Source organism: Anguilla anguilla, chromosome 11 (assembly GCF_013347855.1).
Source record: "Anguilla anguilla isolate fAngAng1 chromosome 11, fAngAng1.pri, whole genome shotgun sequence".
Taxonomy (NCBI): Eukaryota; Metazoa; Chordata; class Actinopteri; order Anguilliformes; family Anguillidae; genus Anguilla; species Anguilla anguilla.
This window is the reverse complement of record NC_049211.1, coordinates 31810922-31935397: the sequence shown is the minus strand read 5'-3', so window position 1 is coordinate 31935397 and position 124476 is coordinate 31810922. Positions and strand designations below refer to the sequence as shown.

General features: G+C 44.7%; 2 protein-coding genes across 6 annotated transcripts; both read right to left on the bottom strand.

Moving 5' to 3' along the window:
- Positions 1 to 4301: 4301 nt before the first annotated feature.
- On the bottom strand, positions 4302 to 8540 carry LOC118207461 (ankyrin repeat, PH and SEC7 domain containing protein secG-like). Of its 4 annotated transcripts, none has more exons than XM_035381078.1 (5): positions 8006 to 8540; positions 7357 to 7520; positions 6177 to 6403; positions 5176 to 5304; positions 4302 to 4947 (listed from the first exon to the last, which is right to left on the bottom strand). In XM_035381078.1, the coding sequence occupies exons 1-5, from the start codon at positions 8011 to 8013 to the stop codon at positions 4669 to 4671; spliced, it is 807 nt and encodes a 268-aa protein (XP_035236969.1). In that variant the 5' UTR covers positions 8014 to 8540; the 3' UTR covers positions 4302 to 4668. The 4 variants fall into 4 exon arrangements, with proteins under 4 accessions (XP_035236969.1, XP_035236967.1, XP_035236968.1 ...); XM_035381076.1 differs by having other exon boundaries at positions 7357 to 7539; positions 8006 to 8532; XM_035381077.1 differs by having other exon boundaries at positions 4302 to 4944; positions 7357 to 7539; positions 8006 to 8531.
- A 2627-nt stretch (positions 8541 to 11167) lies between these two features.
- LOC118208152 (plexin-B1-like) lies at positions 11168 to 95178 on the bottom strand. Of its 2 annotated transcripts, none has more exons than XM_035382540.1 (37): positions 94780 to 95178; positions 46415 to 46505; positions 44437 to 45550; positions 41682 to 41864; positions 36787 to 36915; positions 36503 to 36603; positions 35990 to 36122; positions 35151 to 35307; positions 33922 to 34030; positions 33466 to 33574; positions 31290 to 31424; positions 30550 to 30672; positions 29046 to 29139; positions 28667 to 28833; positions 28182 to 28333; positions 27921 to 28026; positions 26702 to 26838; positions 26196 to 26372; positions 25446 to 25665; positions 24155 to 24397; positions 23313 to 23489; positions 22913 to 23061; positions 22577 to 22677; positions 22048 to 22265; positions 21280 to 21458; positions 20809 to 20875; positions 20353 to 20499; positions 19684 to 19849; positions 18591 to 18694; positions 18180 to 18264; positions 17419 to 17585; positions 16702 to 16862; positions 16237 to 16384; positions 15722 to 15786; positions 15034 to 15109; positions 14630 to 14704; positions 11168 to 14182 (listed from the first exon to the last, which is right to left on the bottom strand). In XM_035382540.1, the coding sequence occupies exons 3-37, from the start codon at positions 45526 to 45528 to the stop codon at positions 14078 to 14080; spliced, it is 5757 nt and encodes a 1918-aa protein (XP_035238431.1). In that variant the 5' UTR covers positions 45529 to 45550; positions 46415 to 46505; positions 94780 to 95178; the 3' UTR covers positions 11168 to 14077. The 2 variants fall into 2 exon arrangements, with proteins under 2 accessions (XP_035238431.1, XP_035238432.1); XM_035382541.1 differs by lacking the exon at positions 94780 to 95178 and adding an exon at positions 55026 to 55185.
- Between the last annotated feature and the right edge of the window lie 29298 nt (positions 95179 to 124476).

Sequence of the window (124476 nt, the reverse complement as noted above, 5' to 3'; positions counted from 1 at the left end):
AACGGTGATGCCGCCAAGCTCTGGCTTGTCCACCTGATATGAAATGTAGACGTGGATAGTTGCCCGTGCATGTCATGGAAAATATTAATATACCACTGGAAAATTCTACAATACTTGTCCATCATCCAGTGTCGCATACTGGATCAGGAACTAAGGGCAGTGGCGTATCCTTGAAAAGGCAAATAGATATTAAATTGTCTTAAAGCCATACGATGCAGGTTTTTTTAACCTTGAAAATATTATGAACTGTGTTTAGGCATCTATGATGCACGGACAATCTCTGTCTTTATGCACTTTCATACACCTTTATCTGTATTTGATATTCAAAAATGTGTTCTGGACGTTTCTGGGCATGGTGCTCTTTTCTGTATGGGGAGAGGTGGGTGTGGCTGCAGAGCCTGTGATTTGGGATCAGATTGTTTGTTGCTAGTTTGCGGGCTTCTGCAATGGTGGACGCGAAGAAGCCTAGATACATTGAAGCAAAAAGACAAGCCGACAGGACTCGTTCAAGAACTAAAGTCAACCTTGAAATTACTTTTCTTTGGTGGTGTCAGCTGAAGTTCGCCAAGGGGATAAAAAGTGATGGGGAGTTGATATGCTTTCTGTTGGTCCTGTAAGTAACCTTACCTCTAGCTATCCAGCTAGAGGTTCCAGTGTTGCCCGTTTAGGTAGGCAGATAGCCAAAGTCAGGTACTCAGGGTGAGTGGGCAGGGTTGAAGATGGAGGAGGAGACTTCTTTGGTTATAAACAGAGGACCACAGCAAGGCTAAAAAAATCCTGCATAGTATGCCTTTAACCTAATATGTGTAAGAGGTGCCAGTTGCCATGCATATTTTTGTGTCCTAGGCAAACAAATAAATTAATACAAAATTATGTTGAGAACTGTGAATGGATGTGGATGGAAAAAGACTGAAGGAAAAACAATATGAAGGATGAACCTGGATCTGTAGCTTCGATCACTAGTGTACACCCACTGACTGGCACCTTCAGTTGAAACAAGGTCATGCTTACACAGTATGCTAAGGCAAACACGAAGAGAAGATGGTGACTGGGCATCAAATCCCTGCTGGATGTATTACTGGTGTTGAGGGCTTTTCTGACAGAGCAGAGACAGCTTTAACTTTGAAGATGAGTGATGAGTTTGCCGACAGTCACCGTGTCATGCATTCAACCTTACAGACTGTATCCAAGCACCGGGAGTAACAAAATATTTATTGTTTTACCCTCCTTGGTGCAGAGGCTTAAGCCAGATAACTGGCCAGTCATTGTAACAGAGTATTGATGCAGTGGAAAAGTCTCTAGAGGTGTCATCATTTCCTCTTTGAACTCACTCCATCCCGAAATTCCAGATTCCAGATTCCATCTGAAGCCAAGCCACCGGAGAATCGATGACTGGTAGACCGACTGAACTCACTCGCCGCTGTGTTTGTCTTTCAACTATCCCAGTGCACAACTTCCCCCTTCCGAGCTCAAGGAATCCTTAGTGTGATTTATGGTATGAAATGCAGACGCGCGTCTGAAATAGAGGACTATTCTCAACTTGGCAAAGCGCTGGGTCCAGTGTTGCCCGTTAATGTATCGAAGGGCAGGAGGAACCTGAGACTTCTGGTAAATGCCACACTGAGGTCGTCAGAGCAGCAGTGTGGTTTAGCCATTAAGGAAATGGCTTTATAGCCGAAGGATTTCAGGTTTAATTTCCAGGTGTGGCATGACCGTCGTACTCATGTTTCAGATTAAATATCAGGCATTTACTCTTCACTTCTTTTCCAGAAACCCGAGCACACACACTATATACAGTGAGCTCTATAATGTTTGGGACAAAGAGATATTTCCCTTGATTTGGCTCTGTACCCCACAGTTTTTGATTTGTAATGAAACTATTCACATTTGGTTTAAGGGTATTTTGTACACTTTAGTTTCACCATGTAGAAATGGTGAATGTGCGCTTTAACCAAATGTGAGTAGTTTCATTACATTTCAGGGCACCATGTTTCTAAAATCGTGGAGTACAGAACCAAATCAATTTTTTAAAATGTTTTTGTCCTAAACATTGTGGCGCTAACTGTATATAACATACTAAATATCTATGGTATTAAATCCTAAATCCTTCAGTAAATATCAAGCAGTTGCAAACACACAAAACATTGTATCACTGAACTGATACAATACACATACTATTTAATTTCCTCTGGACAGAAACAAATGCCAAGCTAAGAAATCAGGGGCGTAGGAGTGAGTTTCACATTTGGGGGCACACATTTGTTTACATTATCTGAGAATATGACATAAAGAAAGACTGAAATAGATAGTTTGTCCTCCAGAGGAAACCCTTTTCACAGCTAGCTGCAGGCATATGAGAACATTCCAAAAATAGAACAGATATACAAAAAAACTTTGAATTCCCCTTTCTCCCTACCCAACTTTCACTCTCAAAAAATAAAGAAAGAAAAATATATGGCCACAAAAACTTCTACATATTTTCGCTTCCAACCCATTAGCGCAATGTGGTTCAATGTAGCATTATGTAAATATGTTAGGTGTCCGTGTGTGAAGCGCGGTAATATGATACATTGCGGCAGATCCGTTTTTGGACTGCACTCGTTGGCGTGTTTTGGGCGAAGGAATTCTGGAAATAAATTAAATGAAGCCTATAAAATCAGCCACAAGGCCGGTCCGACTTTTGACCTGACTCTGGTACTTTCTTTCACCGAACATTACAGGGGATTGCAGCTACAGAAAAGTCTACGGACGGGGCACGTTTTACAGTTTCAAATATTAGTGGTGGTGGGGGGTGGGGGTCATGTCCCCCTGCCCCCGCTGCTTCCTACACCCCTGTAATAAATAGTCCCTAAATAGTGAGTAGAAGGTCAATAACAATAAAGTATTTTGGGCAAGTCAAAGGTGATCAAGGGTCAGTTAACAAGAACAAATACTGCGATGGAAGAATGTCTTTTCTTTCTATAGAAAAAGCAAACAGAAATCTTCTGGTTTATCATATACTTTATTTCAGGGATTTTGTTGCTGATCACAAAATGTTTCAATAATCACATATTGTTTATCAAAAATGATCACTGTATGCTCATTTTGATTTTTAAACGCACACTGAAAATTGTCAGCCAGCTGTATGTACAACCAGTCAATCAGTTTCACATCAACTAATAAAGTTGGTTCAAAACCACACGTGTCTAAACCATACGCTATGTTGTTAAGTGTAAAAAAAGAATCCGTTTTCAGCCATAATTCTTTTTTTTCTTTTTTTACATTTTTGACAGAAAACATTTTCAGGAAACAATATTCAAATCGACATTTAAAAAAATATATTACAACCGATTTCATGTAGTGACCTCGGTTACTTTTACAATTGAAATAAGTTTGTTGTTAAAGCGTAACTCTTTGCTCTCAGCCCAGTGTTCTTCTGCTATCCTGGGACAGGGGTTTCTCTCTTCTGGGTCACTCCGCTTATTGCCGTACACAGTCGCAGTTATTTTGGGCGATGCTGTCAGCCAATCAGGGCTCTCCGGAGAGAGGAGGCCGGCTCCCCTGTGCTTGCATCAGCTGTTGTCGAGCCGGACTGTACAGTATGGCTCTGATGTGCCGCTCCCGTCCCTCTGGCCTCTGTCAGCATGTGTCCCTCATCGCGAGCGAGTCCCGGAGTGATCCCCCGCCCTCCACCACCCCTCCCCCTCCCCCTCCCCCTCTACCCCTCTCCACAAAGCCAGATCCACCCCCACCCCATCCTGGTTTCCAAGAACTGCCGTTTCACTGTCCCACGAGATAAAAAACGATTGTAAACAATTTTTTTTTTAAAAAATGCTTTGGTATCAAGAATAGTTCTGGTGACCCAGATTCTCTTAAACAAGTTAGATTTTATTCCAGTTCACAAGGTTCCCTCTATCTCAAATGAGCCGTGAGCCGACGAGATCAAATTTCGTCGATGCGAATCCTGAGACAAACAATCGGAGACGAGGGACTGGGGGAGCTCCCCTCGAGTCTTCATTAGACTCTGAAGCTCAAGCCCGTCTCTGTCGCTCGTGACACAGTTACCTATTTTAAACACGTACGAGAAACCGGTATCAGCACCTCTCCCATCCCCCGCCTCCGTTCACGCAAAGCTGGGAAGGCTCTGACCGAGGACGTGCTGGCCGTCGCGGTCATCGCGGTCTTTGTGCAAGACACGCTGTCGTCACTATATCTAAAAACGGGGGGACGCGATTCATTCCCCCTGTGTGCAGTCACAAAGCTACCGTTCACGCTGCCTATTGTCTGTGCAGGCAAACACAGAGGAAAGCCATTAAAGGGAATGCGAGTAAAAATGTTTCTTTTCCGGTACACTCTTACATTTTCAATGTCTGTCAGCGACCACAATCATTTAGGTCCGTTAATTCCAGGGAGAGTGAATCTGCCAGTGATTGCATCAGAGACCCTCTAAGGTATCCTGGATCCCCTCAGGGTCTCTAGAAATGGAAAAACATCAATCCAGTCCAATCCAGTCTTTTGGCTTTTGTTTTGTCCTTACAGACGAACAAAAGGGTTGTGTTGGTGAAGGGTTGCAGAGCTTGTGAAAGCGGGTTTTTGATCAGTCGTGCATTTTCGGTCACATCGAGTTGTTGTCCCAAATGGGGGAGGAGCCATCAGTACATCTGGCCCCTCCCACCACTGTCCGGTTGCTCAGGCCACCGCCAGGACACTCTGCTCCGATGTCCAGTGATCGTCAGTGGGGTTCTGCCCCACTGTGTCCGGGACATGCAGGTCCTGGAACATCAGGTAGGCCCTGAGGGAGAAGGGGATGGGGAGGGAGAAGAGGGCGGGGATTCGGGCGGGGCCGAGGGCGTGGTGGACGGCCCGGCGGCACTGCTGCTGGAGGGAGCGAGGCTCACGCACCAGCTCCTCCAGCCACTTTAGCAACGTCGGCCGGGACGACAGCTGCTTCGGGGCTTCCCCCGTCTTCTGGAAAGGACACGGCGTACTTAGCCAACATAGCCTAGCTTCGCCCTAAAGAATTCCTTGACACAAGGAATTTAGGGCTTAAGGCCACAATAATTTAGCTCGCCTGCAAAGTATTTTCAAAGGCCTCAATTCAGTCAACATTTGTCCTTAATTGAGACCAATTACACGCTTATAAAAAAAAGGATTTGGCCTGTGGGCATGGCACTGGGTAGGCCCTGCTTACTGTACCTTGTTCTTGTAGTTGATCTTGGCGCCTGCTTGGACCAGCAGGTGGATGCATGCGATCTGCCCGCTGCAGGCTGCCAGGTACATAGGCGTGACACCCCAGATGTCCGGGAGGTCTACGTCTGCCCCGTGCTGGGGGGGGTTGGGGGGGGGGGCAGTTAGAGGAATTCAATATGCAAGCTAAGCCATTTGGCATATTGCATTACAATTGGGCATTTAGCAGAAGATGCTTCTGTTGAAAAATTACCGGTCTTCGGGGGGGGGGGGGGGGGGGGGGGTTGGGGGTTGGGGGGGGCAGTTAGAGGAATTCAATATGCTCAGAACAGCTAAGTCATTTGGCATATTGCATTACAATTGGGCATTTAGCAGAAGATGCTTCTGTTGAAAAATTACCGGTCTTCAGGTCTTGAGACAGAAAGCTGATGTTAGCACTTATAGAATGTACCTTTGCATATCTCAAGTTGTCTTTGCTCACCATGTGAAAAACACTTTTGTAAGTCGCTTTGACTAAAGACATCTGCCAAATCACCAATTTGTAAATTGTAAATCGTCTGTGTAAGTGACTGAATGATTTACTGCAAGTAACACTTGTGCACAGGAAAGTGTCCAGTGTTAATTCAACTCTGACAGAATTACTTCATCTTTTACCAGATAATGTTTGGTCCCATGTTCTAGAGTGTTAAGGGCTGAATTAACACCGTTAGCGATGAATCAACACTGTACATTTTATTGTGTACAACTGAGAAAAATACTGTGTGTGTGATCTTAACAGTGGAAGCTGTTATCCAGAGCAACTTACACAACTTTTTACATAGCATTTATATTGCATCCATTCATTCAGTGGGATATATACTAAAGGAATGCAGGTTAAGTACCTTGCTCAACAGCAGTGCCCTATGCAGGCATCAAACCAGTGGTTACAAGACTAGTTCATTACCCATTATACTAAACTGCCACCAAATATTTGTGGGGCTTGTACAGGTGAGCCATGGAGCGGGTCTCACCTGTACGAGGACGAGCACGCAGTCCGGAAAGAGCCCCACGGCGGCGTGTAGAGGCGTGCCCCCGTGCTTGCACTGCGAGTTCACGTCCGCGCCGCATTTCAGCAGCAGCTCCACCGATGACCTCTGGCCCTTGTAAGCAGCCCAGTAGAGCGGCGTCTTCCCGTAGTAGTCTTTCCTGTTGATCTGCTCTTTATCTGGAGTAGTGGAACAGAGCGAGAGCAACAACTCTGTAAGGAGAAAAAATGTCTCTGATTGCTTTTCTCATCCATTTTGTGCTTGCGCATCTTTTCACAGTAAAATTGGCCACTGCGCAGGTTATGAAAAAAAGAAACTTTTTAATCTCAATATATACCAGGATGGGATATCTAATATTAGAATCTGACACCAGAAATTATTTATATATATATATATATATATATATATATATATATATATATATATATATATATACATTTGTCAACGAATACTACAGCCTGACAGAACACCTTAAAGATGGAGAGATCCTTGGGGTTTGCCACAGCGTTGGATAACTGACTGTAGGTAACCAAAGGGCCTTGATGGGCTGTTCTCATCATCATGCATTCTTAAGTACAGTGATCTTCTGTTTTCTTCATATTATGCATGCACCCAGTGCCCACAGGGTCAAAAATGGCTCACCCTCAACAGACCCCCTGTAATAAAGCCTCTTTATTGAATTTTAAACCCTACAATCCATATTTTTCATGTAGAAACATCTGTCATACATCGATAAATTGATTTTTACTACAAAAAACACATCATAATTGGTCTTTTTTTGCTGTAATAAATGTGTGACACTTAACTTTGATTATGACTTCTGATTTCATAACTGCAGGGTTAAAAATAGTCATAAGACAACCTTTGACCCTGATGTTGTACCACTTTTATAAATAAAAAAGAATACAAAAAGGGCAATGTTCAATCTGTTCTAGCGTAATGGTATGATCATTCCAGGAAAAGTCATACAATTTCATGTAGACGAAAACATTTCGGGGGGGTTTCACTACTTTTAAAGACAGGGTATGGTCATTTTGAAGCTGAGGACAACAGGACGTTTAAAATGTGCACCGTGTAAAAGCGAGGATCTAAAACACTGCTCGCATTCGACATGAACACTTCAGGACGCAACGTGGCGTTCCCAGTACCACCGTTTGCCTCTTACCCAGTGTAAGAAGAAGCGCGCGCAGTTTGTCCAGGTTTCCGCGACTGGCCTCGTAGTGGATTTCCGTCCACTTGTAGTTGTAGCTTGGCGCGGGTTGGTAGCGACGGGGAGGCTGCGATTTGGCCAGTGGCTTCACACGGCGGATCTCCGTCCGTGACAGTGAGCTAATCGAGAAACCCATAGCTTCAACGACACGGGGACGGGGAATCAGTCCGTGGTCAAGTATGAGCGCGAGACTATTTTAAGGACAACCAACACTCCTGCTCGCATCGAAGATTAGCATGGTTGAAAAATCGGCATATCATCACAATCCACTATCACAAACACCATCAGGCAAACCTTGGAGATTCGCTGGAGAGGCATTAATGGCATACATTCTCTTATTTAGCACACAAATACGGATATATGAATATATTTTTACATTTTACTCATGTGCATTATTTTGGGCTACGTCGCTTTAAGCATAAGATTTTAGGCATGGAAGCCCTACACACTGTGACTCAGTTCTAAAAGAAAATATGAATACAAGCGCATCGTAGAATTAGTTATTTTCGTTTGTATATCGTGATAGGCAGGTATGTCATAGTCATAGATAGCCATGTGGATGAATTAATTCATCGTAAATATAATCACTATGCTGGCAGTTTACCTGATCATGAAATCATCTCCTCAGCCTTTTTGGAAAAAAATATATCTTCATAACCCTGAAAAAAACATTCGTCCTTCATAAACAACTCTTCTTGCATTTTAAAGAAACATACCCCGTCTAATTCATCTCGTCCGTAAAACCGCATAAGCATTAACAAGTAGTGTATGGGCTATTGAACGATACATTGACACGAATCAAAATACAAGACCACATTCACGTTATGATTAAATGTTCCATCGCGCCGAGCTCGTGTTTGCTTGCTTTCTCGTCGATCCTGCATAATCTATCTGGATGAGTGTCGTTAACGAAAAGGCATCACGTGTTTTCTAAAATGTCACTCAGGTGCGTGTCTGTTCTCGCTGCCGCCTTTCGCTGTCTGAGGTGCTGAAAGCCTTCTCACTTCTACATTCCGTCTACACGCAGCGTTTTCGTACCACAGACACAACGTATTAAGAGAAATATTTGCTTTGTTTGCTTCGTACTTCTAAATTGTATTCAAGTTGATACATGTCAATACGAATTGCAGCAATTCGGCGTAGGAGGAACTGTTAATCTGTTTGTTCAACTATCCTTTGTGGGATTTAAATACAGAAATATGACTCACGTCTTCAAATGTATTTGTGTGAAAATGGCAAGAAAAGCGGATATCACTGACAAAGATTATCAGGCACTCTTAGCAATTTACAGTAGGCTATAGCCGAAACCTAAAGTGTCTGATCTGGCCAAAAAAAAAAAAAAAAAAATTCCCAGACCAGTTTAAAAATGCAACATCACTTAAACATTATTAATACAAGTCTGCTATGATAACCTAGAACTAAAAAACACATTCGGAATGCAAATAGATAACATCCATAACACGACCTAAAACGAACCTAAAGCTATACAAAAGGCACAATCTGAATGAGAAAAAAAATGTATGGGAGTGCTAGGGGTCAGGGACTTGAGGCAAATATTTCAAATATTTCATGACCTTTCAATACGTTTTGTTTGAGTTATTTGGGGAAAGCATTTACATATACAAGTATCTGATTGTGATTCATTTTGGAATACATTTATTTGGATTATTTGAAAGCAATAAAATCGCACATATTTTAAACAAGTGTACAATTACTTAGTATTTCATTTCATGGATGTATTGAAAATGCTCTCAGTAACTCTTCAATGCTCATGTAGGGTATTTTTGACTCCAGGGTCTTTTTAGATGCATAGTACCTAATGGGTCCACATTGGTTAACAGAGAGAGTGAGTGAGCTGGTGACAGTCTGCCCCTAGTGGCAGTTGAAGGCATGGCCGGTGCGTAGCATTTACTACATGCTCTACCTTGGCACTCAGTCGACACTCACTGGCGGCCTTAACAAGCAATTGTGTCTTTTTTAGTTTCAGAACAACGCAGTTGTCATTTTCCTTTTCGGTGCCCATGTTGTTTAAATAGCAAATGAACATGCGTCCACCTGGGGATCGGTCTGTAAGCATTGGTGCTAAGACCAACAAAAACAAAAAGGCAGATTATGCAGGATTTTTACTTGAAAATATTATAAAATAACCATGCTAAGGCATATCTATGATACACCGGCAATCTATGTCTCTACTTAGTTTCACCAAATCCCTGCACCCTTTACCTGTATTTGTTATGCTAAAATGTGCTCGGGATGTTTCTGGGCATGGCACTATTTTCTGTGTGGGGATGGGTGGGCGTGGCTACAGAGCCGGTGGTTTGGGATCAGAGACGGATGCTAAGAAGCATAGATACAGCAAAGCAAAAAGACAAGCTGAGGCATACCCCAATCTGTGGATAAGTTTAGCTGTACATGCAGTTACTTCAAGCCTAGGTTACACATATATTCGCCAATTATCCTGGATTAAGACATGACTATTTTATCTTGGCCAGCTCTGTCATTCCTGCCGTCATCCAGGGGGTCCGTTAAAGACATGGCTGATGACATCACATATCATGCCTACAACAGCGCATGAATTGTAATTCAGTCAAGAAATCATGAAAAACATGCACTGTAATAGAGATGATGCTTGTAGTGCTGAAAATACACTTCATTTGTTTGAATACTTTTTTTAAAATACAGTGACCAGGTTTCCATGCGTTCACCAATTAAAATCCCGCTCATTTCACCGGTTAGTCCCTAACTAAACAGAACGTTTTTAAAGCACTTTGGTCAAACCCCGTTATTAGCATATATTCTCAGCTTGTGCACTTTAACCTCATGCATGAGCAGGTCTGTTTCATCAGAGACACAGTTCTTTTTTCAAATCTGCCATTATATTTGCGATTCACCAAGACACAGGTGGCTATGGCACTGGTTTATCCCATGTTTCACCCAAGACACACCAATTATTAAAATGTAATTACACTGTACAACTTTTGCTTGTAGAAGAGAAGCCGTCTTCTTGAATAAAATGAACTGTCTCTTGTACATTCTTTTCCCTTTTTTGTTGCTTTTCTAAATGACGCATAAGCTTCACTAAGGTCATTTCACAGTTTATCTGAGTCCAATATGGTTCAAACTATCAGTGTTAACAGTTAACATTTTACTGTGTATGTCAGCAAAACCCTGATAACCCACCATTTATTTTTCAAATGTGTAAAAATTCTGAAATACCGGTCAAGGTTGCAGTATGCATTAGAAGTCCTACTACAAATGAGAAACTTTTCTTTAAAACCATATCCTGGGATTCATTAAGTCTTCTGCATTATATTAATGAAGAGGTCTTCAGTGTTAAATAAAACCCTGAGAGCAAAAACAGCAGTGACTCAGAGTGCATGGGGTGCAAGTGACAGGTGGCCATGCTTCCTATTCCCAGCATGCTTTGCCAGAAGTATACCAGGTCCTTATAAGGCTAACGGAGCAAGACCATCATCCAATAACACAATGGCAGTTGAGCAATTTGCCAGGCTGTAAAATGCTCTTCTGGCCACCTGTGGGGGCCACATTTCTCAAAAGACTCGCTGTACAACCCTGGAACGAAAACAAACTTCAGGTTGTTACATGTGTACAATTAATGCATGTAAAAAAAAAAAAAAATTTTGATTAGATTAATTACTACCATAACACTGTAGATATTAGGGGGAGACAAAAATAGATTCACCAAGTTTGTGAAAGCATTAAGTTTTGACAAATAAAAATGTCACAGTAGAATGAAAATCAGACATACAGATTCAAGAACTCACAGATCAGTTTAATTCCAAGGACATTTTATTCCCATCTGTAAGAAGTCCCATTTGCTCTTATCAAAGAGGTTAAGAAGCTACAGGTTTGCCCCAGTTACTCAGTATATAGTGCTATTCAGTGCTATTGACAAAAAAAAACGACAGCCCTTCAAACGGTTTCTGACCCATTCCTCCCAGCTGAATTTGCTTGAGAGAGCTGCAGTTGTACCAGCCCGTAAAAGCTGCTCTTCCTTCAAACCTAAAACTTTCCAACAGTTTTTCTGTACCGTAGTCACCACAGTACAACATCGATTTTTTAGAAATTATACAAGCAGTAGTGTAGCGTATCAATCATTTTTTTTCTCAAATTTTAAAAGTCTTTAATCCAACATGAGACCTAGCACAAATAAGAATAAATAATTTAAATGTAACACCTTATACACTCTTCAAAGTAAAATTTAAGACTTCTTCATTCTTGGGGCAGATTAATATAATCAAGAAGGTTATAGACTATGTTGCAATGGGCTTATGCAATTTTTTTTGTTTTTGTTTTTGGTTTCTTTAAATATAAAAAGCCTCTGCAGCCTCCAGTAAAAAAAAAAAAAAAAAAAAAAGCAATGTGTTGAGCTTTAGTTTGTGTGTGCGTGTGTGCCTGTGTGTGTGCGTGCATGCGTGCGTGTGTGCCTGCATACTTGTCAAGGACTTCCTTTAGGGAAGTTACTGTCCAGACTACTACTGTGTCCTTTATTTTACATTTGCAAAAATTACTTCACTGTAGGATTTATAATATCTGTAAAACCGTAACTTCATAAATAAACAAATGGTTTTAACAAAGAAGTCCATTGTAATCAGCCTTTTCATGTCAGATTTACTGCCCCCTTCTGGTCACAAGAGGGAGATAAATAACCACAAAACAATTTCTATGCATCATAACAAACGCACTGTAACCCATGAAAAGAGCCGGTCTTCAGAGGAAAAGAAAACAAATGAAATGGTAATAAAACATTAATGGATACTAATCACCGTGGGGGGCAGGGGGGGCGATTGCAATTGCAACGGTGTGGATGGGGTCGGTTGGGTGTTTTGAAGAGACCGCAATTTCTTTTTTCTTTTTTTAAGACTGCGGTTAAATAAAAATTTCTAAAAAATCCCTGCAGCCGAATGAGGACTTTTGTTGTCTCAGGGCAGGGGGCATACACTTGAGCATATGTCAGTGTCCATCTGTGCATGTGCCTGGTGAACATGAAACCGAGTGAGAAACACATTCCTCAGAGGAACTAGGAATTTAAAGATCGCTTGCCTACAAAAAAAATGGGCACACAAGATCTCGGATGGTGCATACTCCGTTCCAAGTTGGCCTTTGGTCACATTATTGCATAGATTCTGGATTGAGTGTTAACTCCGTTTCCCAGACTGCCTCGAGATCAAAAGTTGCAAACTTCAGTGATGCAACAAATAAGACAAAGTGAGCCTGGCCCTTTTCAGGACTGGAGTGAAATTCTGTTTTAGTGTGATGTCATTATCTGCTTTTGTGATGTCACCAGCTGACACTGTTGTGTGCCACATGCCTCTAAACATGAAGAGAAGTGACCACTGCATCTGCTATGATTTCTGTGGAGAGCAGTTTGTCTGGACGGAGAACTGGAACAGGGAGTGAAGATAAAAATTATGCTGATGCAAAATTAAAAAAAAAAATAAAACAAAATGGCACAGAAAAGCGAATTCTCGAATCATACTCGTAGCCAAAGCTTTTTATGCTAATTACATACAGACGGCAATCGCAAAACACTTAAATTAGCCATTTTTCACTTAAGGTTCACAGCTCAAAGTAACAAAGGAATCCTCAAAGAAAAACTGCAAACATTTGTTAATTTGCCACATTAATGAAGAAGGGGCTAAACTTAGAACATCTTTACACTGGTATCCAGAACAAACAAAACCCCACAGTATGTTACTTTAGACAGGAAACTGGCATGATCCAAGAGACCAAACAGATTGACTGTCAACGGTCAGATTTACAGTCTCCCCGATTTTCAGACACAAGATGCTCATTGGTTTTATCTGATATTATTCTACCACCTCTATCAAGAAATACTGTTGGTATTGGGTTATCGATATTATTTTGATTTGTATGACTTTTCCGTATGATCTATTTATGCAGTTTAATATTAACTAAAGAAATCCAGTTTAAACATGTTACCTGTGATAAAATGTACAGCTTCCTAATTACAGGCCTAGTTTCTTTAGTATCGTACCGCAGGTCTGTGGAGGGGAGGGTTTCTCAAAGTAATGCCCAGCGCGCATTCTCCAGTTACCATCCGGAAAATGTACACAACGTTAGCGAATCAGCTCAGCGATAGTTAGCCCCTTCAGCTCTTTACCCCAAAGGAGAAATGACGAACTGCACCTGAAGTATGCGGTGGTGACAACAACAACAATTAAAAAAACAAAATCAATAAAAAAAAAAATCTGCTTTAGAAAATAGCTCAACCGAAATTCCAAAAGGACAGGTTTCCGACTCCGTAGCCAAGTTGTAAACTGTTGCAATCCGAACTGCCGAGGGCCAGTTCATGGGAATCCATTAGCATTAATTTCTCCTGGGGTCAGTTTAACATTTTCCCCCGTTATAGGTCAACGATTCCTGTTCACTTCCCTGTGCAGAGTGCCGGGATTGGCTGACAAGTCTGTGTTCTGTCACCCGCGATAACAGTCGCAGAGGAAGCTCGCGGAAAAGGCTAGTAAAAGTCCCGACTGCTGTCGAAGGCCTGGTCGTCCCGGGAACGCAGCGAGCGCCGAAACTCTTCTTTCTCAGCCCCCGTCAGCTGGCAGGTAACCAGGGCGGAGTCTCACCTCTGTACCTGTCCTCCCTCCCTCCCCTCTCTCTCCCCCTCCGTCCTCGTTTGGTCGCACTGTCACAAGTCCGTGACTTTGTTCTCCACGGCGGCGGCGATCTGCTGCAGCCTGTAGCCCAGCTGCATCTTCTGAGCGGTAGGGTCCTCCTCTAATGCGGTGATGATCTGGGATGCACAGAGCCCGCATTTAGCCTTCTTCTGCTACGACGACAACGCTAACGGCTATACTACAATTACTAATACTAACAACTATCAGTTTTACTACTGCTGTTATAGCACAAATGCAGAAACTACTACGACAGGTACTACTTAACTACCATTAAAACCACTACTACCGTTTCTATGACAGTAACAGTTACAATGACTACAAAGAGTACTACAGCTACAATAAAGTACAATTACAGCCATTACTGCTGTGATATGAAAAGTTACTTACTGCTACCAAGTACGACAAGAACTATTATTACTACTGGTTTGACAAGTATGGTGTAAAGTGAACCTATTATTGAAGCTAACTGCAACCAGCAATCAATGACACACAGACAAATTACCTGCATGCATGTGCCAAAACCTGGATATGAAAGGACTTACTTGGCCATAGTATAGACTCACCTGGTCATAGTATTTGTTAATGTACTTGTACAACTCATGCAGGGCCACCAGGTAATTCAGTTCACCTGAGTAATTCTGTTGAGACATGAAAAATCAGACAGGGCAGGAAACCTTTTAGGTTAACAGGGCTGTTTTACACACTGACAAAATATCACATTAGATTTCAGCATTTAGCAGGCTCTTATTCAGAGCAACTTACATGGCTGGCATTCATTACAAACAATCCATTTACACGGCACGATATTTTACTGAAGCAACTCTGTAAACATCCAACCATGCTCAACCCCAGCTGGGAATAAAACTCACAGCCTTCGATTTACGAGCCTAGCTACCGATTGATTATGCCACACTGCCACCCCCTGACCAATCACAGCACTGCGGGGCAAAATAGCACAGCGACTTACTCGAGACAGCTCCACCAGGGCGGAGTTCATTTCCTGGTCGCTGGCAGAAATGGTCTGTCGGATATCAGCATAGTACCTAGTGTGTAGGGTTGGGGGAAGGAGCGGGGTGGGGGGGGGGGGCAGGTATAAGGGCGATATTAAGAACAGCACCAGGGTGTCATCACTCACAGTCTCAGGGACAAAGGCATTGACCTGCATTTATTTTATATACCAAAGGAAGTCACATTAAATACTGGCACATACAAGCTACGACAATTTGAATTAATTCATTAATAATACAATGACAAACCCAACCCATCCATTGCATATAGCTATCTGAAATGTCTATATCAGGGAAACTCAAATCTGGCCGTCAGTCCCAGTAGTACTGCTGGTTTTCATTCCTCCCCTCTAATCAGTCCTGATTTAAACCTGATGCACCTGGTCAGTGTAATCTCCGGCCAATGGGTGACATTACTGGACTATTTACCATGAGACAGTAGAGAAAAAACAGCAGTACTACTTACCTTGTGTATCTCTGGTCTATATTTTCATCTTTATTGTTTGATTTGTCTAGGTCAGGCCACTTTACTATTATACCCAGCTGACCCACCCCAACCAGAAATGCATCCACATTCAAGTTGTCCATGCCCCACAATGCATTGGCCTGTGGCCTTACTTTCGAGGCAGCAGGGGATGCCATGCTCACCTTTCTACCATCTGTTTGTAGCGGGGGATGTCTCTGGCATACAGCAGCTTGTTGATTGGGGAGTCCTGGAACAAAGGGGGAGCAAGGAAACCTCACACTGTTAAACAGGATGTGCGTTTGTGTTTGTGTGTGTGTGTGCGTGTGCATGTGTGTGAGTGTGTGTATTCCACAGCCATTCATCGAATAGAGGGTCTGAACCCAGGTCCTGGAGAGCCACAGATTCTTTGTTACTCAGCACTAAACGGGTTTATGAAAGCAGGAAACTGAACTCACCTGAGTCCTCACATCTGAACTGACTACCAATTTTAAGGTAAAAACAAGAACCAACCACAAACTGTGGTTCTCCAGGACCAGAGCTGAGGACTCGGCTCTCCAGGACCAGGGCTGGGGACCCCAGCAGACCCTGCGGCCCTCCAGGGCCAGGGCTGGGGACCCCAGCAGACCCTGCGTCTCTCCAGGGCCATGGCCGGGGATGATGAATGCACTGAGGAGGTGTGGGCAGGGCTCTGGCTCACCCTGCCCAGCTTGTGTTCAGCGATGGTGCAGGAATCCATGAAGGTCTGGGCGATGACGGACAGCACGGCGTCCACGTTGTCCGAGGCCTGGACGTCGAAGATGAACTGCGGGTTCTTCAAGATGTTGATCCAGAACCTCAGGGGTAAACTAGATTGAGTTGTGAGAATGAGGGGAAAAAAAATATCAAGAGGACAAACTTACATTCTCAATTAAATTGAAAGCAACCCAAACCTATGCAGTGATGATTTTACTCACTGATTTTAACCAATCATAGAATCTTGAATAGGAGAGGGGGGCCTTTGATTGGTGGACATGGTACAGCACATGGTAGTTCCACCCACAAGTTAAGTAGCTGAGCTAAGAACTGTTAAACACTTCACCTTCTAAAAATCAATGATTAACTTGATTGGTTATTTACGATGGCCAATGTGATTGCATTCCCTCAGTAAACTGGCTACTCCCACCTGTTGGTTTTCCATATGTGGATGGTCTCAGGATCGGCGATGCTGTGACTGGCAGCCTGCTCGTCCAACAGGTCAAAGAAGTATTTAACGGCCAGAGGGACCGGCCGACTGGTGCTGAGAACCACCTGGAACAGGTCGTCCACAAACTTCTGCAGCGTACCCTGGAGAGAGAACAAACACAGGTGTGTGTGTGTGTGTGTACGTGGGCATGTGTGTGTGTGCGTGCATGTGTGTGTGTGTGGGTATACATGCATGTGTTTGCGTGCACACGCATGCACATTGTTTGTGTGTGCGTACAGTTCACTACCTACCCTTGAGCAATGGGCTTCATCATGATTGTTCCAGTACTATTAGATGCATGCAAAATATTACAAATACTACTTTTATTTCTGCTGTTACTACTGCTACTACTACTGCTGTGTTGTGACATTCAAAGTTAGGAATGTTCTTGATGTATTCCAGATGCATTTACACCTCCAAAGGTTGTACTGGAATATCAGTAGAAATGTTTTATTAATAATTCAATAATGACTGCTTATTAAAGCTAATGAACAACACAGCATACTTAATAAAATGCCCCTCTGCCCCTCTCCTTTCTTGCAGTGATGTGACTGGTGCAGTGCAGTGATGTGACTGCGGTGCAGTGATGAGCAGTAAGATGGGGTGTAGTGCGGTGTAGTTAAGTGCAGTGCAGTGATGCACTGCGCGGTGCAGTACCTTCATGGACAGCAGGCGCGTGAGGTAGATTTCGGGGATGGCCTTGGCTCTCTCCCGCTCCCTCAGGCTGCCCCGCCGGTGTTTGGGCAGCTCCGGCTCCTCGCTGGCCTTCACCAGGTGCCACAGCTTCACCCCGCCCTCGTCCGGGTCCTCCAGCATGGGCGTCTCTGAGAGGGATGAGGGGACATGTCCCAGTTTATAACGGATAGCACACAAAACAGCAACAATAATATTCTGTCACTGTTCCTCATCACGTTGTATTATGTGCATTCGGCTGCCTCAAATACTGGTTCAATGAAGACTGAATAAAAAGATCAAATCAATTATATTCTTATCTTTTACAGTTTTGAGGACTGTAAATTGGCATTTATTAATCAAAGATACATATTGTAGCTTCCATAATCTAATTTCCCTTTTTGGATTAATAAAACATATTTTCAACTTCAAAACTATCCATCTATGCATCTGTGTTTCTATCCATCTCACTAGCTATCCATCTATCAACCTGTCTACCTATCTATCTGCCTACCAATTTATCTATATCCATCTAAAAACCCATGTATTGTTGCAAAATTCCGTCCACCCATTTGCCCACTTGCCCGTCCATCACTGCAGCCAGAGCCCACGGATTGGTGCTCTAATCTTTTCAATTGCTCGATCATGTTATGTGACAACGGATACCCATTTCACTGAATGGGCCAATGAGCTGACACAAGTAAAGCTAATGGCTAGCCAGGTGTTAGCACCCCAGGGACACTCACTCTCTCCTGCCATGTAGTCCTGGTTCTCATGGTGGATGTGCTTAGTGTGCCTCGGGACCAGCGCCACCGTAGCGCCGTCTGGCACCTGTGGACCAATAGGAGAAGAGGTGGGAGGAGTGACAGAGTCAAACCACTGGACTACAATTCCCATGTACAACACATCCTCAACATGCACATTTATATTTATGTTTCAACCTTACATTAATAGTTATGGGAAGAGACCGTTCCTGAATGAACATTACACTAACATGGTTTAGACACGGGCAAAACATCAGCATGGCGCATACAGTAACAGCATGCCTTCAGTACTCTTGACCAATTGTAAAGACTTCAGTTGGTCAAGACCGTGCCTTAATATTGTGCTGATCGACACTCTGTGAGAGAGGGCCGATCTCTCTGACCCCAGCTGACCTTGTAATGCTGTAACGTGTTGAGGCGTTTCCAGTTTCCCTGCACCACCGACGTAAGGTCCTCGTCCGACAGGATCAGGTGACCCGCCACGCCAGACCGCCACTCTGCAGGACACCACATGTATTTCAAAGGTCAGCCGGAGCCGCTACAAGCATTTCTACAAGCTACATGCACGCTGTCCCCGGATTTCACCCACCATCTTATTTTATTCCCTGACCTAAAGCCAACAACTATTTTTATGGCTCACCATAACTGGCACTCGCATGGCCAGGCGTGTTAGCTTTGCTGATGCAACAATAGAGGCTACACAATCAATGCAACCAGACAAATACAATATTACAAGTTTTTACCATGTGCTACTGCAAATCCAAAAAAAAGCCGATTCAGTGAAGTAACGCTAAAGGTGGTGACCTGTTAGCTAATGTCATTCATATCAGTCATGGTGTTAGAACGTTGACGTTATAGTCTGGCACTTTCGTTTCAAATCTGGACAGGAACAATCTGGACTAGTGATGTAGAATATTAATTTCAATGTGAAAATGGCAACAAAATAATTGCCACAGATTAAAACATTAACGTACCCCGTAAACTGGAGGATTATTTTGTTGGAATTTTATCATTGAAATGGACATTTTACATCGCTGGTCTTTCATTCCAAACGGAAGCAGTTGTTGATCGCTTGTGGTCCCTACCGGCTGGTTAGGAGGAGTGAGGAGTTAGCACTCAATGTATTTCAATGGACAATGATGGAAATTAATTCAAATAAAATACTTGTTGTTGATCGATTTGCAAAATATTCGAGAATTCAGGTCCTTGGCCTGCTGCCAGCATGCACAACAAATGTTAGGCTGATCGGCCCAGTAGTATGCGAGATTAGCTGCGAACAGATACGCAAACACACGCACAAACACACACACACGCACACACGCACACACACACACACGCACACACGCACACACGCACGCGCGACCAAACGCATAATCCCCTCCAGGCTCTCGCCTGGTGGAGATAAAAAGAACCCAACCAAGGCTTTACTCCCTACTGCGGTTTTAAGAGGCAGGTCAGGACAGGAAGTGAGCGAGGTTGGGCTCACCCAGGTCCAGGGTGTCCGCGTGAGGACGCAGAGAGAAGGAGGCCGTCTTGTAGGCCTGGTCCAGGATCTTCTCCTTCACCTGGGTGATGGTGTCACAGTCCAGCACTTTGGACGGGACGGCCTGGGCCTCGTTACCTCCGCCCCCCTGCACCAGCACATTCAGGGTCTGGGAAGGAGGGAACGCATGGATTTACACCCTCTTCCTCCCTCTACTACTTTTCCCAACTCAGTTTCTCACCTCAGGCAGAAACACTTATAATCGATAATGGAAATATCAGCCAGTTATCACTTATTTTGCAGCTGGTGTTCTAGACCCTTGTTTGTAGATACTGATGGAGACTACACAGCTACACACTGATCAACACAGTCAATCTCACAATGTCATGGTTGAATACACAAGTAATATGAAATGATTTAATTTCACACAGTAAACAAAGGTTTTGACTTTCTGAGAGCTTAGCAGAATGTAATTTCTGACCTCTTCGTACAGTACTTGTTCCTTAAATTTATTTCATTTTCAAATATTCACTTCAGCAGTTCTGGATTCAGCATCCTCAAAAATTCAGTTCATGTTCTACGTCTCCAACAGTAAGTTTTTTTTTTCTTCTTTTAAATTAATAGTAAATTTTAAAAACGGGGGCTATTTCGGGCGTGGTCCCTGGCCCTCACCAGAGAGCGGTACTCCACGTCCTCCCGCAGCAGACGGTTGTCGTTCAGGGTGTACTTGGCCTTGCCCGTCACTGCGTCCACAGGGCCCTTGTCCACCTGGTGCTTGATGGCTCTGAACAGCATGTAGAGGGGCTCGCCCACAGAGTCCTGTAGAGAGAGAGCACTGGAATCATGGCAAACGCACGCACGCACGCACGTACAGGAGCACGCATGAACACGCAGGTGCATCTGCACATGCAGGCACTCACATACACACATGCACATACACGCACACTGTCCTGGATAGAGTGGAATCAAAAATAGATGTTTTTTCACACAACAAAATAGAATCAGTGTTGTGACTAAAGGCAATTCAAAAACCCCCAGTGTGCCAAAGGAAGAGAGAGGAAAATGATTTCTGATTGGTTACCGTGCATTGTCCCTATTAACAAATTGGGGGAGTGATCCTTAACTCACCCTCAGGAAGGCGTATAAGCAGATGGACATCCAGTTGGTCAGAAGCTTCTCCACAACAGATTCCGTCCTGAACAGGAAGATTCGGCAGATTATTTCACTCAACACTTATGACACTGGTAACACCAGGTGCTGCTACAACCACTTTAGTAATTAAATCATATCACACCACTTATAAACATGCAGTGTTACATGTTACATGTAATTGGAAAGCATTTGTAACACTCTACTCAGGATTTAAGAGTAAAATGATATTGATTTTCAGAGACAGTATGATAAATGTGTAAAATATGTAATAACTTTTCCGAGAAAAAATAAGATTCCTTTTGCAGCGGGAATCAAAGATACTGTCTGCAGCCGTAGCAGCCAAACAACCGTGCCAGAGTCAAAACCACTGCACCAGCCAATCGGATGCACAGATCTGTGCGGTGTGCCCCTCCCCCACCCCACGGCCCCCCCAGGCCCCACCCTCACCTCCTCAGCATGAGTTTGGGGTTCTTGGCGACGTACTGCTCCACCAGGTCGCTGAGCAGGGTCTTGAGGATGTCGGTGAAGTACTCCAGCTTGCCGTGCAGGGCCACGGTCAGCAGGGAGGCCACGTACGCTCGGTCCCTCGGGGAGAAGGTGCGCTGGACCTCCAGGGTGTGGATGAACTGCCATCACAGACACCAGCGACAGTCACAAACGGGACCAGCACACATGGGGGTCTCAAAGAAAACCTGACCACCGAGCTCATTCAAAATGTCGACATAATTATTTTAACGCAATGATTTGTAGCCCTCAGAGTGAATTTTTTCATTCAAACTCTCAGGCTAGAACTTTAGTTACGAGAGGTCTGATAAATCTGAGGGTGGAGAGGTCTCTTTAATTACAATAAGCAAGGGGATTCTTTACCTCTGTAGAGAAGACTAACTTTAATTGATGGATGTTTTATTCTATTCTATTTGAACTTTATTTAATAAGTTAATTAAACTTAATGATGTAGTGACAATTTGGTAAATCAATGTGGGTGGGGAATGCAAGAGATTGTGTACCCAGATGCAGTATTTTTACTGATGAGGTTCAGGCTGCATCACCTTGGTGAGGTTCAGGGTTTAGGGATTGTTACCTTGGTGACTTTGGTGCGATTCAGGGATCATCACCTTGGTGAGTTTAATGGTGAGGTACCATGGTGAGGTTGCAGGTTCTTTAACATTGTGAGGCACAGGGTGTGTGACAGTGGCGAGGTTCAGGATTGGTTACCTTGGTGAGGAAGAGCTTGCTGTTGAGCAGGTTGGACAGCTGCACCAGGCCCTGCTCCACGGTCTGCCGCCGGCTCTCCTGCACGTCCAGGTCACGGCGCAGCGGCGACTCCCGGTGGCCGGGGAAGAAGATGCGCTCTGCGTACATGCGGTAGTCCAGGAAGGGGATGCTGGAGCCAACCAGGTCACTGGACATGTCCATCATCTCCGTCATCAGGTCTGTGCATGGGTAGGGGTGGGGATGGGGGTTCCCATGGAAATTAAATATGTAACATAAGACACCAGAAAACAAACCTTCCAGCAAGCAACAAAGCTCAGGGAAACAGTAACTGCCCTTCAAAAGACATTAGGGAAGCTTCCGGAAGCTGGACAAGTAGGCTTCATAAGGATCAGCTGGGTTGGGGCTGCTACACAACCAAATGGTGTCGCATCCATGATTTCTGCTCTCGGAAGCTTCTTCTTCTACCGAATAAGGTCCCTTTCACCAATGAACCTCTCTCACTCTCTCAACAATCAGGTCTCTCTCTCACCTGTGAACTCCTTCTTGCAGCGGTCCCTGACGCTGGTCTCCAGGTTCTCAAGCTGAATCTGGACTTTCTTGTAGTCCCTCAGAGCCTGCTTGCTCTTCCTCCTGCCAAACCAGGGCCCCCAAGAAGAAGGGCACACATCAGCTTATGACCCAATACGAACATACCGGGGAATGGTGGGTTTTATGTGGCAAATTATGTCAGAAAAGCGTATTACCCATTTTTCTATATCCTCAGGTTAGTACACAAACATGGATCTTAGCTTATAAGTCACTGTGAATTTTACAGAGAAAAAAACTGTTGTGGAAACATTCGAGAAGATCCTGTGTGAGGACAAACCTGTATATGAGCACGATGATGAGCACGATGAGAGCCACGATGGATGCCCCCACCCCCACCCCTATCTGGGCCTCCAGGGGAAAGGGAGTCGGGATCTGTGTGTCGTACTGCACCTTGCCCAGGGAGAAGTTCAGGTTCCCCATCTGGACCTACACAGGGGGTTAGGGGCACAGTTAGGGGTGGGGACATTTAAAGAACTTTGACATTAACTACACTAACACTCACACTCCCCTAGACAATAATGCTTGAGTCTGCACACTACCTACGCCCTAATGTCTGGGCCTGCACACAACCTCCACCCTAATGCCTAGGCCTGCACACTCTATTACCTCCATCTTTGGGTTTTTAATTTGAGTCTGAACAGCAGGAGGAGTGGGAGGAGGGGTGGTTTGGGACTCACCGTGAATTCGGGGAGGGCCACCACACCCTCACGCCTCGCGCCTGGACCCGGAGATGGCTGCTGGGTGGGGGGTTCGCAGTACAGATGGTTCTGTGTCAGAGTCTTGACGGCGCAAACCCCCTCCCCGATCTGAGCCACCACCTCCTCCTTAAAAATGGCGAGATCCAAATTCTCCCCCTGCACGGGAGAAGAGACAAAGAGAAAGAGAGAAAACATAGGATGTTGGGCCCATCCAGCCTGGTCTTCACACTTCAGCCATCTCATAAGTTGACAAATGCACACATTTATAATTGTGAACAAAAATTCTTGTTTCAGTGCAAAATAAACTTTCCCTCTCTGTATTTGCAAAGGAAGTGACTTCATTAATCCCTTAATTGAAAAACTTAAAATCAAATTCCCTCAAGAGTCTCCTTTCAATAAGAAAAATCTAAGCAGATGTGTGTATGGTGCCCAAAACACATTATACATTTTAAAATGTATTGTGTCATATTACAGCCGAAATATAATACAAAAGCAGAGGTGGGAAGTTCAGGGGTCCTGCTTCGTGTTTCTTACACCAGCCACTAATTAGTTCTATCTCCTGGCTGAAGAATTGTGCCTATTAGCACAATCAGGTCACTGGAACAAAGTACTAGAAAGGACTTACTTTCGAAACCTGGATTTACTGCCTCTGTACAAAATCAAACTTCTGTTGATTTATTTTTGTGAAACATCCCAGCAGCCAATATGGCTATTATTGGTTATTTTATGAGTGTACTTTTTGTAACCACACAGCAGGCGGCTCAGTCTTTGTGAAAAGCTCCAGGGTGCATGTTTTTTTTAAATGAGGCGAGTGGCCATACCTTCACGGAGATGATGCTCCCCGGTTTGTGTCTGTAGGGCTTGCTGGGGTCGTTGTGGTTGAGCGGGTGGAGGACGGGGTTGGTCTCGTAGCTGAATTCGCTCTGGCTGACGGAGGCGAAGTCGAACCGCAGGTTGTCCAGGAGGAACTCCACCTGCACCCGGGCGTGGCGGGCCGCAACCTCCACCGCCGGGGTCCGGCACAGGATCAGGGAGGTGGTGTTCACCTCGCAGCGCTCCACAAACTGCGTCCGGGGCGGGAGGGGGTGCGGGTGCAGCGTTCAATAGACAGAAAATTATGGAAGGCGTTAAATTACAATACATTTCTTTCTGCTTCACAGGTGCTCTGCTACAAACATTTCAAACATTTAAAAAGCTGAAGCAATCTGGGTTAAAAGCGCATCATTACCTAAATTTACACTATTTCAGTTTTTACCATGTTACACATATGATTTGTTGCAATGACTGGCTTGATGTGTTTGTTTGCTACTTTTGAGGTACCTTCTTGGCCATGGGATCTCAGTGCAACAGAAGGTTAAATCATTTATTAATTCTATTTATATACACTACATCTTTATTTATACAGATACAGTGGTATGCAGAAGCTTTGGCACCCCTGGTAAAATTGCATGATTTGTGAAAAGACATCAACACCACCTCTGCAGGTTAGAAACTTAACTGTGACGTACAGTGACCTCCATAATGTTCGGGACAAAGGTATTTTTTTCTCAATTTGGCTCTGTACTGCATCATTTTAGATTTGTAATCAAACAAATCATGTGTACAGTAATTAAAGTTCAGATACTCAGCTTTTATTAAAGGGTGTATCGTTACATTTTGGTTTTACCGTGTAAAAATGACAGTACTTTTTATAAATAGCCCCCCATTTCAGTGCATAAAAAGTGCTGTAATTTCTACACGAGGAAACCAAAGTGCATAACTTTAAATAAAATCTGTTCAGCCAAATCAAGAACAATACGACACTGTCCCAAACATTTTGGAGCTCACAGTATTTCTGCAAATTTTAATGCCTAATTTATATTTATTTGCTGAATTTAAGAGATTGAAAAACTGTTTTATTCATACTGTAAATATATATATATATATATATATATATATATATATCAATCAAATTTTATTTATATAGCGTATTTTATATATATATATATATTGTGCATAATACTCAAGGGTACAACAGCAGACCATCTTCCGGTAATAAGACCAATGTGAGAACCAAAGTAAAGCCTGTCACTAGGTTCTCTATTGAATTGATCTCATTATGAGTGGACTTGCCTGTTTGACTGTGCAGAGTGTGTCTGCAGGACAGCCGGGCTCCGGAACCATCCGCCGTTGCCTAGGCAACGGGCTCCCTGCTCTCTGGGGCTCTGCGCCCCCTGCCGCACGCCTCTTTCTCCTCTGGTGGTGGGGCTCCAACGGGTACACCGTCACCTGGATACGAGGCTCCTGAACAACATCCAGATTGTGTCCCAGCACCCTGATCACACGGCCACCACTACAGAGAAAGAGACAGAGCGAGAGAGAAGCAGAGGAAGGATAGGTAGAGGGAAAGATATGCAAAGGGGGGACAGATGAGTGAAAAGGGGAGATTAAAAATCTGGAGAAGTACAATTTTACATAAAAATCCAACAACTAACATTCCATCCCATACAGCACATTCAGTAAAATAAATTACTACTTTGGAATTTACACCTTTCACGCTACCAACTTGCACGTGGGTGTGTGTGTGTATGCACGTATGTGTGTCTGCGTGTGTGTACAAACATACAACTGCTAATTCAACACTGCAGTAAAGAGCAAAAATACTTCCTCTGTTTTCTTGTCTGTTATTAATAACCTTTACATTGAAACTCAGTTAGAATCACAGAGTGCAAGTGAGAGAGTGAGAGAGAGAGAGAGAGGAGAATGTAGAGAGAGCAGGAGTGAAGGGAGATAGATAGAAGGGGAAGGGGAGAAGAAGAGAGAGAAAAGAGAGAGAAATAAGAAGAGAGCAGAAGAAGTGAGTGTGAGCTAAGGGAGACCCACCTCAGGAAGCTCTTGGAGGGTGCAGCCTGAGTCACGTTGGGGTCGGTGGTGTAGTGAAATGCAGTGCCCTGCAAGTGGCGCTCACTGCTGCCAAAACGCACCACCACATCCTGCTCCCCTGTCTTATTACTGACACTGGTGCGACACTCAATCCGGTCCCCCTGGATCTCCGACGAGCTGCATCGAAAAGAAAAAAAGAGGACAAAGGGTTTGGGGGCGGGGGGTCTAGACGTTTCCAAATATGCGAAGTACCATTTCACAAAGCAGTACCACTCTTAACTCCATCACATAGAGAGTATTCCTGAAAGACGAGTTTTGCCTACAGATCTCTGTTCAGATTATGACAAATGGAACCTTCAGTGCCAGAATATTAAATGTAATCTGTGGAGATGGAATAGCTGCATATTTTGCTCTCAGGAAACCATCACAGAATTTGCACCATTCACACCAAGGGCCATGGCTGGGGGGGGGTGGGGGGGACAGGGGGGATTTGGAGGGGTACTCACATAAGACACGGGGCGTCGCCGATCAGCACGCGGACCTCGCTGGGCTGCCCCGTGCGCAGTTTCTGTCCCGTGATGGTTAGGGACGTGCCCCCTGACCTCGGGCCCCTCTGGGGGGTCACCTGTTTCACCACGGGGTCCTAAGGTTTGGGGAAAGGGTGTCAAAATAGACTCAGGCATGTGCAGGGTCACATGACACAGACGACCCCCCCCCAACCCCCATAACTAATACGTATGGAAGGAAGGTCAGTTCAAACAGACTGACATCCACAATAATGTGCTAACTGATGACGTTACAGATTTCATTTCAATTATATCAATGCTGGCAATAATTTCTTACACATTTTCATTAATATTCAGACTACAAGCTCTGTGATGTAATTTACTGTTGAGTCTGCCCATGTTCTTTTTTCACTCCATTACCCTCCTTAAATACTGCACTACTGAGTAAGCATAATTTATGTGTCCCTTATTGATTTATCTGGGATGCTCAATGCTCAATCTCAATACATTCCACGCTGTTTAGCCAGCTTAAGCCGTTTGGGGACTGAAAGCACCAAAGCAGACTGCACTACACTATATTATACAGGTAGTACTCCGCAATGGCATGAGTGTGTGCTGTGTTGTGTCCCCAGAGTGAAACATGCTGTAAACACATACAACCCATTTGTTTATTGTACGAAAAACACTAATTCTGGGTTTTCAGTAAATTAGGACGGCAACAGTTCATTTGAATAAGGTTGAAAAGCAGTAAATCAGCCACCATTAAAGATAAAGCAGGGTGTTTTTTTTAAATTTAACTTCTCTCTCTTTTTCACCCCAGTTTGGAATTTGTGATCATGCTCGCAATGCAACACACATCAGAACCTCCATTTTCAACACAACCTCCATCATCAACATAAGCTCCATTGTTAACACAATCTCCATCCTCAGCACAACCCTCATCATCAACACAACCTCCACTGTTAACACAATCTCCATTATCAGTTATGGTCACCACTCCTTATAAAACTGCAGCTCGCATGTCAGGCTCACTTAGACATAAGTCTGGGGAAGTCACTTCAGGAGCAAGGTCTTGAAGCGACCAGCCAGGCTCAGTGATGTGCAATGAGACGCTCTTATTCCGGCGGGCTGAAACCCTCCCGTCCCTGGGCGACGCCCTGCGGGTCTGGTCTGGATATGGAAAGACACGCTCCTAAGCCGTTCCTTTGCTCTTGGTTACCTGATAGCTGAAGGTCTGGTCGGACTGACCGCGACCCCCTTCGTTCACCTCCACGTCCACTTTCCCGCTCCTCTCCGCCCCGCTGGCGGACGCCACGCACACAATCCTGTGAGGGGACGCGGTCGTCAATAAAGGCCACGCCCTGTCGCCTCCATTGCCCAATCACGTTTGGGACAGCCACCAAGTGTTCATTTCTCAATTCCCAAAAGTCCCAACCTCCGCCCTGGCCTCCCAGCCCACCTTTGACCTTTGACCCACTACCTGGAGGACACCTCATATCGGCTGAGGTCCAAAACACAGGGGAGGCCAGCCACAGTGACCGAGTTCTGCACGTCTTGGGCCTTCTGCCCCAGGTTGGATCCTGTGATGGTGATGGCAGTGCCCCCCTCCAGTGGGCCGGACAGAGGCTCGATCTGCCCCAAAAAAAAAACACCCTTTACACCACTGAACTAAAGTAGGGCAGAAAGTGCTGTGTTCGTTTAAATATCATTATATCACACAGAATACATACATGCTGAGCAAGCACACAAACAAATATGATCAATTGGTCTAAACCCAACAGCTAGATATTTGCTGGAGTAATTTAGGTCATATACCACGCACACAAAGGATTTGAACCTGCATTCTCTGTCATAAGCCTGGTTCCATAATCAGTATGCTACTCAGGCACCTTCAATGCTGAGTTTAAAAAATTGGATTACAGGAAATAGAATTAATAACAGGAAGAAAGGAAGCTGGGAGCTCACAGAGTGAATGACAGGCGCCGGGCAGGTCTGGATGATCTGGTCTGTGCAGGACTCATTGTAGAGGCAGCTGGTGGGGGACCCCTGGCACCACACGCACCCCCACTTCTGCTCCGCAGTGTGGCAGCGGCTGCAGTCAGAGTGCCCCACCGAGCAGTTGTACAGATACACTGCAACACACACATGTAAACATACATACACACACATGCACACAGACACGCGCACGCACACACACACACAGGCACACAAACATACACACACACATATACACATTCACGCACACACACACACACATACATGTGAGCAGGTGTGCATTCACACATCTGTATGTTCACTCAAAGTTGCATTTGCTAGTATCGTGGCGGCCATTTTGGTAGCTCACCGTGCAGGTCCTGGGGGCTGTCCACGTGGTGGACGACCGTCCTCCTCACGTACACCCGAGCGTGGTACTCCTCCACGAGCGCCGAGTAGGAGTACTGTGACGACATTAGATTTTTGTCTGAGTGATCTGTGCTTTGAGGTAGGGTGAAGGTGAGGTAGGGTGTGTGCTGGGGGGGCCAGTGTGTATGGTGCATTTTAGTGTGTTTCCGCACTTAAAGGGATATTTCACCTTATAACAAAAGTTCTCTCTTTTATCAATCTATTATCCTCTATAGTTAGTTTGTGCTTTAAAACTAGTAATTTCAGAGAGGTCCCGAAAATGTATTCAAGTAAACAGGAAGCAGGACAAGCGGAGGAAAGGCGATGCTGCTAACTGTCAACAGAGACAGCTGCTGTTGCTAGGATTCACGCAGTGCAAATACAATCGGGTAAGCTTCACACAATTACTTGTTGCACCAAAGTGAAATATCCCTTTAAGTGCTTAATTACAGCCACTGATCACTTGAACCCACAATTGGAATGTACAGCAATATATTTTAAATACGTGGACAATTTGGATAATACAATAAGTTATCACTGCAATGAATGTAAAAAACATGTTGCCAATTAAGTGACGTTTTGCAATGCCTTGGAATTTTATTTCAATATATTGCTGAACATTCCATTTGCTAAGGGAACAGTCCACACGTGTTAATCTGGCTGCTGACTGAAAGGAAACCACAGAAATACCGCAGCTCTCCAGGACTGAACATTTGTACCCACGTGGCAAGAGTCATCAACAGAAAGGCGTCAGATTTGAACCTGCACACGTGGAAAGCTATTTAAATTCTAGCGGTTTGTTAAAAACAGCAGCCTGTAGCGAGGTGGCTGATAAAAAAGGCCGAAAGGCCAAATGGAGGTGTTTCAGTGCGCCGTCCCACCCACCACATTCCCTCTCTGTGAATTTAGGAATGTTACAGTTACAGGGAGGTGGGGGTCGAACACCCCACCACCACACCTACACACACACACACACTGCAGTATTTAAGGAATGAAGGGCAATCCATTTCTCTGGGAGTCTGGTGCGTGGTTCAATGCCATTTCCAGGTGCCTGCCTCAGGCAGTATATTCATTTATTTGCTTTCTGTGATAACGTGTTAAACGCGTCACAGATCCGAAAGGTTACTCATTTCGGAGAGCAGAGGGAATATCAAACTTCCTTACTGGAAAAAATGCGATCCTTCCAACATTGTTATTACAGCATATTCAGTCATATTTATACCCTGACGTACAGGATCAGAAAAGCCTTAGGGAGAGACTGAATATTTATGCGGAGCGAACATTTCTCTGGTTTCCTGGTCTGTATGAAAACACACTAAGTAATAATACCATAAAATCGCAGGTGAAATTTAACACTCTAAAAATACATAAATATTATGTAATATATATGCTATATAAACTATGCAAAATAACACAGAGATTGGAAGATTGAAATGGTACAGAAACCAGATGGTGGGGGGGGAGACCTTGTGTGATTTGCAGGTGATGTAGAAGAGGGAGTGGTCGGCTTCATCCTTTCCCACATCCGAGCCCACCACCACCTCACGTCCCTCGATCATCAGCACGCACTCGTAGCGCAGCGCCTCCTCCTGGCCAATCAAAACACGAGCCTGAGACCGCATGTTCATTCCGTCCACCAATAGGGAGTCACGGGCCAGTGTGTGCACTGACAGAAAACACCACTGCATCACAGCGCTCCAAAACAAAACTAGACTTTCCAGTACCAAGAGCCCTGCAGAGTCCATGCAATTACCATATTCATATAATGTGTGAACGTAGCTGTGTGTATGTGTACGTAACTGTTATGTGCTTAAATTTGATTGGTCTGTGCTTACATGATTTGTGCTTAATTACCCTGATACTGGCTGATTAGGACCTCATTGCTGATCATGTGACATTTATGCATCATCATAATGTCCCACATTTGCTCTGCAAATAACACTTATGAACAAAAACAGAAATATGGAAAAAATGAGGAGGAGGAGGAAGGAAATGAGGACGAAGAGGAAGAAGAACAGAAGAAAGATGAAGGCGAAAGGAGGAGGAAAAACAAGAAAGAAGGAAAAAAAGTCCATCTCTGCTGAAACCTTCTGACCTACATGGTCTTCAGAGAAGACACCACATACATACTGCAATCTTTCCTGTACAATGAGGAAGCCCCACCTTAATTAAGGGACCAGAACACAGGTGAGCAGGTGTGCTGTACCTGGTAGAGGTGAAGGTTACGCCCCACTAAGGTGATCTTCCTCTCCATGTTGACGGGCAGGTGGGCAGGACTCTGCACCCTCTCCACACAGGGGCAGGCGGACGCCCCCATGCTCACGATGGAGCCCTCATCCCCCTAGGGTCCCGGGACACACAGCCCCCCCTCGTTAAACAGTGCCCCTCTCCCTCCGGTCACCCCCACCTCACCCACAGCCTCTCTGACCCCACCAATGAGCCCACTGCAAAGCACATCTTCCCACAAGATGGAAGAGACACCAACACAATAATATCATGCACACACACACACACGCAAGCACACACACTCACCACAGTACACCACACCACACACACACACATACACACACAAACACGCAAGTACGCACACACTCACCACACACACAAACACAAACACACAGGCACACGCACTGTTTCTGAAGCATCAAGGCAGCCCAGTTTATTTTTGGTTTGGTTTTGAAAGCAGCGGCAACAGCAGGAGCAATGGAAACGCATAGGCCCGTAGGTTATGAGACGCACAGAACAGATGCCACACATTTCAGACCGGGGGGGGGGGAGGGGGGGGGGGAGTTCACTGAGGAGCAGAAATGAGGAGGGGGGGTGGGTGTGTGGCTGGTCCCTGTGTCTGAGGGCTGGGACTCACCAGCGGGGGCGAGTCAGCGGGGTCATGCTGGTACCCCAGGTCGGAGTCGAGGTCCCGTGGTTGGGGGGAGGTGGGCGGGACGGGCAGCCTGGTCGTGGAGGTGGAGCTTCCATTCCCGCCGCCCGCGTAGTCTGTCTCGCCCTCCCCCGGGGGCGGGAGCACGGTGCCCCCCCGATTTGAGCCCGCCTCCTCGTTAGGACCAGTGGGGGAAGGCAAGGCGGGGGGCTCTGTCAGTGTGTTGTCAGGCTCAGCTGGGCCCTCAGAAGGGGCGGGGACATGGTTGGGGGTCGGGATGGGGGTGTCAAAGGAGGGCGGGGCCGCGGTGGGCGGTTCGGTCAGGGGCGGGGTCTCCTCCTTTAACACTTCTGTGCTGTTGGGCGCATCGGTCGCCACACCCGCAAATGGAACTAAGGGGGGCGGAGCCAGGGTGGTGCCGGGGTGCGAGCCTTGGCCCGACCGTGACTCCTCCGCCCCCTCTCCACCCTCCCCCTCTCCACCCTCCGCTTCGCCCGCTGTCTCCGGGGGGTTGGGCTCGGGGTCGGACACTTCCGTCTGCACGCGGGTGGAGTTGTCGTCACCTGAGGGTGGAGCGACGGGGCGGCTCGGGGTGGTGACGGGCGGAGAGGTCGGGGCGGCCGTGGTGGACAGAGGCACGGGGAGCTGCGCCGTAGCCTCGGGGGTGGTGGGTTCGGTCGGGGGCGGAGTGGGGGCGCCGGGCTCTACTGCGGGCGGAGCAGTCGTCGTCATGGTGGTCGTAGGTGCCGCCGTGGACGGGGGTGTCGCGGGGGCTGGAGTTGTCACGGGGATTGTTGGGGTTGTCAATTTATCGAAGGCTTTTGTGGTGGGGGGGGCCGATGTGGGTAGTCTGAACTGGGAGTTGTAAGGTCAGAGGTCGAAAGGGGAGGAGGGGGGGGGAGACACAGACGGAGGCAGGCAGAAAATAAATTTTTAAAAAACAAACAAAAAAAAAAAACCATAAATAATGAACATGAAAGCCGACCAAAAATCCAAAACTGGGGGGGGCCTAAGGCCCACCTGGGTTACGGCATTCTCCGGACGCTGACACGGGTTACACACACAGCGCGTGCGCTCAACAGGACTGTCAGCCGGACACACGATGGGTGGTTAATCGCCATTTCCGCATCGTCGCATGTTTTGCAACATCAAGCGCAAAACATCGAAGATTAAACAAATCTGGTTAGTGCAAGCGGAGACAATTACTTACCCATATATCCACGTAAAAAAAAAATATATATATATCCAGGTGTTCATGGTTTTTATTAAATACTAGTCAAATACACCTTTGTGCAGCTAATATTTCATAAACCAACTATTTTAACCAATCATTAATCAATTGGTTTTTATAAATACTGTATAGTGCTTTTGTGACAGTACATTTCACAGTATATGGAGGCCTAGACCCCCAGGGGCAAGGACAAACTCCCAGATTTACGAGTACAGTAACAGTGTGAAGCTCAGTTTCTGTGACGCACACTGCTGGTCAGCCCCGATGACTTACGTGTTCGTTGTAAATGACGACTCCCCGCTCACACGTGTCCTTGTGAGAACACGCGTGCTGCTGAACACACCAATTACAGCCCCAGCGGCTGCTCACGCAACCACGGCAACTGGGGGGAGGGAGGAGTGAAAGAGAGAAAGAGAGAGAAAAGTAAAATAAGTAAAGGGTGACCAAAAGTGAGATAGGAAGTAGAGGAGAGGAGAACACAATCATTACACCGATAAGAAATGGCCAGGGATCACAGGAAAATAACCAGCAATTACATTCCACACGTGGGTGCCAAACCCATCCAAACCTCCACCGTGGCTTCCTCTGAGCAGGGCGCCAGAATTACATTAGGACCGGCTCGAGAAGAGCTTCTCTGTCACCATAATAATTAACCAACGTGTTTGAAATATAAACAGGAAGTTGCTAGCCGGCCAGGGGGTGAGGTTTACAAATTAAAAGCTGACTCACGGCGCGCTCTGGGAGAGCTCCTGCACTGCCCGGCAGTCGTAGAAGGTGAACTCGTGGGCGGCAACGGTGACCTCGCGGAAGCGGAGGGACAGGGTGGTCTTCACGTGGTCTGTTGACGGGAAGACGACACTTCCTTCAGCGGACAGACAGAATGACAGCGCTCTCTCCCGCCTCCACAAGACGCACTGAAAACATCAATCATAAACCGCCCTCGGGCTCGCAGAGAGAATGAGAATTCAGAAACAAAAAAAACGAACGCGCTTCCTTCGAAATGAATGAAACAAAAACATCTCTATAATAATGACCATCTGTGCCAGAAAAACTGAGCCTCAGTGGAGAGTTTGTGATAACACAAGTAATTATATAAGTAACCTGTTATTTAACTCCGCGATACAAAAGGGCTCTTAACTGAGCAGCACGTCAATCTTTCGCTCCTTAACACCCACGAGCGAACTAAAACGTACGGTTGCAGAAGATGTCAAGCTCAACACCCACTCACTCGGGCGGATAGCTCTGTTATCTCAGCAAAATTCTATAAATAAATACGGTATCTCCCGCGATGACTTCACGGAAAAGAAGTGTCCGTCTGGACAGAAAGACGGGAGCGTTGGAGCGTAGGGTTTCTGAGCGTGTGCCCTTTTCCTTTCCTGCCAATCCCCCACCGCACTGGGAGCGGAGGAAATGAAAACAGCTTCTGACATTCATCAGCACTATCAAAACAGATCTTCTTCCCACTGTTGTTTTAACCAGGAAATGAATGAATTTTTAAAAAAATGCACGGTCGGACAGATGCCTGTACAATGTATTACTTTGACCCGACCCTCCGAAGGCTCCAAAGATAACAGGAACAACCAAACAGACGGAATCAATCCCCGCCTTATGGAAAAGTTACCGGGAGACAAAACCACTATTATAAAGCAAAATTGCAGGTGACTTTGTTGATAGCTGTATTATAGATAGTTGGAAATATAAGCATGTAGTGCATCACTGTACAACAGGAACATGAATACCCATCCATTGGTTATTGTAGATTCTGAGACTCCTACTTCAAATCATTTTTAAAAATGCATTAAAAAAAAAAAGAAAAAAGATTGTTGCAACCTGTGATTTCCTACACGCACAATGAAAAGGGTAAATGTTCTGCAGAGGATGTACAGGGAAAGTTAAGCCACTTTTAATAGTTTTTCTGTTCTTTTATCCTCATCTTGTCTTTCTTTGCATGTACATACCCTCTCCCGGGGGTATAGGGGGAATGTTCACGGTATCAGGGGAGGAGCAGGTGACTCTGGTGTCCATGACGATGGCAGGGCTCTCGTGCTCGCCAAAGACGCAGGTGTACGCCCCGCCGTTCTCCATCCGAGGCAGTCCTGGCACTGACAGGAAAACCTGCAGGGCAAAGGGACACTTCGGTGTTACGGGTGCATTCTGGGTAGGAATGTGTGTGGGCGGAGCCAAATACACAAAGTTACAGGTTATAGGCCCTTTTAAAAAATGTAATGATAACAAGATGCGTGTGCACACTAAATGGGGACAAAACAAACTGTCACTCCTCCAAACAGCCAATGAAACGGCACATTTACAGAGAACTAGCTGCTTTCAAATTAAACCTCTAAAATACCACCATCCTGCTATGTTGCTAGGTGCCAAAACGGGCAGACGAAGGAACGAAACCTTCGATTTTACAGGTGCCTTTGGCAGAAACCTAAACAAGCCCATCAGAACCATCTCTGGGTTCAAGCAATTCACCGAGCAGAATTGAGCATGTAGTGCACACTTAATATCAGGTGAAATACTTTGCTATAATGCTATGTTACTGCAGATAACTTACTGTTGCAGGTGATCTATCATAACCCCCTAAAGTTATAGTAGATCATGTGCACTGTGTTTGTTACATTTCCTTACTACCTTCTCCTAATAAACACACGTTATTTGCTGAAACACAGGAATACTGAAATTTTGTTAAATTTTTATTTTGGTCCACTAGGCCAGACTCTGATACCGTCCTAGAAATAAAAACTGAGGAATCTCAGTAAAGTAGAAACAGGAAGAGAATCAGGACTGCACGCACGTCTCTCTTCTCCTCTCGGCTGATGTTGGACGGCCTCAGTGACTGCACGCTGAGGCACTGCTGTGCTGCGTCAAAACTCCAGAGCCACTGGCCTGCTAGCTCCGCCCCTGCGCACTCTGAGCTCTGAACACACCTGGGGCGGTGGGAGGGGGGATGGGTGTGGAAGGGGAGGAAGAGTCAGATACAGGGAAAGAAGCGAGAAGAGAGATTGTCATTGCTACCTGAACAAAACCCACAAAAGGAAGAGAGAAAAATGTCTTTCATTGTACATTGCCAACAAAAATTCAGATATGAAAAATAAATAAAAAACATTTTCAAAAAATACTAACTTCCCTAATAAAAAAAAGGAAATAAATAAAGCTAGTCATTTTACGGAAGAGACAGTGATCCCATAAGCAATATGATGTGTTTTAGCCAGTCACCAAGGACAATCCCCGGTACAGATTCTGGGTTCTGTGCAGTATGATGTGTTTTAGTCCATCACCAGGGACTATCTGGGTTCTGCAGGCTCACCTTCCCTCTAAAACACACCAACCACAGTACGGGTCCCTGGTCGACAGACAGGATCCGCAGTCCATGTGCTGGGAACACTCGGCCACCGGCCTCTTTTCCACCTGGAATAGAGAAACAGCCTTTCCACAAACACAACCAGAGCTGGGAATCAAACCTGTAACCCCTAACCATTATACTACTCCACATCATCTTTTGACTTATTCTCATCCAGACTATGCGTCCTTCTAAAGGTTACAAGGACTGTGTTGTATCAGTTCCCCATGCAACGCCATGAGGTCCCTAACCTTGGTGCTGGTCATCACATAGAGGTTCTCCTGGGTGTGGTCCAGGAGGAGGTCACCATTGATGGGCACATCGGGCTGGATGGGGATGGTAGCATACTGTTTGGTCTTTCCGTCAGGTCCCAGGAACACCTGGGAAATATAGTCACCACCATCTGTTACTACAGCCATCCTACAAACACTGGTCTGGGATCAGCGAGGGAAACACTCAACAGTTACAACAGTTTGTTCATTTATACATCTGGACAATCTGAACATCAGCTTACAGCAACATGAACGTGGAATCCCTTGAACAAATTCCAAAAAAGAGACAAAAACTTCAGAACAGAAAAATTATTTTCAACAACAGTTAATTTTTCTATACACTTTGTTGTCAGCATTGTTGCTATATTTTATTGTTTCTTCTGCTTGCATGCTGTGTGCTCTGACAGTACTCATAGAGGCATTTCCAGCTATTAAGGCATTTTACATTTGAATCTGAGGGCAGCCTAGTGCCTTTATGGTGCAGGCAGAAAGGTTGCCTCTTGCGATATGACCTGATGGCCTGTTGCTTTTCAGTTGATCGTCCTAAGCCAAATATTTAGAATGGGAACCAATCACTGTCCACATCTGCCAAACGTCAAGATGAGGTTTGAACTTTGGTTTGGCCCTTAAAACGAAACTCTCCTGTAATTGAAGTTTAAAATGTTTTAAATACCAGCAGTGATGAACTATCTTGTATTGTACTGATGAAACAAGACAGAGCTTGATAAATCTATGTGAGGTGAATGAAATAGACAGCAAATGGTACTACAACACCTAAGTCTGTATAAAACTAAATGCACAAATAAGTACAGCGTTGTGAAAAGTATTTGCCTAATTCCTGACTTCCTCTATTATTTGTCACACTAAATGTTTTCAGATCTGAGTAAACACAAAACATATTTTTAAGAATATTATTAGGCCACTCTAAATGATTTTATTTCTTTTTCAGTCATTCAGATGTGGACATGCTTTTGTGTTTTGGATCATTGTCTTGCTACATAACACAATCATGCTTCTGCTTCAGCTCATGAACAGATGACCGGAGGTTCTCCTTAACTTTCTGGTACAGACCAGAACAGAATTCACGGTTCCTTCTATAATGGCATGTCGTCCAGGTCCCGAGGCAGCAAAGCACCCCCACACCATCGCACTACCTGCAACATGTTTCACTGTTAGTGTGGTGTTCTTACAGTGAAATGCTATATTTGCCTTATGCCAGACATAATGGGACAATGTGTCGTCCAAAAGGTTGTACTTTTGACTTCTCTGTCCATAGAACATTATCCCAAAAGACTTGGGGATCATCCAGATGCTTTTTTTTTGCAAATGTAAGCAAAGCATTGATGTTTCTCTTGGTTAGCAGATGTTTCCGCTTGCTACCTTCCCAGAACGCCCATTTTTGCCCAGTCTCTCTCATGTGGAGTCATGAACGCTGACCTTAGCTGATGCTAGAGAGACCTGCAGTTCTTTCAATGCTCTTCTGAGATATTTTGTGACTTCCTGGATGAGACCTCGTTGTATTTTTAGAGAAATTTTGGCAGGCCGGCCACTACTGGGAAGATTCACCATTGACCCAAGTGTTCTACATTTGAAGATAATGGCTCTCATTGTGGTTCGATGGAGTCCCAGAGCCTTAAAAATCCTGTAACCCATTCCAGACTGATATATTTCAATAATTTTCTCAGAGCTTCTGGAATTTCTTTTGATCGTAGTATAGCGTGCTTGTAGAAACTTTGTGGTGACTACTTCACTTTGATGGTAAGGTTGAATGAGTGAAGTTTACATTAAACAGGCTATGTTCAATCAGCTGAATCAAATTATCAATTAAAATTGGTTGATTGAGTAACTTTGGTGGGCAATTACTTTTTCACATGGGTGATAATGGGTGTTAGATAACTTTTCATTAAATTTATGAAATATTTTTTTTAATGCATTTTCTTACTCAGTTTCCCTTTGACTAATATTACCCTTTGTCTAAAGATCTGAAACCATTCTGTGTGACAAATACAGAATAATAGAGGAAATCATGAATGGGCAAATAGTTTTATGGTATCATACTTGTTTTTAGCCCATAAGTGTGCTTGTGGGAGTGCAACTGATAGATTGTGTGTGTGTGTGTGTGTGTGTGTGCACACTATGTACACATGTGTGAGTGTGAGAGAGAGAAAGAGAAAGAGAGACAGTAAGTACTGCAAGTGAGTGAGAGTGAGAGAGACAAAGCGAAAGAGAAAGAGAGCAATTAAATGTCAGAGTCTGGGGGCAGCAACCAGGGAGATGAGGAGATTTTAAGATCTCACACTAACGTACTGCATACCGCATTTCGCTTTCTGCACTCCTGAAAAGAACACAGGGTACCCATGTTCCTGACGAGCAGAGCCTGACCTTATGAATTATACATACTGCAGGGTTCCGCCACAATGGCGGCTTTTGTTCCGCGCTTTGATTAATAGAGGTCATGTGCAAAAATGTCAAGGGGACGGCTGGGGCCTGGCGGGGCGTGACGGACAGTAGAACAGTGACAATGACACAGCGCTTGTGCACGTCTGCGTCCTGTCTTTGGCAGTGTCCGCGGTGAATGGCAGGACAGTGACCAGGGGAAATAATGGCTCCTTTTCATGCAAAACCCCACTTGGACCGCAGTCACGGTGGCCGTGGCGACAGCGGAACCCTGAACAAAGCTGTCACTGTGAATCATTAGGAGCTAAATACAGACAACACCGGCTATAAAACACTACAGAACAACACCGGCTGTAAAACTCTACAGAGTAACACTGGCTATAAAACAGCTATAAAACACTACTCAGTAAAATGGGGCGAGAGGACAACCCAGAGTTCAATGGCTTCTTTAATTATTCCACACTGTGGCACGAGTAACTTTAAAATTACAACAACAAAAAAAGATAGCAAACATTAAAAGAGATGTGTTAATTACACACAAAAAGGCATGTTTTCAGTGACTAGTAGAGATGTAAAAACAGAAGAAAATCTGGAAGCAAATAACTAAATTCTAACTAAAGAGAAAGGACTACTTTTTATTAAACCGAAAAGACAAAGCTGATTCTATAAAAGGATGAGGCACAGCGTAGCTCCATTTAATACAAAACGAGCTCATAGCCTGCCAGGTCGGCAGGGCAGGTTGCTAAGGGTTGGAACAGTGCTGTGCATTCCGCTAACTTTGGCCACATTTCCTGCAAGGACCAAACATGAACACCACTCTGCCCGTGGCAGGACTCCCCCTGGAGTTCACGGATCTGGAACGTTCCACATGACCGCGTGCGAGAGCGAAGCAAGCAGGGGTTATGGGGGGGGGGGTTAAATACCAGCAAGGCAGGGCCATTGCGGGGTGGGGGGGGAGTGCATTTGATGCATTGAAATACACATAAGAGGAGAATAAAGAGCACAGTGATCTCAAGGGCCACGTACTGTAAAACCCAAGCACTGAAGGACAGAGTGACAGTCAATAGAGCAGGCCATCAGCAACTGGCATAAAAAGCAAAACAATATTCTTATGTTCCCACAATTAAGTTTCCCATTTAAGTAATTTTTCCCCCAACTTGTTGCTATGAATACAGCAGCCCATTTGTGTGGAACAGTTTTCTTAGCCTGACTGACGCTGATAACTAACCCATATAACAGAGGACTAGACAATGCTCTGCTGAGAGACCACACTGCATTCCCATGGGCTAGCACTACCCTGGTGAAATTCCAGCCACCAGCCTAAGATGGAATCTAGTTGGAACCAGCTTCTGCCCCAGTGAGATACCATCTGGAATTAGGTGCTGGTCTGTTGTCTATACCGAACTGGCCCACCAGCTGGACACGGTCTTGCCAGCACGGTTGCTATTTCAGCCATCTTGTTGCCAGCTTGACTGCTAACAGCTTAAAAGCAAGCCGGAATTTCCACCAAGGGCGTAGAAAGGAAACACGCCTTGAAACACTGGTGCTGAATACACTTTAATATGAACTCATACAGGCTAAAATACTCTGACATCATACCTTGTGACTTCATCCATACCGCGACCTCAAACACACTCAATGCAACAAATGCACAGTGACCTCATACATATTGTGAATATACAGCCTCAGGCTATAGCCTCTGCTCGTACTTCCAAAATTGCATTAGCCTGATTGTTAACTGGGCACGGCTTCGCTGGTTGAGACTATGCAGCCAGGCTAAAGCTAGGGATCCTCTCACCTGACTGGCTAAGCAGCTCCACAAAAGTATCCGCAAAACCTTGTTATGCCACTAGATGGCGAGTCTGCTCGGTTCTCACAGGAAACAAATAAGGGGGACCCACAGAACAAACCACAGCACCTGTACAATGCTGCACCTGCTCCCGCTTTCATTTGACAGTTTTGCATTTTACATAGATGTCTCAATGCAATGCATCTTGGGAAATGCATCAGTTCAAAAGCAGACAGCTAATTAAACAACCAGACCAATTAAGCCAGGCTAATTGGATGGAACAAAAAGCAGCATGCACCAATCATTAGCACCGCCTCATTGCCTCAGGGATGCTGGCTCTGACATCCTCTTTCCCTTGGTAATAAATTGTAGAGGGAAGGTTAGATCTTACAATGGGTTCAAGGTCCCTGTGCTGGTGTCGGTGAGATGTGTTCATGTGGTTAATTTGAGTCACCGGTAGACACGCAGGCAGGCACACACGCAACATAATTGCTTCTGTTTATCTAACTGGCAACAGCAAACCCAGAAGCAAGAACATACTTTGAAGAAACTGACAGTAGTCAAAAGTGCTGTGTGACAGACCCAATGTAAGAGAGATTACATGCTTCTTAACCCACCCACTCAAAAATATTTCAGGAAAAAAAAAACACACACACACACACGCACACACATGGCATGGCCGGTTTACCTTGTGTAGGTTTCCTTTGGAGTCCCCCAGGAAAGCGATGGCGTGCCCCGCCCTCATGCTGACAGCCACGGCAGTGAGACGGGCGGACGGGCTGTCCAATAGCACCTCGGCTTCCATGGGCACCCGGCTAGCCATTGGGCTAGGGGTGTGGTCAGAGCCACAGGGGTAGGCCTCAAGCGTGTTCTAGAACACAAGCAGAGGCAAAGTGTGCAAGAGTTCCTGTCACGCTTTCACAAAGTCACCTAAGCCAGCTGCCTGTTTGTTCCTTTAAAACCTCAACTCATCCCTGCTTCCCTTTTTACTACATTTGCTCATACTCAAAACAACAGTAGCTATGGAAGAAGGCTTTCAGTTCATCTAAAAAGTACTGAAACCTGGGCAGTGCCTGTGTAGTACCAAACAGATTCAGATACTGCCTACATTACTGATCCCTATATCGTCTCAAAGGTCTTTCCACCCAGGAATGACATGCTTGTTCAGTAAATTTGAGATGATATGAGCACTTTATGCCTGAAAACCCAATAACACCAAGTCGATCCACAAGTATTTTGCAGTCTATATATATAATATAAGTATTTTATAAAGCAATATATAGGCTACTGTATAATATATACAATACCCTTTACAACAAGCATAAAAATCCCATGGGGTTGTTCTGTATAAATTACACAAGACAATTTAGCTTGCATACATGCAGCACATCTCCAACAGGAACTCAATATGAATTTTAGACTTGTAATTGCAAAACCAAAAGGAAAAGATGTTTATTTACAGGGTTTCCCCCAGGTACTAATAGTGGAGGTGCTGCACCTCTACAAACATCAGGGAATAATCAATAAAACCTTAGACTCACATCTCCAATAAACAAAGGGCAAAAACTGGCATTGTGTAGTCATGTTTTCCCCAGGTCAGGTGTGGGCTACACCATGTGCATACCAAGGCTCACCACTTTACACCTCCACTGCTCAACCTCTGAGGCACTTCCCTTCCTCTATTTTCCTGGGGGAAACCCTGATTCGGTAAATATTAAAATTCTTATTCGCAAATGCTTGAGCTTATTTCCAAATGTCTGAGCTTTAAATAGCCTATATCTAGCGTGATTCCGTGCAATGGTCTTATTTTGCATAGAACGAAGCTTGATAGTTTTAAAATGAATATAAGACAAGCCAGAAAAACTGGAATTGGTGTGACAGATAAATAAGACAAGATCAGACAAATGGCTACAGAAAGACTGGACAAGAGCCAGGTCTAGGGATGGAGCAGCCTTCAATAGACAAGGAGACAGAAGAGCCTAAACTACACTGAGAGATAGACCACACTAGACTAAGATACAGTATAACAGCCCAAACTAGGCCTAGAGGTGGAGCACCCTACACAAGCTCTAGAGATAGAGCACCCACCACAAGACTAAGAGACAGAACAGCATAAACTAGACTAAGAGATAGGACAGCCTAAATTAGCCAAAGAGATAGAGCAGCTTAAATTAGACTAGAGGTGACAATTATATTAGATGAGCACAGACCAGAATACACCACACCAGACTAGGCCAGACTCAACAATACAGAAACATCAGACAAGACTAAGTACACTCGACTTGACTAGAACTGACTAGACATGACTGATTAGACAGTACTAAGATACAAGGCTAGGACAGATCCCACCAGAGCAAACTAGAGAGACTTCACAAATAGATTAAGCTAGAGAGATGGAGAAGACAAGACAATATATAAAAAATGACATCTTGCTTACAAAAGATTAGCCTATGCCTATCTTATCTAAAGGACGTCATCCATGCTCGTCCGTCTTCATTACACCTCGCCCTTTCTAAACGGCCATAACATAACGGCCTCTTATTGATTCCCAGAAGTCCCATTAAGGTATCGCAGTCATTTGCTTCTGTCCATGTACAGAGCACCATTAGGCCGTCGGTTTACAGTACAGCGCTCGCTCCTGAGCATTAGGGGCCCCGTCTCCGACGGAACCCGAGTCTCATTAAATATGACACGGTTCACTGGTCACAGGCATCTGCTACATCCGTCTGCCTAGTGCACAGGCACCACTTCCAGCCATTCCAGCCATGGGGGCATTTCAAATACGAAAGTAAAGTTGCTTACAGGAAACGAGTGCATTAAATTCATTTGCAGATTAAATGTATGTGTAATGCTTGGAGAGAACACAACCTCAGAGAATGATTCTGATTGTTTTAGACAGTGGATAACAGTGGGAAAGGATACATTGTATTTCAAACAAACTGGTGATACTGTACATCACATTCCTCTTTGTCCTTTATACTCTATAATCTATACTGTCCTCTATGCTCTATAATCTATACCATGGATACTGAAATCTGGACCTCAAATCCAAATCCAGCCCTGGTTTTCCTGTTCCCCCCGTTAATTAACTGAACAATAAGTGCTACTGATTGGTTAGACTGTCTTCCCATCTCACTCCCTTGTAAAAATGTGGGTGGAAAACCAGGAGGTCTTGGACCCTGAGGGCCATGATTAGAGTAACAGGGATCCACACTGTTGCCTATACTCCATAACCTGGCCCTTGAAGCAAGTAGTACTGTTCGATTTCTTTTCCACCTGATAGATAATTCATCGATTGTAGTCACTGACTGGCTACTGCAGTTCCTGAGTACATGAGGCAAAAGAAAACCTGGAGCACTACTGGCCTCCAAGGCCAGTTTAGCGCTTCCCTGATCTACGCTGTTAAATATGCGATATCCCAGCAGAAACTGACAGGTTCTCACCATGGGCAGGCCGGCGCACATGGACTTGACATCGTACTCGATGTAGGCCGACTCGCCCCCTTTGTCCGTGTAGCACAGGTCGCGGGTGGCATCGATCCGCCGGTCCAGCTGATCCAATGGGAACGCGCAGAGGGCCGAGTCCTCGCTGGGCCGATTGGAGGAAGAGAGGCGGGCGGAGAAGACCCCCAGCAGCAGCTCCGACTCCGCCTCTGACGCCGCCCCTGAACCCACTCCGGCCTTGGGCCGGCCCACGCTCGCTGCCTGGAGGAGGTTATAGCTCCTCCCCTCAGGCGAGCGGCAGGCCAGCGGAACCTCCACGTAGGAGTAGTACGCGGGGTCGTCCAGGCAGATCCGGGCCACGTAGGTCTTGTACTCCCGCGACTGCGACTTGAGGTCGCGGCGGTATAAGAGGAAGTAGATGTGGGTGCGGCGGGAGAAGGCGGTGACAAAATGGTGGTCGTACTCCGACAGGCGCCCCGCCACCGCCAGCTTGGCCGTCTCCTCGTAGGAGAAGAAGGGCTCCGAGTCCAGGATGCGGGTGGAGATGGGCGGGTGGCTGCTGGTGTAGCCCCGCCCCACGAACAGCACCGGGTGCTTGCCCCGCGGCCGCACCACCAGCCCCACGGTGGACACCAGGGGGTCGTTGGCCGCCACGTACTGGGTGTCCACGGGCCGGTCGGTGGCGAAGAGGACGTCCCGGATGGAGGACAGGTTGCGCTTCTGGCAGGTGCCCTGGTAGATGCTGCCGCAGATGATGAGCTCCTCCGAGTAGGGGTTCACCAGGAGGAGCTTGTTGTGGTTGGTGGTCAGGCGGGCCTGGGGGCAGTTGGCCTCGTTGATGGGCGGCAGGCAGTCCTTGCTGTCGATCTCGGGCCCCGTCACCACCTCCTCCTGCAGCTGCAGGTCCTGGCCCAGCTGGAAGAGGCGGTCCTGGGCCCCGACGTAGACCTTGCCGGCCCGCGGGTCGGGGTGCAGGGCCAGGTGCTGGAAGCGGGTGTCATCGCGGGTGAAGGCGGGGTAGAGGGAGCCGCCCAGCACGCTGGCGCCACCCCAGAGAGACAGCAGTACTGCAGCCGTGCAGATCAGCGCCATCCCAGGCCGACTGGCAAACAGACTGGGAACAGGAAGCGAAAAGAAAGACAACCCACTTCCTGGTCAGTAAGAGGGATACGAAGATTGGGATATGACAGTATCAATGTCACCTTTCTCTGAGAAAACAGGAAGGAGCCCCAGAAGTGACACATTACATTGGTCCCAAACAATAGAACAATGTGACTGATGATATTACTTGAGGTAGTATCCACCAATCACCATTGACATTGTTTCACTGGTTGATACCAAGATACTCTGGGATTGGTAGAGTGCCTCTACATCTCAACATAGTTAAGATTACATCATAACTGTCTTACTCCCATTTAACTAGCCCAGGACAGCAACAGGGTGTATAAAATAAATAAATAAAACAGGATTAAGGAATTAGTGCCATACCAGCAGAAAGCTTTTGTGTAAACAAATGAAACAAAATGAAATAGCTTAGTTTGAGTGTGGCACCAAAGTGTGGACATTTCACAGTCTTCATCTTAACCTTGTTTTTATTGACTCCGTTTGATAAGACTGACATTTGACAGTAGATGTTTAGTGCCTGATTACTCATAGCTGTCTAAATTTAAAAAGCCATTACAAAATGACCTGTTCCACATCTAAATCTGCAAAAAAGTAATATATTACTGCGCTCAGATTTAAACTAGGTGCAAAAATGCCAGCTTTTATAGTGTAAAGCTCTAGGATCATCACAAAATTAAGGTGTACAATAAATAAAGATATTATCGTTATCATCATTCTTGGTTTACCCTGCACACAATCCATCACTCCTCTCTTTTCTATATGGTTTTCCACTGGTTGAGTGACCCACCTCTCCACCATTTTCATATTGGAATTGAGGTGAATGAATGAAGTTCGGGAAAATTCTGTTGCTCACCATTCGTCTCTGACGTCGTTTTAGAGAGGCATCGATCCTCTTGGCCATCCAGCTACGGGGATCAATTCAAATGGAACCCTGCTGACACCATCTGTGAAAGAAGATCAAAGCAGCATTAGATCTATTTTAACACAACACTTCCATATTAAATTATGATGACAATATTCACAAAGAAATGCAAGGCGAGAGTAAGAACTGGCAGGCAGGACTTGGCATTGTTTTTCAGGAAGTTAATCACGATTGGGATCCAACCCTAATAGAGAGTGTACAAATGCCAATCAAGCTATTTGCTTGCTTGCTGGTGTAGGTTGTGTGTGGAGTTTTTGCTGATGTAATAGTGCCAGCAGTGAACTGTTTCAGTAAAATAATTGAAAGACCTAAGAGCGCTTCGTAGACGTGAAAGTTCTGTTGATTGGAAGATAATTCCATCTCCTTGGAAACTTGGAGCACTCAGAACAGATGAGTATGAAGTTAGAATTGATCGATTTGCTGTGATTTATAACCCTGGTAGGACTGTATATCATTTCTGTAATAAGGCATCTCTGTACATAAACTGATTCCGCCCACACCATTCCCCCTACTTGTCTGAACAAAATTTGATTACAGGCACCAAGCAAGCTGCATTCTCAACTTGCAACAAAATTATAACAAAATCATAAAGTTCTTTCTGCAGAGCAGTGCATACTGTTCCTGCATTAGTCAGAACTGATATGATAAAAGGTGATAAAATAGAAAGAACTACAGAAGGAAATAAGGTTTGAAGAGTTCAGAATTTAAGAACACAATCATTTCACAAAGAAAAAAAAAATCAATCTGTTAAATTCAATTGTTGAATTTTTTAACCGTTTCAATACATTTGCTTCAAATTTTAGTTTTAAATTAACATTTTAAACATTTTGCTCCGATGCAACCACTAAAAAGTCTTATATTTTGCCCCATGTTACATTTGGCCCTGCTGTCCCCTACATGTAGAATACTACACATAGGTACATGGTAGCTAGAATACATAACCAGCATAGTAAAACTAGCTAGCTAGCGGTTATCAAACAACCTGAACATGGGTTTAGTTAGCTACCTAGCTAACTCACTTTTAGAACGGTATTTGCTGGCTTACTTATTCTACAGTTTACACATATATCATTCTAGAAATTAGACCATAAAATTTGCCTGGCTAGCTACAAAAGTGTATGACAAGACAACTTGCTGCACTCCCCATTTATGCCTCGCTTGCTAACATTAGAGAGTTTCTGTATGTGCCTGCTGCAGGTGGCTCAGATCTCAGGATATCAACAGGAATCCTCATTGGCCATTCATTGGCCCTTTTCACAGAGATCGATGATGATTGGCCCCAGGTAGAATTGATCGGATCCACGTTCAACCCCTTTTTTCAGAGTAACCCAAATGTTCTGTAGTTGTGAGATGGGAATTCAAAACTATAAATTCAATACTATAAAATTCTAAATGAATAAATTCAAATTCACAGTTAAAATTTGCAGTACAAAATCAAATCAGTTAAATTCAATGCACTCTTAAATGAAAACCTTTTTGTACCTTATTTTAGTAACCAGAAGCATGAAGCAGAAGTGAATGCTGCCCATTGAATGACCTGGTCACTTTGGGCGTTAACCCTGGCTAACCCTCCTCTCTCTCACTATCTCTCTCAACCACTTCTCTCTCTCGGTCTCATCCTCAGACACACACTGCCTCTGTCTCCCCCTCTCTCTCCCTCCCTCTGACGCATGGCACGGAAGTGGGATGGAGTCCAGCCAGTTCAGCCAGACCGTTGGAGTGGGAAGGCTGGCACTGGAGAGAAAGACTGGGACTCTGAAAGAGCCCCTATTCCCACAGTGCGACAGAGACATGCACTCAGGCCACTGCCCAGTTAGTTAGGGGGGGTATGTGTGTAGGGGGGCTCCTATGATTACAGAGAGGACATTGCTGCATCCATTCTTTAGTTCAATCTAACCAGCAATCACCATGCTGGCATTTATTTAATCATTAACACGTTAGTTTTCTGCAGTCGCAGTCAGAACCAGGAGTAACTGCACACTCGTAATCTGGTAAATAGTCAAATGAAAAGAACAAAAATTCCTGCCCGCCATTTTCCAAAAAATGAGCAAATCAGTGGTTAAAGAGAAATAAAACACACACACACAGCACTTCCATGGCCCTCCTCCCCCCACACCCAACCAGCAGGACAGAGGGGTGAACTTTTCCCCTTATCGAATCCTTTGCTGGTTATTAAAGCGTGACATTGGGAAGAGACCAGGGGATCCGGTGGAAAACATTTCAGGCCCAGAAGGAGGCCGCACTGCGCCTGCGGGGGGGCTGGAAGAATCGCACCACTGTGTCAGAAGCCTTTCCGCGACCTGTCAGACTGCGCGGGTCAGATGTAATGCGGTCAGGGGTTGTTAAGAACCTGGCAACAAACTAAGGAGGTTGCCGCTCGCCAAGATTATGAAAACCGCTTATCGCCGCCAAGGGCAACAACCCTTTCTACTAGGGGGGCATCAAAAACAGCCTCACTGTGCTTGGGTTCGACAGCTATTCACACTGGTCTATTCACACTGCTCCTGCACCCTGCCACAACACTCGCTTGAGTTCTTTTTCCACAGAGACAGAGCACACAATTATCACTTCATTTATTTTTTTGCGAAATACCTTATTAGGCTACATTATAAGGGGGGAGACAGAGAGAGAATCAAAATCGGAAGAAAGTATCTAGCTTTCAGAGGAGTGGCCGTCCACTCAAAACACGCCCAGTCAATAGCCTGTAAAACACACGCAGTAATCCCATATCCTGCTTGAGGCCACCCAATTCAACGGAAAATAAAAACCTGGCTGAATGTTTTCTGCCCCACTGCAACCAATCACCCCAAATTTAGGCAAACTTCATTAAAATGAACGAAATGGGTTTTTTTTTTTTTTTTTTACTTTGACAGTTAATCTTTCAAAAACCTACCGAAACAGTGAATGTAATGAGATATTGCACATCACTGCTGAACACCAACAGCACGTCCTAACACACGTTACGATGTCGCTGTGTTTCTGGAAAATGCCTGCACATAATCCAGAAAAGGACACAAAGGTGAAGTTTAAAAAAAAAAAATGTATGTCTTAAAAATACACCTGTGGCCCATAACTATAGCTTACAATGGGTCATTTTTGTACCCAAGACTGCTGCTCAGAAGTCCTCACCATTAGACTTCAGACTACTGCTGTTTCTCCTTTGTAGAAAAAAGGGCACTCAAAGAAGCTGTGGTAATTAATCAAATGATCCTTTTGATAAAAACATCTCTCAAACATCCACGTTCTGGACCGTTTCCACCGTTCTAGACAGGAAGTTCTCATGACAGTCAGACTCCCGCACTATAAATACCCTTTCCCAAACAGAGCAGCAGTAGAGGGCAAGCAGCAGTAGAGGACACGGGCTGCGATGGCTCCACCCCCTTTAATCCTTTTATCGGCCCCACAGAGGGCAACCGCAGGCCAGGGGCCGGATATCTACCGAGGAACCCCAACGGCAGCTCCATATCAGAACCTCCCGTAATACCGAGGAGCAGATGGTTGGCAGTTTGAAAATACACTAAAATGTGGCGGAGCTTGGGAAAAGAAAAGCAGGAGAAAGTATCGGAATGAACCGATCTCTTGTGAAATGGCTGCCCAGGCGAGCGTGCAGAAATCCAGGGAAAGAGTTAAGTTGGACACACTCTCTATGTAGCCTACATTCTCACAAGTCTATGAATGTATGGATTCTTGGTATACCAAACAGAACACTTGGTCACAAGGATACTATCTTTGTCTCCTTCATTTCACTTGTTCTGGTGTTCACTCTTAAGAAATTTCCCAGAATACATCAAATTCCCACAATGCAATTACACGCATGTAATTTTAAGAAAAATTGCCAATAATTCCCCAGAGAAAGGTCTTTGGAGGGCTGTGAGCACAAGCAATCTATATAAAGCAACAAGTTGGGAGAGTCTAACCCTCACAGGCCACCCCCCATCCATAACATAATAAAAAAAATATATATTAAAAAAATTCCTTTCACTTTGTCTAATGCTAAGTGTAACCACTGATGTATTTGGTGGCTCAAAGCTCCGACTTGCCCTAGGCAAGAGAACTTCAATGTGTGATTCAGGACTGAGAAAGCCATGCTAAAATTCTTCACTTAATTGCACAGCTCAGTCAACTGAACGGGAATAGAGAACTATGAGATGGTCAGTACGGCTTTAGTGATGTTCCCTTCAGCAAAGTATTCTGTACAATTAAATTGATAGTTCACACTTTCTGTGAATTTTTGATATTCCAGTTTTAGTGTATGTTTCTGACTGGCCCAGGCAGTTTTGCAGGCACGGTCTGTAGGGTGGCTGACTTCCAAACCCATACGTGCCTGGCTAGGGGTTCGATTCCCTGCCATGACACTTTCTGTACAGTGATCTCATCTCCACCTGTAACTGCCCCTGCTTACCCCCTGTCAGAATAAAGTTTAAAAATACATAAGGAGTATGGGACTGCCTGCTCTCATTTAAACAAACAAATAAATAAACTGGTCACAGATGCTTTTAAGATGTAAAGAATTATAAGTTGGTCTGAAATTTATTTAAAATGTAGAAACATAACTCATGGCATTTTCCATAAAAAAAAAAAAACTTGAAATCATTGCTCTAGCTTGTCCCAGGACCTCGGTCACCCTGACCAAAAGATCTATAAATCTACATAGACAGAGAGGAGATGGAGTCTCTGCCGCCAATGTCTTGACCTCTGGTCTTCCAACCTCGGAAAAATGCCGCTCTCCCCAACTCCTCCTCTTTCTATGGCCTCTCTATGAGCTAGAGAGTATGCTGGGGTCCCCAGCCCTGGTCCTGACTGACTCTCAGCTGACTGCAGGGTTTGCACTTCAGTGACTGGCCCAGCTGAAACCCCACCTCCTGGGTCAGGGCTGCTGTCGCTAACAAGTAGTTAGCAACGGCGCAGTCCAGATTCAATTCGGGACCATTTGAACCCTGTCTCTACTGAGATCTACTGCTTTAGCTGGATGTGCCACCCGACAGCCCAATGCAGTACGAGTCCTAACACTGCACATCAGCCTGTGTGGCCAGGGGTCATAAGTGAATGCATGTGGGGGGGGGGGGGGGGTCTTCTATGTAGCTAGGGGAGGGTGCCATCAGACCTCCCACCATAAATTAATAAGTAAAGAGACAAGAGCTCTTCATGGAGACCTGCGGGGGAAAGCACTAAACACACCTGCTGCTGAGCCACCATTTACAACCCCACACTTATCAATCACAGGGACACACTCCAGACCCAATCCCAGAATCCCTTTCCTCTTTCGATTGCCCCAGGCAGAATAAGGGGGGGGGGGGGGGGGGGGGGGGGGGTAGAGCCCTGCTCAATAATTGAAGAGGACTTTGCTGTTATCGCCAGTCACAGTCTGCCCGGCGCCTTCCCCCGGAGCGAGAAGGGGGGGGGGGGGGGGGGATGCTGAGTGAGTTTAGGGGGGGGGTGGTGAAGCACAACCCTTAAAACATGACCCCCCACCCTCCTGCTTCCCTTACCGTCAGACAGGCACAGTGCGAGGGGCCTGCATGTGGAGCATCCCGTTCAGGGCATGTGCGTTCAGATCAGATTCGCTCATCGGTCTGCCGCTCAACCAATAAAACACGTTAGCGTTCGCTCGTAAACTTCGGTCTGTGCGCGGACTCAATTAATGCTGTTTTCAGGCATCACTGGGGACGAATAATCCAACCCAGTGCAGGCTAATGGGTCGTTAGCTTTTGCATACTCAATAACACATTCTAAAAATAATCACATATAATCTTATAACACAATTTTTATTACACTTAAGCCGAGAAACCAAACATGTGCCTTTCATAGTAGCAATTACATTTGCTTTCAGAAAACCAATGAAAACTGATTTTCACATAGAAGACCTTCGGTCGGCTTCTAGCTTGTGTCTTATGGGTGCTCACTGTAATTGTTATTGAGCTCAGCTCCAGTTCTGCCATATTAAAATGCCTTTGCCTGATCTGTCCCATTCTTTCTCATAAAAAGTGCACAAGGAACTTTATATTCTCTCTGGGTGGGAAACTCAATCCAATTTCAGCAATGCATGCTGTGCCTCATGTTTCCTTTTTTGGCCACAGAACGTTCTTAAAGGCGTAACTGTTTTCTTTGTTTCAGCCATTTTTCGATGGCTTGCATGTGTGCGCCGGTCTTTGGGTTAACCCTCGTCCCGGACCCTCTCCTTCCCCACATTTCTGTCCCTCCACACCCCCCCCCCCCACAATCTCATGCTGGGTAGCTTCCGTTTGAACTGGGGAGCTGCTAACACAAAAAGCTGAACGTCTGGTGAAATGAACTCACAAAGACTTTATTACCAGGTACCTATGATGAAAAATTATTTTAAAACCCAGAGTGTACTGGCTGTGTGTGCATGCGTGTGTTCATGTGTGCTCAATGAGCTGTGGGTACAAACATGGACTCACATGGACCCCACCCTCAGTCTGAGAGAAGAGCATGTACACATTTATGGTGTGAATAAGTCATGTTCAGCTGCTTAAAACTTCACAGATAAGATAGTGTCTCACAGCAAAACAGGAACACCTAAATACACATGGACACACAGACACATTAACATAGAAGGATATTAAGCATGTAGCTTAACTATTAAAGGTCCCCTCCCCAACACCCCACCGCCAAAACCAAAATCTGACTGATAGATGCCTCAGCTTCCTTCCCACACCCAGCCCATTGCAGCCCCATAACGGCCTTGTCCCATCCACAGTGCCAGGCCAGGAGTCAGTCCAGCCAATGACATTACAGACTAGAAGCCTGTCTGGCCAATGAAAGCACAGACCAGGAGCCACTTACCAATGAAATCACAAGCCCCGCTTATAAGAAGACCTGAAATTCACACACTGGAAAAGTACACATTCGTACCCGCAGCTAACACTGAGGGGAGAGGGATAAAAATCGCCAGTGTATTCATTACAGAAAGTCTGCTTCCACAACATCACAATGGCCCCATGAGGGTCTATGTATAAACAGAGCTGAATGTTTTACACGATTCACCCGATGAGATGGAAATTGAAGCTGAGTCGGCACTTTTATCCTCATATTCATCATTTTATGTTTATGGACTACAGAGCCGAAACAACAAAAATTGCCTCGATCAAATACTTACGGACTGCACTGTATACACGTACATACATACACACACACACACACACACACACACACACACACACAAACCTCTAGAATCATAATAATGTGAGACAAGCTGCTTTGGTGACACTCAGAGTGTATTTTCAACACTGAAACATTCAGTAACACCACAAGGGCATACGCCACAGCATTTTATCTTTCAGCATTATCCTCATATAAATCTAATTTTAAACATCAACTGAAGATCTTTCTGGGGCACACAGGAGAAAAGGCCACCTACAGTACCCCATGAACGTAAATGAAGACAGCCTGACAGATGTGGTCTAATGCAGGGTGGCACTAAGCACAGTGTTTGCACACCCATCCACTTAAATCAGTCTTAATTATTACGGGAGTACACTGCACACAAAGGCTATTCTGTGCGCTCTAACTGGGGCGTCGCGGGGAACGGAGAAACCTTTTTTATCCCGCGAACACGCTTATTCATGTGTTTGTGCCCCGCCCACCCAGCCCCGCCCACATCGCTCTCTCCCATTCACAACGAGCCTTCCTTTCATCTAGCAGCAGGGACTGAGGATGCCCTTTGTGGTTCCGGTTGTCATGGCGATGCCCCACTCTGTCTGATTGGACTGGGTGGGGGGTCCCAAAGGATGCCAGACACACACAGACTCGCGTGCACACACTCATGCCACACATACGCGCACACACGGCGTTATTTTGCAATGCAAACTCATGCAGCCGATGTTCCTACAAACACAGAATAGAAACGACTTTGCAAATTGCTTGTGCACCCACATGTGAATATGAATTGATGAGAACATTTGCATAATATTGTTTATCTGATTAAACAACATAACCCAGAGTGATTTTATAAATCAATTAATTATATTATTAATAATAAACTAAGAATAAAGTAACATGCATGAAATATATTGTTAGTATTCTTAGTGTTGCTGTTATTATTATTATTATTATTATTAATTATACTGAAGCAGGAAGGGTCGAGGTAAACCTCAGGTAAAATCAGTGTCTTAACGAGAGAAAATCGCCTGGACCCTTTGGGTTGCAAACGCACACCAGTCACGAGCCCAAAGACCACAGCTCCACAGGCAAGAGCACAGAGGCTCTGCTGATCCCCTGCCAAAAAGTCCTTCAAATTTCATTATGCGTTATGGACACATTAAAGGGATGCTCGAGAGCGATGCTTCCGTAACTTTTACCACTCTCTCGGATCAGCGTGGCCATAAAAATGATTTGAGGGCAGCCTTATTAAATCTAAAGCAATCAGAAGAGGGAGATGGGGAGAAACGGGAGATTTAAGAGAGGCCTAAAATACAGCCAGCAGTCTGCAGCCCAGGTCCCGTAGAGCCGCAGGGTCTGCTTTTTGTAGTTGCGCAGCGCTTAATTGACCCATTAAAGTGTTTTATTACACAGCTGAACTCACCTCACTTGTTCCCACCTTGAAATCAGAAATCAATTCAGACCCATGAATCCAAAAGCCAGCAGAGCCCGTTGGCTACCCAGCACAGCAGACACAGTGGTCTGCCCAGATCACAGGCCTGTTGATAACAATTTGTAAGCTGTAAAATGTCAGAACCGTTCTTCCCGTAAAACACCACGAGGAAACAAAAGCCATTTCTACAAGATAAAAAAAGAAAAGGCCAGCGTGGCATTCCATGAAAGGGACATCAACAACCTCGCTGGACTAACCAGCCTGATGTAACCTCCGTTCCTGTTTCTGTCTCCCTCTGTCTCTCTCGCTCCCTCCCTCCCTCCCTCCAACACCACACCCCTCCACCCCCCTCCCCTCCCCTATTCCCCCTTCCCCACCCCACCGGAGTGGCTGGCACTGCCGGAGCGCGGAGTGGAATGCCAAACACGTTTGGGATGCGCGGCATCGTGCTGGACGCGATCCTCGCGAACAAACCAAAAATAATCAGCCTTCAAGGGAGAGCCCAACAGACGCAAAATTAGGAGGACCTTCACATGCTAATGATCCCAGGAGTTAACACCACAGTCAGTTATTCTACGCAATCACGCGGCCGATGGTACCTCTTCATAGGGCTGGATGTTCAGGGAAGCAGCTCAGGTTAGTCATATTGCTAACAGCACTGCCACCGGGGAATTGACCCTATAACCATTTGGATATAAACCTAGTTTCCATAGCAGTCTTCCAGCCAGTAGGCCTTATCCACCTGACCCTCCCTCAGGGGCTTAGGACTTAGACACTAGGGCTTCCTGGAATCATTCCTGGTGCCAGGTCTCACACTGTAATGTACGCCACTATTTTCCACCAGACACACCGCTACCATATACAAGCATATCTGCATATGTTATTAGTTGTATATATGTTATTGGGCACTTAAAGATCATGTAATAAATACTAAAGTAATCCAGCTCAGGTACGGAATAGCGAGTAAGGCATCGGATGGTTGCAGGTTTCAGCTGCTGTTAAATGCCCCTACTGGGAGCTTGAACCTTCAACCAGCTTCATTTTTTACCCTTTAACCTTCAGAGGTGTTGGTCTTGGAGCTGTACCCCCGCAGAGGGACTGGGCACACTAAGGAGGTCAGCCCCACTGTACCATGCGCCCAGGGGGTTAATGTTTCCCTCTTTACCTACTTTACCCCCCCCCCCCATGATTCTGAGCCCTCGGGGGGGGGGGGGGGGGATTAACTGAAGAGATTTGGGAGATGAGTCAAGTCAGGGAAGGCTCTGCTATGCCTGTTACTGCATGTGGATGCTCAAACATGACTCTGTGTGTGTGTGTGTGTGTGTGAGAAAGGCCTCATTGCTTAAGCACACCGGATTACTGTATCTCCCTGAATGATCGCACATTACCAAAATGCTACTGTACACATGACATGTTACGCGTGGCTCAAAGACTGAAAACAGACTCGTAGCAGGGAGAAGAGCGATTCACACCAGACTTAAATTAAAGAATGGAGATGCCTTTGTCTTCATGGCAAAGGAAAGGCTCATATGTTTTGGTTGGCTTAAATGCCTTTCATAACATTAGGCTATTTCCAAAGCTTTTTTATTTATTTAATAGTGTTGCATTCCAATGTTCAGTAGCAAGGCTGGATATATTATTCCCCCAGCAGGGTGAGGCTTTGCAGGTCTTACGAGAAGCAGATCTGAGCCTTGTGCAGACTCTAGCAAGACAAAGATGTGCATCTAGCAAAACCTGTGTCTCACCCCTGTTAAACAGTGGGACCAGACAGACAAAAGTGAGTCAATGCTTAAAATCATCTAAGAAAATTTCCCCTGCTAGTTTCCCTAATTGCTCAAGTTGGGACTTTCAAATATTTTGGATTTCCCGAAGACTATTGACGCAAGCTCCTTTGGAGCAGGGGTCTTGGGCCAGCCAATCGGAGCGCGGCAAGATAACGACGCACGCCCGCAAATTCCGCACTTGACGCAGCTGCCGGACGGATCCTCTGACCTTAGGACACGAGTTGGTTTGCACATATGTGATATTCATAAAGAAAGAGGCCCAAACCTTTTGACATTTCACAGCTGTGGTTTTATGGGCTTTCTTCGAATGCCTTCGAGGCCTAAGGGGACGAGCTGGGACGGGATTTGCGTTGCCTCTGGCACCACGATACTGGTCTGCAACACAAGTCGCCTTCTGTTAGCTAGGGGGGAAAAACAAGGGCTCTGCTGATAAGCCTTTGATTAGAGAGTCAGAGCGATGCCGAGCTCTGTGTGGACAAGCACACATTTCTTACAATGACCAGCGTTGTGACGCAGACGGTCGGTTTCCATAATGTTCATTCAAAAAAGAAAAAAAAAACCGTGTGGAGGACGTACATTTGAGTTTGTGGGTATGACGGCGTGCGTGTGTGTATGCGTGTGTGGGCGTATGTCCGTGTGTTGGGGAGGAGAAGTCAATTTCTCCATTGTAAAGTAACTGGAAACTGCATTGCTTTGATACTTACAGTAAGAAAAGGCACTATTCTAAGTTTTTGCGTTAGCCACACGCAGATGAATTTTCTTCTGCAGGGACTTGTGAAATGCTCTGAATTCCACCTCTGTTCCAGCCGGCAGGGCATCACACTGCTCTCTTGCTCTTTTTCTCTCTATCTTTCTGTCTCTCTCTCTCTCCCAAATCTCATCCTCGCTCTTCCAATTTATCAGTCTCTCCTTCTCACACAAATGTTCACTCTCCATGCCTCCCCTTTATCTGTTCTTCTCTGCATCCCCCCTCCCCCCTCCCCCCCGAACGTTCATCACCAGGCACGTGTCTCTGAGTCAGATCACACCATTCCTGATGGTACCCTTCATCAGTCCCCTCTGTGGCCCAGCAGGGGGCACTGCTGTGGCCGAGTAGCTCCACTTTGACACGTTACATTATGATTTTACGGAGAGCCACTTGCATAAATAACACTTCTTTCGAAAACCAATTTACAGATTTTGATATTTTAATGAAGCAACTGAGGTTAAGCACCTCAACATAATCCGTAAACTGCCATTCTTGACTTGCCATTTTTTGTAACATTGCAATGCTGTCCTGATTATTGTGTCACCATTTATCTACATATATTAAAGCTATAAAGACAAAGCACCAAATTTGCAAAATATGAAACAGATAATTGAATTGAAAAATATGTAGTAATTGAATAATATATATAGAAATGTACACTATAACAACTCTCAAACCCACCTACAAATCCCTGCCATGCCTCTTTCTGTACAGTATCTGCACTTTTTGTCTGTATAAAGTTTTTTAAAAAATACATAGTGGATTGTCTGCTCCCCTTTAAAAAAAAAAAAAAAAAAAAAAGAAAAAAAAAAAAAGACTACTGTAGTCTTGAATGGGATCCATCTCAATAATTCCAACTAAATAGCATTTTCAATACATCTTCACTGGATATGAGATTACAGCTCTCCATCTATTGTTTGGGGGAGAGTACATCTGTGCACCGTTGCTAAGTATGCAGGAATTGCATTAGCTCACATCTTTGAGAGACTGCAGTAATGGTCTTGGATGCCTCTCTTTGCTTTCCAGTTCGCACACAGTTACTCACATTTGCCAGAGAGAAACGCTTGACCTAACTGGAATCTTGGCATGATTGTTTTGCTCCAAAAAGTGATTGGAGGGAGAAAAAAAAAACTGCTTTCATCTTTTCTTTTCATCAGTTGCCAGGGTAGTCGGGTAGAAGTAATCGCTCTCGGTTTTCAAGAGTCATCCTCTCTTATCCGCGCTAATTTCATGTCTCATTTGGTCGGAGTGCTCGGCATAGAAACAGCGCCCTCCGAGGCCACCACCACCCCAAAGTGAGGCAGATTCAAAGCGGAGCTCTCACTGGAATAAATCAGAGTCTCTGGACCTCACAGCGGGCAATGGGAGGATCTCAAAAGCTTTGCATACATCTGCTCTTGAAATGGCTGCTAAACACAGAGGCGATGTAGGGAAACAATCTGGTGGAACACGATTGCACAGAAGCCAGATTGTGTGTTGTAGGGAAACGGTTTCTGGTGGAACACGGAGGCACAGAGACCAGATTTCTGTTCTGCAATGGTCAAAACCAGGTTGACTGAGGCGGTTTGGTGCAATCATGTGACCTGATATCACCTCCACCTCCCTGTCTCTTCCTGTGCCTAAGTCTGAGATATCAACTGACCCGGGTTACCATCATGCCAGCAAAGTCAAAGCGGCCCTCGCTGACAGGCACGCATCCTCACTGTCTGGCACGGGTGAACGCCATGGTGACCTGATCAGGTGTGTTTATCAGAAGTAAGATTGAGAAGGAGTGCAGGGGGCCGGCGGGGGGGGGGTTGTTGCTATGTTGGGCGGCGTGAAGATTGGCGATGAAAGGAGAAGAGCTCTGCGTGTCTCTCCCTGCCTGAGAGGCACACACTCTATCCCTCCGGCACTCTCTCTTTCCACTCCCAGGACGGAGTGGGGCAAACGCTAGCCGCGTCTCTCTCTCCTACACGCTCCCATAGACGCCGCAATGCCAGAAGAACCAAGAGGCCTGCTTTCTGCACTCTAGGGCCACGAGTCCTAGCTGCAGTTTTAATCCTTTTATCATACCTCATGAGGCACCCATCTATATTCACAGATGACGTGAATGTGAACGATGACTGAAACAGGCCAGACACTCTCTCAGCGACGTGGGGGGTGGCATCTAATTTCTCTGACACACCGAAAGTGCAGATGAATAAAATGACATTCTTAGATGACATAACCGGATATGATGTAATGTTCGATGTACCCATTAACCCCATCTTGCCTGTCTGTCTACAGTCCCTTCAACTAATGAGTAAAGATACAGATATATATTCATATTTACAATAAATTATTTTATTGGTCTTATTACTAACCTACTATTCCATGTCAAACGTTCATATTCACATCTAATCACCAGACACACTTCCTCAACACACAATAAAACATTAGAAAGTTAACTTTTCTTAAACAGTGATTGCAGAGATATTTTATGTATGAACACTACAGTTAAGTGTTCATAAAAGATCTTGGTTGTCGGACTGAGCTACACATTAAAATTTATGTTCGCTCATTTATAAATATTTTACTTCCATTTGTGGTTTTGACTGCAGTCAGAATAAATGTTTTCAGAAACACTCACCGCATAATCTTTAGGGTGCATCACAATTTGTAATTCACCAACAGATTACCCAGCCTGCTCATCTGATGAGTGAAAGCTGAGCCACACCCTTGGCCTGAGGCCAGAACCAGTCACATGGCAACATGCCACACCCCCACCACACCAGTGCAAATCAGCTCTCTCCAGAAGATGGCCCTGGGACAGATGCTCCCTTCCCACATAGAAAGATATGTGCTTTCGACAAAGGACAATGCTTACACATTCGCTCACATGCAACAAACACATAGCCTACATGTTCACATATAGCCTAACCCTCATACAGCCTCTTTGTCACGTTCGTATACACACACACACACACACACTCCAAACCACTGTTAAATCTTGGCCAGATATATCTGACCAGGTTGCATGCTTTTCACACCATGAGGGGCCGCTGTGCTGACAAGCATCAGGGTTCCAGACTTTTCTTATTCAACCAGTTTTTCTTTTCCCCTTTTATTTGAATAAAATGCAAACCATCGTGTCATTACATTATAATCACTCTGCAGACACTCAGTGCCACCATGACTCTATAAAGTGGAGAACATCAGTGTTTTTCTCAACAATAGAGAAATGTGACATCATCAAGGGTGTCCAGAAGACCCATTTATAATCAATAATTGCAAATGAATACACAGCCACATATGTGTGCTTCACAACAACCATACAAACATCACAGGTTCAAGAAGCACAACTTCCATAGCAACCACGCCCAGACCAACAGCATAAGACGCTTTACCCCCATGACCGTAAAAAAAAAAACAGTCGAAAACAGACCAGTGGACCTCCCTCCCGAGACCTCTGCAGAGCTACTGCAAATACTTTCATGAAAGAATTTGACTTGGCTGACATTCGAGCCTGTAACCTTGCACTGTCATGGAGAAGGATTCTGACCACAAGGACAGTGACCTGGCTTAGGTCTGAAAAGAGCGCAAGACTTCACAGCTTTTAAATCTTAGTCTTTTTCCATTCGCCTGTGGTCTCAGTGAGCCACACTTCGATGATGACTACCTTTATAAAAACATTGGGAGAGGAATGTGGGGTTATTTGGTTATCATATGCAGAAAGGCCCAGTGGGGGTGGTTTCTCCTTGGATGTATGGGAGGTGCTTTGCCACACAGAAAGAGCAGAGGGATGAAAACTGTTTGGGGGGGCGGGTTGGAGGGTATGTGCCTGACACTTTCACCCTTATGACCTGCCACTGTGAAGTAGGCTACCTAGCACCAACAACTACACTGCACATACTGTGGAGAAACTCAGGGTTCATGGTCATTGGTATCTATTCCAGAATTGTGTAACATTCTGCAGCTCTCTCTCATTTTCGCTCACACACACATGCACACACAAGCAGAGTGGAGACAAATAAATGAGTTGGGTCAGATTTCAGGAAAGAGGCATTTGTCTGGGTCAGGCTGACTTTCCGCACCTGCACGCCAGGTCCCTCCATCAGCACCTGTGCGTGCCTGCGAGACACCACATGATCACACGCATAAAAACCAACATGTTCTAACGGTACTTCTACAATACAGCAGTTCTTCTGTTCTTACACTGAGTCAGGGATTCATCATCCTGCGTTCCCACCCCCGACTGGCCCTGGTGCAATCGTAAAAAAACACTACCGCAGACACATTTTGATTGATTGGCCAGCGCACATGCTCCCGGCTCTGTCCGGCCTTCGTGAGAGAGGGGGTTGTGTTCTCTCAAAGAACGGGGACCGGAAACAGGGTGGATTAACTAGCCTTCTGTCCTAAAGACAGAAGACGGACAGCTTCATTTTAACGACAATGAAGACCCCCCATTGTTCCCGCGGCGGAACGCGAATGGGAATTTGTGGGGGAGTACCAGAGCCGTAGGCTTCCTATCGATTTATAGACCGTTCCCGTGGCCTGTGGACACACACGCACAGACAGACACACGCACGCACGCACGCCCACCGCCGAATACTTGTTTCACCAACCCGCACTTCACCCTGATTGACAATCAATTAAGTTGACTGACCTCGACAGCGCAAGTGGGTCAAGGGGTTTGAATCCTCGATGGTGATTGGAGGAGAGCCGGAATGGAGACAGATGCTTGTTTGTTCCACGCTCTAAGAGGCAGAAGCAGAGTGAAAAAGCAACACAGACAGCCATAGGACGAAAGAAAAGAGCGACAGAATGGGGGAAAAGAGCGAGAGTGAAAGAAAAGTATGACAGAAGGTGGAAGAACCACCAGAAAAGGAAACAAAAAGAAGGCTAAAGGAATCAAGGACAAGGACAAGGCTATAGGCACATCTTCTGCCATCTGTTTTTCGCCACATCTGGTGAATTCTTACTTTCATTCTGTGGGTATTTGATCCAAAATTGGTTCACACTAAACCAGTTTCACTCACTAAGAAACAAAACCAAAAATTTCCATTTCCTCATTACAGTTTGTCCCATTGACTACCAGTGTCTCTGAGTTTTAGTAAAATCTCAAAACACTCATGCTGATCCTTGAGTCTTTTTAACGAAACATGCCAGGGCATAGAGAGCTCTGGGACTGTCCCTTCAGAAGACAGGCCTACTGCTGTTCTATGACTGTCCCTACAGAGGACAGGCCTACTGGTGCTCTGTGACTCTGTCCGTTCAGAAGACAGGCCTACTGGTGCTCTGTGACTGTCCCTACAGAGGACAGGCCTACTGCTGTTCTATGACTGTCCCTACAGAAGACAGGCCTACTGCTGTTCTATGACTGTCCCTACAGAAGACAGGCCTACTGGTGCTCTGTGACTCTCACCGTGAGTGTACTCTCTGTGAAAGCTGCTCAGGAAACAGTTCAGCCCACAGATTCACAGTAGCAATAAGGATGTTAAAAAGCAGGGCTATTCAACGGGTGGGGGCCCAGGGGACCAAAAGCAGCCTCCACAGATGTACTGTTAAATACTGAAGAGGGAAAAAGTGTGCTTCAGAAAAGTGTTTTTGCCCAGATCTCCATCTGCGCAGTAAACAGTATCTGCAAGCCTCCCTGAAGTGATGTAATCAAAAGACATAGCCTAGCTATGAACATTCTAAAGAAATAATCTACTTTGTTTACAGGCATGTAAAATGCATATTATTCATATGCCATAAACTGGTACGGTAAACTGAAAATGTTTTTTTTGTTTGTTGCCTGTGCACACAATTTTAGAACACAACCTGTCCCCCAGGAAGAACCCTGCTTATGAACCCTGTTTTAAGGTTTTAAGACTTGCTGCTGGGCATTCAGCTCTTCAAGATGATCAGTGTCTCTGCTCATTAAAGTCGCATTAATTAAAGGGGAAGCCAGTTTGCCAAAACCCAACCCCCACCCCAATCCTAAGAGACAAAGGACACCCTGAATAAAAGATGTGACTGGTCCCCAATCTGTCACACACTTCTGGATCGCTGGAGCTGAAATCTTACAATGACATGCCCCGACATGCTTATCGTACATTATTTTTGTTGGTCTTGGTTACTTGCACAGAACAACTTGAGTCTGACAAAAATCCAGATATGGTGAGAATGAAAAGCTGAAATTCTTGCATGCCTCTTGAGAAAAATCAACACTATGCTATTAAACCTTGTGCCAAACAAAACCGCAATTCTGCTTTTCAACGCTTCAACCCTGTGCTGACTTTTAAATTGTGATTTTTAAACTTCTGCTACTGAACCTTTAGCTACTGTTTAAAAAACCTTTGAGTTGTTAAGAAACACCACAAAACAAAGAAAAAAAAACAAATTAAAGTCTAAGTCTCTGGGAAATCTCATTGCACTCAGAAGAGTGGAGGTTGAAGCTTTTACGGAATCTTGGAACCCTTGTAATTGGGACAACTGTGCAATCTCCTAAGGACTGGGGAGGGGCAGTTAATTTGTCAGCCTGCACCATCTCCCTGGGAGACAGGAGTGAAGGGGTGGGGGGGTGGGGGTGCAATTTGGAGGGTCCCCTGTGTCTGCAAGCTTGTCCCATTCCAGGAACAGCACCTGGTGACGGCATCAATTATTGATAATCACTGCTTGTGCTGGCTACTTCACTTAGGGATTCAGTTTGCCTCAGTGCTCGTTCTTAAGGGGAGGGAAAGAGAAACTTCACACACATGGTATCTTTTACTGCCCACCACCCGTCACCCCACACCAAACAAATAATTAGCTTTTAAAGAATAAATAGTACAGAAAATAGAAAGAAATGTAAATAAATACAACGTGTCTTCAGTTTTGGCTAGACATGTTTGCAATGCCGAATATTTGAATAATAAACCACCCCTCAATCTGGGCTGTGACCCACTTGGAGGACGAGGCCCAATTAGTATGGATGCAGGGGATGGTTAATTAGCTGTGTATGGAACCTTTGATGCATCTGATCCACTGCCACCCATATCTCACTGAAAATTGCACATATTAATACACTGTTTCCATTTTCAGTTACTGCTCCCCGCACACCCACACACACACACACAGTCTATAAACTTTCTGGCCAAATATTTCTCAATCACAAACTTTTTACAGAAAGAGAGAAACCAGGGAAAATTCAGATTTAGAGGAAGTTCTCTAAATTCTCCATTCTCCGCAAAACAGAACAGTAGCAACTGGTGCAGTCCCCATTCAAAGCAGAAGAAACCTTAAAATATATTTATCTACTTATATATTTTTTTACATTTCTGCCCACTGCTGTACGGGGTATTTTTCGGAGAGGAAAGCAGATGGGGAACGAGCTGAGAGTGAAGCTGAAGACGTGGCATGAACATGCAACACCAACAAAGATCTCAGAAGAAGTGGTATGATTAACAGCAGAGCAGTAACCCTGTCACCGGGAGCTCTGGCCTTGCTCCGAGCACATCCTTCGTCATCCAAGGAGAAGGACTTTTCAGCAAAGCTGGCCAAGGCATGGGAGGGCCCCTACAGAGTCTGCAGCCAAGGGTTCATTCCAGTCTTATTTTATTTGCCCTTGTCTCCTCTGTCCTTGCCCGACCCAAAAAAAATTGATTGAGGTACACCATCTTCTAGGACATTCCAACCTGTTAAATGCACCTTAAAGGATCAAAGAGGCTCCCGAAAGACGCTTGATCAAGGAAACGCGAGTGTATCCTTTGAGGAAGTATTTATTCAGAATGTGTGATGTATAAATGATCAACCTGTGGATCCACCCCTTCCCATCTGCCACGTCTATAAGTAACATGGCTTCAAACTGACGCTTGAAAGAGCAAGGATGTTAAATTTGCCTAATGAGATCCCCTTGATTCCTCCGCCCTTGCATCCTCTCCTTGCTTATTCCAATGGGTGGAGCTAGGAAAGGACAAGGAAAGGAAGCAAGGATGGAAAAAATAACCACCTGGAATGAGCTCCCGGTTTCACCACTTAAGGCCAAAAGCAGCAGCCAATTGACAACATTCCTCCAATCAGGACTCAGGAGTAGTCATACGGTGCTCAGGGACATGTCTGGGCAGGATTCAGCCTGTGGCCAACAGCTCTTCAGTACAGGAAGGCTTCTCAGCAAGGGAGAATATGAAAAAACTAGGGATGCACAACAACCAGTAACCAATACTTGGCTGGCCATATTTGCTCATGTGTCCCTGTTATACATAAATTACTTTACTGCATGAGCGCAAACTACAACCAGGTTTCCACATTCATAGAAGTAGATCAGCACAGTCAACTTCTGATGGACAGATGTAACCATTTACTTGCAAAACGAAATATTTCAACTTGCTTACTTCATTTTTAAGCACAGAGCATGAGTCTAGAAGCCTGCTGAGTCTCCGTACAACCTTGCTTTTGAGATTGGCCGATAAAAATGATTCAGTAAAAATAGGTTCAGATGACTGATTAGGCTACTTTTTTGAGCATCACATTATATTATGGTGCATCCCTATAAAACACAAGTATTTTCACAGAGGGGTTGCCAGATATGAGGTACAATTCTGAAGTCAGACAATGCATGACCTGTGAACGGACCCACGCTCAGTGTTTTCAGGAATGTATTTTGTGGCTCTAATTTAAGCTATTTTAAAATACACCATGAGACTGCTAATGGATTGCTTGGATCAGGATTAAAATGCTTCTATATGATAAAAATAAAAAATGGAAAAGTTCAGAGTTTGACAGAATTATCAAGAAGTTTCTTTTACCTCAGATGAAATTCTGAGATGCGTGAAATTATTCACTGTCCTGCAAACTGGGTTTCAATGATCAAAACATTCAATATAGGGAGCCAAAACATAAATATACATAAATAAACATAAATATTCATGAAATATCATGGTATTAAGGCAGTGAACCCATGCACAAAACATAGATATTCTGAACTGATCTGTGAATATTTTTCAGGTTAGGACTCTTTCCTTTACAGTGGACTCTTCAAGTTCTGTTGCCCTGACTGCAGAGTTGGTTTGGTTTGTGAAAACGGACGAGCTTCAGCCGAACACAGGATGTGGTTCTGGCCGTACTCCCGCAGACAAGATGAACGTCCAGACAGACGGGGCTGATTTCAGTCATTAAGTCAGCCCCTTCACCACCCCTCCAATTCCATGAAAAGTGGGAGAGTTGCCGTCCCTCTGCATTGAATTGCAGATTAATGAATCGTCTTCCAGATGCCAAGCCTTCCGCTTCTTTTAGCAATTTCTTTCCCCAGCCCAACCAAGCTTTTTCAACAACGGATGCACTAAAAAAAGAAGAAGAGTAGAGTTTTTTCATACCCCGTCATTTAATACCACAGTCGATGAATAAAAAATATATATTGGTAAAGTAGAAAAATGACAAACAGATGTGGTGCAGTTGTAAAATGGGACAAAGCAGAGTAGAGCAGATGCGAAATGCAATCCATCGGTCCCTACTATACGGCAGATTGAGGATTCGGCCAAGCCAGGACCTAAGCATATCTAAGCCTGAAATGTTACCCAACCACACGAACAGGGTGCCTGAATTTAAAGAACCCATCGTCTGAGTGTAAAATTCAAGCACAGATGTTCTCGCACTGAAAGCGATTAATCGTCTCTGAATTTCAATAAAGATGTCACCACCTGGCCGCCCGGGCACCCCACATTCTGCCTCACCCCCTCTCTTCTTAGCAGTAGAGCACTTGCATTGAGGCCAAGCAGTCTATAGTATGAAAGAATGCTGAAGAGGAGGAAATGCTGGTTAATTGTAGTTAATGACTAAACTCTTCTTGGTAACATTTCAGAAGTCAGGCTGCACAGCTGTGCAGCCTAACTCATGAAGCCTCCCAGCCAATCAGAACACAATTTCAATCCCATGGAACTGTCGTGTAGCGATAAGGGTTTTAAACAAGTGCAGAGGTTTTGCTTTTTGTTTTGTTTAACATTCCAGTATTTACTCTTGGTTGGCAACCACTTTAATAGCGTGGATTTTGCAGTCAGCTGGCGTTTCATCTTCCTGAACACAATTTATTGTTTTTGTTCCATAAAGAACACACAGCACTTCAAGAAGTTATTTGACACTTGCCATTTTACAAGGTCAAAACCTTGGTGAAACAAGCTCCTTGACACTGGCCCAGGACAGACAGTCAATGCAGTTTAAATCACACCGAGTTCCAGCTTCTGTGTCAAGCAAACCCTTCTTCAACCAGGAATGACCAGCTAGCATAAAACCCCAGAGTGTCTCAAACAAATAAATAAATAAATAAATAAACCCTATGATGGACAGTGATGAGTCTCCACTGTTGTGGTTCGAGCCGTTTCTCAAGGATCCTGATAACATCACGTGAACTAGGTTTACCTGTTTAATACACACGTAAATCAGACACCCGATATCCGATAAGGAACAGGTGACACTCCTCCCCCGCTCGGCGGAAGCAGCGGGTAAATCCCAGCGGCCGCTAGAAACCCCTGCGGACAGCGCCGGCGAAGGGGGAGGAAGAGGAGCGAGGAGGAGAGCGTGCGAACAGCTGAATATACAAACCCGTGCCGGAGAAAGGCAGTGCCACGCTCCTTGAACCCCGTAGCGGCTACTGGAACATCTGAGGGCCCCAAACTCCAAATCTTCACTAAAATACCACCAGCGGATTCAAGCTGGCCGGCCCCCACTCCGTCAAATTGTGATTACGCACTCTCAAGCAGAGTGGAATGGGGGAATGATACGCTTTGACTACCAGCGGTTTGGGTGGGGTGGGGGTACGCAGGGCTCATCTGTGTAAACAAACACCAGCGTTGCACTGATGGAGCCCAGCTGCCACAATGGCTACATTGTGAGAGGGGGCACAAGTAGCATTTGGGCAGAAAATCTACTGCAAATTACAAAAACAGAAACACAGCAGTGTTCCGGTACTAACACGCTTCCCAAAAAGTTTTAACACTCACAATAAAGCCCTGGATACAACCAACAATTGTACTTAATTGGTCAAAATTGAGGATGAATGTTGATTGAATCCAGGTCTTAGAATTTCTGTTTACGACTTCACCTTATGAGCATTTAGATTCATCATGAATGCAAAATTCAATAGTCCATATTCATCTAACTTGGACAAAATAAGTGTACTGCCTGCTTTTCCAATACTCTAATACACACACACACACACACAAACACTGTAGGCATGCTCTTATATCACAACCCTGCATTAAAGACAGACTATGCAGGATTTGTTACATGAAAATATTATATAAAATAACTATGCTAAGGTATATCTATGATGCACTGGCAATCTATGCCTTTACTTAGTTTCCTGCACCCTTTACCAGTATTTGTTATTCTGAAATGTGTCAGGACGTTTCTGAGCATGCCACACTTTTCTGTGTGGGGAGGGGTGGGCGTGGCTACAGACCCTGTGGTGTTGGATCATATTCCAGCAGTGTTTATTGCTTGCCAGCTGCTGCATTGGCAGATGCTAAGAAGCCTGGATACAGCGAAGCAAAATGATAAACCGACACGGCTCGTTCAAAAACTAGTCAACCTGGGAATTGCTTTTCCTCTGTGGTGTCAGCTGAAGTTCGCCAAGGGGATAAAGCAATGCGGAGTTGGCCTGTTTTATGTTGGACCCATAAGTAACGTTACTTTTTTACATTAGGCAGCTAGATCCCTGAGGTTGGGTAGCTTTCGTATCAAATTCTGTTCTCCCATCAAGATGTCTTCCACCCTCCCCCCCATATGAACTGCTGCAACCGTTTTTAGTTGCAACTTAGCTAGGTTGGTAATTCACCAGCATTTATTTCAATCAGGAACTGAACTGATACAGTATGAATGCTATCTAGCTATGTATAGCCAACTTCACTTACAAAGGGAACAAAGTTGCAAAAGACTCTCGTCCTCATCAGGGTTCACTCATGATAAAACGCAGAAAAAAAACCTGCCTTTAAAGTATTAAATAAATGGCATCTAAATAGATATTAAAACATCCCGATACCTGTCTCATGAAGGGCTTCTTGTATACAGCAAAGAACCAAATGCAAAGCCATGAGGTGAAGGAAAGCAACATTATTTAATCGCACCCAAGCACATCTCCCCTAAAAACAAGGCTGTCGTAGTGCCCCCTAGAGGCAAAGGTAAGGACATGCGCATGCTCTAATACATTCAGAGTTCAACCACAGTAGCTGACAGGTCCCCTGATACCTCCCCCAGTGATCTGGGGGAAAGTAAACAGTTGGCTAAGGCAGAGAAATAAGTTCCCTCATCTGATTTCACAAAACTATCAAAACAGCCAAGCTTAATAAGCATAAGAATGGGCAACATGCTGACTGGACAGGCGGAAATGAGGCCAGGATAAGGAGCATGTTTATGTAACCAAGGTCAGAAGTTATAAGTTATAAAGCTAAAACAAGGCAAAGAAAATAAGGAGTCAACAGCAATGTAAAAATAACCACACAGAGTAGCTATTTCTTCTCAAGATAATGTCCACCATGATGAACCAGAACCAACTATAAGAGTTTGACTTCCAGTATATTAAAGACACAGTTTTCTAAATTATGTCTAGGCATTCACTTGAAATTAAGACATGTTGTTATAACTTTATTGGGCAGGAATTCTCACACAGGGCGACCTGCAAATAATTACAGAAAAACAAGTAGTGAATAAAAATGCTGCAAAAACAGCCAGAAACATAAACATTAGAATTAGAATCACCAGGTCCCGATGTGTGCCAAAGAATCATTTAGCCCCTTAATGTGCAAGATCACAAATATGTGATTAGAATGTCCTTGACTGAGCATTCTAATGCTGAATTTCTGATGTAACAATTGCCGTTGGTAGTTAAAAGCGGGTTCTAGAACACTGACTTTACAAAAAACCTGCTCAAAGGGATCATTCCAGCACACTAGCCACAATTTCATTAGAAACATCAATTTTAATAAAGTCTTCTTTCATATGGTTCAACATTTGAGATAAACAAGCTTTGCTGGAAGTTCCCTGGAATCTACAGCAGTTTTTAACATTCTGCCAGCAAAAAGTAAACCAATTTCAAATAATTTTGACCTAAGTCCGATTTGCTCTTGCTAAGCAAAGCAAACTTGATAACAGATCAACTCTCCTAGACTCCTTTCACTGGCTGCCCATTAAAAAAAGACCAGACTTCAAAGCCGCACTCCATGCCGACAGCCATAACTTATCTTCACTGGGACCCAGTAGTGAGCTCATTATTCACTGCAGTCCTGGCACACCCTTGCAGTCTCCAGATGTTCTCCTTGATTGGTTGGTTCATCTCATCATAACTGTGATTGGTCAGCCCAATGTTGCAAAAGCTGGTCCTGGTCAGGTTCGGGCCGCAAAGCACAGCAGTGATTTTTCAAACCCAGGTCAGTAAATACAGCTGTGACTGGTCAGAGCCAGTTCTCAGAACAGCTGTCATTGGTCAGAGCCCGGTCCCTCAACACCTCTGTGATTGGTCACGTACGCATCACTAAGGACTGGTGAGGGTAAACAGACCTGGCTAGCGTTGTAGAGTAGTACCGGGAGGCCTGGCACTACATTCTCTCGCCTTGCCTGATCAGGTGGAGGAATCAGGAATCGCCTCCATGTTTCAGTCCAGACGAAGAGCGCACCTCCTCTGCCTTTTCTGCAGTTAGCCAACAGCCCTGTTTCCCTGCGGAGCGCAGGGTGTTTGTTTGTGCCGCTGTAGTGCAGCTGCTGTGGAGGCTTCTGCTCTTCACCGTGGCGCTAGCAGAGAAATGTGACTGTAAAGCTGCCAAACTCTTACTGCTAAGGGACCACAGGCTTCTCATTTCCTCTTTATCTGCCAAGCGATCCATTCTTTTATCCTCTCTGTCATTCTCTTCATTTCTTTCACTCTTTCTTCTGCTCTCTCTCACTCTCACTTCACAAACACAAGTGTGTAGAGACCCAAAGACTCTATTCTTCATGTTCTGTCTTTGCCCTTTAGTACGTTTTTATTCTTTGTTTTCTCTTTGTTGCGGTCCTTTCATTCACTCTTTCACTATCTTCCCTCATCACTGTCAGATGTGTGCGAAGGCTGCTTTAGCAGATGAGCAAAGGCCCTTATTCTGCTCCACTGACTTCTGTGCATCTGATTCCATACTAACGTGTCAAGTCTCTCCCTCTACCCCCCATAAAATGGTTCAGAAGATACAGTATTTTATTATTTTAGTGCCTTTGTTTTACCTGCAGTGTAGTCTTAAATAAAATATAGTGGATTAAATAAAAGGTTATTGATACACAAGTACTGACAGCAGTCAAGTGTGTTGCATGCATTACACGCATGACATGAAATTTAGCCCTACAGTAGAGCCAATGGGGATAGCGATCGTGTCCACACACCTGCAGAGCTTCAGTGCCCAATCAAAGATGGAAAACTGCAAGTGGCAAGTCAGACACATGACAGACATACAGAGGTGCAGACAAGGTGAGTAAACAGGTACTAACTCGCTGCAATGGCTGTTGGCAACGGTCAAATTTGCGAAATGCAAAACGTACCCGTGGGGGGGTAGGGGGGGCGCCCGTGGGAAACTGGAAGATCATGCTTTCCACATCGAGCAACACGTCCCCTGCTGCGCATGCACAAGCCCAGCCAGTCTGCTGGGGCCCGACAGAATCGACATCCAGCCATTTCAACAACACGGGCAATTTGTGCTTAGATCAAACAGATGACTGACAAATTTAAACAGTCTCAAAATGTTATGTTTTCTGTTCAGTCCTTACAGAGCCTTTTCTATCCATTTAATTCAAACATCAATGTTTTATGAGAAAGGCTGCTCAAAATAAGGAAATTCCACACTGCACAAGTCCCAACAAGTCCCGTTTACTTCAAGTTTACAGTATGGCAGCAAGAGATTCCAAGTAATGCAGAATAAAATAGTAAGACCCATGCAACAAAGTCTGGAAATATTAGTTACATTTCTAAAAAGCCCATTTAGATCAATAATAAGCATAATTTACTTGTGACTATTAGAGACTATTCAAACATACAATGTGTATTTCCAAAATGAGTAGCCATCATCCAAATGACACAATTTTTATTTTGAACACACTTGATATATAACTATGAAATTTAATATATACATTTGAAATATGAAAAATATTTACTAAGACTTGCCCAGCTCCACCTGAAAAAAGACTTAACTGACACATCAATGCTAACGTTAGCAGGCTCTCCTCTGTGCATGATTCTATGATAGATGTATTCTGGAACTCCTATTAATGGGTGTGTTTAGACAAAGGCTATTAGCAGTGACTGCGGGTGACCGTGGTGGTTGCCAGGCCTACAGTTTCCATGGGCACAGACAACAAAGTCCAGGTCTACACTGAGGGCAGAACTCTGGAATTCTGTGTGATAACTCTAGAATTAATACAGACATCTGTCACTCTACGAATCCTCGCAATGGTTAAAAAGCAACTCCACCAAATATCATCCATCATCCAGGAGGACAGCGATGTCGACGAAACAGTTGCTAGCATTCAGCCTTTTTTCCATCTTTGAAATTTTCATGAATCTCTCTCATCCCACTCACCACTCCTTTGGGCATGGAGAATGTCTCCATACCTAGAACAGATGGGCACTGTGGGAGGTCAGCTCAAAGGGCTGCGTTTCTGAGGCTAAACTACAACCGCACCATACATTTAAACAAAAGAACCCTCAGGGTCCCAGATCTGAAGGCGATCTGAAGACGGAAGCAGGGAGGGAAGTGTTGGATCTTTCGCCGCAAAATGAGGACAATCTCCTTTAGGTGTTACGTTTCTCAGACACCCGCGGCCCACAGAACTTCTCTGGAGCGGACACGATGGTCTTTACAGGAAATGATGAAGGCCCGGTGTGGCGAGGGGGATAATCCTCCACACAATGCCCTGATGTATTGCTAGGATACGTCATGGGTTCCCGTGCCAAAACTTCTGACAAATTCCTCACTTCTGGCCCAAAAGCCTTTATTAGAACAGCTGGGTAGATTAACCAGCTATGAACTGCATCGATCTGAAATAGCTTTCTGGGAAGAAAAGCATTAAAATAAATAGGCTGTGTCTGCATTTCTCCATACTAACCATTATAACAGAATGTGTTTGCATTACACAACTGAGACACTATTAGGTCAATCGATAAAGAATAAAAAAACTAAAGATTTTTAAAAATAAACTTTGCTCACAAAAGGAACTTGTATGGTAAGAATCTTGTGAAATAATTCACACAAATAACAACTAATGTATAGTAAAGGAAAGTCAAATACTAGCCCTGATAGTAATACTGTGTTCTGTACGCAGAATAACTGACCAAAGATGGCAACATCCCTGGGGGCTGATCTTAGTCACCGTGCGGTCAGAGCTGGTCTTCAGGTTTCCACCACAAACCAACAAATTGCACAAAAACGAAACCAAACAAAAATCGATATGCGCAATACCGTATTAGATGCACAGAAAGCAAGAAATGCAAGGCACACCCACATATTGAAACATCAACCCTTCTGTGAGCTGCCCCTCCCCTACCCCACCCCAGGCATGTCTCTGTGTAAGATGGATGCTTTTAGGCCACAATATCAACAGAAACAGGCTGATAGAACTTCTCCGGGGTTTATCCTGCTTCAACTGCGCACAGGTAAAGCAAAGAGCTTCAACTGTACATGCACAGCAAAATGTTCTACACACCAATACTTAGAACACACCCTTTCACTGTTTCAAACAGGACAAATATTGACAGCTCATTGTAACCTGTGCCAAATATGGGGCACCTGAGCTCCCCCATCACAACACAACAGCATGGTACTGTACAGAAAAAGCATGAGGAAGCACATGTCCAGTACAGTGTTGCCAAAAAAATCTCACCAGAAATCGCTATTGGCCCTCTGAAATGTCGCACCATGCTACCATGTTAGCGGGGGGGGGGGGGGGGGGGTTTGCTGTTGCTCGACAACAAGAATGAAGATTACTCGCTAAATTGGCAACACTGGTCTAAGGCACAACCCAGTGACCAGCAAAACAGTAGGATGTATTTACAGTGCATATTTAGACTATACTAACAATTAGCATAGCTTAGCATTCACAGTTCATCAACTTTCTTTCATGTGAACTCGCTTCTCGGTGCGAGACGTTTATCAACAACATCACTGTTCAACTCTGTGTTAGAAAACTGTGTTAGTCAGCTGCTGAAATGCACTGTCACTTTAAGAACAGTCCTTTTGTTTAACTGAAAACAAGTCCTCTTAAGATTTGCTGGTTCACCAGTACTGGCAGCCCAATAATATTTTTGTGTTCAGAAGGAGGACTCCATTCCATTGGGTTTACGTCAACGTCCCGGCATAAAATGACCAAGCCAATTTGTGAAATCAAACCAAAATAAATGATTCATGCTCCAGACCACACCCTTTCCCCATAGACCTACTCCTGTCATGACTCATATGATAAAATGAATTATAAACTATTTATACCAACTGATGTAGAACAAAACATGATCTCATAATGCTTCACAGCGATATAAAACTAATTTTCTAAACATGGGAAACATTTTCCAAAAAAAAAAAAAAAAAAAAAAAAAAAAAACTATCAAAGGGGTTTAAATAATACAAATTTTGAAAAAGGGGATTAACTAAGAAGGTTAAAAAATGTTTGTTTCCTCAGGATTTCATCATTTAAAGAACGAGGAGAGCCTCCACACATTCCCTGCTTCGCTCAGTTGGGCCGTTTGGTTCCTGTCTCACCCTCAGAAGCTGTCGTTTCTGAGGCTGACGACGTTGGGACAGCAGCTGTCGCCTCTTTCACGCCCTGAGCGGGCTGGTGGCACCCACGTGAGGCGACGCTACAAACGCTCCATACAGCCCAAAAACAAAAGATTCTGTCTTCGAACAATGGGGGGGGGGGGGGGGGGGGGGGTGGAGGCATGGACACTGCTCAATCCTACTCCTGTCCCCAAGAGAGCCAGGGCTCTTTTCTTTATAAAAACCAAATACATCAAACATTTATTGGCCCGCGGGAAAATGACAGCTTCTAGCCTAGTCATTACATTAAAATCATCAGATTGGCAGACGCTCTTACCCAGAGCAATGTACAGTAGTGGAGAACATGAGTGTTACTCTCAGGAATACAAAATGTGGGATCACCAAGGAGGGACAGAGACCCATATATAATTTATAGGTCAGTGGTTCTCAAACAGTGGGTAGTAAATAATTGTGGGTTACAGTTACCAAAAATAAATATTTTAATTAAAGTAGAACACAAACTGGTGTTCATCCCAGAGTGAACATTACATGGACATATCTCCAGCGAGCATGGCATGCTGCTTTTTGGCATTATTTCAATGAAGTCGACTTCATTTTACATGGAAACCTGGATGAAAGCCTTCCAAATAAAGTGTGACATCAGAGTACCCTCCCAAAATCGTAGATCTCTCCTGAGGCACTGGCAATTTCTGGCTGCCCCTTGCTGAATCTTCTTTCCAAAACAAAAAAGAGAATGTCATCCTCCTAATTTAGAAAGGCTGGGCCAGCACAGGTGACCAAGACCACAACAAAAGGCCATTTACGGCTTTAGTTTAAGGAGGATCTATGTTGTTTGGGAAACAGTAGCTCACCCCTACGAAGAAGCAGACAAACCCTCGGGTCTCTTCACTTTGCTCGTCACTACAGGGCAGCAAACACTGGCAGACCAGCAACAAGGAGGGGCTGTAATTCTATTATTCTAAAATGATAGGGAAATGTAGCGCCTACTCCATCCAGACATGCATTCATCAGAGTCTTCATTAACTGATGGGCAAGCCTTACCAGATAACACTCCGTTCAACCACACTAGAATTCACAGTAAACAACTGTGAGCCATCTCTCACCTCTTTCAGCTGTCTGAGAGCTTCAAACACTTAAAACAACCCCCTCCCTCCCTCCCTCCTTTCAGGCTCCCCAGTCAACTAATGACACCAAGTTCATGCACTGCTAAAAACAACAATAGCACACAAATGTGTTTGGAACGGCACATCATTTGTCAAAAGGGAGCATATGGAATAAAAATCACAATAATTTAGTTGATGTGATAGTGTGGTATATTGTATAGTGGTATAGGCCACAGTGAGTAACACAGGTGCTGGTGTTACAGATTTTCCATTCCTTCCTCACAGAGGGGTGATTTTCACTGGGTTTGAACAAATGGAGTCACATTCCATCACAGTCAATGGAAGATTCCTCACCCACCCCCACCCCGCCCATCGCCTGGCTTCAGTTTTGCTACCACCCTGTCATGCACTGACTTTACCGCCCTAGAGTAACATTCCAGAAAGATCTGTGTGGAGTGTGTTTCACATTCCCACTGCCTTCATCAGTGAAATGGTGTCCAAGGCAATTAGTGAGTTTTCTTTTGATTAAATCACATCTTATTTCCGCAATTAGAATAGAAACAGAACACTGCAAAAATGTATAATAATAATTGTGATGATAGGGAATGTCTCCACAACCACCACTAATGTGTAGCATCCTGCAAGCTGATGCACAGCAGCCATTTCACACAAGAATGCTCACCACACATCAGCTGAAGTCAGTGTTCACGGACCAACCCACACCCACCACAGTCACCTGACCCGTAAAATTCTGGGGATATCTGCAGTGAGTCAGGGAGGGGCAGAACTAACCGTCAACTGGCCCGGGGGGCTCGTCTGCACTGGTTCCCTCATTCCGGGCGACTCTTTAACCCAGAGACTGAAAAGGTCAGTGTACCTCCGGCTGTTTCTCCCCCCGCCAACCCCCTCCTGATTTCTCTCCCTCACTCCCGCTCTCTGTCCCTCTCTCGTTCCTACTTTCCCCCTCCTATCCACCACTCTTTCACACATGTGCTGTAATCGCATTATGACGACAGACAGGGTAGAACCAGAGGCAGCTTCATTTGCATGTTAAATCTAATTAACCAGTGCCCACTTTACTGAGATGCAGTCTGAACAGTCAAAACAGTGTGCATTACATCACTAAGCGACTGAGTAACCTTCCCTTGGGTCTACAAAGTGCAGCCACCCAATGCAAGATAAAGGCTAACATGCAGACAGAACCATGGTATACTGAAAAAGGTACCCAGGCTTGTTCTCTGAATAAGGAAATCAGAGTAGCTGAAGTTATTGGCAATTTGTAACTCTCCGATATTGGCGATATCGACAACTTTCCTTTTTTAGGAAATATATAACGAATTTCAAGTTTTAAACAAATATTAATATATATATACTGATAATACATAATGAACCAATCACAATAAAGAGAATCACTAAAGAGAAGTGCTACATGTTTGAACTATGAATGCCTGTCTACTCAAGTCCAGGTCAAAGATCAACTCCAAGGACACAGATCAGGTGTCATGAGTAAGCCTGGGTGAAGCCCCATCTTAGTCAAAGATGACCCTCCAGTTAAGTCTTACAGCTTGTAATATATTACTACGGCCAATCTATGTAAAAAGGTTTTTCCGCAACACAGGCACACAGACACAGTATGGAAGTATCCCTGCTTCATCTCCTTTATGACTTAAGAGTTGGGATCATTTTTGTGCCAGCAAGCTGTGCAGGCAAAGCCGTGCCAGATCGAGTAATTGAAAACCAGAGCCAGAGACCTTGTGGGCACCGCAGAAGTGGTTTGGGGAACCGAGTCTCTATTAGGTCTGCAGTGAAAGCCAGCACTCGGAGTGCCATTAAACCAACAGAGCATAACTAGTCTGTTTTTCCTCCCCAGTAGCAGCAATGCGCTCCCATTCCCACTGGTATTCTGATCCCACAAACAGCTGCGGACAGACAGCTGGCACAGGGGCCACACCCACAGAGCTGCCGGAGTGGCAGGGTGTCCCCACATCATTTATGAGATTTGGGGTGCGGGGTGAGTACCCCGACCTTTCAACAGAGAAAACGGACAGCGAGCCTGGACAAAGATTTCCAAGAGATCGTACTTACCTACGATTCACTCACGCCGCAGTCTCATTAAACATTTATGACCCTAGTAAAGCACACATTTACAGGCTAGCCCGCTAGCTGCAGAGATACATAACTCTTCACAGGAAGTGTCGCATCTGCAAAAAAGCCATAATAAAGAGGACCATATCAAATGAGGAAAGCACAGTAAAGCACACAGGCATTAGCCAGGCCTGCTGCAGCTACAGCATCCGGATTTGTGAATACAGTGGGAATACTGCACTTGGGAATGCCACATTGTATGCATACCAGGACTTGTATTTCTATTCATTCGTTCAGAGTACAATCTGAATTTTAATGTTTCTGTTCTTTTTTACATCCTTCAACACAACATTCCTGAACAGATCGGGACAAAAAAAAAAAATGTATTAAGTTAAATTGTTCCATTGCTCCCACCAGGCAAACATTGAAACCAGCCTAGCAGTCTGTCTGAAAACAAATCATATTTGCAACTGTGCTTCTGAAAATAATTTAAATAAATCTTCTCTTTCCCCATGTTTATTATTTGTGCAGCAGTCATTCTCTGACCAGCACATGGCTTTTGACTGTTGTGTTAATTCACGACTGCCTAAATGAAGCTCCCCACCCCATCGCCCCCCGCCCCAGTTTAGAAAAAGAAACACACAGTGGACTGACAATCACACTGCATTAGCACTGAATAACTTGGCATGGGTACTACAGCACCATGACAAAATAACCATGTTAGAATTGCTTTGACATAGGGAGAAATCCCATTGGAAGAGATACAACACTCAAATCCCCCACAGCAGCACAAGAAAATAATCCGACCAACTCCAGGCATTTACAAGGTACCCAAAATCATGTCCAGCCAGCCAGAAATTTAAACTTTCCAAATAAAACCATCTAGCAAACTATAAACTGCTACACAGCACATTACCACGATTTTGACTTCTCTGATGCCAGGGGATTTTGAATTTTGAGGTGAGACGCCTGCAGTTAAACTAAGAATCAGTTTTGCAAACAAATTCTTCCAGCTAACCGGAGAACGGTTGACTGCTTGACTGAGCTCAAATAATGGTACTCAAAGAAGGTAGCCATCAAACGCATGAACAGTAATTTATCACAGCAGGCCTATATGCCATACATCCTCCATATATGTGAGCATTGGCTATATTAGCCTACGCTGTACGCCAAACTGGTACTTCCTGGGTTAGCCTCAGATGTCCAAAATGGCTCTGAAGAGTTCCCCGGTCAGCTAACCAGAGAACTGGAACAAACAACATTCAAGGCCAAGATCTTCAATTTAATTATTGTGAAGTTCAGTAATGCACTCAGATAAATATTTTCCATTTGATTTAACACATTATCTAGGCCCCCTGACCGAGGTCAGAACAGATGGCAGAGTTACGGAAAACATCTTAAGATTTGTCTGAAACAAAGGGTCTGGGCCAGAAAAACAGTAATTTAAGCCAGTTTCAGGTTCAACAAAAACATCTGGACAGATCCGCCTGCAAGTGCAGGCTGAGTTTACTCCACTCATCTACAATTTTAAAAAATACCACAAAAATATCCATCTGGCAAGATGCACCGTAAGACTTCCATGTCAACATTGTCTGCAAATAGAGGCATTTTCTTCCAAAAGATGGCCGGTCCATATAATGATTGTCCATACAATCATTAAAGTTCCTTCTGGGGATTTCTAAAATACTATCCTTTTGCGGAGAACTGAAGGCTGCCCTGAATAACCAGGACTTAATATAACATCTGAATCTGCTTGACATCTGACCAACTGCCAGATGAGAAATGAGTTTGAAATTTCACCCCTTCAAGAACAGCAGAGTAAAATTAGAGCTTTAATTTCACAGAGAAAAAATGTGCTGGTGTAAACAACCACCCACATCTACCCACTCCGCCAAAAAAAACAACACAATACAGGATGCAAGAAGAGATATCACTGACTTGTAAACTTGTGTGAAGAATTGGAAAGTACAGCTTAACAAAACATCGGGAAACAGATGTAAATAGAGAGACTGGAGCAAAGGAGGTAGCAGAATGGATGCATGACTGCAAGTATAAGAAGAAAATTTAAAAAAAGTTATTATATTTTCTATAATGACTGGAGGTGACAAGGTAAGAGCCATCTCAGAAGAACAAAAAAGCCAACAAAACCAAGGGTGGGGCCATCTATACATTATAAACCAGGTATAGCCTACATAGGCCTAATTAGAACTGCCCACACAGATACAAAGTTTTTGGTAGTCATTACATCTAGAAGATCATAGGGAGGGAGAATATAGGTACACAGTGCAGTCAAAGCAGACCCTAATTTGCTACCCCTGGGTCATAAAAAATAGCCCTTAAAAGATATGGGCCTGTTTACCAAAAGCCCATCTAATAACTTGGCATCTCAGGCTGAAAGGCATGAGTTACACTAAAACCACAACACCCACATACATTCAACAACATCAGCATACTGTACACAGGCACGGGGGAACCTTAATGACTGCGGCTATCAGAAAAATGCAGTGGAAATACCCGGAGAGGTCAACACACAGCGGGGCCATTCGGAGATGGGCTGGGTAGGACATCAAAACAAAGACCTCAGCGTTAGAAATTACCTCAGAATTTAAATATGCAGGGCCTTCTCGAAAACAGAAAATCTAGGTCAAGTCCTACAGTTGTGAAACATATTCCTGCGGACCAACAACACTGGCTGGAGTTTGAGTAGCAAACTGAATAAGGCAAGAGCTAAAAGTAAGAGGTATTCCAGGCTAAAGACAGGGTTAAAAAGCACATTACATTCACCGTGATTACACGATCACTGGCACAGATCAGCCTCCTGCTCTTCCGCTTCTAGCCAGCGTGATTAATTGTTTGCTTTGGCACTGGTGTGGTCTTGTGTCTCTTACCATGACTCCCTCACTGCTTATTTGCAAGTGCTTCACTTTTCTGGATCAATGCTGTGTTGATCGGCTTATGCAGTATATAGTATTGATTTGTTGCTATGCAGAGCTGCACGTACAGGACAAATAGACACAATACAGGACACAAATCACCTTAAAGTCCAAATGCAACATCTACAACAGCAACACGATGCAATTAACAGAAAACAGCCAATTCACAGAAAACGTGGAAATGAATTGGCGCCGTGTTCTAGACCTCAGAGGAGAGTAACTCCACAGAGCTGTGATGAGGAACTAGCTCTTGAATAATTGCACTGCAACTCTTAGTAATGGGAACTCCCAGCGATATTTCAGTCAAAATTTGCTGTACAAACTGACAAAAAAGCCGATAAATTATAGTATCACTTCCTAATAACTGGGGAGGAGGTTTTTGCTCATTGGGCCCAAAAAAGGGAACGCCTTTTTTTTTTAAAAACCCAGTAAATCCACAGAGCTTTGTCCACAGAATCCACAAATTGAGGATGTGGCACTTCATTACAAGAACAATAGGTTTCTATTTTAAAGGTAGAGATCAACAAATCTAGTTGTGAATATTATTCTCTGATTAGCCTAAATTGAACAGGATATGCTGAGGGGTGGGTTGGGCAGTGGTTTTAAAGGTTAAGGAAATAAAGATTGACCGACCATATACACAATATTTTTTGTAATTTCCAGACAATGATAAAGACTCCAAATTTAACCTTGGTACAATGCGCACATCTTTAAAACTTTACCATTCAAGAGTGCAAAAAGGCATTTTGACATTTCCTCACTTCAAACCCCCATAATTCACTTCAAAAACCAATAAATAAATAACAAAATGTGTTTAGATCACAACTTATGGACTGAACTGAATGTGGTGGATCTAGTATTATCCTGAATACTAGTCTCCCTCATCCACATAGTGTTTCAGAGTGTTTGAGATAATCAATCACGGTAGGCTGGTTTGACTCAAATTGATTTGCAATCTGACAACTTGAGCTGTCTAATTTGACACAAAAGGGGCTGTCTGACAAAACACTGATTGATAGTTCATGGTTGAAGTTCATAGTTATAGTAGCTAGCAGAAAAGCCAATCAGAAAACATTTGGGCATTTAACGGTTTTCCACCAAGACTTGGCAGCCAAGGTAACCTCTTTGCAGTCCAGGCAAGCAATACGACATTAAGACCAACAGATAGTGACATAATTCATCCAGCCATTGGATCCAGGCACTGGCAGTTCAGTGTGTGTGTAGAATATCATCACAGCAAACTGTTCATCATAGCACCACTGTCAGGTGCCAGACAGGCAATTCAGAAGCAGTAAATAAAATATTCATATTTCCATTCAGCTCCTGTGTGAGTGCGTGTGTCTGCGTACCTGCACCCGAAGTCATTGTGCCAAGAGTATCAATCAAGACATTTGGCGTCAAGTACTGTGGTTGTAAAATGAGCATAAACACACACAGCAGATGTGTGTGTGTGTGTGTGAGAGAGAGACTGAATAAGTGTGTGTCAACATTGGCCTCCAGTTTCAGTTCAGTTCTGACCACAGCTGAGGTTATCATTGAGTAGCAGGAGTTCCTCCAGTCATACAATAAGATGGAAACTACAGGTTTTTTTTTCTGATGATGGTGGTGACGATGACACACATTGGTTCCCCAAGTCCTCAGTTTCTACACAATGGTGCCATAAATCCAGCAGCTCTCATTGTGTACAGAGGCTATTGCTGTCAATCTCTGCAAAGACAGTGTCAATGAGTGCAGTGACAGTGACAATGCAAACTGTAAAGCAACCCATAGGGTTTCTCTGTGAGAAAATTACCCCTGGCAAGGTGTCTGGTTGGACATTCAATAACTGGGTTTTTAAATCGGGGATCTCCAGGGCTCATTAACACCCTTTCATTAGTACAGCTGAGTAAATAGGATGATCCCAATCGGCCCAATGAACCTAAACATGGTCCCAAACAGTTAGGCTGGGAGATGAATATTCATGCTTTCTTTCTTTTAGCAGAAACTGATGCAGGAAGAAATAGACTGTTTCAGAAAAATGTAAGCAGAACATTTAGAGCAAATTAGCCTAATCATTATTCACCAGCAAGCAGATTATTTCTTAGGTCTGGTGAGAAGTTGACCAAGAACGCACCTGAAAACCACAAAAATGCAACCTCCATTCCATCGACAGGCAAAGGAACCTGGCGCAGTCAGTCAGTTATTTCAGAAGAGTTTAGGAAGGAAGGAGAATAGCAAAGAGTAACTCGGACAGTTCCCTACGGTCTCCCAACGTCAGCTGAAAGGTAACCACTATAATAAAGCAATAAAGCTTGCAAGTAAATCATAAATACATCAGTCAATTCGAGACTGCCCTGCCCCCCAAAATACCCCTCAATTTCCATAAGGGTGTCTACCACAGGAAAATAAAGGTTACAAATAAATACGATTGATTAATGACTTTATAGCAATCCCAGTGGTTCTGTGTTTCGAGCCACTAAATACCATAATTAGGGACAAAAATCAATGAACACAAAGCTTGTGAACAGGATCCGCACCAATATTGTCTGTCAGCTTAATCCCATATGACAAAACAAGAGGACAGCCCATCATGTTCCACCCAATTCCAATGTCTGAATAATGCCACAGCCAATAAGGTAGAGAACACACCAGTTCGGAAAAGGGTCTAGATCAGGCCGACTTGGCGATTTAGTATACACTAACAATTGGCCCAGACATTTTAGATACACACAAGTTACTGAGAGGCATTCGGTATCTGTGGTCTAAAGCAAACAAATAAGCTCTCAGTAAACCCAAATCAGCTTGGACTGTAAACATCTGCCTCTAAAACAGATTAGTCCATGACTGAAAGACTGAAAGAGCAACATTATTTGTTTATCCTCTCCCATCCGAGTCATTCTGAGTTTAGTAGACAAAAAAAAAAAAAGAAAGCTTTCCGGAAGCCATGTTACATGCATCAGTGGCCATAATAGAGAAAACTAATTAACGTCAGACATTAGGCAGAGGAGAAGTGCCGTGTGCGCTGTGGGCCATGAAATGAGTAACCGTGACAGCTGTCTGCCGGGCCTCGTCCCGGCTCACTTCCTGTCTCCCACTGAGCGTTCACAGCCAAAACACCTGATACAGGAGACGAGGGCCCGGCGAACCGCTAAATCCTGATTGCGCCGCCCGCGTCTCAATTTGTTGACGAGCGTAAAGGGCAGCGCGAGGGCAAGACACATCTCCCGCGATGCCACGCTGGTAATGTCGTTCTGAAGCAGAGGATCTGGGGTAACGCGCAAACAGGAAGTGTGAGTTTTTAAAGCTGTTGCTCCCCATGACCTGTCGCACTGATGGCCGTGGCTCCAATGGCATTTTTATTTTATTTTTTTGGGCTTTTTCAGCTTTATTTGGATATGACAGTGTAGAGAGACAAGATGAATTAGGAGGAGAGAGAGGGAGGGAGGGAGAGACATACGACAGAGGTCGGCAGTCGGACTCGAACCGCCGACGTCGCGGCTCACATTGAGCACGTGGATAGCGCTCTACGGACTGCGCCACTAGAGGCCCTCCAATGGGGTTTTTAACGCCCACGTTTGCAGCTCCCCGCCATCGCTCACACAGGAGACGGGCAGTCTCTCTCTCTAATGCAATCCGGGGCACAGAGGTCCACCTCCCTCTTACCATTGAACGCTAATCAGTTTAAACAGACACACAAATGGGCCTTGACTTAAAAAATACATGAAAAGCACTTACTGTGTTGAGCTCAAGTTCAGTGTTGCACAGAACAGAGACAGACGGGTCAACTTTACGGGGCAGCACCCACCCAAAAACAGTTCATTCCGGAGCAACAGGGAAACCCCTCGTCACACGGCCACACCCCCCCTTTTTACAGGCATATTTTTAGTCCGACAGCCGGCAGCATTTGGCGCACCCCTGGTGGGTCCCGATCATTGACATGCTAAAACAGCAGCGTGTGTTTAGGGGAAGGAACACACCCCCTCCCCCTCCCCCTCCCAAAAAAACCCTCACCTGTTTCCCAGAAGTCAGGGTGGGCAGCAGGGGAGGAATCTTTATGTGTTGTGCGAGGAGGGTGTGTGTGTGTGTGTGTGTGTGTGTGGGTGGGGGGGGGGGTTTGGAACAAGAGGTCAACCTGCCCCCTCCCCCGACTGCCCAGGCCCCCCACCGGACAGCAACACAGCCACTGTTCATTTCCCCCAGATTAAAGTTGGCGGGGTGTGGAGGTGGGAAAGCTTATTCCTGCTAAGCAAAACACTCTGGGCCCAGCTGTAATGAAACTCCGTATTTACCAAGCCGCTGGGCCCAGGTCGTAGCACACACACGCACAGACAGTATGTCAGCGGCGAACCACAGCAGAGCGGCTGCAGGAGTGTGAAGGACGAGCCCCCCCTCCTCCCCCTTCCCAAAGTGAAACAAAACAAATCAAGGCCTTTCTGACACGTGACGCTGTTTTCTTGGAAGCCGGAATTCTGGGCGATCGCTTCTATGCTGCCCAGGCCTGTACCACTACCACTGTGAGTCAGCACGGGAATGAACCGGGCACGGCCCCACTACATCCCGCCACAGCCGCGGCTGGGCGGGCAGATGTTTCGTTTTGACTGTGTGGGTTGCAACTGTGAAACTGGAGACTGACAACAAGGCGGGAGGAGTGAGGTATGAGGCAGTGGGGATGCGGGGCTGTAATTAGTGGCCAGTGGCTAATGGCTGAGCTGAACTGCTGCCTGCAATGATTAAGTAACAACCTTTGTCAATTCCTGTCCTGTGTGTTCTACTGTGAAAGCTCTACACAGTATCCAGACCTAAGATACTGGCCATTACCCCCAATGTAGCTTGCAGCCAGTGCCTGTCAATCAGAAAGGCAGGCAGTGCAAGCCCTTGCTGGCTGCACATTTCTCCTGGTTTATGTTAGGGAGTCCTGAACCCTCTCAACCAGAGTTTCTTCTGGCATTCACAATGATACAGTATGTGGAATATTTTAATAATAGAGACATAATATATTAAGTAGGGATTTTTTTTCTCACCTTGCCCATGTTGTTTTACACAAACATTTGGTACATACAAAATGTTGTGTAATACATAGCCTACAAACAATGCAACTGCAGATTATTTTACAAAACAGCATTTCACATTGGGTATTACACAAGATATTATGTAAAAGTTCTGATCGCTAGGTGCATGGAGTTCAAGGTCTCATTGCTATAGAAACCTTTGCTCGCAGGGGTGTGGAAACATGAGGTGTTCCAGAGGAGCCCTCCACGGAGCGTGACGTTCTGCGTGGGACCCAGATGTGCACCAGGTAGCTTTGGAAACGCACCAAGAAGTCTAGATTTGAGACTGGAACCCCATGTGGCCAAAGACTGACTCAACACAAACGGCAATTTCAGTCACTCAGTGTACCAATGCCAAAATATTCATGGAGCCATTCAAGGGAAGGTTGTGCTCATGTCCAATAAAGCATCAAAAAGAGCGGGAAATTTCAAATTTGGTTGACAGTTGATCGAGTGTTTTCTCCAGCACGTTCCCAAGCACGCACCGTTCCCTGAAGTCGCGGCTGGTTTTTCTGTCATTGTTTTATAATTACTGTACAATTTAACTCACCTGTCTTCTCTCCTATTCAAGAACTGCTGGTCTAATTATAATGTTCTACCCAGAAGTAAAACTGAGCATGGAATCAAAGAAAGTGCACCACAAGTTAATGTCATCGTTTAGAACTGTTGCCAGGCCACAAATGAAAGCTTTCTTGGATTAGCACTTAATCTAAAGGCCCAGATATAGTGCACTGCTCAGTGCATTTGGCTTTGCGGTCTTGTTAACTGTTAAAATGGCTACAGGCAACAAGTAAAGCCTGCATACAATTAATGCTCTCAAGTGCGTTCTGGATCATTTGCAATAAAATTTAACTGTACAATGTTGACTAAGCTGCGCGATGCTTGAAATGGTCTCTATTCCTTGCCGATCATTGTCAGGACACTGTTCCTTTCATTCCCATCTGCAAATCAATCACATGTACTCTAAACCACATTTCTGCTCAAATAGGCTGCTCTAAGCCAAACTAGTGTAAAACACAAGTGCAGATTGGTGTGCATGCTCCATTTCTAATCTTCGCTTCTTTCTTTGTCCACCACCTGCCACAACCTCAGGACGTGTGTGTGCTTATCTTTTGTGTTAAACCCCCCCCCCCCCTAAAAAAAGAAACCCTCAACCCCCATCCCAGATTTAGAGTCAACAAGTAGAGGCGAATACATTATGCCCTTCAGCAGCTCTTCGCTGGTTACACACACTTAAATATTTGATCTTCCATTCAGTCTTTTTCCCTGGAAGAAACAAGGCTTCTCTCCCTCCCACCCCCCCCCCCCCCACCCCCCACCCCCCACCCCCAGGGTATTCTGGGTGACGGCCCTGGTTCAGAGACATTTTTTTGGGAAGGGAATGCCACAAGCCAAGAATTCCTTCTTGTAGGATTCCAGAACCTCCACTTGGCAACCGGCCAGGCCAACAACTGGCAGAGCAGGACAGATCCAGACAGCCCAGAGGAATAACTGCACTGCCACCATACCCAGTGGCCTTTGCTGCCAGCCCACGCCACCCTTCATCCCTGCTATTGAGCAAATACCAACAAGTACAGGGAGAAACAAGTGAAGTTCTCACCACTGCTTATTTCCCATCAGTTCAACAGTGAAGGGAAACCGCTTCAGATCAGCTTTGTGCATTTATTGATAAAGAACTGACCGGGCTGAACAACAGAAGCTAATTTTACAACCACAGTATTCGAGGGAAAATGCTAGATTGATGCTCCTGGCACAATGACTTCAGGTGGAGGCACGCATTTCCTGGTTTAAAAACAAAGACAGAATAAAACCCCCTTAAACAGACATGGAGTCAAAAACGGTTCTGACGGAATAAACACCCCCCAAAAAACACGGGTGTGATTTCTGGGTGCCTCTGCTGGGACATGTGCTGCAGAGAGGGGAGTACACGCCAATCCCCTCCTTGTTCACACCCACACCCCTACCCCCCAGCTCGCTTTCCCTTCCTCCCCCCTACCCCCTGAATTCAAGCAAGAGCAGTGGTAACCAACACTGTTCCTGGAGATCTACCATCCCGGTAGGTTTTCATTGCAAACCTAATTTGGCATACCTGACTCTGCAGGACAGTAGGTCTCCAGGAATAGGATCGGTTACCACAGCATAGGTTAAGTTACAGTTAGCACCATCAACCCTGGTACTGCATATGGTGAAGGTCTCTGCCTCTACTGCATGAGCTAAGAGCTGGCAAACTTTTTCCACACATTGACAACTAGCAAACCAATTAAATAACCAGCTAACTAACCAATCAACCAAATAAATAAGAATAGATTAAAAAAAATAGCCTACTTCCTGATATTCATGGGGAATGTACCCTATTTAAAGCTGTGCCCCCTTCTTCTACTGCCAGAAATCAACCTTAAAAATGTGTGCAAGTTCTGTCATAAGTTAATGATTGCAGTACAACTTGCTCTCGTACAGTAAGTTCTCTCTACAGGGCAGGGGAAGTAAGCAGAGTCACTCAAGAGTGTTAATAAAAATAAGTTCATTTGAGGATTTTTTCCCCCACTTCAGGCCTGTGGCACAAAGTGTGTGAGATTCATATCCAGTGGATAGATGGCTACATCAGGCCTTCAAGGACAGATTAATATGGGATTGGAGTTTACTCAATAGAAGTCAGGCAGTATCAGTCATTTTCCACACGTATGGGTCAATCATGAGATTCAAAATCTCACCCCCTACTTTTCTCCGAAAGAACAGAAACATTGTTTCTCTAAGGTTCGCTTCTGCACTGCAGTAACTTTGTGTTCGGTTACAACACGACCGTAAAGCAGGGGAATCAGAGGATTAAATGAGTCAACAATGAGTCTTCACAGTAATTCAAAATAAGAGCCCCGATGCAGTCTAAAACAGGAAGATAGCGACAGACAAAAGCTTCCAAAAACTATATAAAATTTAAGAATATATTAAAGAAATTGACCCAAAGCTTGTGATTTTTAAAAGCCCAAATGCTGCACCCATATTTCCATATGCACCCATATTCACAAATGAGAAGCACGAGGGCCTGTGGTGTGTATAATTAAACTATAGCACACAGTTCTGGGAGGCTGCTTTGAGTTAGTCCCAATGGTGCACACGGAACGGAGGCAACAGTGCTTTCTCCAAAATAATTAGTACTGATATTTTAAACCTGCACACAAGTTGGCCAACAGGGGTTATAAAAAATAAACACACAGCAACAAAAATGACTCCGTGGAGAAGAAAAAGAAAAATGTAATTGATTTTTAAAAAAGATTATTTTATAAATATGCACAGCATTAGAGCGCTTACACTTCCTCAGCTAACAATAGATTACAGCCTTTTTTATTATGGCCGGTCTCAAATGATTTTATTCAGCTCTGATTTTGATTTTGTACAGTAGGTGTTCATTTCTTGGGACTGTCAGACAGCCAATCAGAAGCTCTTGCTGCACCATGTTCTACACACTTCCACTCCCTCCACCTCCCTTTCTACCTCCCCCCTCCCCCTGGCTGACATCCCCTATGCTGCAGAGACCTGAACGGTGGAGAACAGCTTCAGTTTTACAAAACCATCGAGTTAAGAAACCACAACCCAAAAATATTGTCACACTCAAGGAGGAATGTTGTTTTGTGTCCATATCATCCTCAGAAAGCCTTTACATAATTTAGTGCATCAGCAGGTTCTGTTTCAGGAATTTAGCATCATAGATTGGAAGGAAATGGGGGGGGGGGGGGGGGAGATTTGTACACGGTCCTCCCCTTCCCCGCAATCAGCCACAGAAACACCAGCTGACAACTGCTAGAGAGCAGCTACTGTACTGCGCAACAAACACAGACCTTAATCAGAAAGACAAACAAAGATTTTGCTGGCGTTTAGAAATAAAGTGAGTGGGAAAAAAAAAAATGAGAACTGCATTTACTTGTGTACAAACTCATTCTAAATCTGTGATCGGTGTTTAAGGCAGACCACACAATGTCCATTAGGCTACACCTGGCACATTCATATGCATTTTTAAGGGAAAATCTCAAAGTTAACGAGATTAGGGAGTGAGTTCTGTGGAAAGTAATTAAGGACAGTCTTGAGCTTGGGGGAAAAAAAAAAAAAAAACATTCTTGCTCCCTTTCCAGAAAAAATAAAGAGCTTGCATAAGTTCCACCCCCATTAATGTCAGATAAGACAGCTGCACACACAAATATTACAAATGGCTTCTGGTCTGGGGGGGGGGGGACGGGGGGGCGGAACCTGGGGTCACCACACACGGCTTTTCCGCAGATATCCAGACCCGTTCCCACCCGCGCAGCAGAGGCCCTCTGCCTCCGAGCCGAAACATCTGGGCGGATCAACGGCGGGTGACCGGGGAAGCTCAACGTCTCTCAGCCCGCACGGGTCCAGTTCTACAGCTCAATCCCCGCACCATCCATCACAGTCTGGTTCCCCTCCGCCTCCACCCACTCCATGGCTGAGCTCCAACGGGTCGTCTGTGCTGCTGAGCAGGTGATTGGCTGTCAGCTGCCTCTCGTTAAAGAGCTGAATGGCACCAGAGCGAGGATGAGGACAGGAAGAACTTTGGCAAACACCTTTTTAAAAAGTTTGCCTCTGGGAGACGGTACTGGTCCATTAAAACCAAAACATCCCTGCCACCTCAACAGCTTCTTCCCAAGGGTCATCACCCTACTTAACCGGGCCTCCTAAGTCTGCCCCAACTGCCCACACTATGCTGCCCCACAACACTCCCCCACCTGCCATGCATATTTTTTCACCCTTCTGTAAGGACTAGGCTATTAGCCCACTACTGCTATCATCCATAATCATATTCTATTTATTATTTATGATTATGGCTGTGCTGAGCATGGCAGTATACACAACGGTACAACACTAGAATTTATTCCAACAAATAACTGTACACCTGTACAGCCTCAAGATGTTTTGCCTGGTACCTGCACTATTGCATTATTTGCACATAGGATAGGAGGAGATTGGAGGTTTACATGTATAGTGATGTGTTAGTCTACTGTCTATTAGGCTACATGTACTGCACTGTCTTTTTTATTTAATGCAAGTCTATGCCACTAGATCTAAATTGATTTGTTTGTCCACTATTGTCACCAAGGAAAATTGCAGTAGGCTACATTTTTTGTACTTTGTGAATAAAGTGATTCTGATTTTGTGGTAAAACCCAGTCACCCTAAAAGACCCCGCCCACCAGTGAACTGCTTCAACATGCCAACGGATCAAGGATCCGCCAACTGTGGCACAGATGCCAAATTCCATGGTGTGAAAACTGTCCCTGCGACTGCTCTAGGCGCTAACTGCCACCTCCCCCAAAATGCCTCAAGTAGGGATGGATGCGTTTTAAGAGAGATCTTTTCTTTTTTTTTTTTTTTAAATCCTTAAATTGACATTGTTTGTTCATTTCACTGACTTGCTGCTGACCCGTTGGCAATTCTTTGTAATCGTAAAGCCAAGGAACAAGAAAAACAAAAGCATCACTCGGAAAGGCTCACATTTCTCTGCGCTCCAAACACCTGCTTCCACTTCCATAACCATCGGTTATGTGGATTAATTACCACGGCCAAAACTCAAACTGAAAAGAGAAGACAATCTGCATGTTCCATATCCTGATGGCTTAGCGGGGCTGGAGAAGAATTAGAGAAGCCTGATCTTACTTGATTTTACTTACCAGGATTTTACTTGATCAGCAGAAGACAGTGGAAGGTAAAATTGTAGAGCTCAGTCAATAGATTTCTGCAGGTGCGAGTAGCCAATGATCTCAATAATTAGAAAAGAGCTGCAGTTTGCACTCTGCAGAAAAGACTGCACTCTGACATCTATCAAAAAAGCATTCATTTTAATCCAGCATGAATAAAATAATGGTATAAAGTGCAGGTGGGAAAGAATAGTTTAAAATAGAATAGCTTTATTTTTCCTAGGTGGAATATCAGGTGAGATGTCCAGCATACAAAAAATTAAATAAAGTTACAGCAAGTGCACTTTGATATTCCTGAATGACTTAAAATTCTTAATTTGTAATAATAGTAAGGAATTCAAACTGCAGAGAAGTGTGCCAACTTGGGGGACTTGGGGGGGAGGGGAAGGGGGTGTAGGCAATAAAAATAATGCTTAATTACCCAATAAACTCATCCATCTTTAACACATCTGTTCATATCCTCTCTCCTTGGAACAATTGTTCTGCCTGTCCTATGGCTTTAGAAGTGCACAGAGCTCCAGTCATAGCTCCTCTGTGATTACCAACAAATTGGCAAGGAGCAGATCCCCAATTTTCAGGAATTTTACTATACAGTATAAAACAGACCCAGAGACAAGGCTACACTGTAACACTCACATGTCAATCTTACTAAAGAACTGAGTAGCGTAAATGGGATTAGTCTTGAAGTCAATTAGAGTGAAAAACGTATGTTTAACGTAAAGACCAGTTAGTACCTGAAAAAACTGACCATTCAAAGCAATCAGATTCCTGAAACTGAGTAAAGGGAATGATGGTTTAATCGTTTGCAGGACCTGGGAATTACCCGGGCTAAACACTCCTCTGCATCTCCAGTGATGCCAGAAGCCAACACCGTTTGCTTACGGAAGAGCACAGGACTACTTGAATCATTAACCTATGGAAACACCCCTCCCCTCACCAAATCCACATTCACTGTCCTACAAGGAGAGGCCATTTTAGTTCGGTATTCTTCCGCCCTCATGTCCTGCTATTTCAGAAAACAGAACATTCAGCTGTTTTGAGTGGTTATCTGTGCTTGTTTGTGTGGGGTTGCCTGTACCAGATAAAGGGAAGGAGATAAACACTGTTAGGGGCCACAAAGACCAGAAACAAACAAGAAACAACTATGAAGTCAGCTTCTCAGGAAGTTGAGGTGGAACCCTTAAAAAGCACACCGCTGAAAACACAGGGCACAATCCAACACAAGCACCGCAAGCAGCAAGCCAGGTCATTTAACAGCATATTCCAGCATCTCTAGCAGGCTAAAAGAGCTCTGAGGAACATGTATGCAATGGAAAAAGTAAGGCTCTGCCCCCCTCCCCATAAAAATGCATGGACGTCAAAGATTACAAGTTAATGAGATGCTCTCTTGTCTGGAATTGGTCCCACATACCAAATGTCACAGATCTGCCACTGTTAATTAATATAGCAACTACTGCTACTTCATAATGTGCCGTTTGAACCTGGTGATGATATGGAATTCCAAAGTATTCTGATCAATGACTACAAAGTATGTGTGTGTGTGTGTGTGCCGTCAGTGAACTCGAAACTTTACACTAGGCATTGGTTTTATTTAGGACAATACACTGCCATGCACGCAGTGAGCAGTCAATTGAAACAGATTACCTATCAAAACTGGTGCACCTTCATATTTGTATTTTGAGTGGGTGAATAAACCGTTAATAGTCGACTTCCCTAACATTTCTTTGACATGGTTTTATATTCCTAAACATATCCAAGACCGCAGTTAGACACCACATTAGGCCTATGTAGGCTGTCAGTTTCACAACAGAGGTGAAACTTCTTAGGGGTGTCCTAGTCTACACTTGACGGGTGAAAATCACAGATCCACGGTGCCAATTGTGCCAAATGTTCAGGGCGAAGAAAGCATACTGCATAGCAGGGATCCCCTAGCGGACGAACACAGACACATTGGAGAACCCCGCTTTGAGCAAAAAACTGCAATAAGATCAGCCATCCTGTTTTGCACTTCACGTGAAAAAAACAAAACGGCGCAATTGTTTGTTACTTAAACTTAAAGGCGGGCTATCAATCCGAAATGTGGCTCCAAAAAGAATATGCCTTTTCAGGTAGCCTATGTAAGGGAACGGGATACAATAAGCTTTGGCTATCATTCGTCCGTGATGTCGAAAAAGCCAAATTCTGCGCGAACAAGTAGCCTAGCTAAGTGTACCGTTATGCCTAAACTTATTTAGATATAACAATGCGCCAATGTCTAGTGTCAAATAAAACAAAACAGTAGCCACTGGAGAATTCAGGAGCTACGAAAACACAGGCTAACCAGACAGCTCTCATTCCAATATCAAACAAGCGTCTTCCATATAGTTTTAACATCCAACCCAGCGGTACAATTTCAACTGTTTGAAGTTTTTCAATGCTAGAATGCGCACTTGGAGCTAATCTGCATGTTGCCATGTCAAAATAATTTTACATCAAGCTGCATGTTAACTCCAAAGCTTGAAAATAAGAAGCGGCGAGCGTCAGTAGCCTACGTCAACAATTCTTAGCGTAGAAGCCCTAAAAGCTGAAATAACGTCCTTAAGAAACGTGTAGTCCACGATTTTCACAAATAAACCAAATCTGACGGCACGAACACAATAGAAGTGTCCAAACTTCGTTTTACCTTGAACGAGAAACAGTTTTCCAACGTCTCTTGTAGCTTCGTATCTGTTTTTATTTCATCTGTTGTACTTGTGACCCCCAAAAACTGCAGTCCCTCTGCATCCCAGAATTTGCGGTTATTGGCACCTCATCCAATTTGACAGCAGCAGCAAACAGTTTTGAAATTCGACAAAAAATGTTAATCTAATCTCCCGATCAATCCAGGGCTATAAATCCAAACCTCTAACAAAGTTTCATATTCATAAGGTTTGTGTGATAAAAAAATATGTTTCCCGTTTCTTCTTTCCAAAGCGGTAAACAGCACACTTTATTTCAACCCTTTCAAGACACGCGGAGAGGTCCTACGATATCACAAGTAGCCGGTGCTCCGCAGCTGGCGGAATGAATAGATTTTAGCGTAGAGAATATTTCAGCAGGCTAAGCCTGCCTCCCTTGGAAAAAAAAATGTCCCGCAACACGTCACCGACTACAAACGTTGCGGAGGACAGACGGACCCCGCACATCAAACGCTTTCCCACACACGCATTTTCTTTAAGCGGCAACCGATGTAGTCGTAAGAGAAGAGGATAGGACAGGATATTATTTGTTCCTGTCAAGTATCTGACAAATGTCCGCCGTTTGTTACAATTGGCATTCATTACATTTGCTAAGCATAACACAGTAATAATAGCAACTACTGGTAAGGCCTAACATTATTAGTCAAAACCGTATTGTTTATGATGGAGGCTGAAAAAGAAAAAAAAAAAAAAAAAAAAACTTGCTCGTTTTGAAATAGTTTTTAAGTGGACTGAATAAAAAAAATGAAACTTTTTTTTTTTTTTTTGCACACAACATACCCCTTTATTTGCACATTTAAGTAAAATGCATTATGGTAGGTCTATAGGGAAAAAGAAAATAAAATGTGTCAGGCACTTCAAATATTTGAGTAACCCTACACACAGTAGAACTGCAGATTTGCACATGAAAAACTGAATGACTGTTGGGGGCTCTGGCACTGCATAAGAACATTGGGACTCCAGCAGCATTCAGTCAAATGGGTGAATTTTTAGCGGTGAACATCTGACATGGGCACTGCGAGTGTCGTTCGGTCTACCCTGAAATGCCACCCAAATTTAGAATGGAAATATTTCTGCGCTGCCATTCGCATTCAGAACAGCGTCATTCAAGCTAACTGGGAACTATTAAACACAATAAATAAACGGTCCATGCGCATCCTTCATTTGATTCCTCCGATTGTTCCTTTTCATTTACTCAGGCTTGTATGAGTTCCTTTTTCGCAAATTAAATGGAACAAGCTGGCTTTTTCAGCAAAGCAGTCTAAGGGAAGGTAAAAGGCCACAGGTTACATACATTTAGTGTGCAACTGTTGGCAGTGGGGGGCAGACAAAGAGCGTTTGGGGATGTGAGGGGAGAGAGGCGTTAATCCTTTCCCTCTGTGGCCTAATCTGGGTTTCCCCCACCCCACCCCCCAGCTCAGCTCTGCATTCAGGGCTCAGCAGCGGAGTTGTGTGGGGCGGGGGGGGGGTGTGGGGCGGGGGGGGGGGGGGGGGACTGTGAATCGGATCGCCTGTCCGTCAAGAGACTGTTACATTCAGCCCCCTTAACACACTGACCCATTCATACAGGGCCAACTGCTGACACCCCGTGCTGAATATCAACTCCTCTTTAAAACAGACACCTTTTTTTGGGCCAGAGGGTGATCCCGCCCAACGCTCAGGCTGCAGGTGGCTCATCCATAAGCGCCGACTCATTATTCATTCATTTTTACTCAAAACGTTGTCGTTGGATTATTCTGGTACACTGTCTCTGTTAAGTCAAAGCCCCTCTAAACCCCCTTTTCCACACACCTTTAGATGACACATGGATGCCCGTAAAATATTACAGCGCTCATTCCCATTTCAGAAAAATATATTACCAAAATCAAAACATATACACTGGACTATAAACAATATACTGTAACAAAGATGTGCATTTGCCTATGCAAAACAAGAGTTAGACTGGCTCGTGCTTCAGACCACCACAAACCCCGGACCTGCACCTGACAATAAATTTATGGATCACATGAACTGGTGAAGCTCAAACATTTGATCCTGGTGAGGATGTTGGAACCAGACCCAATTTAAATGCTTATCTAAACACTTTGACTCTTTAAATGCTGGGAAAAGTTGAAGGCACTCCTGAATATTGCATGAGAATCGTGATGACATTGTTGAGAAAACATTTTAATGTGATCATGGAATTCCAAGATCCAGCTCCAAGACCTGGTATTCTGAAATGACTGCTTCTTTTAAAAACCAACTGAAAACATTTGTTCTCGTCTGTGCTTTTTTGCTACTGGTGGAATTTTGCTGCTGGATCTGCAACTTTATTTAAATTGTTGAGCATTTGAGGAGATCTTGTACACTACATAAAAAAACCAGACAATATACATACTCCCACAGAAGGAGTAAAGGTCTATAATATGCAGTCATCTGATTTGTGTTGATCTGGGTGAGTAATATAGACATACAAGTTTTCAGACGGACGGTTCAGAACCATATAAACAGGAAAATCTATTTTTACACCGATAATTAAGCGGTAGCTCCACCTAGTGGCCAAAATAGACCCTACAACACATGCCGCATTTTAATTGAATGATACTCCTTGAGAATTCGACAGGAAAAAAAAATAGTAATCACCACTGTCTATTGTAATTATCCGCAGTGCATTTAGAAACAAAATTTAAGGAGCTCTACTCAACATACTACTGAGAGAAATGGTATATACGGTCCAGTTAAATGTTAAAATCATGGAGTTCTGAGTTAAGAGATCTATCTAGAACAATAAAGTTATTTAAAAAGGACGAGCTGCTGATAAGGATGGTGACATTTAGTGGGAGCTTTTTCGCAGACTAACTGGCATAGCAGATATAGCCTACAGTAAAGCCTTGATGTTGTTTGATTTAGTGTTTCCATTCTGTATATCCTTACAGAAACCAATGAGGGTGATGTATGGAGTCAGGTTTTTGAGAGGACGAATAAGAGGATGTACTATATATCAAGTCCTTGCCTTATGCTCTGAAATGTTTTCCAGACATAAGGCTGTTTCCCTTTGAGAGGAAACACACATTGGCACTCCAAGAAAAGTCAGGAGTAAGTTTAGTAAAAATCAAAGCAAAGTAAAAGCCTTCCCTCAACGACCAAAAATTACACCTGCCGATCTACACAGCACATGCCTACTAACATCAAAACTGCAGCCCTTGGAGCTGAAGGTACAGTAGGTGCTGTCAGGAGGAAAAAAAAAGTACTGAGGAGCCCCTTTCTTCATTTGTGGTCACACTTATGTAGACAGTGTGCATCTGATTGTGTCGTCGCTTCTGCCGTACCCCGCGATTCAGATAAGCGTATCTTCACTTGATTTGTTTCTGCTGTTGCTAGTTAGAGAACATAGTTGTGTGTAATTTAGATAGTCTTTTTTAAACTCGTCTCAACTGTTGCTAGTCAGCAAACATAGTTGTGCGTTAGCTCAGAATCTCTCTAGTTGACTCTGTTGTTAAACGCGTTAGTGAAACTGTGTGTAGGGGTTGGTGTTAAATTGCCCGGTATTGTTGAGCTAATTTCAAGTAGCTTCACCTGGTGCTTATCTGCCCTAATGAAGGTAATGCAAGTACTTAATTGGCACCCGGTATTTACAGCTCCAGCGGAGCCTGCCATAGGCAGCCTCGTCGTCAGTTCATCATGTTTATAAACCCAATTCCCTTGTGCGCGCTGCCTCGCCCCAAATGGTCTATTCACCGCAGGCGCAATTTATCTAACCTGATCTACCCACCCTTATCCACACCTCAGGAATTCACCATCACAGGTGGACTATGGAACTGCCAGTCAGCTGTCCAGAAAGCAGACTTCATTACTGCCTTTGCCAAGACGAAGTCTCTTGACTTCCTGGCCCTCACAGAAACTTTGATCACTCCCGACAACACCACCACCCCAGCTGCACTGTCTGCAGGATACTCCTTCTCACACACCCCCAGGGCCTCTGGCCGAGGCGGGGGTACCGGTTTGCTCATTTCCTCGTCCTGGAAGTTCTGTGTCCTCCCCAGTCCTAACCCTACTTCCTCCTCCTTTGAATTTCATGCAATTACTGTAACTCATCCCTCAAACTAGACTAGTATTCACCTTGTATTCACCAGAAGCTGCTCCATTCCCCAACTTAGTGACTCCCCTCCATGTCTCAGACCACCTCTTTCTTTCTCCCTCTCCTATTTACTCCCCCTCAATTCATCCAGCAGCTCACCCACAGTAACTTTCAGGAGAAATCTCTCTACTGTCACAATCCTCCCTCATCTCCACTGCTCTGTCTACACTTCCCCCTCCTACGTCTTTCTCTAACCTGCCAGTTGATCTTGCTACCTCCACCTTCAACTCCTGTCTCTCCCAGTCCCTCGACTCACTTTGTCCTCTTGTCTCCAAACCAGCACGCTCCTCACCCTGCCCATGGCTGACTGAGTCACTACGCTCCAGCAGAACATCACTGCGGGCTGCAGAGAGGAAGTGGAGGAAATCCCGATCCTCTGATGACCTGACCGCACATCATACCCTGCTGGCGACTTTCACATCTGCCCTCACGCCAGCTAAATTTTTCCAATCTAAGATCAGCGCATGTGTCTCTAATCCACGCAAACTATTATCCACCTCTTCCCTCCTCATTCCTCCTCCACCCCCACCTCCCTCTACCCTCTTCGCAGATGACTTTCTGGCCGCCTTTGAAGGAAAGGTAGCTACAATCCGGAACTCCTTCGCCCATCCAGTGAGCCCCCCGGGACAAACCCACAGCCACACTGACCTCCTTTGAGATGCTGAACAGAACTCGCTTCTGCAGGTGAGGCCCCCCGCGGCGATGGAACCTCTCCAACCTTCGCCATCCCTCATTGACCCCCTGTGACAACTTCACGGTCACAGGAGGGCTATGGAACTGCCAGTCTGCTACGCGGAAGGCTGACTTCATTTCAGCCTACGCGTCCCTCCTCTTTACATTTCCTTGCCCTCACTGAGACCTGGATCACACCAGGCAACACTGCAACCCCTGCAGCCCTCTCCTCCTCCTTCTCTCACACCCCCCGCCCATCTGGCCATGGTGGGGGCACAGGTTTGCTGATCTCTCCCTCCTGGAAATTCTCTGTTCTCCCCCTCTCTCACCTCTCCATCTCTACCTTTGAATACCACTCTCTCAATCACCTATCCTGTTAACTTGTATATTGTAGTTAGCTATCGCCCTCCAGGGCCCCTGGGAAGCTTCCTCGATGAGCACGACACCCTGCTGAGCTCCTTCCCAGAGGATGGCACCCCACTGATCCTCCTGGGAGACTTCAACATCCACCTTGATGCCTCCCACTCCGCAGCCTTCCTGCCCCTACTCCACTCATTCGATCTCTCCCTGATGCACTCCCCAACACACAAAGCTGGCAACCTCCTAGACCTGGTCATCCTGAGGAATTGCTCCTCCTCCAATCCCAGTGACCCCTCTGCACCAGTCCGACAACCACTTCATTTCCTTCTCCCTCCCTCCCTCCCCTCCATCCACTCCTACTGTCATGGTCCGCCGTAACCTCCGCTCCCTCTTTCCCTCCTCTCTCGCTTCCAGTGTCACTGCTTCACTCCCCACTCTTGAATCCTTCTCCAACCTTCCCACTGACTCTGCATCCTCCGCTCTGTCTTCCTCGCTCTCCTCAGCACTTGACTCTCTGTCCTCTAGTCTCCAGGCCGGCACGCTCGTCCCCTCCCAGTCCGTGGATGTCTGACCCCCTCCGAACCAACCGGGCCAGCCTACGTGCAGCGGAGAGGAAGTGGAGGAAATCCATGGCTCAATCCGACCTGTCTGCCTACCAGTCTATGCTAGCTACATTTTCTACCGCTGTAACCTCTGCCAAAATTAATTATCAAACAAAAATTCATAAATCTGCCTCTAACCCTCATCAACTGTTCTCCATTTTCTCCTCTCTCCTCAGCACTCCTTTCCCACCTCAGTCCTCCCTCGCTGCAGATGACTTTGCAGTTTTCTTCGATGAGAAAATTGCAGACATCCGCAGCTCCTTCATGTCCACCACCACCCTTCCCCACTCCCCCATCTCTGTTCCCTCCCCTTGTTTCTCCACTTTCTCTCCCCTCACTGACTCTGATGTTTCCCAGCTCCTACTCTCCCACCGCCCTACCACCTGTGCTCTTGACCCCATCCCTTCCTCTCTCCTCCAGACTATCACACCTGACATCCTCCCATGTCACCTCCCTCGTGAACTCCTTGTCTTCTGGATGTTTCCCCTCTTCTTTCAAGCTGGCCCACATCACCCCACTGCTGAAAAAGCCCACTCTGGATCCCTCTGTCATCCAGAACTACCGTCCTGTCTCCCTTCTCCCTTTCCTATCCAAAACAATTGAACGAGCTGCTTCTAACCAACTCTCCTCTTTTCTCTCACTGAACAACCTCCTAGACCCCTACCAGTCCGGCTTCAGACCTGGCCACTCGACAGAGACCGCACTCCTCTCGGTCAGTGAGTCGCTTCACGCCGCACAAGCAGCCTCCCATTCATCTGTCCTGATCCTCCTAGACCTTTCTGCTGCCTTTGACACAGTCAACCACCCCATCCTCCTGTCCTCCCTGGCAGCTATGGGGATCTGTGGCACAGCACTAGACTGGATTGAGTCCTACCTCTCCAGTCGCTCCTTCCAAGTCGCCTGGGCTGGTGCAGTATCAGCACCTCGCCCCTTTGCCACAGGAGTTCCCCAGGGCTCTGTCCTTGGTCCCCTCCTATTCTCCCTGTACACCCAATCTCTTGGTCCTGTAATCTCTGCCTATGGGTTGTCCTATCATTGTTATGCCGATGACACCCAACTCTTTCTCTCCTTCCCCCCCTCTGACACTCAGGTCTCTGCTCGCATCTCTGCTTGCCTGAGGGACATCCAGAGCTGGATGGATAACCACCATCTTAAGCTGAACCCAGGTAAGACGGAGATGATCTTCATCCCTGCTCCATCCTCTAACCTTCTTGACTTTTCTATTTCCCTAGGGGACACCATGGTGTCATCGTCACCCACCGCAAAAAACCTTGGAGTGGTGATGGACAACAGACTGTCCCTCTCCCAGAACATCAGGGTGGTGAGTCGAACGTGCAGGTTCTTCCTGTACAACATCCGGAGAATCCGCCCCTTCCTCACCACCTACGCAACCCAGCTCCTGATTCAAGCGATGGTCCTGTCCCGCCTGAACTACTGCAACACACTACTGGCTGGTCTGCCAGCATCCGAAGACTCATCTCTTCAGGCTGCACCTCTCCCCACCCCTCCCTAGCCTATAGTTTAGCTCACTGTACCTAGTTAGGATAATATGATTACGTTAGTGTATTTGGCAGGATTGTTGTTTTTGTCTGATTAGGCTAATGTGATTCCAGTGCTAGTTTGTACTTGGTAGGATTCTTGTTTGCTGAACAGCTTAACTCTACAGGGTTGGAGTCCTGATCGATGTGGTCACTTCTGGCACTACGATCCTTACTTCACTCGTGTTTCTTTTGCACCTCTACATCGTGAACCAATGCACTTGTTGTACGTCGCTCTGGATAAGAGCGTCTGCTAAATGCCTGTAATGTAATGTAATGAAGGATTCCGATGTACTACAACTCATCACCTCTCATCGTGCAACCACCTGTCCACTTGACCCCATCCCATCTACAGTTCTCCAATCCATTTCCAGCAAGTTCCTCTTTCCTCTGGTCATGTTCCCTCTGATTTTAAGATGGCTCGTGTTACCCCACTTCTCAAAAAACCCACCTCAGACCCCTCTGATGTAATGAATTATCGACCTGTATCGCTTCTACCCTTTCTGTCCAAAACCCTTGAACGAGCAGTTCTTCAACAACTAACCTCTTTTCTCCATCAGAACAACCTGCTAGACCCTCACCAGTCTGGCTTCCGTTCCGGGCACTCAGAGACTGCGCTCCTAGCTGTGACGGAGGCACTCGCCACTGCAAGAGCCTCACGCCTCTCCTCTGTCCTGATCCTTCTTGACCTGTCTGCAGCTTTCGACACGGTCAACCATAAAATACTCCTCTCCACCTTGGCTGGGATGGGAATCCCCGGGACTGCCCTGTCTTGGTTCGCTTCTTATCTTGCAGATAGGTCCTACCAGGTCATCTGGAAGGGGTCTGCCTCTGCCTCTCATCCCCTCGTTACGGGAGTGCCGCAGGGATCTGTACTGGGTCCTCTGCTGTTCTCCTTATACACCAGATCTCTTGGTTCAGTTATTAATTCACATGGCTTTTCCTACCATTGTTATGCAGATGACACACAACTCTTTTCTTCTTTTCTTTCCCCCCCTCGGCCACACAGGTCAATGATAAGATATCTTCCTGCCTGGCTGACATCTCCACCTGGATGGCCAGCCACCATCTGAAGCTCAACCTTAACAAAACTGAGCTGCTCTTCTTCCCATGCAAGACATCGCTTTGGATAGGAGTCTGCTAAGTAATGTAATCTCAACTTCATGTAACAGATACTGTAATCCTGGCAGTTATTAAATTCTTACATTACATTTGCTTAGCAGATGGACCTAATCCAGGGAAAATTAAAAAGCTCCCATCCATTTATGCAGTTGGATATTTAGTGAAGCTATGTGGGTTAGTTAACCGAGTCCGGCAGAAACCCACACTCCTGGATTTGTTCAAACTGTTTTTCTATTACAGATGCTGTCAAGACACTGTGCAAGAACACTAACAAGCATGCTGCCAGGGCAATAGCAAAAGGGAGCAAGTATAAATGGACTGACATTGGGATAGAGGAATTATACAAGTACATTGGACTAATTTTTTTACATAAAATGTACTTTGCTGGAATGTACACGAGTGATGCAGACAAGGACCAAGAAAATGACAGGGAGCGGGGAATGCGACAGCATGACAAACTCTTCCGGATCAGACCGCTCATGGACACAATTCTGCATGCCTGCAAAGCCTTCCATCATCCTCGCAGGAACCTTGCAGTGGATGAAAGAATGGTGATAGTTGGTGATAGTTACATGAAAACTGTAACTAAAACAGGGAACCTATGTAGTACCATGTATATATATTAGACTGTATGTAGTGTATTAAGTTACCTTTTCATACCATACTGTGTCTGTAGTTTGCTTGCCTCTATGTCTAGCACCTCTGTAGTGTGTCTCCGTATAATACCTCTGGTCTGCGGCAAGGATGTGACATTCCTATGCTAAATGGCTGCGAGGGTTCCCAGGAAGGAACAAGACCATTTGTCTCCGGCCCGCCACTTAACTCGACCTTTTGATATGTATGACTGCAAACTGTATATCCAGACACCACACAGCGTGATTGGCAGAGATTCTCTCAGCGCAGCGCCCGAATGTGCTGGGTCTGTCTCTCCCTTGCGCATTGAATTAAACAACAAATCCTCTAAGGAAACTTTGTCAGCGTGTTCTTCATCGTCCTGCATTTGACTCCACGAATAAGGGCAAAATATCCTAACAATGGTAACAACCAAAGCAAAGTCTGGTATGACACAGTACATGAAAGAAAAGCCAACAAAGTGGGGTTTCAAGTTGTTAGTGCTTTGTGACTCAATGGATACACCGTGGATTTTGCTGTGTACACATGAAAGAACAGCTTTCAGACAGGGCAAGGACTTTCATATAACTCTGTAATGTCACTTATGAATCGTGCATTCTTGGGTTCTGGATATCATGTGTACATGGACAATTTCTATACAAGCCCAAAGCTCTTCAGGTACTTGTATGGACAAATCTCTGGTGCTTGTGGGACACATAGGGACAACAGGAAGTAATGTCCATGCATTGCATGTAATGCTCTGACAAAAGTCAGGAAGAGGAGCTTTACGGTGGATAAGTGATGGTCCTCTGGTTTTTGTGAAGTGGGTGGACACACGAGGTGTCTGTCTGCTCCACTATCCATGCAGCATTCACTAGGGACACAATACAGCGGAGGGTGAAGCAAGACAGTGTCTGGATTTCAAAGAACTTTCCATGCCCCTCACCTATCATCCAGTACAATGCACACATGGGGGGTGTTAGTCTGGCCAACTGATACAATATTACACAGCACTAAACGATGAGATGGTACCGTAAATTTTTACATTTCTTGGACATTGCTGCCACAAATGCATACATCCTACATAAAGAACTGTCATCACTGGGACAACAGGAAGCAATGCCTCAAGGCTTTCATGGAGGAGCTCACTGCACAGCTGTGTAGTCTCTCACAGAAGGCACCTAATGTATCTAGACGGGAAAGTTATGATCATGTGCCTGTGCCTACAGCCACACAGACTCTGGATGCCAGCAAGGTGGCTTCGATTGGTCGCAAGACATGCATACTCTGCAGGATGGACACTGGGAAAAAACAGAACACTCAGTGGAAGTGCAAGGAGTGTGATGTCCCCCTGTGCTTACAGCCAAACAGGGACCGTTTTGCAAAATGAATGATTATACACAAAATGTATGTGCCAAAGTTGTATGTGCAATATGCAAGCCAGAATTGTGAAGCAGAAATAATGGTGTATATGGTGTAAATGTTTTTTATATTATGCACTTTGGCTAATAAAGTTGATTCTGAAATAACCTGGAAGTGTGTGAATGGCATCTTCGATGCATATAGTTTACTTAAATAAATGTTCCAAAATCAAAAGATGTCTTGGTTTCTGTCTTCTAAATGGTTTACCGAGTATTACTTTGTGAAAAGTCTTTGTCTTAGAGGTGGGGAGGCATGAGGCCAGGTGTGAATAGCCTAATTAGCTGGCAGGTCCTACTACCCCATAAATATTAATTACAGAGAGGCCATTAGCCCTCCCATTGTCACCTGCAGTAAGCCGGGCATGCAGATTTTCCTGTATAACATCCGGAGAATCCGCCCCCTTCTCACCACCTACTCAGCCCAGCTCCTGGTCCAAGCAATGGTTCTTATCCTGCCTGGACTACTGCAACTCTCTTCTGGCTGGACTACCAGCATCAGCCATCAGACCCCTGCAACTCATTCAGAATGCTGCAGCTCGTCTGGTCTTCAACCTCCCCAGACACTCCCACGTCACTCCCCTGCTCACTCCTCCACTGGCTGCCTGTTATAGCTCGCATCAAATTTAAAACATTGGTCCTAGCATACCAGGCAGTCAAGGGATCAGCCCCAGCATACCTCCACAAGATATTCAAACCCTACATGCCAGCCAGATCCCTCCGTTCTGCTACCTCAGGACGCCTGGCACCTCCCCCTCTTCGCACCTGCGCTTCCAGAACATGTCTCCTGTCTTTTCTGGCCCCACGATGGTGGAATGACCTCCCTGTGGAGGTCAGAACAGCTGAGACACTGACCCATTTCAAGCGACGACTGAAGACTCACCTCTTCAGGCTGCACCTCTCCCCATCCCTCCCTACCTCCCTGTAATCTCTTAAATGACTGTAAGCTTAGGGTTGTAACTTGGTAGCTGTTTCGTAGGTGACTTAGTTAGTGCCTCAGTACCTCCTGCCATAGACTGCATTGTTGCTGTTCACGTTTGTGTTAGTGTTAATCAGTTTAACCTTCAGGGTCCAAGTTGAACTATGCGGTTGCTCCCTGCACTCGGACCGGTACTTCTCTCTAGGGTTTTCGTCATACTTGTTCCTGGTTATAGTTATACACTTTGTTGTACGTCGCTCTGGATAAGAGCGTCTGCCAAATGCCTGTAATGTAATAAAACAATAGATTACTCAGACTTCCTCTGGATGAGCAGGCCGTTGGCTCTCTGGAATGTTACCATCTGGACAAGACTGAGAAAGTCCAGTTCCCTATTTGTCTATGGTTGTGTGCGTGTGTGTGGTTTGGGGCCATTAAGGGTGGAAAGATCAGGTCTCTGGCAAAATGGTGAGGTAACTACTCTTGACAGTACCACAGTGCCCTCATGTGCGCACCTCTGTCATTACACTATTTCTTTCCTGGATCTGGACTCTAAACCGTCTGTTTATAATATTGACAAACCCTGTAAAACCTTACAAACCAAGCACATGTTTTCATTATATTGCTGTATTATGTCTTATGTAGTAATAACATGGATTGCATGTAAAATGGTTCAACAAAAGGGTATTTTCATGACAACTGCACCATAAGATTACATCCTCTTAACATTCTGTTCTGTCTATTCTGTCAGGAAGAAGGTCGACAGCAGTACACGTGGCTCGATGGGAGACAAGTCTTCTGATGCCATCAGTACATTTAAAACGTATAACTACTTTGAACCCAGCTACCCTCCTCCCAAACCCTGATGAGGGACAACCTCATCACTGTTGTGTTGAAGGCAAAGGTATTTTTGATAACCAAAGGGTGAAGTAAATCGCCATTCAGGGCGCATTTGACCTATATGTTGATGGTTCATCTTTTTATATAGATGGAAAAAAACATGGGATGGGCTGTATGTGTGTACACAACGGACAGTTAGTGAAACATGGCAGACTGGTGAATCAGTCAGCACAAGTTGCGGAATTATAGGCTTTGGCGGAAGTATGTACAGTAATGGGAGGGAACAATGTAAACATACACTGATTCACGTTATGCGTTTGGAGTAGTGCATGATTACCTGAACTTGTGGGCTAACAGGATTTCTTACCAGTGCAGGATCACCAATACAAAATGGGGGAATGGTAGAAAAATTGCATAAAGCCATTGAACTACCAAAGAATGTGGCAGTAATTAAAATTAAAGCTCACACAAAAGGTACAGACCCACACTCAAATGGGAATAGGTGGGCAGATGAATGGGCCAGAAAGGCAGCCACAGATGAAGTAACAGCTCCCATTGCAGCTTTGCAAACTGCCCAGTTATCCCCCAAAGAAAATGTTTTATAGCTAGAACAGCTGCAGCCCCAAGGGCAGAAAAATGGCTGTGGATGGAAACTAGGGGAAAGCTGGGGGAAGATAACATATGGAGGGGTCCAAACAATATGGTGATCTTACCAGCTGTTTTGATGAGTACTATGGTTAGCTTATATCACTCTTTAGGACATGGAGCGTGGCGCACGCAACATCGGATGAAGCAAACATGGTGGCATCCGAAATTAAACACTAACATCAATGACTATGACCGCAGGTGTATCACACGCACTCGATGCAACCCCAGACCAACCAAAGTAAAAATGAGACAACAGCCCAGACCAGAACAGTTTGCCCAATTACGAATTGATTTTAATCGGTCCTCTACCAGGATGTAGGGGAAAGAAATGTGCTGGTGCTCATTGCTTCTACCCATTTAGTAAAATGATCATTCCCAACAGCGCACAACACAGCAACTGACGTAGCAAGTGCGCTATTAACCGAAATAATTCCAAGATGGGGTTTGCCATGTGCTATTGACAGTGACCAAGGTACTCACTTTACAGGAAAAATCATTAAAACAGTATGCCGAGCACTGGGGAATAAACAAAAGTTTCACTGCCCTTTTCATCCCCAAAGCTCCGGTCTGGTGGAACATGCGAACCGCAGCTTAAAAAACAAACTAACCAAACAGTTGTTTGCAGGCACTGGAAAAGACTGGGTTTCACACTTACCGCCTGTACTTCTTTCTCTAAGAGCAGGCCCCACTAATCCTGAATCACTCTCTCCTTTTGAAATGCTAACAGGTAGACCCATGAGGACTCCCAGGGATTTGTGTATTGCAGGAGGAGAATTGCATGTGATGGGAGATAGACAAAAGCTTACAATATTCCAGCAACCTCAGTGTGTACCACATGACCCATGGACAATACCAGATCCAGTGACAGACCTGGAGGAGAGCCCTGCAGTCCAACCCGGAGACCAGGTCCTGGTGAAGTCTTTCCAGAAAAAGACATTCGGCTCTCACTGGACTGGACCACATACCGTGTTACTCACCACCCCATCAGCTGCTTGACCGGAATACCAACGTGGATTCACCCGACTCGTCTGAGAAAGCACATGAGTCCAACACAGCATGAAGTGCAGCTCAATTGTTTATTGAGGATTGTTTTGTTTATTTTCTTAATTAGGTACACTCGGAGCGACGCTTTATTAGCCCTGCTAACTCCCAGTTTAGGCAGTAAGTGTATAATTCGTCCAGGTGCGTAGAACTGCTGAAATCCGTCCTGCTAGAGTGGATAAGTATCTGCGTTCATTTACTAATTACATACCGCGTTAAATTTTAAACTTTTCCCTGTGTGGAAACTGGTCTTTGTTTTTAGATTGCGTTAGGTGTCTTTGTTTTTAGGTTGTTGGGCTTCACTTTGATTCTTAGAATTGATAGATTGCGATTATTGCACTATCACAAACTGTTAACCTCTGTAATCAGTGCGTTATCCGACTCAGCTTTTCAGCTGCTAATTAGGTACACTCGGAGTGACGCTAGCGTCGCTCCCTCCTAGTTTATGACCCAGCTCCCCATTCCAGTCTGTGCTCTCCCCCTCAGAAGGCGCTTCCAGCGACATGGCCCCCCTTGACAACGGAACCCCTCTAACCTCTGCTACCCCCCGCTGACCCCCTGTGAGAACTTCACGGTCACAGGGGGGCTATGGAACTGCCAGTCTGCTACGCGCAAGGCAGACTTCATCTCCGCCTATGCCTCCCTCCTATCCCTGCAGTTCCTTGCCCTCAGAGACCTGGATCACACCAGACAACTCTGCCACTCCTGCTGCCCTCTCATCCTCCTACTCCTTCTCCCACACCCCCCGGCGATCTGGCCGTGGTGGTGGTACTGGTCTACTGATCTCCCCCACCTGGAAATTCTCTGTTCTCCCCCTCCCTGACCTGTCCATATCCACTTTTGAATTCCATCCTGTCTCTATCACCTACCCTGCTAACCTTTATATTATTGTTATTTATCGCCTCCCGGGGCCCCTGGGAAGCTTCCTGGATGAGCTAGACACCCTGCTCAGCTCCTTCCCTGAGGACGGCACCCCGCTGATCCTCCTTGGAGATTTTAACATCCACCTAGAAGCCTCCCAGTCTGCTGCCTTCCTACCACTACTTCACTCCTTTGACCTCTCCCTACAACACTCTCCTCCAACCCACAAGGCAGGCAACCTCCTAGACCTGGTCTTCCTGAGGACCTGCTCCAGCTCCAATCTTACAGTTACCCCCCTGCATACATTACATTACATTACATTATAGGTTCTTAGCAGACGCTCTTATCCAGAGCGACTTACAACAAGTGCATTACAAAAAGTGCATACGTCTGACCATCATTTCATCTCCTTCTCCCTCCCCCTCTCTCCCCCTCCCATCCCCACTGTCACTGTCCGCCATAACCTCCGCTCCCTATCACCCTCTTCTCTTGCTCACAGAGTGACTGCTTCCCTCCCCCCTCTTCAATCATTTTCCAAGCTCCCCACTAACTCTGCATCCTCCACCCTGACGTCATCTCTCTCCTCAGCACTCGACTCCCTATGCCCCTTCGTCCCTAGGCCAGCACGTTCATCCCCTCCCAGTCCATGGATGTCTGACATCCTGCGCACCTCCAGGGCCACCCTCCGCGCTGCTGAGAGGAAGTGGGCCAAATCCAGGGACCCATCTGACCTCTCAGCCTATCAGTCTCTCCTGACAGAGTTCTCTTCTTCTGTCACTGCCGCTAAGGCAAAATTCTACCAAACCAAAATTCATAACTCCATTTCTAACCCTCGTCAACTTTTCTCTATTTTCTCTTCTCTCCTCAGCGTGCCACCTCCTCCACCCCAGTCTTCCTTCACTGCAGATGACTTTGCAGCATTCTTTGACGAAAAGATTGCAGACATCCGCAGCTCCTTTGCCCCCTCTGCGTCCTCCGCCCCCTCTGTGTCCTCCGCCCCCTATTTCTCCACATTTTCTCTCCTCTCAGACACTGAAGTCTCCCAGCTTCTGCTCACCCACCGCCCTACCACCTGCGCCCTCGACCCTATCCCCTCATCTCTCCTTCAAGCAATCACACCAGACATCCTCCCTTTTGTCGCCTCCCTCGTGAACTCATTCCTATCTTCTGGATGTTTCCCCTCATCCTTCAAGAAGGCCCACATCACCCCGCTGCTGAAGAAACCCACACTAGATCCTTCAGTCATTCAGAACTACCGCCCGGTATCTCTCCTCCCTTTCCTATACAAAACACTCGAACGTGCTGCATCTAACCAGAAGTGTAACCAACTCGTGTGCTTCGCGTCTGCTACCGGTTCCGTTGCGTGATAAGTAGATTTTAAGTTTTTACTTGTATTGCGTGCAGTAGGGTTTTACGCGGTTAGTCGAATCAGCTGTTTGGCGTTATAGAATTGCTTGTAATTGAGGTCACGTGCGTCGGTTAGGAACTACCTTCTTTTGTGAAGCTAATTTTATTGATTTATTGTTTTTAATTGTGTCATTAGTTTCAGGTGCATTTGCACAATAATAGGGCTTTTAGAGCGACGTGGGTATTTTAACTGTGGTTCTCTGGTTAGACACCAGAAGTGTAACCAACTCGTGTGCTTCGCGTCTGCTACCGGTTCCGTTGCGTGATAAGTAGATTTTAAGTTTTTACTTGTATTGCGTGCAGTAGGGTTTTACGCGGTTAGTCGAATCAGCTGTTTGGCGTTATAGAAATTGCTTGTAATTGAGGTCACGTGCGTCGGTTAGGAACTACCTTCTTTTGTGAAGCTAATTTTATTGATTTATTGTTTTTAATTGTGAAATTGAAAAAACCAACACTGGACCCCTGCCTCACCCAGAACTACAGACCGGTATCCCTTCTTCCATTCCTATCTAAAACTCTCGAACGTGCTGCGTCTAACCAACTTTCCTCTTTTCTTTCTAAGCATAACCTCCAAGACCCTCAGCAGTCTGGTTTCAGACCCGGTCACTCGACGGAGACTGCCCTGCTCTCCGTCACTGAGTCTCTCCACGCAGCACACGCAGCATCCCGTTCATCTGTCCTAATTCTTCTTGACCTCTCAGCTGCCTTCGACACCGTTGACCATCCTACACTTCTGTCTTCCCTGACAGAATTGGGAATTTGCGGACCAGCCCTCAACTGGATTGCGTCCTATCTCTCCGGCCGCTCCTTCCAGGTTGCCTGGGCCGGTGCAGTATCAGCTCCTCGTCCCCTCACAACTGGGGTCCCTCAGGGCTCTGTCCTTGGTCCCCTCCTCTTTTCTCTGTATACTAGGTCCCTTGGCCCTGTTATTGCCGCCCATGGCATGTCATATCATCTCTATGCAGATGATATTCAACTTTTCTACTCTTTCTCTCCCACAGACACTCAGGTCTCCGATCGCATATCCGCCTGCCTGAGTGACATCCAGAGCTGGATGACCAAACACCAGCTCAAGCTCAACACAAGCAAAACGGAACTTCTCCATATTCCTTCTCTTACCTCTCCCACTTCTCATCTGCCCATTTCTTTAGGAGACACTCCCCTACACCCTTCGCAGAGTGCCCGAAATCTTGGAGTTGTGCTGGACAACAGGCTGTCACTCTCTGAGAATATCGCGGCAACCACCCGGTCGTGCAGGTTCATCCTGTACAATATCCGCAGAATAAGACCACTCCTCACCAATTATTCCACACAGCTCCTGGTCCAGGCCATGATACTGTCACGTCTGGACTACTGCAACTCCCTCCTGGCTGGCCTCCCAGCATCAGCCACCAGACCCCTTCAGCTCATCCAGAATGCAGCAGCACGTCTGGTTTACAACCTCCCTCGTGACTCCCACGTCACTCCCCTCCTCATCTCCCTCCACTGGCTACCAGTGCAAGCTCGCATCCGGTTTAAGACACTGGTGCTTGCTTTCCAAGCAGTCAAGGGGTCAGCTCCTGGTTATCTGCAGAAGATGATCAGACCCTACAAGCCGGCCAGATCGCTCCGATCGGCTACTACAGGGCGGCTGATTCCTCCCCCAACACGAGCAGCAACAAGGTCTCGACTCTTTGCAGTTCTGGCCCCACGATGGTGGAACGATCTTCCAGTGGAGGTCAGAACAGCAGAGTGTCTGAGCACCTTCAAACGGAAACTCAAGACGCACCTCTTCTCTGTGTACCTCTCTCCTCTTCCCTAAACCCCCTCCCATAACTATTAAAAAAAAAAAAAAAAAAAAAATGTTTGGTTCAGACTATCTTGTTTCTCCTTAATGTATGCTATCATAGTAAAGGCTTTTTACCTGCATTTTGTTCAATGGACTTAAGTGGACTTGATCCTGAGTTTGGTTACACTGTTGTAAGTCGCTCTGGATAAGAGCGTCAGCTAAATGCCTATAATGTAATGTAATGTAACCAGCTCTCTGCTTTCTTCTGAGAACAACCTGCTTGATCCCCACCAGTCTGGCTTCAGGCCTGGCCACTCGACTGAGACTGCACTCCTTTCGGTCAGTGAGTCACTCCATGCCGCACGAGCAGCCTCCCTCTCCTCTGTCCTGATTCTTCTAGACCTCTCCGCTGCATTTGACACTGTGGACCACTCTACCCTCCTGTCCTCCCTGGCAGCAACAGGGATCCGCGGCACAGTCCTTGACTGGATTGAGTCCTACCTCTCTGACTGCTCCTTCCAGGTTGCCTGGGCGGGTAAGGTATCACCACCCCGTCCCCTCACCACCGGAGTTCCCCAGGGCTCAGTCCTTGGTCCCCTTCTCTTCTCCATGTACACCAGATCCCTTGGCCCTGTAATATCTGCCCATGGCTTGTCCTATCATTCCTATGCTGAGGACACGCAACTCTTTCTCTCCTTCTCCCCATCAGACACACAGGTCCCTGCCCGCATCTCCGCTTGCCTGAGGGACATACAGAGCTGGATCGACAATCACCACCTGAAGCTCAACCCGGGAAAGACGGAGCTAATCTTTATTCCTGCTCTATCCTCTCCCCTCCTCGACTTTTCCATTTCCTTAGGGGACACCGTAGTGACATCACCCTGCGCCAAGAATCTCGGAGTGATGATGGACAACAGGCTGTCCCTCTCCAACAACATTGCAGCAGTAACCCGGGCATGCAGATTTTTCCTATACAACATCCGCAGAATCCGCCCCTCTCTCACCACCTACTCAACCCAGCTCCTGGTCCAAGCAATGGTTCTATCCTGCCTGGACTACTGCAACTCTCTTCTGGCTGGACTACCGGCATCTGCCACCAGACCCCTGCAGCTCATTCAGAATGCTGCGGCTCGTCTGGTCTTCAACCTCCCCAGACACTCCCACGTAACTCCCCTGCTCACTACCCTCCACTGGCTGCCTGTTATAGCTCGCATCAAATTCAAAACATTGGTTCTAGCATACCAGGCAGTCAAGGGATCAGCCCCAGCATACCTCCACAAGATATTCAAACCCTACATGCCAGCCAGATCCCTCCGTTCTGCTACCTCAGGACGCCTGGCACCTCCCTCTTCGCACCTGCGCTTCCAGAACATGTCTCCTGTCTTTTCTGGCCCCACGATGGTGGAATGACCTCCCTGTGGAGGTCAGAACAGCTGAGACTGTGACCCATTTCAAACGAAGACTGAAGACCCACCTCTTCAGGCTGCACCTCTCCCCATCCCTCCCTTCCCCCCCTGTAAATGACTAAACTTAGGGTTGTAACTAGGCAGCTGTTTAATAGGTGACTTAGTTGATGCGCCAGTCTTAACGACTACTTGTATTTTTATTTATTTTTATTTTTACATAGATTGCGTTGTTGCCGTTCTCGTTGTTGCCATTCTCGTTGTTAGTGTTAATCAGTTTAACCACCAGGGTCCAAGTTGAACTATGCGGTTGTTCCCTGTACTTGGACCGGTACTTCTCTCTAGGGGTTTCGTCATACTTGTTCCTGGTTATGGTTATACACTTTGTTGTACGTCGCTCTGGATAAGAGCATCTGCCAAATGCCTGTAATGTAATGTAATGTAACAGGTTACCCTACAGGGTTGGAGTCCTGATCCATGTGGTCACTTCTGGCACTTTCGATCTTTACTTCACTCTAGTACGTTTTTCTGCACCTCTGCACTTTGAACTGATGCACTTGTTGTACATCGCTCTGGATAAGTGTGTCTGCTAAATGCCTGTAATGTATTAATGTAATGAACATTTTCTGCAAATACTCTGCAGTATTTTATCATTAAGATATTATTTGTCTGAAGAATGTTGAAGAATTGTGAAATATTGTATTAGAGTAAAATAATCACAATATACTGGGTAAATGTAATATCTATATTAATACACATACTTCACCTGACTTAGGTTAAAGGTGTATATTGTGGGTATTGCTCCAACCGGAATTCAGGGATCTGTTTGGTCTAAATATTAATTTCATTAGTGAAACTGAAAAGGGAGGTTTCATGACAAAAGTATAAAGTCAGACAGTGTCATGTCTGGTCTGAATCGCATTGGAGTAGGGAATACAGTGGTATTAATTAGGAAGAAAAACCGCATTGGTAAAATACTCAGGACATCTGGAAAAAGTAATTAAAAATTCCAGTTTTACCACTAACTGGCCAGTTCAGAGATTTGACCTCTGCCGCCAGATCAAACACTAAGTTTGGACATTTAAGGAGAAGGGGCAAAGCAATCTGTAACTATTTGACTGTTTTAAGAGACTTACCTACCTGACTAATAAACTGTTAACCCTTGATTGGTGTGGTTTTTGGGAATTGTTTAACCAGTGTTGTAAATCCTTTCAGTCTGAGCCTCCACGACAGCTAGGGAGTCCTTATCTGTTCAATAAGTTGCGAGTCAAAGGACTCTCCAATTGGCAGTGTTCCATGTGGATAACGGGGTCTTAATATGATCCTCTGTGGTCCCTGAACGTAATTGTTATACCCAACAGAGATGAAGATATTCACCCACCTCTGAGTCTCTGCCAGACATCTAGTTTGTCGTATGTCGTATGCATTTTCGGCCGGTGTGAGAAGAGTATGATGTACCTCCTGTCAAAATGATTGATTGATGCCCTTCCCCCTTGACCTGATATGGTCCGGGTTTCTATGATGCCCATATTGTCAAGATTTGATTGATCGGTTTGAGCTTTTGACCTCTGATATGGTTTGGTTGGTGAGGGATAAGGGGATGGGGAAAGGGGGGCTGTGGTTGCCAGATGGTGAAGATAAAGATATAGAAAAAAAAAAAAAAAAAAAAATTAATGTTCAGAATGCCCCACAAGGAGTGTAGTTACACCAAGCAAAGTGCTTGTGCAACTTGAAACTTTTTTTTATTCTTTACCAGTAAAACAGGCAGTGTGAGAGAATATGTAAGTAACTAAGTTTTAAAGCAGTGCTTTGGATGTTAGTTTAAAGAAAACAAGCCCAGGCAAGTATGCAAAGTCTTAACAAGCCGAATCGGGGGGTGTTAAAGCAGTATAAGAGAGGTTTTTAAGAAAGCTAAAGTAGAAGAAAAAAAAAAAAAGCACACGCGTTAGTTACTTAGCCAATTTCCTGCTACAAACAGAAGCGGAGGGTCTCTAGGTAGATGTTCACAGCTGAGTTGCGAGGATCAAAATGGTCACAGCAAGCCCGTAAGCATCGACAGAGTTAGGGAGGAGCCACTGTTACTTTAGAGCAATGCCACCACACAAAGTTTCGAAGACCCCATCAATCAATAGTCGGCGACGTTTAGTACGCCGGGAGATGCATGCAGAAGGCACAGACGCGTCCGTGACATAGTGGGGATGCATCGGAACAGCTGAGGTCCCCTGTGAAGCACGGGAGGGGGGGGGGGTAAACATCAATTCAAATTTCCCGCGAGGAGAAATGTTATGCCTTTTCTTTTTCTGAATACAGACACTGACCTAAACTATGTTTTTCAACAACCATGTAAGAAAACATTTCTTACAAAACAACTTGATTTGAGTCTAAGAAAAAAAAAAAAAAGGTTCATAATACTCACATTTTTAAGCCTTTAAAAAGGGATTTTAAGTGGAGATTGCACAGATACCATTTAAGGGTGCATAAAACATTTTGAATAATTACACAGATCTTCGTAAAATGTTGTATTAAAAATATTTTTAGCTAAAGCCAACATTGACATCACATGTTGGTACAAATGGATGTTTATGGTATGCTCTAGCCTCTGTGAATCCATGCACATGGCAAAGGCATCCCTGCTTTTCCATCAGGGAGAGTGCGTTGAGGGTTTTATAAATGAATACAGATAATAGGCCTAAACTAAGTTTATACACCCCCATGTCAGAAAGAAAACATGGGGATTTCAAGGGTGGGGGTTTACACACCAAGCATAAATTAGGGCCAGGACACAGCATCTTTACTTTGGTGAGAAATTATCAAACCACAACCAAGAATGTCTGGAGTTGACTTTTACGATGTATCCTGTAAGTACCCACATTTGAGTTTCTAATTCTCTGAAATAAAGACACTTAAAGCAAAAGCCTGTTAATGCTAAAGTTTTTATTTATTTTTTAAATATTTTTATAAACAGATATGCCCAGCACTCAAGTCCTGAACAAAGGTGGGTTAGCAATTTGCATATGCATTAACACTGCTCATGGGACCGCCTTTTGAGTTTGCTTATAAAACAGGATGACTTGTAAAACAGGATGACTTTACCAGATCTAGAGATCTTGACAACTGATGAAGAGCTGGTGCCAAGTCTACCAACGAATCCACAAACACCGGAGCAAGTGCGGATCAACCCTGCCGAGGAGAGCGCAAGCTTATCGACACCTACACTTATTTGTAAGAACCCTTTCTTTAAACTGTTTAGTATGCTGGTTGAAGGATTTAGTTATTATACAGGGCCAGAAGAACCAGAGAGAAAAAAAAAAAAAAATCCTGTCTAAAGCTCAAAAAGGAAACCTTTTAGCGGTGAAAATTATTTAAAATATGTTTGTTACCACACTGTTGTTTTGTATGCAATTTAGACAAATGAAACTATTTCTACAGAATCAGGTACTGAGACCCATGTGGCAGAGAGGGCCTTGGGAGAAACGGTGGTGAAACAGATCACAGCACAAAAATCTACACAGATTGATGAGTGCGGTAAGTCTATTAAGAGCTTGTGGTACTTGTAAGTTTTGATGAAAAGTATGGTTTGAAACAAAAGCGGCTAAATATTGGGCTTTTCTGCAGTAACAGCTGAGGAAAGCAACCAACAGGCCCGAGAACCACACCTCCAGGAGCAACCAGCTGAGGAAGCCCCTGGACACAGAGAGGATGGCAGTGCTGAGGAAAGCAACCAACAGGCCCGAGAATCACATCTCCAGGAGCAACCAGCTGAGGAAGCCCCTGGACAGAGAGGACGGCAGTGCTGAGGAAAGCAACCAACAGGCCCGAGAATCACACCTCCAGGAGCAACCAGCGGTCGAAACAATTCTCCAGAAGCCAGAGGACACCGAAAGATGGCCCTTTAAGGTACAAGCCCATTTGGAAGCTCTGAAAATCTTCAATTGTGAGTTACATTTGGCTGAACGTCATCTTGCGGTGTTGAAGGAATCTGAGTATCGTTTGTCAGAACAACGACTTAAGGCATTTCAGACAATCTTTGAGAAATATTAGAAATGGCAGAGGCAACAACCAGATCAGTTAGGCCGGGCACACAGAACATGAACTCACAAATTTTACACGCAATTAATGTTATAAATCAAAACACCCCACAAGCTGCTGAAAACATTTAAAATGATTTTATAAACCCAGATCTGCTACAACTTGTTAATAATATTAACCATGCCACTAACGACATGCATGAAATGGCTGGAGATTACTTTGATCGGTTGAACGAGGCTTTGGCAAACATTTTTCTGCCTATAGATACCAAACACATCTATATGGCTCCTATATGGGATAATTAATGATGCCAACGTCGTTAATTTGTCTGAGGTTGTTGCATTACATTACATTCATTTGGCAGACGCTTTTATCCAAAGCGACGTACAAAAAGTGCATTTTCATGATCGTAGACAACTGCTGAACACGGGTTGCCATTGGCTCGTGTGATTATGCATCGAAGATGTAAAAGTGTATGGTTGAGGTCAATGTAATCTTCACCATTTCCAGCAATGAGGCCCTGTATCTGAAACAGCTGACAGTGGGAGCACTTCCACAGATACTCTTCTCAATACTTGTCTGTGTATGGAATGGCAAAAAGATCCAGTTCAGATGAAGATGCATTCATCAGACGTGTATATAGGCCATTTAAAAAAAATGTTTCTGCCCTTAGCAACCTTCCTGGCTTTCTCCATGTTTTCACCTGCTGTTTGTTTTTACCAACTATAAATTCAGTGCATGCCACCCTCCGTTTGTTTTTTTATACGGTTGTCTATTTTGGACACTCCACCCTGGAGGCCTTTTCTGTTGAAGTTGTCATCACCATGAGTCCAGATCCATCCTGGCCATCTGCACTGAAACTAGTCACAACTTTGGTGAACAAATCCTGTGTTCTTAGCGGTCGAGACCAAAATGTGGTTTGGCCATGCCGAATCCTTTCTTTAGCATCGCCATCTGAAATAGGCATCGCCATCTGAAATAATCCCTTAAACCACCTAGGCTGTTTAGTGATGACTTTCCCAAAACTGAAAGCAACATTCTTGTTCTGATCCAATTTCAGCTCCATGGTAATATTGTGAATGTGCTTCCTGCTCACAGGTACATAGTGCAGCTTCTCATATGAGATTGTGGTGTTGCCGTTTGTGCCAGCTGTATGCACAGTTCATAGCAGAGGTACAAAGCAGTCACCAACACACTGGTAATGTCAGTGTAGACAGTGTAGAAACCTGCGTGGATCAGTATGGAGCCACTAGTTTTGTGGCTGTGAAGTCGACACCTGGTTAAAGTCGGTTTTATTAAATCCCATTCCAGTTAAGCCAACTGCCCACTCCTGACACAGTTCAGTAGGTCTGGCAAACTTTGTTGTATAGCTTTAAATTGTTAACAGGGTAAATGCTCACAGATGCATTACTCAGCAGAGTAATGTGGAAACCAGTTTCTCTGCTTTTGTTTCGCTGGTCTTTATTATAATTTGAATGTGGACTTGATATGCTGGGATCCAGCTATTGAACTTATCAGGCCACCCAGCCGATTTTACCAAAAGCAGTTCACCCCTTTGCTTTTTCATAGCAAGTTTTCTGTGCTCACAAAACCAGAGAACTGCCTGAGGTGCAAACAATTTGTCTGTGAAACTTTGTCACTCCAACCTCAAAGCGTACTGTTGAATGGAATCATTTTGATCAGTCATTTTTAAGTTTCCAAACTTAAGACCGATGTTTTTTTGCAACCAAGTGAATATAATGGTTTTCAACTCTACCAGGTTTGCTGTGCATCAGCAATGTAGAATTGCTAAGTGTTTGTAAGAACAAACAAATGGAGTTGTAATGTGTGCAAACCAATTGAAGGCAAGCAAACCGCAATGATGTAATGACATTTTAGATTCAGATCTGTAGTTTCACAACCTGATGTAATCTATATTCTCAAACCTACGTTGAGAAAACATTTTCTAAAGAATAATCACTGTAGGTACCATTACTTACAAAAGAAAAAAAAAAATATATAAAAGACTATTTGAACGGCTAGAAGCTCAAACAGATATGCACGAATATAGCCTAATTTTTACTAACATGCATAGATTCTTTCTGGTTTCAGCCTTTTCAAATGACGTAGTAAGTCTTGAGAAATAGTTGCGTAAAAGTATTTCTTTCATTTTCTCAGTACCACATAAAATAAATGCCTCAAGCAGCCCTGCCTAACCATTTCAGATAGTCTTGTCTTCAGCTAGTCAGTGTGTTGAATGTGGGCACGCTGCCTTGCACAGCTTTTAAAACCATGTCAACAGGTGTTTTCACTTTTGAAATCCAGAGTTCTTAAATAGCTTTCAATTACACCTCATTAAGGAGGCTGTTAAGGAACACGAGACACCTGTTGACACAGACAATTTTTGAAGTAAATGGGTAGAATGAGGCAGTAAAATAATCAGCCGCAAACTAATCATTGGGAGAACTGATAGAATAATTTTTATCAGTGAAGCTAATTTATGGGTATCTAACTGCAGACTGCAAAGAGTTAGCGCTTTAAGATTTAGTTCAAAATGATGTTGTTTCTGATGGCCTGACACAATTTAACATTGATTAATTTACCCAGTAGTGCTGAGTAATTATTGCTGTCCAATTTCAGTAGTCTTGATTAGATTTTTTGAAAGAATCCCAATTATTTATTTCAATTTCAAGTTGTGAAAGTTTTGAAGAATATAAGGGGAACTATACAAACAATATATTTTTTAATAACAAAAATATATATGTTTTTAGATCAATATTCACTATAAAGTTGAGCTATGTCTCAAATCTGAAAAAAAAAAACATTTTATATAATATAAATATAAATATTGAAATGGGGGAGGCTCACACTCTTATATGCAGATTTTCAATAAATTGCTTTTTTATCTGCATAAAAGTGGTCAGACCTCCTCTATTTCTATCTCTATTTTTATGTGACCACATTAGTCAGTGCACCATCGACTGTTCAGTAGAAAAGTACATGCTTAGGGTTTTGCACAAATTTTCTACTATAATATAAATATTTAATTTATGATTAGAAATGAAATGTTATGGCCTACTGTTCCAGAATGTTTATGGTGTGACATTATCTCATAATTCAGTGTTTTTCTTCCTGAGTTCTCTCTCCCTCCGCCATCACAACTCCCTCTGTTAAAAGTTTGACTTGTCAAATGGAAGGTAAATTAGAGATCATTCATCACTGCAGTTATTGCCACAGAAACATTCGGGATTTATTGGCCCAGGATTTAGCTAGTTGCCTTTGAGGTGTTGATGTCATATTTAAAATATTTTCAGCGATAGCACAATGGAATGGCCTACTGGCTTAACTACTGAAATCTGTACATCATCACTGTAAAATAAACTTCATAAATAATGTTTTAAAAATATAAATCATATCTAAAATTTATATTGTTCAATAAATAGGACATTATTTAAGATTAATAATGTTTTTTTTTTTTTTCTTCATTTGGCATATTTCTTCTAACATATCGCACAATGGAAACATTGTATTGCAAGGCCAACATCGAGATTCTAATCACATCATGGGCATGTGGTGTCCTTATAATATCACATTGCCAAACTGATATTGGGTTGTGAACCATATCTTGGGCTGAGTTTATTTTCTCATGCCTAATTATTATTTTCACAATAAGAGAAACATTATCAAAATGTTTATATATTGCTCAGCACTAGTCATTAAAATAATGACAACATCAGTGAAAAGCACATCAGGAAGAAAAAAATATGGGTGTTTTTTTTATGTATTAACAATGAAATAGCTGAATACCCTAATCACTCATTCTACATTAGAAACAGTGTACAGTATAAATACAGCAGTTGCTGATATAAATACTGCATTTTCACAGAGTAACAGTACTGCAATGAAAACGGATATACACTAGAGAGTGCAAGATGAATATGAGAGTGTGGATGTAAATATGATAGTGTATGATCTACGAGTTCAACAGAATAATAATAAAGAATAAATGACGCATCTCCTTCCTCCTCTCTGTCCAACTCTAAAATGGGCTTCTTCGTCATCAGAAATTAAATTGTCATTGTCCGAAATCAGGTTGAGCACAGCAGCAATTTTCTTTCCACAATCCATGTTGTTGAAGAATTAAGGCTGGCGTAATTTAATATTTTTCTTATGATCAATATATCCTATGAAAAGACTGTAACATACAATGAATTTATCTAGCCAACAAGTATTATCCATCTACCCAAGGGTGATCCCGATTATAAAATCACCACAAAAAAGCAGACATTGGGAGACACCTCGGTAAAAGGTACCTTTAATGTACCCAAATTCGCCAACTGTGCCTTTTGTTTATTTTCGAAAATATGTACAATAGTTGGTGATTGCTGAAATATTCATCCTCCAAAAACGATACAGTGGAACATTGTAAAATGATATCGTTAAAGTGTGTATGCTTGCGAAACCTTCTGTTGTTATAGTTGCCGTTATCGTTTATAGATATAGTGCTGTTGAACAAGGCAACTTTCAAATGCTTATGTAAACTAGATGTCATACTTAAGGCTCATTTTGTTTTTTTTATAAATATATTTTATCTGTGAATTTAATGGTGTTTTTTGGTGGTATTAAAAAATGGGCGAAAAGTCAGTTAACATTGCAAAGATCAGGTTGAAAATTAGTTTTCAGTTCCAAACATTGATAACGTACTGCTTTGCATTGCATAACCAGTAGCTCGTTTGCACTTTCTCTGCATTTTTCTCTTCAGTTTATATTTCTGGGAGCTTGTTCCAAGCCGTCCTGCAGCTAGCTGAATCACCAATCACAACACTCAATTATTGCTAATCATTATGGAGTCTGTCAAGCTTTAGTTTGAAATCCTTATCTTCTATGAGGATTGTAGCTAACTAATACGAGGAGTTGTAGCCTATCCTAACTAAGATACCCAGATAATCCTTTAGACTGTTTGCCTGTACCTTTGAAAGCAGTTTATAATCACAACACAAAAGCGCCACAGGATGACAGTTTTTTTAAACGGTAAATGGACTGCATTTATATAACATTTTTATCCAAAGCGCTTTACAATTGATGCCTCTCATTCACCCATTCACACACACACACACTCACATGCCAACGGTGGTCATTGTGAGCAATTAGGGGCTAGGTGTCTTGCTCAGGGACACTTCGACACATTCAGGGCCGGCAACCCTCCGACTGCCAGACAACCGCTCTTACCTCTTGAGCTGTGTTACCCACCTTTAATAAAGCCAAGTCTCAACAGAGGCTGGTAATGAGCCCCTTTTAACACAGTCGAGCGACACCCCAAAAGTCAGCTCCTAAATATTGTCAAAAATATTTATAAAATTATGCAGATTGTCCATCTATTCCAGGTACTCATCCTGAAGCCAGCTCATCCCTCATCCCACTGCTTTTGTTAATTCTTCCAGACTGATCTCTGTATTTAAAGCATTCCGATCTCCACAACCCAACTGAGGCAGCCCCTGAAGAAGTTCTGCAGCACACTCCTTGTTGCATTCCACAGTGTATAAATCCACTGCATTCCTCCTCATTTCAGCTGAGTCTGAAGGCAAAGACAAGTCATCTCGTTGCTCCAAGCCAGTAGGTACTTCCTAATACTAAAAAAATATATCATCCTTTCTTCCACTACCACTTCATCTCTTCCGTGCCCCAGAAATTGATCTTTGTGTCCCCTCTCCCTCCAATCACTTAATATCAGAGGAGACAATGAAGCGGCTTCAAACTGGACTCCTCGTCTCCTCCTGGTGAAGGACACATTGAAGTATCCTACCGCAGAATTCTTTTCACGTCTCTGGGTGACATCATCATGCTCACACCCATAACGACTGAAATACCATCCCACAGAACCTGACAGTATCCCAACATTAGAAAGTGCAAATGGCAGAAAACATACCAGGTATTCCCCAAATTTTGCAAGATATTGTGTGCTCTTCAGTAAGTTATTATCACACACAGCATCCTACCCGAGGGCCTGCAACAGATAACAAAGTGCCAGTTCGCTTGTGTGGCTCATATCCTACAGACAAATTTGGCAATCTAAGACAGGGAAGCGAGTTTTTGTTTGCTTGTACATTAATGTTGCTTAAACTAACATGACTTTAAACATAAGTAAACATTGCAGCTACTATTCTTTCAGTATGTGAATGCAACCATTTGTACTTTGAAACGCACAAGCAATTTTGCTGCTTTAAATGGTCTGACCATTTGAAAGATTGGCTATGGGACAATTTATGGGTTCAACATCAGCCAGTCCAGGAACTGCACTTTATAACACTT

What these genes read in the sequence shown, in the direction of transcription:
- LOC118207461 (XM_035381076.1), bottom strand. Translation starts at nt 7,537, where the DNA reads ATGGGTTTCTCGATTAGCTCACTGTCACGGACGGAGATCCGCCGTGTG. An exon ending in GCGTGCTCGTCCTCGTACAG is followed by an intron (nt 5,305 to 6,176) that starts GTGAGACCCGCT and finishes AACCCCCCCCAG; the next exon opens with CACGGGGCAGACGTAGACCT. An exon ending in AGATCAACTACAAGAACAAG is followed by an intron (nt 4,948 to 5,175) that starts GTACAGTAAGCA and finishes TGTCCTTTCCAG; the next exon opens with AAGACGGGGGAAGCCCCGAA.
- LOC118208152 (XM_035382540.1), bottom strand. Translation starts at nt 45,528, where the DNA reads ATGGCGCTGATCTGCACGGCTGCAGTACTGCTGTCTCTCTGGGGTGGC. An exon ending in GGCGACGCCCCGTGTCTTAT is followed by an intron (nt 26,373 to 26,701) that starts GTGAGTACCCCT and finishes TTTTCGATGCAG; the next exon opens with CTCGTCGGAGATCCAGGGGG. An exon ending in TTAACAAATACTATGACCAG is followed by an intron (nt 14,183 to 14,629) that starts GTGAGTCTATAC and finishes TGTGCATCCCAG; the next exon opens with ATCATCACCGCATTAGAGGA.